Source organism: Plectrocnemia conspersa, unplaced genomic scaffold, assembly GCF_051122295.1.
Source record: "Plectrocnemia conspersa isolate PC_06_02 unplaced genomic scaffold, ASM5112229v1 ptg000011l, whole genome shotgun sequence".
Taxonomy (NCBI): domain Eukaryota; kingdom Metazoa; phylum Arthropoda; class Insecta; order Trichoptera; family Polycentropodidae; genus Plectrocnemia; species Plectrocnemia conspersa.
Window position 1 is genome coordinate 4,104,712 of NW_028277175.1, and position 139,823 is coordinate 4,244,534.

At 31.2% G+C, this 139,823-nt stretch overlaps 5 protein-coding genes across 19 annotated transcripts; all 5 read right to left on the bottom strand.

Annotated features, from left to right (window-relative positions):
• Positions 1-401: 401 nt before the first annotated feature.
• LOC148229158 (beta-1,4-glucuronyltransferase 1-like) lies at positions 402-90,788 on the bottom strand. Of its 2 annotated transcripts, XM_088198490.1 has the most exons (8): positions 90,649-90,788; positions 69,561-69,619; positions 24,278-25,119; positions 4,468-4,627; positions 4,094-4,399; positions 3,892-4,024; positions 2,295-2,428; positions 402-2,224 (listed from the first exon to the last, which is right to left on the bottom strand). In XM_088198490.1, exons 3-8 carry the CDS (start codon positions 24,868-24,870, stop codon positions 2,027-2,029), a joined length of 1,524 nt encoding a protein of 507 aa, XP_088054616.1. In that variant the 5' UTR covers positions 24,871-25,119; positions 69,561-69,619; positions 90,649-90,788; the 3' UTR covers positions 402-2,026. The 2 variants fall into 2 exon arrangements, with proteins under 2 accessions (XP_088054616.1, XP_088054618.1); XM_088198492.1 differs by lacking the exons at positions 69,561-69,619; positions 90,649-90,788 and adding an exon at positions 63,831-63,928.
• Positions 90,789-91,642: 854 nt separating this feature from the next.
• On the bottom strand, positions 91,643-96,342 carry LOC148229159 (uncharacterized). The gene is made up of 5 exons (XM_088198557.1): positions 96,276-96,342; positions 94,550-94,723; positions 93,736-93,942; positions 93,002-93,358; positions 91,643-92,937 (listed from the first exon to the last, which is right to left on the bottom strand). Exons 1-5 carry the CDS (start codon positions 96,313-96,315, stop codon positions 92,699-92,701), a joined length of 1,017 nt encoding a protein of 338 aa, XP_088054683.1. The 5' UTR covers positions 96,316-96,342; the 3' UTR covers positions 91,643-92,698.
• Positions 96,343-99,772: 3,430 nt separating this feature from the next.
• LOC148229160 (uncharacterized) lies at positions 99,773-114,970 on the bottom strand. 7 transcript variants are annotated; one of them, XR_015811476.1, is made up of 17 exons: positions 114,845-114,970; positions 112,939-113,109; positions 112,143-112,352; positions 111,489-111,665; positions 110,633-110,851; positions 109,330-109,506; positions 108,213-108,431; positions 106,934-107,149; positions 105,659-105,877; positions 103,068-103,175; positions 102,738-102,901; positions 102,237-102,437; positions 101,973-102,173; positions 101,709-101,909; positions 101,145-101,330; positions 100,602-100,958; positions 99,773-100,532 (listed from the first exon to the last, which is right to left on the bottom strand). XR_015811476.1 is itself a non-coding variant. In XM_088198407.1 (16 exons), exons 1-16 carry the CDS (start codon positions 114,882-114,884, stop codon positions 100,273-100,275), a joined length of 3,093 nt encoding a protein of 1,030 aa, XP_088054533.1. In that variant the 5' UTR covers positions 114,885-114,970; the 3' UTR covers positions 99,773-100,272. The 7 variants fall into 7 exon arrangements, 5 of the variants coding, with proteins under 5 accessions (XP_088054533.1, XP_088054532.1, XP_088054534.1 ...); XR_015811475.1 differs by having other exon boundaries at positions 102,738-102,906; XM_088198407.1 differs by lacking the exon at positions 102,738-102,901 and having other exon boundaries at positions 112,143-112,283.
• A 1,599-nt stretch (positions 114,971-116,569) lies between these two features.
• On the bottom strand, positions 116,570-126,509 carry LOC148229161 (uncharacterized). Its single transcript, XM_088198536.1, has 6 exons — positions 126,365-126,509; positions 122,013-122,120; positions 121,223-121,423; positions 120,080-120,265; positions 119,537-119,893; positions 116,570-119,467 (listed from the first exon to the last, which is right to left on the bottom strand). The coding sequence occupies exons 1-6, from the start codon at positions 126,507-126,509 to the stop codon at positions 119,196-119,198; spliced, it is 1,269 nt and encodes a 422-aa protein (XP_088054662.1). The 3' UTR covers positions 116,570-119,195.
• Positions 126,510-131,316: 4,807 nt separating this feature from the next.
• Positions 131,317-135,917, bottom strand: LOC148229162 (uncharacterized). 8 transcript variants are annotated; one of them, XM_088198507.1, is made up of 9 exons: positions 135,782-135,907; positions 135,613-135,673; positions 135,504-135,534; positions 134,752-134,931; positions 134,356-134,556; positions 133,751-133,951; positions 133,087-133,290; positions 131,925-132,275; positions 131,317-131,858 (listed from the first exon to the last, which is right to left on the bottom strand). In XM_088198507.1, exons 4-9 carry the CDS (start codon positions 134,915-134,917, stop codon positions 131,605-131,607), a joined length of 1,377 nt encoding a protein of 458 aa, XP_088054633.1. In that variant the 5' UTR covers positions 134,918-134,931; positions 135,504-135,534; positions 135,613-135,673; positions 135,782-135,907; the 3' UTR covers positions 131,317-131,604. The 8 variants fall into 8 exon arrangements, with proteins under 8 accessions (XP_088054633.1, XP_088054632.1, XP_088054631.1 ...); XM_088198506.1 differs by lacking the exon at positions 135,504-135,534; XM_088198505.1 differs by lacking the exons at positions 135,504-135,534; positions 135,613-135,673 and having other exon boundaries at positions 135,782-135,917.
• Between the last annotated feature and the right edge of the window lie 3,906 nt (positions 135,918-139,823).

Here is a 139,823-nt window from a genome sequence, read left to right on the forward strand (position 1 = left end):
ATTTATTGTTCCAAAAGAAAAAAGATTTGGTGCCCGTATTTTCGAAAATATTTTTTTTATAATTCTTGAAAGTATGTTTAATTAGAATTAATTGTAATTAAAAATTTAAATATATCGAAACAATACTTACAGGTGTATTCAAATGCTTTTGGTTTTCTAATCAATAAACATGGTGAATAAAAAAAAACAATAATGGCAATCCCGGTAATACCGATATTGTTCAATCCTTTTAAGAAACTCAATATGACAGTTGCAAAGCGATATATACATATATATTTTTTAAATAATAAAAAAATGGTAATTATTTATGGTCATATTTAAAAGTCTAAATAAATTTGTATTTTTTATGATTAATCAATAAAATCATTATTATAAGATTAAATAAATAAAAAGTATGAATCAAATGTTCAGAAGTGAATTTCTTCCCTTTTATTACATTCATTGTGTATAATATATAATCATAAATTGGTATACAATCAATTTTAAATTACAATTGATCTTTCAAAGTAACAGCATGACTTTCAATTATAAAATATTTTTCAGACATATATATTTTTATTTTCTATTTTTTTATAATATAATACACATAAGGCACATTTAGGTACACAGCATTATGTCAAATATTTTTAAGTTAAATTTCGTATTAAAAATTACAATAAAAACCACAACTAAAAATATTATGGAGATCAGCAGCATGCACCATTGAAACAAGCACAACATTTGGGTCGGCAAAAAATATAAAGAATGTGAATTAGATAATACATAAATAGCTATGACTAAAATACTGATAATAAAAAAATAATACAAAGGTGCGATATTCAGAGCAATATTGACTTTGAAACATAAACTTCTATCTCTGTGCACCTATCATAGAAAAGGACATATGAAAATAAGTGAACTGAGTAATGAAAAAATGCCTCAAGCAACATTCTGTTATCACATGTACAATGGAAATAAAAGTAGAACTTTCGAGAGTAGCTAATCAGTGCTAAAAGTGGTTTAAATGTGCCACCCGCGCATAATTCAACAAATGAAACAAAAATAACTAGTGTTTTAATGTCGTCAGTTAAACTGACATCTCGCCGCTGACTACGATTATTTTTTTTTAAACACAACATAAATAATTATATTTTATATAATACAATAGAGGCACGTCACATTATACACATATATATTTAAAATAATATGTATACATATATGTTTGTATATATACGTAGAATTAAACATGTAAAATTGTTGGCTCACAAAAATACACATGAATTTCTATAATCTTCTGCTAACATAATAATAAATAATCAACAGAAATAGTTTATAATAAAATATATATATAGCTATGCATGTTCTATTTATATATATATATATTTAATCGTTTGATATAAGCTCTGAAATTAATTCGTTTTTCATTATCGTTTGACTAAATGCAAGACCTCAGACTTTAATAAAACACTAATAAAATCATCAACTTTAGACATAGTATGTCCGTTGAAGTACATACATAGATACTAAGATTTTTTTGCTGATTTAAACAACAAATAAAGAACCCATATTGAGCAACTAACATTGCCGTTCAATGCACTTAAATAAAACTATGAACAAAAAATTAAAACATTCGTATACACAATAAATATGTTTCATACTTAAAAACGAAAATAAACTATCAATACAACGCGACACCTATTTCATGGCAAATCATTTTTAAATCTACTAAACTTCTTAAAATCAGTCACACTCACTCTATTTAATACTAATAATTATAATAAAGATACATCAAATGCAATCTAATAAATAAAAGAAAAGGTCTCCTCATGAATCTTACTTTAAAAAAACATAAACCGCCATATAACCTCGCTGTTTAAAGACCGAGGTTTGATACGAAACACGTTATTACACGAAACAATTATCCAAACTTATGTATTCATAAATACATATTTACATAAACTTAGGAATAGGGCAATTATAAAAAAGTCTCTAAATCACCGTCTTAGACTAGGACGATCGACGCACTCTAGCCTAATAAAGACCTTTATCATACGGCACAGCCTTTTCTGGTGCCGTACAACACTTGCAGTTCCGGGAAAATGATGCGACGGATTAATTGATTCGTTTTGGCAGCGAAACGTGCCCTCCTGTCGTCCTTTGTCAGCGTCTTGATGCCAGGACGGTGCACGAGAAAAGCGTTGTTCAGTATCATGAAATCATAGTCCATCACGCACAATACATAACCCTGAAATAACATAACAAATTAATATATAGATACGATAAACTGTAACATATAATATATTTTTGGCAATTACCTGAGTCATTTTATCACTTTTACCCTCCCAACTCAGTCTTTCGTCGTACAATGGTTCGGCGTTTGTTCCTATAAATATCGGTTCCCAATGGATGAACTGTTTAACTCGTTTGCCAATATGGAACACTTCAAGATCTGAAACAACAATAATATAAGCATTAAGCAAATACTATATAACACGTGTCCACACAATAAGTCATTCTAAAAGTAATTTTTACCTCTTCTGTTTTATTATATTGTAATTTTTGTAGATTTTACTATCATATAGATACAAATAATATATTAATAAAACAAAGAGAAAAACGTTGTTTTATTTGATAATTATCCCAAAGATTTTGAGTTTTATATCACGTAGCAAATAGTTGTGAAGAGGGAAGCTGCAGAGAGATGACCCCACAGAAGCGATTGTTCACGTCATATATTATAAAAAGTGATTATTACATCTCGTTTTTCATTTTATTGTGATTTTTTACTTAGGTACAAATTTCACGATTTACAAATTTCACTTTCAGACGTACAAATAAAAAATGTATAGTCTTACATAATATTTGTCTCTTTTTACAATGAAAAAAACATGCTTTAATTTGAGCATTATTAAAAAAATTACATTTGAACTCAAATCAAACAGTTATGGGAAGGAGAATATTTAGAAAGATGACTTCACAAGAAGCAATTGTTTATGTCATATTAAAAGAAATAATTATTCTTGTTTACAAACTAAATACAAGGTCATTTAATACATAAGAATGGGAAATAAGTTTGATTTGTTGATTTGGTTAAATTCACAAAATACAGTTGAAAGAACCTAACCTCAAATTTTGTAAGGGTCTCTAGTCCCCCCTATAATGTAGTATTCCTATAACGAAGTTCCAATCTCTATGCTATAGGGGGGTCGACTGTATATGTATGTAAAAATAATAAATTAATCGATCTACATATAATAACCAAATCTGCTTTTAAAAAAAATAGTTTACATTGAACATTCATTAAACGGTATCCATTAACAGTTTTAAAAGTATCAACATAAAAACGAACAAAGGAAAGGGTCAGTTTCCAAATAGCTCCGCTAAACTCCGTTAAAAAATAATACCGATTGCAAATCTACCAATACACGGTTATACATTCTAATATGATCTGTATTAGACAATGACAACAACGTCGATTCAGCCCTGAAAAACAGAGGAATGAAAGAGACTGTTGTATTCAAACACTGACACTTCAGTCTGAATAAATAAAAGCTAAGCTGAACTCGAATCGACCGATACCGTCAGATCTCTCCATCTAAATCAATCACGTGAATCACAAAGGTGCAACTCACCTTTATGTGACGCAGTACTACGGCAAAAACAGATTAATAAAATCGGTCAAGGATCTTAACCATTATTGAAACAATTTAAATATTATAAAAATATTTCAATCAAAAACATTTAGTTACATCATAGCTGATCCATAATTAGTGGTAATCGAGATGCTTCATAGAGATTTTAATGTGAAAGACGGTATAAGCGTTATAAGCTTAGCGATTTTCCAGATAGCAAATATTAATATGTGTATGAAGATTGTGAATATTATATTAACAAGATAAAAATATAACTCACGCTGCGTTTCATTGGCTTGCATCCATTCTTTACCCTTTGGTATATTGTGACATCCGGCACAAACTTTCTTATGAAAAGGTATCGCTACACTCTTTTTTAACATTGCCATCAATTCGGTTTTATTCAACGGTATCTAAAATAAGAGACGAAATTGTAAATTAAAATATAAAATTAAATTAATTCACAAAGTTATTACACAAACCGATTGATTCCGTTCCACTTCAAAAATACTAATCGGAAACACCCTAGGATTCGTGTTGTTCAGCGGCGGCTTGTTCCTTGCGATCATGTTCAAAAACCGTTCGGCTAACATCGGACTCGGATACAATTCGATATCGGATGCTAAAACATAATGCGTCAGGGCAGATTCCCTCGCTATGTTCCTACCCACGTTGACGGGATAGAGCAGCTTCTTCTGAGTCTTGTACAGACTGTTCGCTTCCACTTTATACGGCACCGGTAACGAACAGTTGTAAGGCTCTTGAAGGAGCTTCTTCATGTTTGGTATCTATAATGAAATATAAAAATCAATCAGTATCCAATTGTATACATTAAAATAAATATAAAAAATTATACTTGTTTAGGAATGTGTTTGTTGCTGAAGAATACGTGAAACGTCGTATAAGTTTTGACGAGATCACTATGCGTACAGTCTCGCAGGAAACGAATGGTGTTCGCCGTTCCGTTCATGTCCGTTCCTGGCGCGTGAATGGCAACACTGATCGGGTTCCTCCATCTGGAATTGCAAGGCAAACATTAAGAGTTTTTCAACGACGGTACAAAACAATACATCGAATGCAAATGCGTATATTTGGACATAGATTGTATGACGATATGAATCTAAATGTGCAAGATTTCCTCTCGACTTTAATCTTTAAATTATACGTTAGACCTTGGAAGGTTTATCTGATGTTTTTAAATTATTGTAATCTTATTCAACAATGTTTAGGCTTTATTTATTCATAATATTGTGGAATGAGGAAGCAAATTATAAATAGCTGTAAGTATTATATATAAATTAAATAAATAGAAAAAACATTGACATTTGTCTGATTACGCCATAATTTTGAAGATCTGTTATTTAATCAAATCCATGTGTACATTAAACCAAGGAAACGGATTATAGAGATATATTTTTAATTTGAAAACTTTATTTAATTTTTGAATTTATGTTGGGCAAATTTTTAAAAACTGGCATTTTATTAAAAACATACCTGATTTTTTTTATTATATTATAAAAATTATAATAAAATTATTTAGCTCTCATGGTCACAAAAATCATTATATTTAATATATAATATTTTTGCATGTGTAAAAAATATAGAATTTTTACTTTTTTTTAATGCAAATACGATTTTTTACTTTTTTTAAATAACTGCTATTTTGAAACAAGATGACTTATGCCTGCACTACACTCTCTGGAAATTGTCCGAACCGAAGTTACAACTGAAGTCGACCGAGACCTACGACTTCGAGTAAGCGACCACACTGTCGCAAATTTCATATGCCGTCCGAACGGCGGCCGTGAATAACGTTCTGACGGCGGCTTCTGTTACATACAACCGGCATATTTGCGCGCGATCGAAAAATGTGCCAAATAATCGCAATTTTTAAATTGTCATATTAAAATTATGCTACTGATAATTATAAAAGTTTGTGTGGGCACTAACCAATAAAATATCAGTGAAAACTTTTCGGTCGTAAATATTCAATTTACGCAAAATCTTTGTCGGCTTTTGAAAAATGCCAAAAGGCATAAAAATGATACTTCAGAATACGAACACCACATCTGTGACTATCCTAGAATTTGTCGCCATCGATTCTAAATAAGAATTCGTTATGGTGTGACATTTATATAAACCGATCTAGGAAAATATATAAGGATATTTGAAACGATTTTTTAACAAAATCAAGTACCACTAATTCTTTTTTAATTATTTAACTTTATATGAAAAAAAATATAATAACGATATCTGTTAGAAGAATATACTATTAAAAATATAATTAATCACTTTTGGTGCCCTTAAATATTCAAAGATGTCAGTAAGAGTCTGTTGAAGTCCCCGATAAGCATGTGGTATTATAACTTGACCACGTGACCACGATGCAGCGCTCGACATGCGTGTTAACCATAGAACGCCTACGCGCATACTGAAATTGAGCCGAGTTACTCGTTCTATCTCAGTTTGCGAAACACCATATCATTATCTCTCTCACTCTCGTCACTTAACACGCGAGAGAGCGAAAGGAATAGTATCTCACCTCTCGCGCTCGAAAGAACAGTTCCGACTTCGGTCCCTTTGACTCGGAAAATAATGCCGGCAATGTTCGGAAGCGCTCGAAGCTGGCCAAGTCGACTGTATAACCCCCATTTTACCTCCCGTTCTCGGTAGCCTCGGACAACTTCCGAGAGATTTTAGAGCGGACAGAACCGAACTCGACCGAAGTAACCCACTATATTCTCCGTCCTTGGCCAACCTTGGCCAACTTCCAGAGAGTGTAGTGCATGCATTAGAAAGTCATACTTACAGATAAATTACTGTTATTTTATTTGCATTGTGCAATTTTTTTTATATGTTTTACTATTATTTTTTTACATTAAAAAAAAAACAAATTTCTCACTAATTAATCTACGAATCTTTGGCAGTGTAATGAAAATTTTTCGAGTATTTTACTCAAAAAATATGATAAATTATTAAGCCGCGTAGCGAAATATTCTAAGATATAAATAGTAAAGATGTATGAAATATTACTGATATGTCTATTCTAAAATGTACAAAACACGACTATTCTTAGCTATCATCAAAGTCATGAATAATATATAATAAATATTTTTAAATACAAAAAATTCACGAATTACACTTACAAAAATGATTTGGTTAAATATTGAGTTATAAGCAATGTTACGAGCGCGAAGCGCAAGATTATGAGTGTAAAGTGCAATATTTTGAGCGCAAAGTCCGAATTCACGAACCGCTGCCAGCAGACCTAGTGAAAATATTCTACTTTATATCGAAACAGTATCTTTAGGCTAAAGTCTTATACCATTCTTTCTCATGCGGATTTATTATTCACAATAGTAAGATATTCAACTCATTATAAAATGTTTATTGAATGCAACGTTGAGCAATGAAGATCCGCTCTTACTCACATACAATTTCATTATTACTAGAAACTAATTTAGAAGCATTATATGCTCAATCAAGCATGACTTTATTTTAAACATCAACTGACAGTTAAATTTAGATTAAAGTAAAACGAATTAACAACGTAAGAAGCCGATAATTGAATACCCATTAAATAAACTTTTCGTTATAATATTCATTAGTGTTATATATAATTTTATTATACATCGATTCATCAGGCCTGCCGATATTAGACTATGTTTTAAAAATATGAAAGCTATCCTTACCGATATTACTATGGACTGCTAATATAAGAGGGCTGATTAAAGTATATTTAAACCGAATTTTGGTCAATAGGAGAGCGCAAAAACAATTATCACTTCACAGAAGACAAAAATTCACGTCAAAAGCAATAAAATCGTGTCGGCGCCGTCGCAGTGGGAACGCTCGGCAACGAGCGTTCCCACTGCGACGGCGACGGCACGATTTTATTGCTTTTGACGTGGATTTTTGACTTCTGAGAAGGGATAATTATTTTTTGTGCTCTCCTATTGGTCAAAATTTGGTTTAGATGTTCTTCATTCGATACTCACTCGTAATATTGTTATAAAAAGTTTTATTATGAACGCTTGATAATCGAGCGTTTTCACCGCGATGGCACGATTTTATTACTTTTGACCTGGACTGTAAATTCACTATATGGCAACACTGAGCAGTAAAGAAAACACGACTGATTATCAGGTAAATTTTATGAGTAGATATTTTTAATGCCTAATTAAAATATTTTGCATAAAATATGATTTCAGAAAATATTTCGCAACGGTGGCTAATTTTTTTATTTATTTGTAGCATAGAAAGGGTTAACTCGTGCCTATTATTATTAATTCAAGAAATTATATTATGATATTAAAAATACATAAAATTCCATTTTTGTCATGAGGCCCGGAATCATTGTTTTCCCAGAGCCCAGGATCGCTTTCTTTTTATACATACTCATCATTAAATTCCATGAAACTAAAATGATTTACTACAAACTGACATATCTTGATATATTTTGTGGTTTGATAAGAATGTTAATTCATTTGGCAATCTAAATAATGGTTAGATTATATATAGTTTGATATTCTATATCATTAATCGTGAATGATACCTACGAGTGTATCGAATGATATATTTTACGAGTTGTAACGGTGAATCTTAATCATTATATTATTATTGCACGTGGACTAGATTGGATGTTAGCGTAGCGGATTTGGTTATTTTTTTGCTAATAAACTGACACACTTATGATTGTTTTTTGGAGTCGGAATTTAGGGTCGTTTTTATACTGCTCTTCAGTTTTCGCCTCCTTCGTCGTTTGCCAAGACGACCATCCGGCACGTTGCACTTGGTGTGCATTGAATGCCAATTGAAGTACATTTTTATTTCTTTCACACTTCATCTTCAATCAGAATTCAATTCGTTTGACCTTGGCACCGTCGAGCGATTGGAGTCTGCGCGCAAAAAAAACGTCACATGTCACATGCAAAACGCAAGACGTGAGAAAAGAAAATGGAAAAACACTACGAAGGAAGACACACAAGTTAAGCTCTATGATTGATCGGTTTGGAAACAGGAAACGAAGCGCCTTTTTGTGGTTTTCTTTGATGTTGACAAGTTTGCGCAACCCTGGCGTCAAATGTTAATCAATTGAACATTACATATTTATTTATTCATTATGTTTTGAAAGACATTGCGACGTAAGTGTTGAATTTAATAAAAAATCATGTAATAACATTATCAAATTATTTAATATCGAATGTCTTCTAATGATAACTTGGAAACGAAACATACTTATTAGACAAAACCTAAATCGACATAACAACCATTGGCTGCATTGAAACAGGAACGCGTTCCGGTCGTACAAAATACCGTTGTATATTTTGAAGTAACTTTAGTGTTCAATTATTGTGCAGATCACTTTCTGTTATTGTACGGGATTGTAATAAAAGAGGTATTACCGAGAGAAAAAACAGTTAATACCGGTATTGTCATTTTTATTTTTATATTTATAAATTTGTAAAGAAATATAAAAAAAATACCATCCATTCATTCAAAGTCTTATACTGTAATATATTATTGAATAATGTTTACTAATTTTGTTAGTACATGTTTGCTAATTTTGCGAAAAAATCCAAGGATGCAATTGTGTTGGGCAACATTTCAATTTAATTTTGCACATAAATGCTATATAAAGAAGCGTTTTCTTGCTGGAATCTGATGGTAGCATGTCCAGTGCTTGGAAATCCAGTAGGAATCCATTAAAGAGGATTCCAACATTAAAATATATTTGTCACCCTCGCAAGTGTACAGGTTTCCTATCACTGCTGCTGCCACGAAATCCCAGACCGCTTCCGCCACCACATTTGACTTTGGGTACTACACAATCAGCTGAATATTCTTCTCTGAAGACGTTTTATGACGATTTCACCGGCAACTTAAAAACAAATGTCGAACCAATGCAAAACAATTATTTGGTTAACATTTTTTTCATGTATTTTTATTTAAAAATATGTTTTTAGTGTTGATATTTTTTTTAATAAGTCCATCGCATCTAAAAATTATTCAACTATATTTGTATGCAAATTTAAATAATGCAAAATATAGTCGATAAAAATGTATAGTTACGAATAGCTGTTCTTCCAACGACGTCTTTGACATCTATTGAATACTAACAAGGATATGAGAAGACAGATGCATTGGCGTGGAATATTGCACATTTCAGACTATTGTGATTTAAGATTAATAAAAATAAAAACTATACAATAATTATACATATAAACGTGTGCACTGTCAGATTCCACAAAAACTTAAGTGCGTTAAGTCATAAATTAATAAATTAATTTCATCGACTTTTATAAAGCAACGATGGCTAAGCTTCAGAGTCAAAGCAACATATTTTCAGCGATTCTTGAACATTATGGCTATTCTTATCAAAGAACTTGCCCATCTCTGATATAAAGAATGAGAACATTTATATAGAATGCTCTTGAAAAAATACACAAAGTTTCCCGTGATTGATTATAAACATACTATTCTAAGAATCTGATCTTGTGGCATTGAAAATGCTAAGTATAAAGGAAACTGATATTCTTTTGACGTTAAGAGTAATTCAATCCACATATTACGTATTTGTAAAGACGCGTAATTAACATTTTAATTCCATTGATGGCATAACATAGCATACTGGCGTGATTATGGCACCTTTTAACTTTCCCTTTTATTGTAACATATATTGGTAATAATTGGTTAGGTTATACCAGGGCTTTTTTTGAACTAAAATATGCCGGAACGTACTTCTTGTCAAGCTTTTTACTGAAGAAAATTATATTCAAATATCATTTAAATATACAAATCTAAAGTTAAATGAACAAATACAAATATTTCACGTCAAAACAGAAGTCAAAAATCCACGTCAAAAGCAATAAAATTGTGTCAGCGTATTTGTACTAACACAATAAATACTGCAACAGTGTTTATACTAACAATGAAATTTATTTTTGAAAAAAAAAATATCTATGCAGTGAAATTTTACGTATTTTTTTTAAAATATAGTATATGACTAAGTCTATGTATATAGACCATGGTCTAGAATCTAGAATCGAACAAACATTACTTTTGACATGGATTGGATGAAGTTCGCCTGTAATTCACCGCCAGCAATTAATCGCTAGCAGTTTACCACCACGTCAATTGATCGTGAAAGCATTTTATAGCCCAAAAATAATCGCTAAAATGTTTATCGCCCATACATATCATTTTAAATATAAAATAATGGTTTATATTCAGAATTAAGTGCATCTAAATATAGAACGGACTTATTACTTCTAATAAAAAAGGATCGGTTGAAGTATATTAAAATCGAATTTTGGTCAAAGGAGAGCGCAAAAATAATTATCACTTCTCAGAAGGCAAAAATTCACGTCAAAAGCAATAAAATCGTGTTGGCGCCGTCGCAGTGGGAACGCTCGGTAACGTCGGTCAGTTATCTGTACTTGTTTCGCAGATTTTATTTTGGGAGCACTGGGATACATTTCTTTGTCAACTCGCAGAAGTGTTTATATAATTAAACACTTCTAGAAATCGCTCAAAGGCTTTGTAGACAATCCTTCGGTGCTCGAGCAGCTTCAAATGTGGGCTCCGGAAGATGGTTATAGTCGCGTCCACTGTTCTTGCCTGTAAAGTCTAGAACTGGAGCACTTGCCAACTCTTCACTGGCAAAGGCCGTTCGTCTGCTCAATAATGTGCATAGAAAATCTGCTGATTGTCAATCGCTACGCGTGTGTATTCAGTAACAATTGGTTTTGAAACAATAAAAATACCATAAAAAAGGTGCCGGAACCCCGTTCCACCGCGTTACATGACTATAAAGACGAATCGAAAATATATATATATATATAATAATAATAATACTGCTGTTATTTAAGGGTAAATTTGCAACATAAGCTACAACAATTATAAGTTTTCACCGAAAGATTTAATCATTAAATTACGGTTGAACCCAATTTAACAGAGGAAGATTAAAATGTTATGGAAACACGCTGGATTTCAACTCAAACAAACTTAATAATGGAATTGGTTTAATCTCGTCGTTCATTTAATAGAAATCAACTCGCTAACAGAGAGCGGTTTGAATTAAACCAAGTTATAATTATAAATAGTACCTATTTATACGTAAGACGCGCAGGGCCATGTTTTGATTCTGAAAATAACTAAAATAAACATATTTTAACTTTTAATTAATTTCACTCGAAAATGACAAGTGTGGTTTAAACGTTAAAATTAAACTAACAATACAAGTATATTAGCTTAATAAGAAGATAACGATAATCCAGTTTGTTTAATAAGAAAACTGAAATTCTTCGATATTTGAGTCACTACCTCAAGTGCAAACACAAGAAAAATAATGTTTTTTTAAGCATGTGTTATATAATGGTATATTAATAAATATTAAGAGCGGAAATTAATTTAAATTCTTGGGGTAATATCGTTTAAAGTTAAACGACAATCTTGCAGACTCGGTTGAATAATTTCGGAAGGTGTAAAGTAACCATCGAAGGTTGAACGCGGTTGAAACATGAGAGGTATCGTAGGCGCGATAAATGGGATATCTTAGTTAGATGGATAGTAGGATTATTAGTTACATAATAAGAGTTATTCTATCATCTATTGCACAGAGTTTTATAGGAAAAATGTTAATTTTCTCAATTATAAAAAAAATAATAAAAAGTTTAAAACGCGATAAAAAATATATATCAAGGAAAAACTATCTTTGCATGTAAAATGCCTTTGTCTGAGTTTATTTACCTAGTTCATGAATAATTAACGCATTATTACTGACGGGAAAAACATATATTTCAAAATAACAATGATTCAGTAGAATTTGCAACATAAATATACATAATAAAAACCAGTCAAATTGTGGTTTTGAGTGATTGTAAATTAGATAGCGACGTTATTATCAAAACTAATTAATTTATAACTCTCTAAGATAAAAACAAGCGAAAGAAAAAAAATAAGGGAATAAGTTGGATATTACACCATATTGAAAAAATATTAACGCTATCCTTACCGATATTACTATGAATTTCTGATACAAAACTGTTGGTCAAAGTATATTTAAACCGAATTTTTGGCAATAGGAGGGCGCAAAAACAATTACCACTTCTCAGAAGTAAAAAATTCACGTCAAAAGCAATTAAATCGTGACGGCAACTCGCAACCCTCTGCGACGGCGACGACTGAGGGCCGAGCCCTTTGACCTGCTTTCGAAATGCAATGCTTTGCTCGTCATTGGTAGTACAAAGGACGCTACCTCGGTTGGGTAGTCTTATGCCTGCACTACACTCTGGAAGTTAGCCAAGGTTGGCCAAGGACGGAGAATATAGTGGGTTACTTCGGTCGAGTTCGGTTCTGCCCGCTCTAAAATCTCTCGGAAGTTGTCCGAGGCTACCGAGAACGGGAAGAATAGTGAGGGTAATTCAGTCGACTTAGCCAGCTTCGAGCGCTTCCGAACATTGTCGGCAAAAGGACCGAAGTCGGAGCTGCTATTTCGAGCGCGAGCGGTGAGATACTTCCCCTTTCGATCTCTTGCGTGTTAAGTGACGAGAGTGAGAGAGATAATGATATGGTGTTTCGCAAACTGAGATAGAATGAGTAACTCGGTTCAATTTCAGTATGCGCGTAGGCGTTCTATGGTTAACACGCATGTCGAGCGCTGCATCGTAGTCACGTGGTAAAGTTATAATACCACATGCTTATCGGGGACTTCAACAGACTCTTACTGACATCTTTGAATATTTTAGGGCACCAAAAGGGATTTATTATATTTTTGATAATATATTATTCTAACAGATGTAGTTATTATATTTTTTTTCATATACAATTAAATAATTAAAAAATAATTAGTGGTACTTGATTTTGTTTAAAAAAAATCGTTTCGAATATCCTAATATATTTTCCTAGATCGGTTAATATAAATGTCACACCATAACGAATTCTTATTTAGAATCGATGGCGACAAATTCTAGGATAGTCACAGATGTGGTGTTCGTATTCTGAAGTAACATTTTTATACCTTATGGCATTTTGCAAAAGCCGACAAAGATTTTGCGTAAATTGAATATTTACGACCGAAAAGTTTTCACTGATATTGTATTAGTGAGTGCTCACACAAACTTTTATAATTATCAGTAGCGTAATTTTAATAATATGACAATTTAAAAATTGAAATTATTCGCACATTTTTCGATCACGCGCAAATATGCCGGTTGTACGTGACAGAAGTCGCCGTCCGGACGTCATTCACGGCCGCCGTCCGGACGGCATATGAAATTTGCGACAGTGTGGTCGCTTACTCGAAGTCGTAGGTCTCGGCCGACTTCAGTTGTAACTTCAGTTTGGACAACTTCCAGAGTGTAGTGCAGGCAATAGAGTTTACTTCCTCTCAAGAGCTTGGGAATTCAAGCTCAAAAGAGATCCCTCTCTCTCCACGCTGTTATCGGCGAACTCCAATGCGTGGAACACTAGATAACTGAGCGTTTCCTCTGCGACTAATTAATTAATAATATAAGTTTTATACAAATATGTAAAAAAAAACTATAGAGTAGCGCTGTCCAACTAAACTTAATCCGCAGGCCATTTTTTCTTTTGCAAATATTTCGGACGCTAAAAAGTTAGTGCTAAAAAAACAATAACAAATAGTCTGGTTCCACCCTTTATCATAAATATTCGTTAGAGTCCATAACACAAATTTACTGAATCGTTTCATTCAATTAAACCTTATCCATGAACAGTTTCAAAGCATTGAAATTAAGTTTATTAAAAAAAAATCAGTACCTGTAAATATTCGCCGAATAAGTGAACACAGGTACCGAACCCAAGATTTAATATTCTATATAATGCCGATTTTAAAATTACTCTCACGCATATACTGTCTAACAAGATATTTTCAAACGATCAAGTACTGTGAATTAATATAATTTAAATACATAAAATAATGTTGATTATTTAAGGCACACTTTCCAAACAAATGCACTAAAAGGTCGATAAAAAATACAAAAGACAGGGTCAGTGCTTAAATATCTTTGCAAAAAAGTGCGCTGAAACAACTTGGATTATACAATCCATAAAACATTCGATTCTCATTTATTAACATGAACGCTTAATATGAAGTCTCATGTTACTCCACTGCTTTTGACGTGGATTGTAAACACTGATCCCTTTGAATTTGGTAACAAAAATGCATATCATTCAATGAAATACTATGTATTTTAATGAAATAAAAATATAAAAAAAACTTTTGCCCTCCCTTAGAAGAAGATAAAATGAACATATTACTTTTATATGTTTCATTTCTTAAGCAGATATCATCTGGCTTTTGAACTCACGCATGATGATTGAAATTTTATAATGCGTCATACATATGAATTGATTGCGTTGATAAAATAATATAATAAGCTCACAGAACACACTGAAGTTAGTCATAAGTAAAATAGTTCATTGATTTTATTACATATATGCATAATTTTAACCTTTTCACCGCGACTGATATTTTTGCACATCATTTCGAAATTTGTTAATATGAACCTATTCATGCCATATTTTTTTAATATTTTGGTTCAATAAATTCAGATGATTTACAGCCTTAAATTATACTAAATAGCCATATTATTTTGCTCAATTATGACACATTTAGGTGCCCAATGAGTACTGGCGATTTTCTTGATGACACCTATAAAAGCACAGCGGTTTATTTTAACCGCTGACATCTGCGGTGAAAGGGTTAAAATATTATAATAAATCTACATTATGACAGAATCGCCTAATTAGCCAATAATACGTAACGGTTACAAACAAGTCGTTTGGAGCCATTCCAAAAACTTTGAACTTTAATCCAAATTAGAAAGGTGAGCTTCGAGAGAGTAAGATGCGATCGTCTGAATTACGGTAACGATCGCGGTGAAAGCATCCGAAGGTGCTTAACCATTATACTAGGATAGATGTATAAAGATAGATGGTGGAAGAATCGCGTAACAACACCCTCCACTACAGACTTCCTTGTAATTATACGTACGTCAGATATGCGGAAATTAGGTTACGTAATAATACAGCAAGGCAATACAGAGGGTATTAATCGCAATGCACAGCGACAATACGTCATAGGAAACCTTACTTGAAACTTTAAAATGTATACTTGTTGTATATTGTATATTTGTTTTTCCCCAGTGCACGCGGAGTATTTCTCGGATGCAATACCTGTCGAGGTATGAAATTGCGAAATTTCGCACGATTCCAATATGCGGTATCCGGGACACCCTTATTGGATTCTCGGGATTGATTTAAGGGGCGCGAATTTAATTAAAGCGCACCCGCTTTTAAGGGTCTAGCTTTCGACGCAAAAACAAATGAGGTGGATTATATCAAAGTTTGCCTTATCCGTGTTAAACGACTTTTCAGGAGATAGAAAACCACTTCTTAATCTGAAGTCTACTATAGTAATAAAACTACATCAACGCACTATACATAAAACTAAACAATCATTTCAATTGAATATTTTTTCCTTATAAGAACTTATTTCTTAGACAGATACAAATCATAACATTGATTACATGACACATATTGGGCTATCTATTATATTAATTTCTATTATTAAAACCTGTACGAAAAATAATATTTGGTTTACAATTCACAAAACGTAGACAAAGCACAAGCGTTAAACACCTGGACTTCAAGCTTAAATTTATTAAACATATTTTGGAACTCTAAAGGACTTGCCGTCATTGCAACCCTTGGACCAATATTTAATAGAAAAAGCGAGCTTACTATTTTTTTTATTCTTTAAACAATTATTTAGATTCATTTTAACACATACCAGTCAGGTGTAATATTATTTTTTTCTAAATTACAAGTCATTCAAAATAAAGCTTTACACCTTTTTTACTAATCTTAAAAAATGCATATTAACTTTCGAATATCAACAATTAAAGAACACTGTCATTTTCATACTAAAAAATATTATAAAAAATATCTCGCGAAACCACACTAACCCATTAATCTCGTGTATCGGTGACTACGATAAAAACAACATTCATTTTAATTAGAAACACAAAATGCCAAAGCACATACTGCTTTAGAGACTAAAGACAACATATCAATAATTCTAGTTATTCCAATAATACTTATTGTTATTTTTTGTATTTTTATTTTAAATTGTAAAAAGTTTTTTTAATTTTTTCCATTAAATTATAATCGAAAGCATTTTGTTTTATAATCTCATTTTTTATTGAATTTAGCTAATAACTAATTGTAAGCATGAAAATGATTATAAGCCAGTAACACGTATATTATATATAAGAAGTATGTCTGTCAATTTATATTATTAAAATAAGTATATTTAAAAAAAGGAAGCCAATACAGGTAAATAGGGGTTGAACTTGAATCTTTGTTTTTGTTTAATAAACATATTATTAGAATTTATGGCCTTTTGAGTTTGAGATTGTCTGGCTACAATAGTTACGCTACCTGCACGCTCGTTGACGATATTCAGCACTATTTATCCCATTAATGAAGCAGTACCTACAAGTAAGTATTGAGACAAAGTCAAAAAACTAGTACTATAGTTTACAATCAAAAGATTTGCGGCTGATTTTTAATAATATTTGAATCTAACGAATTTTAAATTATTATTCTAACATTTTACAAACTATTATATTATAATACATATTATATATATATTTCTATTGTCTTGCGATGAAAGCCGAAAACCGCTCCGATTTTTAATGAATTCGAAAGACACGAATCTTGACACCATAATTTATACGCCACGATTATGAAAGGTCCAGACAGCAAAATAATATATTTTTATTATTAAACACATATTATTAGAAGTATTTTTCTTTCAACTTAACCACTCGAACGCCAGCGCGACTCACCGATGCGTCTTTTGATGTTTATTTTTTTAAGCAAATTATTTTTTAAAACAGGTTTACGAACTATTACTTTTTTTTATTAATTATTAAAAATTATTCTACTACCTTCATTATTCAGTAAACCAAGTATTTTATATTTATTTAAAAAAAGAGTTACAGACGCGTGAAGAGAATAGCTGATGACTCACTTAAAAGACACTGGCGTTTAAAGGGTTAAGGAAAAATTTTTGATTTATTAAAATTTGGTGAGTCAGTTGCATAATTTTGTATATGTATGCACTTTTTAATTCCATATTTAATACTATTTTTATTAATGAAAATTATTTGCGAGTATTTGATAAATAATTTTTGTTGAAAAAGTGTATCATAGATTTTCAAGCGTCTTTTTTGAAACGTATTCCTACATTTTGTGTGAGCTTTAAGTTTTACATGGAACGTATAATAATATTCAAGAGCCCAATGACTTTAATGTGTACAATGTAATAAATTATTGTGGGGGCTCCAACCAGCTGCATCGTTTAAACCACCATTTAAAACATTGTGAAAAGGAAATACCAACTCGTTTCAACAAAAAATTGATCAATAAAGATCAGCGCGTAACAATTGGATAATAATTTCAAATATTTCACGGACCATATATCTCGAGGCGCTAATAGCTCGCCAGCAATCATAAAAAACTACGCTTTTGTACGTATAGGATGCCAACTATATAATATTTAATATTAATTTTGATATTGCAATCACTGTAAATAATTCTCTAATTACAAAAAAGTGATAATATAAAATTATTAGTATTACCAATGTCAACAATTTTATAGAGGTTTCAAAATATATTATCGTATAAATCTGGATTAAACATTTATTATACACATATTTAAAGTCATCTAACATAGTGCATTAAGAAATAAATTATATTATTAAATCTTTTTAAATTTTTTGATTATTTTTTATTTTCTGTTTATGTTATATATTATGTCTGTTTAGTTAAAATTTGTTTGGTGTAAAAATTAGATATTAAGCTAAATAAATTAATAAAATAAATAATAATATATGTTTTGCATTTGGGGATTTACAAATAAATTAAAATTAAAATCAATTGTTTACACAAAAGACATATACAAAAAATTTTGTCTATAACTATTCCTATGAACTAAAAATGATAACAAAATAAAACCATAGAAGAAAAATCGATTATAAATACTGAATTTAAATTTAGAAAAGAGCTACATAATTATGAAATTAGATCTGACGATGATTTACACATCCCTCAAGCATTTTATGTGAAGTTTGGCACAAATTCTTTAAAATACATTGTATTTAAAACATTTTACAATTTACCTAAATCAACTAGGAATAATTGCGAATTTATGCAACTTTAATCAAATGCAATTGAGTTAATAAATAATACATATATCATACTACTATATAATTGATATTTTTGTTATCCTTTAATATTTTCTTATTTGTTCTTTTAAAATTTAATAATAAATAATTTAAGTGTAGTTATTGTATTTTTATAAATGTATAAATATTCAAATTATAATTTTAATGTATTGGAATTACATTAATAAATAAAAAAATACTTATTAATTATTAACGACCTCGAAACGATCGCCTTGTAATTTTATTACAAAGCGTATACATATTTCGTTGGTGGGACCGAGAAGCGATGCAATTGGCCTACAACATCCTCATCTGTGAATCGTTAGATTTACTTTGTCACACAGACAGCAGACGGTTGAGTAAACAGCACAAAGCTGAGACAGGCGACTTTAGATGGAACTCAAGGCAAATTGATGGAAACCCGCATTGACATGAAAGACTAGCTACTTCACCAGCACTCAGTCGTCAGAATAGAACTCGACACGCCATCAAAGACTTTTTGACTTTCAAAAGTCAATATATAAATATACATAAATACGACACTATTTATTTACTGTGGTAAATTGTATCAACTTAAATGAACCAACATTTTCAGAAAATGTAATTAACGTTAGTTCCGCTACGCTTATCAGTTAAAAGCGGGAGACAAGAACGAAACTTTTTTGTGCTACGATGTTTAGATTTCGTTCATCTACGCTTATCTGTTGACGTGAATATTTATTATTTATAGCAGGAATTTATTGTACCACTTAAATACAGTCAATCGATTTTTAACTCAAAACACAGTCGAAAAAAAAACATCTAGCTATAATGTCACATTTTTATTATAAGAATGTTTTAAATTCATCCCTTATTATTTTGCTTTTATAGCCAACAATGCAACCAGAAACTGTCACCCTAAATATTGTTTTACATTTATTAAGAATTAAATTGATTTGATGAACAATTTGTTTATTGTTAAACAAAGATTTATTATATAGATAGATCTATATTTTTTGTACAGTGAATGTGAATGAGAATCAATGCATTGGTAAAAAATACCTGCCATTTTTTTAACTCGATCCATAAAATCAGTTAAGAGTTTAATTGTTAACATCGTGAATTAGTAATATCAAATAAAATGTCGTAGCAAACAACCTGAAATTACAATTTTTTTCTAACACAATAGCAGATTATTCTACTCTTCATTCGTCACGACAACCGTCAAAAAAACGCATCCAAAGAGTGCGAATCGAATTTTACAAGTTTTTACAAACGTGCTATTGGTTTAGGAGTTATTGAAAAAAAATTTCAAGCGCTACTGGAAGATAACTCAAACACAAAAAAAAAACGTTTCAAATCGTTATGTCTATTGTACAATGAAAATAAGGTAAATAAACTTCAATTTATTTAATAAAATACGACCATCATCACATATTTTAGCCACAATGCGTTGTAATCAATTATGAGCATCCATTGTAATGGCTTGAAAAGATTTTACCGGGATTTGTAATAATGTTCCGGTTATATTACATATATGTACATCGTTTTTATCGAAAGACGGGTCGATTATTAATAATGTTGTACATTTTTGATAAGTGAGTCATCGCTAGACAATGCATAAACGAGGTTGTCGAAAATTAACGTTTTTTTGTGACATATTATTCTTAATAATCAAACCATAAAACGCTAAAAATAAGATTAAATGAATCGAACTTGCTCTTCATAGCTGACATTGAACTATTAAGAAGCTGGATAACCACTCTCATAGTGCGGATGTCCTCGCCGATACCAGCATGAAAATTTGTCTTGAATGCGTTGCTTGATGATTTTGCGGAACCCAAGGATTTTCCACAGTAATTTAAGACATGTTTGGCAATGTATAACTATTTTACACATCTCAGAAATCATTTTTAATTCCCTTAATTAATATATGTGTTATTTCCTACCATAAACATAATCTTAAAATTCATCATGTGCCATGCTAATTCTAACGAGATCGGTCTGATTGAAAAAGCTACGTTAAAATTTATAATTTCACTCCGACGAGTTTTGATATGATCAACCTCAAATATTTCTCTAACGTGACCGCCAATACCTGACGTGGATTAGATATCTGGGTCGAAAAAATTGTATCTATTCGCCTACATCTAACGAAGCGAGCGGCTCCGAGCACGCTAAAAAATATATATTGAACTAAAACTTTGGTTCAATTAAAACTACGTTTGTTGTGAGAGAATCCGGGTCTTGGTGCAGAACAAATATCGATCTTTATCGCCATAGATATATAATGTTGTAACGAAACACCTCAAACGCCTAATTGGGTTGCACACACAATGTTATCATTAAACACACTTTCGATTCAATTACCGCTGCTGATTTGCCTCACTAATGAGTCGCACTCTGGAGTTATGCGTGTAAAATAAAACCACCATGAACATTTTTTTAAATATAAATATAATAATACCTTCATGTGCGTACATGCACTTTTTCTAATTAGCGATAAACACACTAAATGTATTACAAGAAAAGAAACGCGCTATGTACCAGTGTATTTTAAGTCACACCGAAATAACTCGGCGAGAGCTAATGACGCCACATTACGTTACAAAACATTAGGGCATAGTGTTTCACAGCTTCCACAATTCATCCACGAATGAACGGTGGAAAGCCTAGAGGGTCCAATTGCCATAAATACACTGAGGATACTTCATATAAATATAAATCATGATCATATGGCTGAACAACAAAACAAAATTATTTATATGATTCTTAAATATCATACAAAGCAATTTATAAACGTAATATTAAACGTTTAAACACTGCAAACACCAACAATCAGCTAGATGTTAGATTAAAAGGAATAAGTCTAACCATATGCCAACATCGATTTGTGATTTTGTCCTGATTTATAATGTACTTATATGTATATCTTTTTTACTTAATAAGGAGACCGATGGTATGGTTTACGACTCCAATGGCATGATTCATGTTGTACATTTTTGTTAAGTGAGTCATCTCCAGACAGTGCATGAACGAGTTTGTCGAAAATTAATATCTTGTCAGTGACATATATATGTAATTTGAGATCATTTTAAATTTGTAAAACGCAAAGAAATTTAAAACGTGTACTTTCATTTAAAAACGTAACAATGTATGGATTAGGGTACTCATATCATACATAACAGCATTTAATCTACAGCAAATGTTTACCATGTTATTTTTTTACATTTGAGTGACTCAATTGCAAGAATTCCATGAATCAATAGATGTTATTCATAGAAACATGATAACACTCGATTTTTTCGTTTGCTATTAAAAGAATTGTTCGATTTATGAGAGGCTAAAATTGAACTTCAGCTCTCAACGACAGTGCATGAATATGTAATCAAAGTTGTTTACTTAAGATTAGTCCATGGACAACTAACTATGTTTAACAAAACAATTTTAACAATAGAGACAATAAAAGCAAGTGCTACTTAAGATGAGATTACGACTTAGATAATTAATAACAATTATTTATATAATACGCAAGTGTTTTTGAGAAAGTAAATTTGATACAATAATAATAAGATGAGAAAATTTCATGTTATATGTATGTATTAAAATAATATTGAATAGCTTTTATGCTTTTTTGTAGAATAAAAGTTTTAAATTTATAATTATTGTATTAAGTTTTTTTTTATAAAATATAAAATAATAATAAGTTGCGACTCGCCGTACCCACAAAACCAAAATATTATTTGCAATAATAAAAATCAAAAAAAGTGACTTGTCCGATGTTTTTAATACTAATATTCAAAATGTCATTTGCTTTATACATATACATATGTATTTTAAAATAATTCATATGATAAATCATTTTCACAATATTGTAAAACACAAGGATATGTGATATTTTAATTTTATTTTGATTCGTTTTTGCTGATTTTAAAGAAAAGTGATTTATTTTTACCACTGACGTGAAAATTTCAACTATCAGCTAAAATTAAAAATGAACGAAGGAAATAAATTATCATGCTAGCGAATTAAGCATAACAATAATAATAATATTTAAATCAATTTAAAACATTTATATGAGACATTTTGCGATCAATTTATCAGCAAAATATTTTTAATAAAAATATTTTCTCCTTTTATTAAAAAAATATTTGAAATCAACGCAATTTTATTATAATACTAATAATTAAAAAAATCACCCTAACTTGTTAACATCCATATTGTATTTTAGATAAAAAGCAATTTAAAATTTCAAAATATTTTTTATAAGATACAATTGAAATATTGGCTTATAATTATATTAAAACAACAATGAAAGCATGTCAGAAACGGACTGTGATTCGAACATTCGTTTGTAGTAAATAATTGTTTCTAAAAAAAAATTTATATAATAATTTAAAATATAATCATACATTATGGTGTCAAAAAAGATTTACGTATTATTTTTTGTGCAAACTGAAACACGATGCTAAGTAGGCCATGAGAAAAATTAATTTGGGATTTGGCGAGGGTACTGTTAGTCAGAGAATCTAGATCTTTTCAACTAGCGATATAAGCCATGATAATAAGCCAAATTAAAGATGAAAAATCGAATTGAAGAACACCGTTGAAGCTAATCTACAAACATCTGTTCAGACAATCGCAGCAAAATTAAATCAGCAGTTTCTCTTGCAACTAATTCACAATATCTGAATGCAATAAAATGGTAAAAAATTGACAAATAGGTACCGAACGAATTGAGTGAAAGGCAAAAACAACTTGCATATTATTCGCTAGTTCTCATAAAAATAGAGAACTATTATTGAAGCAAATCATCACATGCAATAAAAAAAAATTTACAATGACCAGAAGAGAACAGGACAATAATTAGACCATAAAAAAGTTGCAAAATATTCTGAGAAACCGAGTTTGAACAATTTTTTGCCATTTAAATACTTTCAAGAAAGCATGCATATTTTCAAACATCTAGTACGGACTCGCCCTTTTTTATGCAACTTTATTTTAAAATGCAGCAGTTGTAATTTTTTTTAAATATTCTACAAATATAACTTTTAAATAAATAAGGCTCTGACAATTCTTGAGAAATCAGCAAATTTCTCAAAAAATAAAAATTCTCGATTTGGCACTTAGCATGTTAATGCAAGACCTCATCCCACATATTTCCCGGATCTTTTCTCTACAGATTATCACCTTGTTAATAATCAGAGTGATATTATAAAAGCCTTTTATAAACAAGAGATTTATTCATTGTTAAATCGTTGACTAAATACCAATTCTGTAAATGGAGTATTTTTTTATTGAAAAAATTGTTTCAATTTATATGAAACAACCTAAAAATTGTCTTTAAAATGGAATGTTTTATATAATAGCTATCTAAAAAGGCACTTATGTATTTTAATTGTCAGAATGAAACGAATCGATACAACATACTTTTCGAGGAGAGGCACCAAGTTGTCCATGAAGGTGAAGTCGCCGTGGGTGGTGTACGTGACCGTCTCGTGACACCCCAGGGGTCCATGATCGGCCCTTACGAAGTTGTGCAGCACCCAGAACTCGCCCCTCTGCCTGGTCACAGGCTCGAAGCTGCGGTCCTTGCAGTCCAGGGTGATCCTGAGCCACTCCAAAGTCCGTTCGTTTAGCACAGTATCGTCTGCGGGCGCACCCGCAGCCGTGGTAGGAGCGTCCTCTTCCTCTAAAAACTCCGACACTAAACTCACTATTGAACTGTTAGCATTGTTGGGATTGACACTGCTAGTCGAATTGATCTTATCTAGTTGTTGTGCGAGTTCGTTGGGGTTGATATCGTTGCTCTTGTCTAAGATGAACGTCCGCATTTGGTCTTGTAGGGGTTGGGGCGGAGGTAGAGTGTCGCCGGCGCTGGCCAGGCTCTTGGCGGCCGCGCCGGGCTCGAAGGTGTACTCCACCGGGCCGTTCTTGACGACCACGTGGATGCACAAATAGAACAGTACCGCCAGGTTGGCGATAATGCTGCAGCGAAGGACCCAGTTCCTTCGCATCATCATGTCGGCGGCTGTTTGCTGATCGTCATAGGCGGCGGCGGTGCTCAGATCGTCTCCTTCCTCTCGGCCGAAGGTTCCTCCCGTAGCGGGCTTCCTCCGAAGTCATCACAGCCGGTGAGTCATGTCTTCCGAGCGCCTTCTCCGCTGCCGCATCACGAGCTCATCTTCGTTACGAAACGGACTTCTGCTCGTCGTGGTTCGACGCCCTCCTCCGACGGCGTCTCGCGGTGGAATGACAGACTCGGCCGGAGACTGCAAGGAAAAGAAAATCAGCATCAGAATACAGCGATAAACAACCAGCGTAGTTCGAGCCGAAGCTCTTTTTTAAAATAAATCTACCCGCATAATATCATGCGGTCGCGAAAGTGCGATAAGATCGATTAGTCGCACGCGCCCGCTGAAATTACATTAATGCACTAGCGCGTCATGGGAATACACCAATGGGTAGATATGAATATTCAAATTAACCTTTTGCACAAGCGAATCTCTCGTTATGGCGGTTTCGCATGAGATACTCGTCCGTGAAAACCTCATTCGCTTCGAAATCGAGCATTTTTATGGCAAGCTAAATATTAGCATAAATAACACGTAGACGGAAACACCAATGGCACTTTTAAATACTCACTTACACATCTACTTATCAGATATAATTACATATCTTCTTCAAAACCTTAGATTGAAAGATGGTATGTTATTTATTTAATCATAAATAGTGAAAATGTAAATTATTATAAATTATGTTGAATATTCACCAAAAAACACTAGAAAGATTATTTAATTTACATGGAAATTTCAATGGGGTTAATTTGTTCAGCATGCCCACACTGTTTTTTATGTTCCGTACGTTAAAGGTAAATTTAACAAGAATAACACAATTTCCAAGGTTCAATTAAACACTCACACAGCTTAAGAATAGGCATAAATTTTGAGACAGACGGAAATAAATTTAAGACTTTGCTATTATGTTTAAAAAACAGCTTTAGGTAAAAAAAAAAAAAATTGGCAGCGTTTATGTTTTACAAAACAACATTAAAAGAAGCAGAAGATGAAAAAGTACAGTTGATATTTTTTTATAAACTCATTTAAATCAATAAAAAAAAATTGTGTTTATAATATTAAATATTATAATAATGCAAATGACCACTGGAACGTACCTATAATTATTTTTGTAAAAAAAATGTTTTTTTTTTTTTATAAAATAATTTAAAATTAAATATAAAACTAAAGGTAAAATAGAACAAAAACACACTGGAAGGTTGTACTGTATGCAGCGTTTCCTAAAATTTATTTTGTCGAATAATTGTGTTATTAGTAATGGTACATAATATGAACATACTTGCATAATTGTCTAGTAGAAATTGACGATCGAACAAAACTGCTTCGCAAAACAAACAAAAAATAGGGTGCTATTTAACAGGAAATTATTTTAGGAGATATGTGAATTTAAATAAATACTTTGTTCCATAAAACGAATTGTTTGTGCACTACAATAAACAAAAATGAGCATTAAATAAATGTATCTATGTTCAATAAAAAAAATAGATTGAGCAATATTTTATTTGTAGTGTGCATTAAAATATGAAAAATGAGCATTACATTTATTCATAATATTGAAAATATAATTTTATTCTAAAAGTTGCGAAACGTCCAATTGCTGTTCAAATCCAAACATAACTTCTAAAAACTAATCAATACATATTAATATATACTAATTATAGTATTTATAATTTCTTAAATCTAAAATTGTATTGATTTATTAGACAAAAAAAATGTACACTACAAATAAAATATTGCACAATTTAAAACAAATATGGCGGATGAGACTGGATAATGAACTTAACCGAGATATTTTCAGTATAAAACAAAAATGCAAATATTTTTTTAATTTTTTTTATTAAACGCTTTTACTTCCCTATTTTTTTTAGGATTTTATAATAAATATTTTCAGTGCTTTGAAAAGCCCCCATTTTTAAACAAGATCGTAAACCAGGCTGGCTTACGAATTTAGTCGAGATATTAACAAGATTTATGTAAATATGATTAAAACTACATCAATTATCAATTAATAAATGACAAAAAAATTAAGAAATAAGATTATATTTTTTAAACGTTTTTTAAGTTACGTATTCCTTATTTTTTTTGAATAGCCGCTATTTTGAAACAATGTGATGGATCAGACTGGCTTATGAACTTAGCTGAGATTTTTATATACAAGTATATTTTTAGAAATAGAGTTTAACTACTGTTAGCCAGATTCGGGCAATATTGAACGAAATCTACGTTTTTTGACCATCGTGACGCATTGGGGTAACCGGTTAATTTAAATAAATAAATAATAAATAAGCCGTAACGCTGCCGTACTTTTTCATTATTCACTTTGATATGAAACTTGACAGAAATCACTTCGCTTCCGACTTGGAATATACATCCAGCCCGAAATCGCTTCCAAGTATAGCTTATGTCAATTCGACTTAAACAATAATTAGGTCAAGAAAAGATGTAGTATACGTTCTTCGTCTAATGGAACATCTAGAAACAAATCGTATTAAAGTAACAAGTTTAAGGTTTTTAAGTTATTTAAATTGAGAATTATATTAAAGTTAAAAATGACTAGCCTACATCATCGTGGCATATATGTTACTTTGTGTTTCACTAAAGATGATTTTCACGGATTTATTTAATACTCAATATAAAATCTACAATCTTTAGGGGTTATCTTTGAGATACGTGACTATAATTCCGTGAAATCCAAGATAGAATCCCTAGTTGGTACTTGTAACACGATATTCGTCATAAACTTCGCTAGACAAAGCGTTCAAGAGGAAAAACAGTGCTCGACGTTTCGCTCGCGTGCCGGCGTTTCACCGCCCCGGATCATAGAAATCTCATTAGTGCGTCGACGGCAGAAGAGCGGACCGGTTTTCGGGCGAACACCTTTGCAGCCTACGTCCCGTTCTTTAGTTCTTTATCTCGTACCAAGAGCGACAGCGAGAAAAACTTCGATTTCGGCGCTTTTCGCCAATTCTCCGCCAGATCGCACACACAAGAGATGATGTGAAAGCGATCGATTCGCTCGAGCGATCGCGGCCCCTACATAGGAGTAGGAAGCCATTATAACAATGGTGGTTTCTATCGCGTTAATTACGTTACACATATCGCAAGGAAAACGAATGTGTATACATATTTATATATTGACGTTTCGACAAATCGATCGCCACTTTCACGACTGCGAGAAAATTTCGCGAATCTCGATCGGATCTTTTTTATAAGCGAATCGATCCGTAGAGTCGTATATGGGCGGAGGCGTCACTTTCTTCGCTGATGGTTATTAAAAATGCTACCGCACCGGAACTAACTTCTTGATTGAGATGCTGACCGGACTAAAAAGTAATTCTGATTGACTTAAATATGCATCGATTGATACAATAAAAAATAAGCATGAGAAGAGCCATTTTGTTTTATTATATGTGGCTACCATAGAGATGAAAAAATCAATAGCATACTTCATTAAAATAGCTCATTTATATATTTAAGATATGCTAATAAATAGCCCGAATCAAAATGCAGCATATTTCACGCATTTTAGAGATAAGACAAACGCTAAAAGTCAACAGCATATTCGACAAAAGGTTAAAAATAAATTGTTCTGCAATTTTATGCGAATTCCGCAGCGACAAGCACGTATTCATATATAAGTATGTCTACGTCATAAAACAGTAAAAAATACCGATCAATAATTTTTTATCGTCATAAATGTCACTTAGCATTCAATATACTCTTGAAAAATCACTTAAACACACAATAACTAGGCAACCAATCAGCGTCATGGACAAGTGCTAATATTTTTTTTTTTTTAAATTAACAATTCAACAATAGGAAGTTCTCAGGCGTGTCGCAGAGTATTTACGTTAAACTACTAATTCTCCAATATAATAGGACATTTAATTATGATACTCTCGCTCGATGAATAGGCAGAGGTATTAGCGCGGAAGTACGGGACACAAAAGGTACGAGGCGTACAAACGAAAACCTACCCGAAAGGTCTCCGTAGCGGTAATTCGGATCGATCGAAAAATTAGACTGAAGAAAATTTATACGACGAGCGTTAACACACAAACAAACAAACTGTCGTAATTGAGCCGAGTTACTAAAAGCGATTGCCACAAAGCGAGCGCTGTTTCCAAATGGGAGTTGAATCATGAAATTGAAATGATGAGTACACAGTTTTGTAACTGGTCGTTTCGAATATAAATCAGAAGTACCCAAGGGACGAAATTTGAAGAAAACTGTAGCATAACATTAGAGAGATAAATACATTATTATTTAAGTAGCAGTATTATTTTTTTATATTTAATGCTATGAATAAAATGTGTACTACATTATTTTTGATAAAATAATTAATTAATAATTACTTCGGTTTATACATATTTTTGGTTTATAAATATAAAGGTTAAAAGTACATAATATTGTGTTACCTTATTTATTTCCAAAAATTAAAATAAAGTGAAACATAGAAGGTTCATGATCATAAATTAATATAGATTCATTACATATAGAGCAAAAAAAAATATTTACATCAAATTATTTTTATAACAGCTTTTTAATTTTTTTTAGTAAACATAGAAAGGTTAGTATTTCTTTAAAATTTCTTTAAAAAATGTACTTATTGCTCTTTGATATGCAATGATATAAATTTATATAAATTTTATACTTTGCACTTTAATTATTATAATTGATTTTTCTTGTTAGGTTTTGGTTTGAACAGGAAATTGACGTTTCGCAACTGTCAATATAATAATATTTTTTTGTGTACATTATATTTATTAAATGTTTTTCGTTTGTTTTTAGCAAAATGAATATGATTTAAACTAAAGTGCAATTAATTATAATTTTTTTGATAATGTAATTTTAATGTAATATACAGTCTGTAAAGATTCAACAATATTATCAGTCAATTAAATTAGTCCAAAATTATCCTAATAGTGGCAGAATTGTATACTGATCATCTGTTTAAACTAAACTTATATTAAAAAAAAATCCACTGAATTTTTTTAATTCACGCAGATTTAGAATATTTTATTTTCATAAATAAATAATGATATAATATTTTTTATTTAGTGTGATTTGCGAATCAAAACGTTTAAAAACCATATAGCGATTAAAATGCTTGCTTTTGTAATTAAATTTCTTATATAAAAATGGACTAATTTCGTTGTCACGAAATTAGTTGTGAAAAGCTAAAAAGGTTTCATAAAACAATTTGATTTGTGTGGATTTTCTAAGAAACAAAAATTTTTGTCGTCGACGAAAATAAACTATATTGCGTATCCGAACGGACGGTACATATTATATAAAAACCGTGGATCTTACTCGAACAAAGTTTGCCGAGAACACCTATAATAGTTTCGACGAAATAATTCAAATTAACAGTCTCAATCCACTTGATTGGCACATCTCCGCGGAACATGTTCCATATAGAACAACTACGTTAGCAATTCTGCTGATTTAGAATATACCATTATACAGTTATACAGTTTAATAATATATGTATCAAACAATAACCAAAAGTCTGGTTCTACCCTGAAGGGACGTTGAAATCCCCCTTAATTCTCAAGGGTATATAAGCCAAGATAGTTAACTTAATAAACATTAAATTTACAACTTTGCTTTAAGCTTGAAAAAAACAGAGTTAAGACGGAGCTAAATTAAATCTTTTCTTTAACGGTCCAATCTGTTCGTTAAAAATAGCATTATGCAGTTTACACGTCTGATATGTTCTGTATTATACAAAAACAAAGAGTGTGATGTCGCCCAGAATCACTAACATTGATTTCAGGAAGGAAAATTTCACTCAGCAGTTCTCAAAGGTATATTAAGCAAGATTATCAGGCTTCGTTTCCAACTAGGAATAGCGAATTTTCAGTCGGACTCATACCAAGCGCATCTACGCTAAATTTTTTTTTTATTTTTTTTTTTTTAAACCTTTTGTTGTAACTTGACAGGCGTAAGCCCAATGCGTTACAACGAGGTAAATATGTACCAACTGAGTAAGTCAATCAGATATAATGAATACCTTACCACCAGACTGAAAGACTGGAAATCGGTGATATCAACTATGTGTAATTTTTATAATAGCGCATTTTTTATAAATAAAAATTCAAGTGCCGCTGCCGGGGCTCGAACCCGCAAGCTTAGAGGTACTAGTCTGAGCCGTTTCGGACTACGCTATTTCGTCTAAATGGAACAAGACAAAATAAAAACAGCCGATTTCCTTTTACCATCCGATCTGTTATAACTGAAGCAGTCACGTGAATCCAAAGAGTTCAAAGCGATCTTTGATATGACTTGAAGACTATACAATCCAGTCTTACTGTGATAACAGATAAGTTTGTGTATGTGGATAGGTCCTCAATAAATCTCTTGAACTTTTAATATATTTAATTACGCCGTACGGATTAATTAGCAAATTAACACAATAATTGCGCAAGTGGTTTCCGTAAAAAATCTCATTAATATCATTATTTGCTCAGCGATTAGAACGTTTCAAGCACAGATTGACCTCGGCTATATTTTTCTAATAAAATATTTTAATTGACATTTGGTTTTTCCAGCTTCACTAAAATAGGCATTAACTTAACATTTCGATCAAATTATATTTAACGTATTAAACATTTAAACACATCGGTACTTTAACTCGATATTCTAAAAGCAATTAGGTATTAAATTCAATTACGGACGCTATCGAAGCGAGAGTGGAAACTATCTATTACCTTAATCATCGGTGACCCTACAACGAGCTAAAACGACGCGATCTACGTTATACAATGTAATATAAAATGAAGTCTGCCAATTAAAAAGTGTCGTTACAAAGGGAGAGCAATTAAAAAATACAATCTCTCTCTGTCATGCACTTAGCCCTTATTGCGTTTCTTCTTAATTAAAATTTCGAAAGCGGAGCAGCAGCAACACAAGATGCTGCGAAACGCCGAAAATCACAAGATCGACGGAATATTTCTTTAATTAAACGTGTGTTTTTTACGTCGCATTGTCGCTTTGCGATAAGAGTAACTTTCGCTGATTTGCGCAACGAAAATGTGGGAAAAGTATTTTTTTGGCAGGCGTCATCGTTGCGCAACGACAAGGTTAGAACAATGCAATAAACAAGCGCATCATTGCATCCAAAGATGAATATAAATGAGCTGAGAGTTAAAGTTCAGATTAAAACAAATATAATAAAAATATTCTGAAAAGCAAATATTAAACAAACGGTACTCTACAAAAAAAGGCAATTTCCATTGTTAGGAAGTACATACATACGTCAAAATATTGCTCGCCATATTATAGATTAGTGAGTTTAAAAAAAATATGCTCGGTAAATATATCCTCCGTTATAGCTTTAAACGTACACGAGAAAAAAACGTAACGGCACATAGAAATGTTTCGTGATTTTTTTAAGCAAATTATAAGGTTTTTCATTGGATCTTTAATGGATTCGAAGTAGCTCCATTTTGATGAATTAAGATAATTGTTGAAGTAAATACAGTACCAAAATTTTCCTCATACAATCTTTTGTACCAAGAAAGATCATGAGATCGTATCGTGACTCACAAACAAACTAATATTTCGTTAACTATATATTCAATACGACAGTGGTATTTACTAGTGAATGATCATAAAAAAAATCAATGTTCTTACATAAAAGGGCGCGGGATCGAGCCACATCAGCAGACTTGAATTTTTATTTATAAAATTGCGCTATTATTAAAAACCGGGTTTTACTTCAAAGTGACATTTTTGACTATAAATTATATTATATAATAATTTATAATTAATTATATAGATGTCCTAAAATCGTGTATCATTACGCTCCTAAAAAATGCGCTGGGATACAAAAACGGATAATAATCAAAAATCCTCTTAGAAAAGTACCTCAAGAACATTTTTATGACATTTCGATTCTGTGATTCCAAATTATAGATCCCGATTCAAGATTAATCAAGAGTTAAAAATATGTTTTTGTTTTTATTTTTGCACTGAATTGTATTATAGTGCAAAAGTCTTGAACACCCTAGATATATAAATATATATCCTGTAAGTGTATTTTAACCAAAAAACAATAAAAATTGTTTATTTACTATGCCGCCATATATGAGAAAAACAACTCCTACCAAGTCATAAATTTCTAAACAACGCGCTGGACGTTAAAAAGTAATTTAGATTACAAACATATATTTTTGTGATATATCTTAACCCTTTGAGCGGTATTGCCGTACATGTACGGTGGTCGATCTTTCACTGTTTTGAGGTACCCTTATTTTTTTTTTTAATTTAATTTAATGTAAATGATTTATCTTGATTTTACATTACCGCCCCTTTCACTTTATTTTAAAAACATAAAAAGATTTTAAATATAGATGATAACATAGGTATTGTTTGTTTTATTATAATCTTTGCCTTGATCTATGTAGGGTATTTATAAGTTTAGATTGACTCTTAAAAATAAATAAACTTTAGAATAAACATATAGAACATTTAAATGTGAAAAAAATGTATATAAGAAAAGTATTAAAGTGCTAAAATTTAGTTTTGGTTCGGGAATGCACAACCATTTTTAGCATTAAACTAAGTACATGAATATATAAATTAGAACTAAATATAAAAATGTTTCTTACAATACTAAATATACTAAAAAACAGTTTATAATAAAAAAAATCATAATTTTATCATCACTGTACTTTCGTTTTTGTGTACTAGATACAAATGTTAACTGCGATATTTGGAATATTCCAATGATGGTTGAAAGTCAACTGAAAGGATTTGGAAAAAGCCAGAATTTATAAAAAACTAAATTCATTTCAATATTTTTTATATATTATTGTTTTTTCATATAATAATAACTCTTTAATTTACGTGACATAAGCTTTAAAATGTGATAAATTATAATATCAAAAGCACAAAGAGTATAAAAAAATATGTTATCAATAACTTCATTGTGAAATTACTAGCTTACAGCAAAATTCATGATTCATATACAAATAGTAATGAAAATGAGATGTGGATTAAGAAGGCGCGTGCCATTTACAAAAATAAAAATACATTTCCTGCGCGATTTTGTCGGCTCGCTTTTGTATTGTGAAAATTCGTTACTGCGTCCAGAAAAATATAATTTATGTCCAAAATAATGAAATCTGTAAAGTGTTGGATTGTTAATCTAGAGGTTGCGGGTTCGAGTCACTGCATTAGAATTATTTTTTTTATTTTAAAAATGCGCTAAGATTTAAAAACCAGCGACTCTTCCATATGTAGCTCAAAATTACGTTTTGTATTAATCGTCTTTCAGTGAGACATGCGTTTGCATTTGATTCTTCGTACTTTAGCGACGCATATAATTGGATAAATAAATCATAATGTCCATGAATTAAGTGGTTACAATATCATAGTAGGTTTTGTCATAACCCTTAATAATCAATATATGTATATTTGAAACTACCCACCCAAATATCAAGTTATTACGCGATTACTGCATAAATACCCACAATAATTAGAACAACATACTGCGCTTCAAAACGAAGAATATCGACCGATTTTTGCCTAGCGACACGCGCAAAGTCGGTTACACAATCGGCCGAGAAAGTGCATATTTTGATTATGGTACACATTATAAAAATTATGAAAGTCGAACGGTCGGCAGAACAATAATAATAATAATAATCCAATTGCGCAATCTGGCAGCGGCTGTTCCGGGATGGGCGATGCGGCCGCGACAGTGCGCACTCCCCGGAGAGGACGATGGCAGATTCACCGTGAACGCAATAGGTCACAATTGAGACACAATGTGCAATCGAGAATGCAGCAGAGAGCGCATTCTAAATTGTGACCTGGGACCGGTCCAAGGCGCGGTACAGAATTCGACTCATGGGCGCCATCATCGGCGATCGCCTTCTGAATACCAAGAAAAGCCAGAAAAGTTCTCATGGTCGTGATGAGGTCAAGAGGTTTATTTTATTTATCAAGATTCAGACAGCGAATGAAGCTATTTCATCCATAAACATTTCAAGATATTCTAATTGTTATGAAGTGAGTCAGATCTTATGGCTGAGAAAAACGAAGGAATTATGTTACTCTAATAAAGATAAGGTTTGCAGCCTGATTTTATCATATTTTATATATTCGTCGTTAAAATAAATAATGAGCTAACTTAAGGAAGCAAAGCATATTATTACTAAATATTTATTCAATTATATTATTCAAACAAATAAATAGCGAGAAACGCATAGCAAAAAAATGTATAATATCTATTAATATTAGCAAAAAATATTCGTTGTTTTCAGTTGAATTAATAATTACTCCACTCGTATCATTGCGAGAAAAGCATTAATATTTCTATTAAATTTCACAGCAGTTTTGTGGCAACCACGTGTGCCACGGCTAACCGCTTCCAAAAAAGAGATAGGAGATGACTCATTGATGAAAATACACATACGAAGACTAAATCGGCTTACATACACGAAACCGCGCCACTACGTCCACTGAATCAGTGGTGCGCAAACTATGCAAAAAACTTTTAGTGGTTGAAAATTATTTGACAAATATATACTTCAATAAGGATTAAGTACCAGTAAAATGGCATAAAATTACAATATCAATATTTATATTTATTTAGTGATGGCAGCAGGATCGAAAAGAAGACAGCTCCAATAGACTGCAAATGGAGTGCCAAGCGACGCAACGAAAATCACGTACTCTCGCAGTCTCTTAGCAACTGCCGAACAATCAATACAGATTCAAATACAAATCATGAGTTCTTTGCAAGCGTTTTAAAAGTATTTTATATTAAAAAAAAAAATTTATCCACATGCATAAAACCATTGTTTCATAAAATTGTGTTATAGTCAGAACTTTAACAAGCCAGAATCAATAGCACAGGTCCCATAAATAATTTCACTTCAACTACGTTGACGATTAAAAAACGTTTATCCACGGGTCGCGACAAAATGTTAAGCAAATGGGGGGGGGGGGGGGAGAATGGATCGATATCGCTACAGTTTTATCAATTTTATACTTAATGCTATAAATTTAATACTTTGCACTATAAAAATATACTAAGTTAATTCGTTGGGTTAGGTTTTGGTTTGAACAGAACTATTGACCAAAATTCGATTTGAATATACTTTGACCAATACTCTCATATCAATAAATTTTGATACAAATTTTGTTTATTTTTTATGCGTGGTATAGGAAAAGCTGTTTTAAATTTAATTTAAATGATATTTGAATATAATTTTCTTTAGTAAAATGCTTGATAAGAAGTGAGTTCCGGTACCTTATGGTGGAGGCAAATTTTCACTTTCAACTTACAGTAAAAAAATCTGCGCGCTCCGGTGATGTACATTAAGAGTACATGTGCTAAAATTATTGATTTATATTAGTGAAAATACGTATATTATTACGAAATATTCATTACAATACAAAAAAAGGCAAAAGGAAGGAATTTGTGTTATAAAAATGCTAAAAAACGGCATTGAGCTGCTAATTTTGACGCCCGGCGCGATGGTGCGTGTCATTGACTATTTAAATTTTCGTTTATATAAAAAAGTATGGAAAAAATACTATAAATACAAATCTCGACAACAAGAAATAAGCACAAACATGACTCACGACTAAAAACTACGTAATTTAATATATAAACATATTACGGAACATATTCAAATAATAAAATGGCATGTACACTCGGTGTACATCACAGGAAGCAACGGTTAAAATACAATGTTTTCATTTAAATTTGAATGGCTTGTTGAAATTTAAAATACCATAGTTTATAATATATAGCTTTCGATGTAGAACATGCAAAACAGTTAATATACAGTGACAAACATAAAAACACATTTATGACAGGAACATGTAAACACATTATTACCGTGAATTATATTATATATTGTATTTGATTCTTAAGTAAAAATGTGTAGTTAACATATTATTAGCTTCATGTGAATGTGTTCATTTGGTAAAGCCACAAAACTTAGCATACTAGATATTATAACTCATCTTGGACCAAATGTCAGTTAACATGTTTTTGTTTTGGAGTGTTATAAATAACATACGACATACTGAAACAAGTAGCAAGACAAAAGAGTAATCGAAATAAATTACAAGATGTGTACTTGAGAATGAAGGATCACCAACTGCTTTCACACTGAACATGTATCAACGACTCATTGTGGTATATAACAATATATTGTGTAAAAAATATAATATATGTAAAATTGTATTATAATATCTGTAAAATTATATTATAATATCTGTATAACTAGAATACTTGTATTTATTATAATCAATTACTAGTTTATTTTTATGCTGCTACGACTCAATAAATATCGATGAAACGATGGAACTAGAAAAGTGACAAGCTTTGCGTTTCAAATTCTAAAGAACATGATGCTAGTAAATTTTGTTGAATGCGATTAGAATATCTACATTGTCCGCTAGCTCATTACTATTTCCATGCGTATTGCACATACAATTGTATTACTCTTCTGAAATCTGTAAAGGCATCTGGAGGTTAAGAGCGGCACGAATGGCAGACTAAACATTACTATAATGTACACAAACAAGCAGAAAAAACAGCATATTTGTAATTCGTGCATCGCGATGAGTCCCGAAAAAAAACGACACACGGACCTTCGAAGAAAATCTCACCAGATGAAAAAAGTTGTAACGACCTATAGCGTCAAAAATTATATTATAGTCGCTCATGCGCTAACCTCAAAAGTTATAATCTAATCACCGGCCATTGGTTACTTTTATTTGCGAAATGAGATAAGTTTTTTTTTCGTCGTACGTTCGTGTCGAGGCTCGCGGGACCATTGACTGAGGCCTGAAAAAATGCGGTGAAAAAATCAGATAGACCCGAGAGGTCGGAGAGACCTCGGTCTTGGGAAGAGGTCTCGAAAACGGAAACGCCGATGTCTCGTCACGTTCAGAGGCGGCAAAGGAAAAATCAAGGCCGAGACCTTACCGAAAACGGTGACCACATATTCGTGACCGAACACCTTTTACGATATGTTGATAATCGAGTGGCGCTCGTATTTCTTATTCAATTGACAAATATCGCTCTGCAGGATCTGATGACGTTAAACATTCTGTTTACAACTAAAATAAGATGCGTATGTATGTGCAATTACACTTAACATATCACATTAACATCAGTATGAAATTTATGAAAACTATTTTTTTTAACAACGCTTCAAACATTTATAAAGTCACGATAACTATAGATTCTATATCAATTAGTAACTTGAGATCATAAAACATATACTTAGCGATATATTTTTGCCAACAGATCATATTTATTCAACACGTATGGAGTATCTAATAATAATATTCTAAAATGTACGAAACACGATGCCTAACACTGATTCTTATATGAAAAATATTTCATATTTCTTAAAACGCCTAAAGTTCACTAATCAAATAAAAATAAGAAAAAGTTGTGGGTCACACTTTCAAAGTAAAACAAGGTTTTGAGCGCAAATCGCGATATCACGAGCGTAAAGCGCGAAACAAACGCTGGCAGGGCTAAATTTGATGCGAGCGACAGCAAGCACTGATATTTAATTGTTATTGAATCTTTAAAAAGGCCATGCCCTCTGAAAATTTTAACATTTTAGAGTCTCGTGTCGATATTATAATCATTATCTGTACTCATTGAATTCGCCGGGCGAATCATCACTTTTTATAACCAATTTTAATGACGAAAAAATGACTACCACAAAAAGGTGCATCGTATGTTGTTAAGTAAAACGGAAAATGTTGAGTAAAACGGGAAATGAATACGGTAGGAAAGTTAAAACGAATGTCACGACGGTAATATAGGTTTATGTTTAATACCTTGTTTTAAAATCTAGTTTATTTATTTATAAAATATGTTTCAATTGCTATGTTACAATTAAAAAGCGCATAAAATAAAATAAAAATAAATAAATGGTTAGTATAATAATGAGAACTAAATGCTATTTTGTTTGTTTCTAGTGTATTTTATCGAAAAATATTTCAGTAGAAAAAAAAATAATATCTGCGTTATGTCAGTTAACATACTTAAAATTTGTTTATCACTGAAAGATTTGGAATATATAATGAGATATAATGAGATTGAAAAATTAAAAGATTATTTATGTTCTCTACTCAATGATAGACAATAATAATATTAAAAAAAACAAATGCAAGAACATGTTAACTGATATTTGATTTCAAAATGAGTTGAAATAACATTCACTAGACTAAATTTAGCCTTTTTATATAATCGAAAATTAAAACCAAGATCTCAAAACCATCAGTAAACATGTTCTTGCTTTAAATTTATATTATAATTTTATTAAATTTTACTCGTTGCACTCGCTTCTTAGAACAACGAAAAATGTACACGCCTTTATAAAGTGACATTTGCTTGATAGACATCTACGAGGTCGAATTATGCAACGGAAATATTGTATCCTTAATGTGCTTTTTGTCTTCTGGTAATATATTGTTTCCCGTGACCGTTTCGCAACAAAGAAATATTCTTTCAATGCATCGGCGAACATTTGCGTGATATTTATGTGAAACCCTTATTTTAGTCGTAACGAGGGTTTTATGTGGTCCAATCCTTTACGTTCCATTGTCTAATTATTACGAATGATCTTTTTTTGGCTAAGGTAAATTATTGCGAATTTCGAGAATAACATAAAATATTTATTTATTTAATAAAAATCATTATGACTTGAGAGGTTTTCCCAATGCGTCATTACTGCTTTTACACAAAATAAGTTATACATATACATATATACTATTGTCGAAAACATCATGCCAAGCTCATTCTCGAGCGCTGACGCTAAGAACAAGAAGATCGACGGATTGTCGACACCGTCCTTTAGAAACTTAAAAAAGTACTTCATTAAATACACTCTACGTCTATAAAGCAATGCATTTTATCATATGCTCCTAGAAAAAAGGCAGGATACAAATACGAATATAATCTGTACAACCTCTTTTAGAGATAAGCAATAAATTTTATCTGAATCTTTTTTATTAAAAAAAAATAATTAAAAATTGTTTTTTAATGAAAATTAAGTTTTTAAACACTTTTTGCATACGACATTTTTCAGTAGGATTTGATTTTGCAAATTTATGATACTTTTAATTTTTACATTGGCCGCTATTTGTAAGAAAAAATTATATATTTTTTTCATACAAAACGTATAGGGGGGTGCACGGTAGTTCTATACGATACTAAAAATTTAATTTTTAATCTTTAAAACCAAGCAGTTAAAAGCGTTAACTCTTTTGAAAGTCTCAAAATGGCTCATATGGGGGTCCGATCGAACTTATACATCGCTTGTTTTGAAGCAAAAAACTATTTTTTTTATATTTTATTTTGATGTAGTTTAGGCTTTTAAACGATTTGTCTTTAGCGATCTTTTCGTTAAAATTTAAACCTACTGAGTTACGAGTGTTTAAATTGTTATACTTGTCGCCATTTTGCAAAAAATTGACACATTGGATTTTGCTAACGAACATACACAGGGTGCTTAAGAATTCTATACTATCACAAAAATTGCACTTTAAATATGTATAAATAAGCTCACACTGACCTCACCTATATTGCAAGTATGTATAGTGGTTCGATCGACTCATAACACTAAACGTGTTTTGGAAAAAAAAACTTTTTAATTTAAAATTCTTTGAAACAGTATCGTAAGTATATTCGAAAGCTCTATTTCGTATCAAAAATTCAAGTCTATATCTTTAAAAGGATCCAAATACGAGCGTTAACTATATGCCAAGTCGCATAAAAGCTCGTTCGGGGGCCCGGTCAATATACCGTAAGACTCGTTTTTTATTAAAAAAAAATAATTAAAAATTGTTTTTAAATGCAAAGTTTCTAAACACTTTTTGCATACGACATTTTTCAGTAGGATTTCATTTTGCAAAGTTATGATACTTTTAATTTTTACATTGGCGGCCATTTTGTAAAAAAAATTATATTTTTATTCATACAAAACGTATAGGGGGTGCACGGTAGTTCTATACGATGTATACTGTGTATTCAAGGACGCTACTAGCTGACGTTTCGTACAGAACGCCTTATAGCAAACTTTGGCAATGTATAAACTAAATCGTAATGCTCGTTAAAATAATTCCGCCCATGTTAATATTTTTTAGTAAAGATAGAGAATCTGCATTTGAGCAAATCAGATAAAGACAAGAAAAAGAAGAGGACCTAAATTATATCACTGCATATCTTACATACTGACGGCAAATACTTGTGTTATTCTTTGCATTTTCGAACGCTTTTTTGAATTGGTATAAACATAACTGTGGATTGGATGCTGTGGAATCCGTATAAACAAATCATTAAAGCTATAGATACAAAAAGTATTATCAGTTGTTGATTGCTCAACTGGACATTCGTCCCGAGCAAAATTTGCGCTGACGGTTATTATGATTTATACCGGACACAAAATGATCAAAGAAATGTTCCATAGCGGTTTCTAATTTAAGTATTCCAGATCGTGATTTTTATGAAGCACTTGCTCTTCAGGAATTGTAAAAAGCTAGCTTCAACTAATTCCTTGCAATTTGGACGAAGCTTCGTTCCGGACACGATACAAATATAGATTCCTTTAAATGAAAATGAGAATAATTTTGATTGGATTATACGCTGTGAATTTCAATTATTCCCGTATTGTATCCAAAAACGGTACGTTATATATAATTTACAATCCCTAAGATTAGTAAGGATTTATTACAATATTGATTAATTTAGTCCTTGACACAATTACGTAAATTGAGAACGCTACCATCTACTACGTCCGCAATTAACCGATCATTACTCATCATTCATAAAATTTCAATATTTAACAGACACAAATGGGATTGCGTCAGCGCTCGTAAACCTTTTCACGAACACAATAAAAAAAACTTGATTAACGCCGGCATTATAAGCTTATTCTATTGAATACTTATCGCCAACACGAGTAATCTTCGTCATTGGCGTGTTTGCTAACATAACAAAACACGACACCAAGCGTCCGATGATCTTGGCAGAATTTGCGACCTGTCAAACAGCGGTAAGACCAATAATCATATTTCATAGTTTAGATGTGTCGGCGATTCGCCATAACGAAGCGATAACACACCAATCTGGGTCGAGTCGACCTTTGCACATATTATATCTTAAAAGGTAACCTTTTGACAACAATGAAAAATTACGGCCGCCGTCGACATTCATTTGCGCAATCAAATGTTAAATCATAATCGGCCGCGGCTGGGTGTCTGCGTAACTTTGACCGCAAAGTGTTAAAAAGCGTGAAAAAATCGAAAGTGGATGCACGACGGTGAATCATCGGGGTGATGAAGATCCAATGATAATGATGAGCAAAAGCTCGTGACCGAGCCGACCTCACATGTCTACGCGACTTCTTATCGTTTATTGTACGTGCCAAGGCTCTGAAAACAGGTTCTGGGTAGGTTTCGGTATAATGAAAAACGTTTATCGCTAATCCTTTGATATCAAACCGTTCCAGCGTATGTGTGTTAATGCTCGATAGGAACAATGTAAATATATGTACATACATATGTACATACGAACAACTACACCATTGACAGATTGACACCAATATATAATAACATTTATTTACTTACTTATTAAGATAAACCGCACAAAGCGTTTCTGTATTTATGATCAACGTGAGAAAAATAAATGTTACGAAACATTAGCTTGCGAAACAGCAAAAACAACAATTGATAATGAAAATCTTATGAGAAAATCTCTGAAAATTGTAATAAAAATGGTATATGAAAGACACCATTTAGCTTTTATAGTAGATTCATGGTTATGCCATATTTATATAATATATATTTTAATGTGTTTTGCCTAATTAAATGGCAAAACATATAAACAATATTAAAAATCACTACTAGATTTTTCGTAAGATTACTGAGTTGCCAGTACAAAGCTAATAACGTAACGCTTTATAGCTTTCAATAGCAATATTCTGGCAAAATGTTCACTACTTAAATAATAAAATACCTTTATTACTGTTTAGCTCAGCATATAAAATATAAACAGTTTTATCATACAAACTAGATGGATTTATTAAATAATTACGTGAGAAAACTTTCCGGAGATGACTGCGGAACTAATCAACAATTAAGGTGACCTTTTTAAAAATTATGTTTAAAATTTACAGAAGAAAAGCCTAATTGTGACGGATTGAACAGCTACAAAATTGCATTACAATGATTAAAATATAGATTTTAAGCCCCAGGAGACTGAACGAAAAAGTTCCAATGAAGAAAGGTAGAAGACTTTTGCACACAATTGGTTCCTGAAAATGTGTGCGAATGTTGAATGTTCGAAAGTAGCGGGATGTAAAAAACCATCAATAATTGTATTTATCAATAATATATTAAACATATTTATTTATCAATATACATACTTAAGTTAGCAAGGCTTGTTTAAATGCTTTTAGTTAGTTGAATACAACCCGTTTTTTCGCCCTACGTACTTGAGATATTCGTTCTCTATTGAGATCACATTCTTCCATAATAGTAAAAAAAATTATGAAAAAACAAAATCTGCGATCATCTCATCTAAAACAGTTTATAGATATAATCTAATTGTTGAATTTTATTCGCAAGAATAGTAAAAGTGTATGAACACAGACTCCAGTGAGAAGTACGCCAAATGACAATGAAACAATACAATTATAATTTTATAAAAAAAATCATTACGTAACAAATCATTCTCTGGTTATTACATAATTTATAAACGCGTTTATGTGGCAAAAATATAACTTAAATAAAATAAACACCCAGATACCAGGGGCGTATATTCAGGGTGTGCTAGGTGTGCGGCGCACACCCGCAAAACCATCTAAAATAGAAATTTAGAAATTTAGAAAATTTAGGGCGTAAAGCGACATCATTTTGCATACAGTAGTATGCAAAATTATAAAATTTTAATATGCAGTGTATAGTATGCATTGGTATTTGTTATTCGCTCTGAACGTTTTCGCGCGAGCGATCGTTTTGGAACAACACATATAACGCGCCGACCTTGCGCGCGGCCGCTAACTAAAGTAAATTGTTCCGAGATTTAACGGTTGAAGTCGATCTGTCGGCTGGCAGCGCTCAGTAGTAAAATTGGTCTCGAATTTGGTGCGCGTACTTCAAAAACTCTTGCGTCCGTCGCTGCTTTTTTATTACATTATATCACAATAACAGGTCACTCATTTTTTATATTTTGGCGTAAAATAGTTTATTATCTTATTTACATATAATCAATATTTAATTTTCTATTCTAGATTATATTTTTTTATTTACCCCAATAATGATGAAGAATACTGTTGAAGATATTCTGAATAATCCATTATCAAAAAGAAGTTATGAAATTAAATTGAAGATAATCAAAATTGGCAAACCACGTCCACCTCTTCCCAATTTATTTATGAAGCATAAAGACAATAAATGTGAACATACAAGACATTTTTCATTTTCATCATATGAACGAACTGAGTGGTTAACAGGCTGCGAACTTCGATCTAGATTGTTCTGTTGGCCATGTATATTGTTTTCCAAATAAAGAAGCGTGTGGAGTAAAAGTGGATTTGCTGACCTTAGTCATCTGATAATGGCACTGAAAAAACACAAAAGAGCGCAGTCACATGTTCAATCATTTTTTTCTCTCAAAATGTTTGGAAAACAACGAATTGAAGTCATGATTGACGCTCAACGTAAAGCTAATATAAGTCAACATAATGAACAAGTTCATAAAAATAGAGAAATATTAAAAGGAATGATTGACGCAGTAGTATATCTAGGAAAACAAGAACAACCTTTTCGAGGCCACGATGAATCCTGTAATTCACTAAACAAAGGAAATTACCTTGAATTTTTAAATGCACTTCGAGAATACGATTCTGTTTTGGATACTCATTTAAATACTGCAACGGTGTTTCGTGGTACTTCCCCAACCATACAGAATGACATAATTGAAGCAATTGGTGATGTTATTAAAGATCATATTACGGAAGAAGTAAATTCAGCAAATTTTGTCGCTATTATTCTTGACGAAACTTCAGATATAATGACGAACTCACAGCTCTCGACAGTTTTGCGTTTTGTTTATGAAGGTAAAGTTTACGAGCGGTTTATTGGCTTTACAGACGTTAGCTCTGATAAAACAGCCGATGGCTTATTTTGCCACGTTGTAAATATAATTGAAGAATTTCAAATTCAAGAAAAATTAGTTGGACAGACTTATGATGGGGCGAGTGTAATGAGTGGGCATATTCATGGTTTGCAAGCCAAAGTACTCGAAGTTTATCCATTGGCCATTTTTACACGCTGCTATGCTCATATGTTGAATTTAACATTACAACATGGTCTTTCCAATATAAAAGTGTGCAAATCATTCTTTCAAACTTTAAATGGATTGTCTGCATTCTTTTCGAAATCTTCCAAACGAATAAATGCTTTACAAGATTTTGTAGGTAGAAGACTTCCTTCTGTTACACCTACATTTTACAATCCAAATCTTTTGACATATTATATTGCTGTAAGAAAGTTACCGAAATTTTGCAACAACTCAGACATGAACAGGAAAATAATTATGAAACATTATGGGATTCTTATGTAACGGAAGAAAATTATCCAAGACTGAGTAATGATTTGCTTGTTGAAGAAAAGCATGCGTTTAGCCAACTATTTAATACAATAGTTGATAATATATGTAAGCAAATTGAAAACCGTTTTTCTTCAATGTCCAAATTGGAATATTTTCACCTTCTGGAGAAAGAAAAATATGAGCAATATAAAGAAAAATTTTCAAATGAATTACTTACCAAACTGCAACAATTTTATGGAGCATTATTTGATTATATAAGTTTAAAAAATGAGCTTGCTGTTCTTTATCATTTGCCTGAATTTGCAGAGAAATCTGTTCATGAGCTTGTACAATTTATGAACACAAATAATCTTGAGTCAGGTTTTCAGGAAATAGATAAATTAGGCAAACTAATATTAACTCTTCCAAGCAGTACTGCTTCAGCAGAACGTTCATTTTCTGCTCTGAAACGAATTAATAATTGTTATCGAAGTACCCAAGGCCAAGAAAGGCTATGTGGCCTTAGCTTGATTTCAATAGAAAAAGGGAGCCTTATGGATATTAAAAAGAAGAGCACTTTTTATGATAGCGTGATAGAAAAATTTATGATTAAAGAAAGAAGATTAGATTTTATATATAAATAATTATAAGTTTATGTTTATTGGAAATTTGATATTTTTATATAATAATATTTTAGATTAGGTTTGATGTTTATTTATTTATTTATATATGGGAAAAAGCTGTAAGGCAGTTTAGGCATGTCAAAACCTCGGCTAATAAAAATTAAAAAATGTACGTTTTTTTTTATTTTTTATAGCACACCCAATATTAACACCCACCGTACGCCACTGCCAGATACGTGTATAACGTTTTCAAAATGTGTTATTAGAGGTTTTGATCTTAATCATTTTTTACTAATTATTAAAAAAAATATTATTATATAATAATAATAATATTCTGAAATATACGAAACACAATGCCCGACATTGCTAATTATCATATAAGCATTCCTTATTTTTCAAACGCCTAAAAAATTCACTAATATAATATTAATAAATAAAAACAATTCAATTAAGCGATGAGTTGTTAGTAACACAAGAAATTATACTTTGTTTTTTGATTTGATATATTGACAAACATAGAAAAAACAAACTAGATAGAATGTTGGTTATTTGGTGACGGATGGTGACGGGTGGCAATTAGACACAGATTGAGCCGCTGCAGTAGCATTTATTCAGATATAGTTACTTATTTAGAATATAAAAATGAATGGATGGTGCACGAGGCAGCACCGGCCGTTGCGAGTCCGCCAAAGTTCGCCAAAAGAATTTGCCTGCGTCAATGTCAAGTTTTATCTATAATAAAACCATATGAATGGACCCCCAAACAAGCCAGAATATGTATTTTTATAACATAATTAACTCTTACACTACATTGAGGAGAGTCTTGAGGACAACTCGCGCAGTTTCGGACTTTTCTACTGCACTTACACACTTATTTAATCTTTGATTTTAAACAAACATAATTTCACTGCTTCTCTAGTCAAACATCGGATAACATAAACATATTTTACTCTAAGTACAAGTAACGTTACATTCAAATTGTGTGTCAATGACAGGATTTTTATTTAACTCTCCTTAAAATTAACGTATGGAATAACAGAACACCAGACATATTTATCAACAGCACAAATTGTCCGAAGTAGCGATTCGGAATGTGTTCCCACCTAACGACAGAATGCTAGTTCGTGTGTGGCTCACATATGTTTACGATCAATTATAAAAAAACGCTCTAATAATAGCCACGATGCAACCGTTGCTTTCACATATCTATCTTCAGGAAAAACTGTCATCCCGGTGACATAAGACGTGTCACAATTACCATTCGCTCCGTTTATATTTAGATAGAAGGTGCTGTGTGCGCAGATGCATGCACCTGAATGACTAGCAACTAGGGTTACGTCACCTGGATTGTCTCGTTGATTGATCGGTCGGATGGATGAAAAAACCTTGGAAAGATTTGTGCTTTTGTGCCGCTCGTCGATGATGGCCAGGCGATGCACCGAGCGGCGCTAATTTTAGTTTTTAGCTCTTTATTTTAGCGGCGACGTTAACCGACCACCGCCAATGGATCCGATCTAGTGTCGTCCGCGCGATTATCCACACACTGTCTTCAATGAGATTCTTAAAATAATGAACTAAACCTTTAAAAGTCACCGACAGATTTGAGTTGTTATAAATTATATTTTTGCCTTGTAAGATCATCGCCCTTCGTATTATATGAGTTTTGGTCAGCAACAAGCACTTCATACCTTTTTTTGACTGGGTGTTGAAACACTGATTAGCGTAATTATATAAATAGGGGAATCTCCTCTGTCAAATAACATTAAACCATAAGGTCAGTAATCTGTCCAATAAATATCGATTTTACTCAAGTCGCCATAAATCTATAACAGTGTGGACAAAACCAACATTGTTGAGATACTTTCATGGAATTACTATGGCCATAAACTTGTAAGAACTCGAATGCAAGTTGAAAAAAATACCCCGGAGCACTCTTCAATGATATGTGTAAAAAAAAGAAAATTCTACTAGTTTTACCTTATAAATTGACAACTAGAAAAACTAGTCTATAGATAATTATCATGTGACTTAAACCAGTCTTTGGCGCCGATAAAAACATACATTTAAAAGCGTTATATATGAACCTACACTATTACCTATCGCATACGAAATGTGGAGAGATATTATTACGAATATACTACAAAATATTAGGAAATAGCGATTAATATCAATGGCTAAAAAGCCCTATGTGGATAACAGAAGATGTTTCAATAATGTTTATTCAAATGCTCCAGTTTCACGATCCACATATTCCAGCCACCTCAATCTAAGCCTACGAACTTTTCTCCATCGATCGATTCTGCTTCTCATACGAGAAGTATAATAGTTAAACATATTAGTAGATACTATTTTTTACTTTAACTGTGATATAATTTTCTGAATAAATAAACTATTTTTTTTTCAAATGAATACGAACTGCCTTAATGGATAATAATATACATATCCCAACCCCTGTCGTAACTTCAGGAGTATTAACACAATGATACACTTTATTTAGAACAGCGTTTCGAAATTAAATTCAGTCATAAGATTATATATGTATATGTAAATCTTCAGTTGCGACATAGCCTAATGCGATACAACCAGGTCAACACAATCAATAACTACTAAGTAAATAGTGGGAAATCAGACTGATTTATATAATATTAGTTATTAATAATTATTACAGATAACAATTAATATATGCGCAATTTTCATACACAGATCTTTCATGTATTAGTAACCGACTTATATAAATAAAAATAAAATGAATCAAATAAAAATAATGTATTTTTCTATTGTTTGGTAAGGAGTTATTGACTTAGTTTCGTATTTAATTTTTAATACTTTGACAAACACCGAACCATGAAAGCATACAGTAACTAGTCACACTGTACATAAATTATTTTGTGTGGCCTGTAACTGAAGTAATTTGACAGTGTACGCATTTTAGAAATGACATACATACAACCAAATTATTTCGTTTATGTTACTACAATCATGCTGTCGTAGACATGGGGGGTCGTGCTATTACTGGGATGATACGAAATTCAATTGCAACGCCGGCTAGCCAACGAGAGCCCGTCTCCCTGAACGCTCGGGAGAAAAACTAATATATCTGCAATAACATATGTATTATTACGGGGGGTAGGGAACCGCTCACCCGGCCGTCACAAGCTGGGTGCCCGCCCGAAGGGTTGGACTAGTAGAGCCTTATTACCGGTAACTGCAGTGGTGCAAGCAATGGATTCCATGTATCTATCTCCGCCACTATTTGACACAAACAAACTATTAGAATAAACGGGTAGAAAGATTATAAAGGCTACGTAGCGAGAATTTTTGGCTTAGAATTACGTATTTAAATAAAATAATAAAGTGTGTGTTTACCTGTGAAATTTAAATTTTAGATTATATTTTTTGTACTCAATGATTTATAATAGTGAGGAAATATTATATTTTGGGCGCGTAGCCGTAAATTGTTTTAATTAACGAAAATCTCAAGGGCAATTTGACCGCATAATGATTTTTTATAATATATTATTTGATGGTATAGCACACATGACTTAAATAGTATGGGCCAAAAGTCACTTATCTATTCAAAAACCTAATAAATTTTTGGGGTTTTAAATTATTCCGTTTTTGTGTCGGATAAGATGATTGGGAAATATATTATAGATACAATTACGATGACAACGCATACAACTAATTAAATTATATTATTTCGATATTGATGTTGCTTTGTTTTTTTTTAAGAAAGGAGGACGAGAACATCTAAATTATCTCTGATCGTGAGATGAAATCTGTCGTATAAACTAAAAAGCATATAAAACTAGTTGCTTTATTTATTTGTGACTTTCTAAGAACACGTGTTTATATTTATTGCCATAATACAAATACGCGTACCAATCGCATGTTTAATTGGATTTGAACGCACTTTTCAAAATGGACCGCAACAAAAGATACGGTCGGTGCCAAAATTTAAAACTAAAGGATCGGCGTAATTATCACCGTTTTGCGGTAGACGATAACAACTACTTTTCGCCCTAAATCATTACATTGGTCAGACGATCGTGAACGAGAAGAGTGAATAGTAATAAGTTCTGGTTAAGTTTTATCCAGAACCGACTTGAAGTAAAACAGTTCGACCGAATCATACCTGGTCTAGCTAAAAAGTCACCTGAATCCAAAAGTTCAACCAGATCTCCTAGACCACTTGAAGAAATCGAAACATTAAAAATGTGTATATAAAAGCTGATCTTAAGAAACATTTAAAAGTCTAATATATTGCCTGTGTGTTGTTAAGAATGTCACATGAATCTTTATCTCGACAACAACGCAATTCCTCCACATTTCACGAAGCCGATCGAACATCCGTCTCCACGTGAGTGCTGCAATCAGTGCGTCACGTGCGATGGCATACATCTAAAACATTCTGAGCGCAAACTATTCGTCGTGCGCATACGTACCTACGTACATAAGATAAATTGATTAACTCCAGGAATTCCGTAGTTACAAGTTACACAATTGCAACGCGGCTGCAGTGACGCAACGCCCGTCGAAACCAGTCTACCATAATCCGATCACCTAACTATAAGGTCCGAGAGAGAGACACAAATGACGCTGAAACCAAACTGGTTTCGTTGCTGCAGCGGCGTGATGCTCCCGCGGTTAGGGTCACGGACGTTGCGTGGCGAAGGTCTCAAAAATACGAGATTGAGACAACAACAAAAAGGCCTATATAATAATAATGTAATTGACGGACGTCGTTGCCTCACGCTCACGCGCCTAGGTCCGTGAACCCTTCCGATAGAATTTGATGAAAAAACCGTAAATTGAATACACGCTTAATTCCTCACGGGAAAACGAATCTAAATATATTTTATGAGAGCGTGAATGGTTTACCTTTGTAATACTTTCGCGGGTTAACAACGTTACTGGTTTGCGATAAACGTCTCGGGAAACTCGGGCTTTATAGGAAAGCTCACGTATTAAAAGAAAGCAAATGGTAGTGAAACCCTGCACTTTATGTATTACGAGTTTAATTATAAATTGGAATAGTATGTATAACGTTCTACGATAAAAATGTGCTCAGATAGAGGAAATGATAATAATTGAACTCGCTTACATAAAAGTATATATTATATCATAAATCTAGACTTTCATAGTTGGCATCGCAGACTTCAAATTAAGGATTCTCATTCAAGATTGAAACGGACTAAAGTGTAATAAAGGAGGTTAATCACTAATGGATTATCAAACTGAAACGCGTTTCTATAACAAAGCCAAGCATCCCAGAAAACTTGGCACAAATATAGTAAAGAGCATTTCCATTTCCCATCGAATGTAATTCCGAAGTCTTGAGTGGTTACTTTTCTAGCTAGATCATTTTTACACATCTAATAAGAAAACTCAAGTGGTAATTAAGATCTGGAAAACGACACGACATGATCCAGAGGAATCCAGATCTGCAAAATATGGGTTAGAAAATGTTTGGAAGCTTTTGAACGCTTTCAAGTCATCGGTATACAACAGAACATTAGAGTTTCTAATTTATTTAAATTGGATTACCACCATTATGACCTAACAGGTTACCCCAATGCGTAACGATGGTAAAAAACAATACATATTATTATTACTATATACAAAAAAAATATATAAAAAAAAATGCAGAAGGGATCAGCTCTTCGTAACTAAAAAGATCAATGTGCAATGCGTATTAAGGAGCCGGATGGCAACAGCTATAGGCGAGTTTGCTGGTGCGGACATCTTGGCTCTTGTAAGAGGATGCAATTGTGCTTCTCAAAAACGTTTCGGAACCCAAAACTAGAATTCTTCTAATATATGAATATTCTGATAATTGACCGAATATTCGTTTATACTATTTATCTTGAGAAACACGTGTAATCGCCTTTTCTCTAATATACCCAAGTGACTAGTGCCGCTCTAAGATCCATGATCCTTTATGTACCTTTATTTTGTTTCAAAATTGCGAGAAAATGATACGCTTCATTTGTGTATATAATGTTTTTCTGCGGTACCTACTATGGCCGAAGTTCGCAGAAATCGTTTTTTGAACGAAACAAAATGTTGGGAAGCCCTAACCTATATTATCGTTTAACGCTTATCTGAAAAGCAGTTATGCGTCACAAATTTTTGTTTTTGTTGTTTCAAGAGGCAAATATTTTATTTTAATCAGTTCAATAATTCGATCGCGGTAAGTTTAAGGTATTCGAATTGAAAATTCAGATCGAATACCTAAATTTACTGCTACTAATTTACATTTATTGAATATTTCCTTTCATACCTAATAGTTTTTAAACATTCAAAAAGCAATAAAGTCAACAATAATTTGCAAAAAAATTTTAACACAAACGGAGCCGATTCAAAAAGCCCTTTGAATAATAATGTTTATTGTGAAAGTAGTACCTAGAAAATAGGTACTTTTGAAGGCAATGTTCCGCTCCTTTTATTTTTTATATGTATGAAAAAGGGCCAAAGGAACTTATACCTGAAATACATCAGTACATTAATCTCAAACAACTAGCTTTTTATATTCTTGCTATGATTTTTTCTGAGCCGAGCCCCTCAAGGAGAACTCTCGCCGATTTACTCAGTTGTAACGCATTGGGTTTACGCATGTTAGATTACAACAAAAGATAAAAAAATTATGCACTTTTGATTTCACAGCCTTTTAAATATAAATTAAATCTGGTCCAGAAGAGTCATCTTGGCTTCAAATTGTCAAAGCTGTATTTTAAATCAGAAAACAGTTGAAACAAAAGACCAATGATAATAATACAGAAGGGAAGATTCATCAAATCTGTCAGCAATACTCTTAATCCGCTCAAAATAGTCACAAATAAAATAATAATGTTAGTTGAATTTACTTAATAATCATTATGCAAAATGTATGTTAAATTTTTGGTTGTCATGCAAATTATCTAAACTAAGTAGATGACCATGAGAAAAGATTTTAAAAGTTAATTAAAACTCGTAAAAAAAAGAGCTTCTTCCTAATAATAAATTTAGTAATTTATATAGTACTTCATATTACATACATATTATTAGCAGCGGAAACCATTTGTTATAATGATAATCAAGATACAATTGAATCTGAACAAAAAGTTTTCATTACAAATAATAAGCAAAATGAATAGATGATATTATCTATCCATTGTATCTAACATTTTGCATTCATTCTGTAAATTTACCACAAAATATAATATTATAACTATCAAAACAAATACAAAACAAAAACAAAAAAATATTTAATGGCTGCTTAAAAGCTGCCATTAAAAAATACGTAAATTCAATTTAACAATTACGAGCTCAAATGATGCAATTTCATACGAATCCCGACCTTATTAAACGTCTATCGTGTCTGTAAGATCATAATTACTAATTATAATTAATATTATAATTATAATTCCGATCGAACACCGCAGATTAGGTTTGCCCAATCTCACGGATGAATATCGAGGTAATTAACTAAACTCGGGTTAGGTAACGCTTCTACCTATGCTATCAAGTGTTCTATTAATGGGTTTAATGTCGCTCTTGGGAGTACTATATATGCACTACTAATACGTATAACCGATATGTGCTACGAGTGCAAAAGGTTCGTTTACTCCGCTCTAATTATCCAATTGTTGAAATTATTTTCATATCATCGACCGCGTTGCATAATAACACAGATCCCAATTAAAAACTCGTTTCATTTTCACGTCACATACACAAAGTGAGAAAAATCTCACATACAGAGAACCGCATTCGTGTGTTACGCGCAAAACATTTTCACATACCACAATTATGACGTCACGACGATAACAATGCAACCGCAATAATTAAAAACTGTGAACGACGATCCTTTACAATTATCAATTTACGATAAATTTTCTGCGGTTACCTGAATGAGTATGAATTTGTTTAAGAACAGAACATTGACGACTACAAATAAATAACTTGTGGTGTTGTTGTGGTAAAACGGCACACCTGGTATTCTATGCATATCTAATTAATTTCTAGATTGTAAACGCTTTATTAGCCTACCACCCCTCTGGAAGTTTACCTCATTAAAGTGAGTAAATAGGAAGAAACTGTAATAATAGGACATCTACCTTCATACATCCTACAATAAAATATATAAGTAAATATGAAACAATTAAGCTAAAATAATAAATTATTTATTAAATTCAAGACATATACCATTAAATATAAAACTATTGAAAATAATTCGTTGTAGATATGCTTCATTAAATTTATTATACAAAACTCATTTTTGGAATTAAATAAATTGGCTCTTAATGCACCATCTTTATTTTTTATTAACACTAATACCTGCACTACACTCTCTGGAAGTTGCCAAGGTTGACCATGGACGGAGAATATAGTGGGTTACTTCGGTCGAGTTCGGTTCTGCCCGCTCTAAAATCTCTCGGAAGTTGTCCGATGTTACCAAGAACAGGAGGTAAAGTGGGAGTAATTCAGTCAACTTAGAAGTCAAAGGAACCGAAGTCGGAGCTGCTCTTTCGCTCTCTCGCGTGTTAAGTGACCAGAGTGAGAGAGATAATGATATGGTTTTTCGCAAACTGAGATAGAACGTAGCTCGGTTCAATTTCAGTATGCGCGTAGGCGTCCTATGGTTAACACACATGACGAGCCCTGCATCTTGGTCACGTTATAATACCACATGCTTATCGGGGACTTCAACAGACTCTTACTGACATCTTTGAATATTTTAGGGCACCAAAAGGGATTAATTATATTTTTGATAGTATATTCTTCTAACATATATCGTTATTATATGTTTTTTCATATAAAATTAAATAATTAAAAAATAATTAGTGGTACTTGATTTTGTTAAAAAAAATCGTTTCGAATATCCTTATGTATTTTCCTAGATCGGTTTATATAAATGTCACACCATAAGGAATTTTTTTTAGAATCGATGGCGACAAGTTCTAGGATAGTCACACATGTGGTGTTCGTATTCTGAAGTATCATTTTTATGCTTTATGACATTTTGCAAAAGCCGACAAAGATTTTGCGTAAATTGAATATTTACGACTAAAAAGTTTTCACTGATATTGTATAGGTGAGTGCCCCACACAAACTTTTATAATTATTAGTAGCATAATTTTAATGTGACAATTTAAAAATTGCTATTATTTGGCACATTTTTTGATCGCGCGCAAATATGCCGGCTATACGTGACAGAAGCCGCCGTCCAGGCGGCTTATGAAATTTGCGACAGTGTGATCGCTTACTCGAAGTCGTATGTCTCGGCCGACTTCAGTTGTAACTTCGGTTCGGACAACTTCCAGAGAGCGTAGTGCAGGTATAACACTTCAAAACAGACTTGGAAATCAATTATAATGCGTGAGAATAATATTATTGTATTTTATAAAATCAGACAATGTGCTGAAATATATACATATTTAAAAATAAATTATTATGTACATACAAACAATATTAAACTTATTTGTAAATAAATAATTAACACAGTGGTATTATTTTACGCACGACTAACTTTATGCGTTACACACAGATCTTACATTATTAATTAATACACAGAAACCACATATTATACACTTTTCTTCATCACAACCGTTTCCTTGAAATAAATAATCACAACGATTCATACAAATAAATATGTAAAAAAACTAAAGCTTATAGTATCTAAGAATCTTTAAAGACTTCCACAACAACAACAACAACAACAAATCATTAAAACGAATTCATTAAAAAAAAAATATTATTAATTGATCAAAATATGAAATCAAACATTACTAGACAATGAAATTAATATTTGAAGTTCACAAGATTCACTACGTAAATCGCACAATGCGAGAAATCCCGATGGATTCTCTTGCGGGCGATCTATTTTCGCAGCATAGAGAGAAAAACACTTCAGGTGCCAAAGTTTTCACGGGGGACGCCATCGTCAACCTTTTCATGTCACGGCATTGTTATTGTGTGTAGTCTTTTTGGCATCTCCAGAGAGGCGAAGGCCAAGACGAATTCGACGATGCGAACCATTGCGCATGGATAAACCGAAAACGTAATAATAATCCAGTGATAAACAAACAATGTACAAAAAAACTTTGTACACATAAACATGCGTATGTACCAATTCATGTACACATATCTAAGAGTCTGAATCTTAGCATATAAAAAAGGTAGTGTTAAGATGTCGATCGCTAATATGTTTTAATAGTCCGAGAATAAGACTAAAATTTGTGTGCCTTGAATAGTATGCGTATCCGCACGGATGTCCGTTAACCCTTCGTAGTCTAAAGTGTTGCCCTAAGTCCAAGCCATTTTGAATGAATATATTCGTCGTTATTAATTATTTCGACTTGATTCAGAATCAGAGTATTTCATTGAATGACATGCAGTTTTCTAGCCAAATTCAAGTGGGCGTCCCTGTTTAGAACCCACGTTAAAATCAATCCGTTATCCAGCGATCATATTAAATCTTTTTATAACATTATTACGACTTACAATTAGTGGGAATCGCATGAAGCATGTCTAAAACGAATTTAAACAAAAAATAACTATTCCTTCTCAGAAGACAAAAATCCACGCCAAAAGCAATAAAATCGTGCCGTCGCAATGGAAACGCTCGGATATCTAGCGATTCATATTAGGATTTTTTATAACAATATTACGACTTTTGATTAATAGGAAAGCGCAAAAAAATTGTCCCTTCTCAGAAGTCAAAAATACACGTCAAAAACAATAAATTCAAGAAAAGTACTAATACATATTAATTTTATTAGATTATAAAAGTTTATTATTAATGAGAATTGTTTTATTAATTTTTTTTTTTTTTTTAATTATTTTATATAGATATATTTATATAATAAATAAATAAAATATTTATTAATTTGAGATATAATTTTAAATAACTTTTGAAAAAAATTCCAGACGTTATGAAAATAGGAGCTGCCAATAAAAAACAGATGTCCAATATGTGTGGACAAAGGACATTAAAGGGTTAACGGTTACATTAGTGCATTAAAACCGATGGACTTTTCTTAAGCAAAACAAAACATAGATCAGTTTTGAATTTATTCTAGCTACATTATCAAATGTACTGATTTAGAATCTACCGTTATGTTTTAAACAAAAATAAAAAGTCTGGTTTGATTAATAAATCAACTCGAAGAAGTGCTTTCTAAAATAAATTCGTTAACACTTCAAGAGGGAATCATATTCTAGCATACATTGTATGAATTTTGTATGGAATAAAAATGAATAATATCTATTTGAGAAACATTATTTGGTTACTATACTAGAGAAGCATGCTCAATGATTATTCAAGAGACACCAAGTGCCTCCCAAGCTCATCAATTGTATCGCAAGACAAATTTCAACAACTTTTGAGGCCTTTTTGCAAAAGTTTTCTATATGTTTAATCAATATTTAGACCTCTTTAAATAGTACGCCCAAATCAGTTACCACTTCCGTGCGATAAAGCACGTTGTTGTTCATTTTAAAATTAAATTAAAGTGGTATTGAGATTTTTGGTGATATTTTTTTTATGCTTAATATTAATATATTAGTGGATGACCACACGTATATATTTTTACAATATTGAATATAATATATTCAAAGGAATATGTGATAATTGGTGGCAATTAGTTATATATTTGGCCGCTGCAGTAATATTTATTAAAGTTATTATAATAGTAATGATACGATTGGTCCGGCGGACGAGGACCCGCCGGCCGTAGCGCTCCCTCAAATAAATGTTGCCCTCGCCACCGTCACCTCAGCACTAGAATCCTGCTTAGTTTTGTTGGCAAAACAAATCGGTCCCTCACAAAATAATACATTAAAATTTTCAGCGAAAAGTAAGAATTTTGAATTATATATAAATTTATTAATATCGTTAATAAGTCGAGCTTCGAACCTTGAGGAATTTTTGATATGGTAATGTATTAATTTGTTTTCTCTATATTATACATATTAAATACAATTTTAAAAGTATAATTAAAAATATTCAATCATTTTAAGAGGAACCGCAAATTTGAATCAATGTTTTATTTAAAAAATGTTAAAATGGTTTCATCTACCATTGAACAGAATACATATTCTTGTTAAAAAATAAAAACATGTATGTAAAGTACGTATGTATATTTGTCGAAACATTTCATAAACATTGCAAAATCTATTTACTATCTCTTAAATGAATTGTGCAATTCACAAATAGTATTGGCTGAAAAAATCAGGGGACTACACCTTGACCCAATTACTTTGACTTTGAATTTTTGAAGCAGCTGTATTTTATTATTATTATTATTCTGTAAACAATCGTGACTTTGAATTGCTTAACATATTTTGTAAAAAAAATAGAGACAAAAAAGATAAGAATAAGATCGCCGGTATTTATTTCCTGCAACTAAAGAGGATGGCAACGCGCCATTAACTACTTGGCACCCTGTCGTTCTAATTGAAGAAACTTGATTAGTTGACCGTGTCAATTGGTGTGTCAGTACGCCTTCGCCGAAGCCAATCGACAACAACGCCATTGTTGGACAAAAGGAACGCCAAAGATATCATGAGCAAGGACAACGACGCCAGTCCGATGGAAGCTATGTCTAAGGACCTGAAGAATCGATTGGAAGGCAGCGTTTCAATGGTTAGATTAAAATCAGCGGAGTTGTTGCAAAGTACCAAAGAAAACGCAGGTTTTGTGGTGGAAATAGCCAAGGAAAAGGCCGAAGAGACTGCGAGAGCCGCTAAAGAGACAGCCGGAGAAGTGAGCAGGAAGATGAGCGAAAGGATGGAGGATACGAAGAAATTAATCGACGAAAAGTCGGACTCGGCGATGAAATCTATGTCGGAGAGTTTGCAGGAGACTTCGAAGAGAGTAGCGCTCGAGGCGGGGGAGGTCGCTAAAGGTATGAGCGAAAGGATTGAAGATACTAAGAAACTGATCGACGAATCAGTAAGTGTCACTAAAACAAAAATGACCGAGAGACTGCAAGAGACTTCGAAGAGAGTGGCGCTTGAAGCTGAAGAAGTCGCTAAAGGTATGAGCGAAAGGATGGGAGATACCAGAAAGCTGATCGACGAATCAGTGAGTGTCACCAAAGCAAGAATGTCCGAGAGGCTGCAGGAGACGTCGCGGAGAGTGGCGGTGGAGGCCGAAGGAGCGGCAAAAACCATGCGAGATAGACTGCAAAGCGTAACGCAAACGTTAAAAGAAGACACTGAAGTGGCCGTGAAGTCATTGGCAGGAACTGTGTGTTACATGTCTAAGAATTTGGCTGATTCCGCGCAAGATGCGATGCAACGCGTTGCAAAAGTGGCAGAGGAGACTAAAGACCAGATGTTGGGTGGCAAAAAATGACGACTGAATCGTGTGTTTATATTATTTTATTATATGTATATGAATATAAATAAATAAAAAAATTGCATGCCACATGTGAACTTTAAAGAATATAAAAGATATTATAGTAATATAGGTTGCGTGTTATTATACAATTCGAGCAATTAAAATACATTTCATCCTTGTTTTGTTGCGTTTTCACACGCATGTCTTTTTAATTTTACATAAATTTCGTTAATTATGAAATTTAAGAACCACTTCAAAACATAATAAATAGAATAGTTAGCCACGCCTTAGCAGCTCCGCACAACAACGAGTTACAATATGTTAATTTGAGTATTTTAACAATGGTTGAAGGTATGATCCAAAATGTTAAAAAAAACATTATTAAATTGTTAAGTGATATGTGGAGGTTCAAAGCAGCCGCACAATTAATTTTGAGGTCAATTCGTCTCGAAAGAAAGGCCAACAATGGAAGAGAGAGCTCGGGATTAAATAATTGCGTTAATAATTGTTAATATTTCAAGGACCGACCATTAGAACATCCGTTCCAGGGAGTTAATTACTCGCAAGCACCCAGAAAAATTTGACTTTGTTTGGAAAGGATGCGCGATTGACAATGTGTACTACCCTGCGACAAAATTACTATTGTTATTTTTACCATTTTGTTAACAATCTACGAATGTAACCATCTGGAAGTTTCACTTTTAATTTTTAATTTCGTGGGTGTGTTTAAGAAGTGATTATGAGTATTATTTTATATAATTACCTACAACGATTGACAAGAGCAATAATTGCGACATTCAATGCAGTTGAAATGTATTAATTTATTTATATTCGGTAGATTCTGCACTTAATTCGAGTTCAAAATCAGAAGCTGCTCTGAAAGAAGCTCGGAAGAGGATGTTTTGAATGTAAACTTTAAGGCAGCGCCTGGCATATATACTATACTAAAATCAGTGACTTGTATTTTATTAATTACAAATTATTATTACAGCTAAAAATTAATAAAAATCACGATGCACGATCCAACTCGATTTATTTAAACAATTATTCACGATAATCATCCGTGAGTTTATGAAATATTAGGAAAACCTAATCCGCGATGATCGATCATAATAATAATTATATAATATAAATTGAAAAACACTAGGATCTATATGGGGTTCGAACCCAGGTTTTTCAGATATTATTCACCGACTTATATACACCACTTACACATTATACTGTCTGGCCCATTAAAGCAGGTGAATTTTGTTTGGGATTGTTTGGCTACAATGTTAAAAAACGCTACTTGCTAGCTCGGTGACGAAATTTGGGTAACGCGCCTATGGATTGTATCCAATGGGTTGACTATAAGTGTATGTTTCTTCGTTATTTGCGTTAACACAATCTCGAATTCGGTCGAGCATGGAGATGTGAAACATTTAGCGGTTTTTTTTTTGTAAAGACGAAGAATCCGCATTTGTGCAAATACTCTGAAACACACAGGTTGTCAGCATATTATAAATATTTATATGTATGATATAATATATGCTTTTTGATATCAGGTTTATGCTAACTGGGCTTGGAGTTGAGAATTGAGGGATTTTATTACCGTCTTTGAGAGGCATTCATGACCTTGGAACGACGCTGACGAAAACAGTGTTTCTGTTTTTTTTGTGGATTTCCACAAATCAGGATAAAATTATTGAAAAATATCTTTAGTAGCAATGAGATATACCATCTGGTTCTTTAGAGCTTCCCAAAAACCGTACTTTATATAGAAAATGTTGACATTATTTACGGCTAAAACGGATAACCAGCTATATTGTAAGGTTTGGATTGTCTTCATTGCGATCGGGAGCTGAAAATGATTTGTCATAGACGAGAAAGTGTCAGCGATATCCTTATAGCCATGCAAAGTATGTCCACCGCGATTTATCACTGTCGACACGATTTGTGCGTGCATTTGAAATCTTCCAGAATGACCTTTTTAAATTATGCTTAAACAAACGTGTTTCTCTATGCTTTCAAAAATCTGTGAAAAACAAATGTTTTCTTTTGAGTATTCCAATAACGCCAGTTGTAGCTCGTTTATTGCACCTAATCAACGAAGCTAACAGTTGCCCATTTGATATTTGAAATTCTTTGAATCCATGTGGATGATAAGTGTAATTGGCTGAAAAAACGATCCGGACTGACAAACAGCTATTAAATTGCGAACTGAATGGTTTTAATACAACAAAATCGCAAACAGGTCAGCTAAAACATCAAGCTTTGTAATTTGTATATAGTGTTGAATGTTTAAATAAATAAAGCGGTGAGCACAATCGGACCGACAGTGATGCATCACGATGGAAAAACTTGAAAATGGCTTTAAAGATATCGCTGATGCTTTCGCGGAGTACTTTTATTTCGTCTATGATGAATCATATTCAGCTCCCGATCGCAATAGACAATCTGACCTTACGATACAGCTCAGCGGTCGCCAATCTTTCGGAACTCACGGACCACTAAACTCAAAATGTGGAATCCTGCGGGCCACCATCATGTTTTGTTTCATAAAAGTAACATTCTAAATATGAAAGGGTACTTGTTTTTCCGTGAGAGAGACTTAGTGCTCGCCCACTTATTGCTGTCACGACCAGTTCCGACAATCTGGGGGTGAAATTGGATAAGTCTGTTTTTACCTCGACTTTTATGACCGATGCAATAGTTTTTTAGAACAAGTTGCAACCTGCCATCTGAACAGGTTTGAGACGTCCATTAAATTACAGGTGGAGACATCTTCTTAACGGTAAATCATTACTTTGATACAAACAATATTTTATGGGAAAACTGTGTAGGTGTAACTAGTGATGAAACAGCTGCTTTAATTGGAACAAAAAAATGATTTAAGGCAAAGTTAATTGTAATAGCGCCAATGTAAAGTGTAAAGCAAGACCCTTGAATAGTATAATATTTACGATACTAAATGTAAAGAAATGGGCAGTAGTCACAAAAATATTTTGTTCCATACAGAACAAAAAATTGTGACGCACACCTATTTTTGAGATAAGCGTTAAACGAAAATAAATTGTGGGCTTTCTAATATTTTGTTTCGTTCAACGAAAGAATTCTACGAATTTCGGTCATAAATATTATATTCACAAATATTTTTCGAAGACGTAAAAACATTTTTTTGTTATGAAGAAGCGTCTCATTGACTCGCATTACGAAACAAAATCAAGGCACATTAAGGACCGTGGATTTTGGAGCGGCACTAGTCACTCAGTTATATTGAGAGAGAAATCGAATACATGTGTTACTCAAGTATACGATCTTATATAAGATTTTTTCAAATTTCATTCAAGTACGAATATTCGAATATTCAAATAATTGAAAATCGGGCGAATAATTCGAATATTCTATTGAAACCCCTAATAGCAACCCATGCAGCACTGCCTTTGTGAGGTAGCACTTTTGTATATATTAGTAATACATGAACATTCTGTTAATACCGACGAAAGAGAAAAATGTAACACATGTGTTCTGTGTTACATCTGTGTATTTAAATCTGTAAAATCAAAAAAAATGTTTATGTATATTATACATACTAATATATACATGAAAAGTTTGGAGCAACAATAAAACAATAATCGATCAAAAAAACACGATAAAAAATTGACGCGATCATAAAAAATCAATAAAAATTTAGAGACAATGTGCTAGAGAGGAGTCGTGATCGCGTCCCTTATCCTTGCCCGATGCGGCCAGGAGTCATTCTTTTTTTCACTCAAGCTTCTTAACGAACTTCCAAAACACAAGGAATTTTTCGACGATAGCTATGAGGAGCTGAACAAAAATTATGTAGGACGGTGGTCATCTATTTTAGGTGTGCACCATAACTGCTTTTTTATTTATTTATTTTCAAATATGTAATTGCATATTTATTGTTTGTATAATGGCCATCATAACAATTCAATAACTACATTTTAGATGTTTAACAGTGATTATTATTAGATTCGATTGAGAAAACAACAATAACCTCTGCGGAAAGAAAAGTATAAATAATTATATATCATTAAATAATGTTTGTTAAAAATGGAAGTTTCCTTCACTGCACACTCACTGGCAAACACAATGAGGTCGTTCTTTTCTGCTTCATCCTGTACAAATTATTCAATTGGGTAAGCCCACACGATTTTTCTCAAAAATGACCAATTTGAATATAAGGCAATTTATTAATAAGTTGAAGGAAAAAAATGGTGTTGGAAATTTCGAAAGGCATTAGACGACTTTACACAATCGACTATTTAAACTCGACGTGTATTATCGTGACATTTATAAATTACTGTAACAGTGATACCTCGTCCTTCGCACAACTACACCACATAGTACAAAATACGATACATACCTAGGTATTATAATAACACGACCAGCGACAAACCGCGACAATTGTCCACTGGCTGAAATACACTTGCACGTCTGCCTCGTTACATAACCCAGACGTCTGCTTGTTTTTCCTGCAAATCAAGCGCCATTGTTTTGATTGTTTTCCGTGAATATAGTGCCAATTTCGCAAAACTACTCAAACAATAAAACGGAAAAATAAAACAATTACTCACGCGCCGAATTCCTTTAGTGTCACGTAAAAATGACAAACATGCGTGCCTAATGACGATATCGATCAAAACCTAAATATTAAAAAAGTGACCTCGCTACTAGCATTACACATAGAGTGGGTGGTTGCCGAGATACGTCTCAGGATATGGACTTCCGGTGTTGTTGAACTTCCTATTTAGTGTATTATACACGTTATAATAATACGTATCGGTCAGGGTTGACCCAAAAAAAATTAAGAAGGCGAACTTTGGACTGGGCGGCATTCAATTTTTTTGCGAATTTGGACTAGAAAGGCAAGGGAAATGAGAGGAAATAGCGCTAGTTAAGTGCGAAATACAGCATGTTTATATTAGATATAATATATGTCATATATAGAAAGAGTAGAATTATCATTTCTAAACCTACAACCGACCAAACATCGTTAAGATTTAAAAAAATCTCCTATGGTTTAATTTTAGGCTCTAGTGTGTTATCCCGCATCTGACTTTTTCCTCATTTGCTATAAATGTCTAACTTCAACACTTGAACTAAATCACACACAGTCAACCAAATAGAAATGCTAAGCTACCGCAACGCTATGCTTTGTTTTTATTGAGCAAATTGTTACGAAATATTCATAAAAAACTATCGCTTACATTGGTTAAATAAGGTCTTTCTTTGTGTTGTTTAATATAAAGAGAGCCCTTAGTTAAATACACTTAATATTTATCGTCATTAACATTACTATACACTATCCAATTTGTATATTATTTTGCTCTTGAATGAAAAACTAAACTATGTACTTGTTAAAAGCATATGAAAAGTATATTCTATAGAAGCAGTTTATTTGTACAAGCGCACGTACCAATCGCCTATTTGGGCGGATTAGAGCGCACCAATATTATATTTTTTAATTAAAAAATAATTATTAGAAAAAAAAATTAATTAATTATTAATTATTTTCATGATAGTTAAACTTCTTGTATTTTATGAAATATGCAAAACAAAATATTTTACTAAATAACGGTAATAAAATGATAGGGGGAATTGTAAGATCTTTTTGTTATTCATATCGGATGAATTTTAGAGGTTTTCCCAATGGTTGGGAAATACCCAAACATATATGCAGGCATTGAAGAAGTTTATTTAATAATGAATGCAAATTCTGGGAAGGTGTTTAATCAACGTGTTATCTAATTTGTCAATTCCAGGACTTTTTTATTTTTCAAGTTTTTCCGTGAGCTTATTTTGCGAATTAAATCCTTATCTACCGCGGATGCTTCTATTTTTCTTATCGATCTATTTACTTTTAGTGTTTAAAATTTTTAATGAGTTTTTAATCAAAAAGCGTCAGCTAACATACCTTGTTTATGTGTGTTTATTTTTAAGCGATTCAGTTACTTTCCATAATGAATTATCTGCTGGTTTTAGCATTTCAAGTTTACGCGACAGAATTTTATCTCGAATCAGTTTGTTTATTATATTTATAATTGCGGAGGTTTAGTTGTTTTTCCATTGCGTTCTCATTTTATTTTTAATTTTAATTGATTTAATAATCGATGGAGTAAGTTCAATATATGTCTGTAATAAAAGTCTGTTTCTTCCCTAAGGCATGGCATTGACCAGACGGCAAGAGTAAGGAGAACGAAGGACTACACTACACTTCCACTTGGATCTTTAAACTAAAACTTCCACTTATCATAATTTAATACTTTGCTTTCAACTTAGAACACACAAGATTTCAACTGAACTCACACCAAGCGGAGCTACGCCGAGTGTCCACCAATATGACTTTAAGATAACCGAGGAATCAGCCGCTTTTCACTTAATGTCAAACCAGCTACAAAATTTCAAATCTGGTTCAAGAATAAACATGCATACGTAAATAGTAAAATTATTGCGAATTACAAAATGTAGAGAGTGCATTCTAATTAAATTTAAATTTAATATTTTTTTGGTATGAAGTATATATAAAAACGCGCGACCGCAAAGTTCGCTCGATTTATGTATTAAAAGTATATTTAAATTGACTTTCCTTTCTGTTTGGCTAAGTGTGTTCATCTCGCATTAGTGTAAGACTTTTGACAAACTAATTGCATAAAAGTCTCGTCCTTTACGCGGCTATTACCGATATCGAAGGGTGCGAATGCTGAATAAAGCGTAAGTATCAAACCATACATAAGGCTGTTTAGAAAAAAGCGCTCATAAACTCGCACTTTGCACTCGTAATTTCGCGCTTTAAATTTCGAATTATTTAATGGTTCTTAAAAATATATAAAGAAATTAATTATATGTGAAATGACTTGTTGATTTTTTAAATTTACTTCTTAAAAAATAAACAATCGAAAAGGTAATTTTTCTACTTTATCAGTAGCAGTTTTCTAAATCATGAAAGCAGAATATAGTGCTTCGAAATCACACAGATATACGCCGATTTTAAAGAAAACAAACCTTAAAATACTTATTATAACTAAATTACACTTTATCAATAATTATTACTTGATAGCCCCCAATTTTAAACACGAGAAAATCCATCCAAACTCTCATCAAGTAGAGCAATACCAACCGTCAACAGAGACTGAAAAGACCGAGAAATCAGCCGCTTCCCTCTTCACGTCAACCCTGATCCAGCTACGACGTCCGAAATCCATCTTGAGGTTTTTGCTCATTGGGAATCCTAGTGACAATGGCGCTCGTTTCGGCGTCTCATTTTTTACAGCTTTCAGTCTTAGAATCAGTACCAGCATAGTACATCCCTCTATCAACTGCAATTATCCATTGTAGTTCAGCTGCATGCAATCCAACTACGCATTATCGACCCATTCATGGGTCTTTGTCAATCTCGTACAACCCCGTACTACTCTCCTTTGTCCGCGATGAGTTTCGTTCAACTGACTAGTTTTCCTTCTCCCCCTGTTTAACGTCACGTGCAGGCAGCGGGCCGCGTTTCCAGACCCCTGCACGCCTCGTTAAGCTCCACCTATTAAGTATCGATCGTTGCAGGTGTGCTGTTATTGTTGTCATATTATATATGTATGTCATAATACACTTGGAGCTTTTCACACGCGCACTCTTCACTTAAGTGTGCAAATGTTGATTTCGTACTCCACTTCTGCGATTCGGCTACGGTTCCTCGGATCGATACTGTGTCATGTGCATAATTTACGATCCACGTGCGCAGCCAAGTCAAGGTGTAGTGGTGATCACGCGATCGAGTCACTTTTTCAATTTTGACCGAACAATCTAAGTCCCGATCAGCGATTGTATTAGCTAGTACACACATATAATGCGTAAGCTAAAGTTTCTGTACTCTTCGTTAACTATGCAAACTTTTAATAAATCAAACTTACATTTAAAACTGCGCAAACTAATAACCATAATTAAAATAAACAAATTTATATAAAATGTGAACACACACGATCACGCTACACTAAGCGACGAAAATTAACTAAAAAATATACACACTACATAATGCACGTAGATACAGCACAGATTTGCCTTTAATTTTAGCTTATAAGTTCGATTCGTCCGATTAAAAAAAATAATAATAAGTAAAACGATCGATCACTTCAGTTTCAGCTTTCATAAATACGTTAAGCTCCGCGATAAATGTCAAGGTTGATTATAATATAATATATATATACATACATGTATATATAATATAACAATAATTGGATTATAAAATTTAACTTCTGCGAATAATATCCACAAATACAACACGTATTAGAAGTAAAAACAACTTAAGAACAATAAAAAAGTTATAAAAAAAATTGTATGATTATGTTTTTGTGTTTTAGAATTAAGTCAGGAAAACTAATATATGTGTATGTTATTCTTGGAATGTATTACCCCCACAATAATGACTCGTGACATGTGAGTGGGCAATTTACTAGTCTTAAGCGATACATTATTATAAAAACCAGTATAAGTTAATCGAAAATTTTCTATGTGTATTCATTTAATTGATCTAATCCTAAATATTTGTGAACTGCCTAAAAATTAAGGACTGTATATACATATATAGGTATCTACAATATATATCTACTATTAATATTACATTAAGTTATTTAATTATAGTTACAAATAAATTATGAAATAATTAGTAAGCATATTTATATAAAATGAGTATTATTTCTTGCGTTATTCATGAACCAAAGTGTATATTATATTTTTGGGGATCATCGATTTAGATATAATGAATACTTACAAGTAAGTATTAACCACCAGACTGAAAGTCTGATATTAATTATAAATTATTATATGTAATATAATTTATAACCAATAGATGTCATTTTTGAACAATGATGTTTTTAATAATAGCGCATTTTTATAAGTAAAAATTCGAGTGCCGCCGCCGAGGCTTTAACACGCAACCTCAGAGTTACTAGTCTGAGACGAAACAACTTATTCCGTGCGCACTGTACGACGTCTCTGCGGATGCGTATTATCAATTAGAGTATGCGTGGTACGAAAACGATCCATGATCCATAATTATTCAAATTACTTGCTCGGATGGACGTTTATGTCGACCGGAAAATGGACTTAGCGCACGAACTGAACCACGATTTTTGAAATAAATTTGCACAATTTGCAGGCGTTATTCTGGTGTAGTTCTATTGATGGTGAAATGGCAAACCAAACTGAGCACAAATCAGCTGTCAGCTGGCAAAAGCGTTGCCAAATCTAAAAATATTTTTTTTAAGAAAACACCTTTATGTATCAATAAAATTTTTGAACTATTCTGTACCATAATACAACTGAACGAGAACAACCGTTCATTTATCATCTCCTACTACTCTCCCGATAAAATTGTTTTATAAGCAGTAACGAGTCTATTCGCTACTACCTAAAATTACTTAGTCCTGAACAACTTTTTTCAGTAGAATTCATAATGCTGTAAAGTATTTTTTCAATTGTTCGAAAAATACTTATTATACTACATAGTAATATTTCATAAACGTGATATTTATACAAATAACAGAAGCATTAGCTACATCTGTATTGAAATCTGTTGAATAGTGATTTGTACATATGTATTTACAGTGGAATGAAGCTTTTGTGCTATTAATAAATAGTGTTCGCCTCTAAAAATTGAAATTGTGTTATGATGTTGAAAAATACCATTTTGTAATATTGTGAAAATAGCTACCTAAAAATAATGCAGTTTATTTTTTTTAATTTAAACGCTTCCGATCACAAAAGCGAATGGGCGCCATTGGAGTGACTCAAAGCAGCAAAACAATCCTACAGAAGAATGTCAACAGTGAGAAATGAATCAAGCAATGACAATAACCTGACATAAACAAAGCCCGTGTCAGATGCATTCCTAAACTCTTCAAAACATAATAGGTCCTTAACACACATACATACTATAAAATTGCTGCGGGCGATAAATGTAATATCATTGTTAATCATTATTTACGATACAAAACGGCCGTTTTGTACTATAATGTATTCATAACCGGTTTTAATGTACGAATGTACATATATAAGAAAACATTTACCATATTTCTAATAATAAAAAAAAATATTAGTTACTCACCGGAATTGTCAACTGCAGTTACTTTGCGAGATTAGATTGGACGGGTGGATACTGCGAATCTGCAATTAAAAATAGAGACAAATATAGTTCGAACAATGGAAAATTGTAACATAAACGGTTATCGTTTCATGGAAACTATACACATATATAAATTGCACTAATCTGAGCGTTATGGAACGCGCCTTGAACAGTGCAGTTTAATATGATAACAGGAAACGCCGCATAAACAGTTGGCCACGAAAGTTTCAGCAGAAATGCGGTATGGCACTGTCACTAGACTGTGCATTAGAAATATTACGGCTTATAATAAGTGAGAATTGTATGGAAGCATATCTAAACCGAATTTTGACCAATAGGTGAACTAAAAAACAATAATTATCACTTCTCAGAAGTCAAAAATCCACGTCAAAAGCAATAAAATCATGTGAAAACGCTCGGTAACGACATAAAAGCATCTCCTCAACGGACATTTAAAAAAGTATTACATTGACAAACATATTGAATGCGAAATGACAAGTGCGAGGTTGCAAAAGTTGTCTAGTAAATAGTTGTTTTTTTAATAATTCGTTTCCATTTTTCAGATCAAATTCATAATTTCTTATCAAAAGCAATAAAATCGTGCCGTCGACGTTGCGGTGGAAACGCTCTGTTATCTAGCGTTTATATTAAGACTTTATATAACAATATAACGACTTACAATAAATGAGAATCAAATGAAGCATATCTAAGCCGAATAGGAGAGCGCAAAAAAGCGCTCGTTACCTTCACTATAAATAAAACTGTTACCACTAAGCATTAAGTTTTGTACTTATATTTTGTATTATGCTATCGTCAAAAAATCAGGAAGCAACAACAATGGTTTCGTTTACAGAAAACCGCCCGGAAGAAATACTCATGTTTTATTAGAGGGGGCGGTGTTTGACAATACGGCCTAATTCATTTTCTCATTCATCCAATTCGTCTGTGGGAGAACGATTAAGAGAAAAACGTTTGTTTACCTAACAAGATAAAGAGAAAAATACTCATTTCGACACAAATTCACACATTCATATTTAAAAAGGTATTGTGATAAAAATATGATATAATAAAAACCCAGTAGAAATCTGAGAACTGGGAAAAAAATTTATTTCGAATTGTACACAATTTTTATTAACCTGAACTCTTCCGCATTCGACACCGCCGTCCGATACTGACACTTTAATTACATTTGCAATTTTTTTAATACATATAGGATATTTTATGAGCTTAAATAGCGCGTTATTTGAATATTGAATAAAAAATGAATTAAACATATGAATATATTCGTAATTTTTTCTCCGTTTTTACCGATATTAATATATTTAAAAATCATTTAATTGACCGTAAAACATTATTTAATTAAAAATGAATTATTATTTATATTAAACATTCATTACTTTCATAAACGTTAAATTTATGATTTCTATAAAATATGCATATTGTGTTTATTGATCATTGACATCATTTCAGATATTTTCAATCATCACAATTAAGACCAGCTGCAATTGAATTACTTCAGCAAAATTGATGGGATATTTTAAAAAGTATACATAATGTTTGGAACGAATTTTACATGTACAAAGATCGGATCCTTATCGGCTTTTGTTTTATGCGGATTTACGCCTGTTTTTGAGATAAGCGTTAAACGATAATAAAAGGTGGGCCTATTCAATATTTTGTTTTGTTCAGCGAAAGAATTCTACGAATTTCGGTCATAGTAGATACGGCCGATAAACATTTTATTTACAGATGTTTTTCAAATGCGTTTTTTTAAGAAGCGTCTTCTTGTTTTACATTTCGAAACGAAATAAAAGCGTATAACGGACCATGGATTTTGAGTATATTGAGAGAAAAAACGACTACCTGTGCTGCTCAAGTATACAAATTGTGGTGAACCCAATTGTAACGTATTCGGTGTTTTTTGGATATTTTTCATTTGAGTTATTTTCTGTTGCAGTATTATAATGCTTATAATACAGCAACGGAAATTTTACAATTATTAAATAAATAGTTCTACAGTATTTTATTTCGTACATTAACTTGTAGATTGATTCATATAAGCGAGCTACTAGGTATTAACATCATCAATAAATCGATTGACACAGTAACAGTTTAGTGAGGCTCTAATTTCAGATAATTATACGTAACTACAGAAAAAATAGTAATAAAAACTATTATTTCAATAGCAAAAATGTTTATAACTTTCAAACTAATTTAAATTTTTAAATAAAAAACTAGTTCGAAAGTTATAACCATATTTGTTAAACCATTAGCAAACTTATTTATATTATTATAAATTATATATTTAAATAAATTAAATTATATAGATACGTTTATGGGAAGTATTAAAATTCTCGAGTAAATCGTAACAATTTATAGACACAAATAATTAAAATAAAATGCACATTATGATATAGGGAAATTGAGTAAATTACTATAAGAGTTGAATTGATATAAGCAAATTGTAGAACTAATTATAATATTTTATAAATGAAAAATATACCTATTGTAAGTTCAATGAATTATGAGTCAGGCTTAATAATATTATCACCTCTTCGCAGTCCATCAAGACAATTGACAGGTATAAAGCTTTTATTAAAATTGACGCATTGACTATGAAAAAAAAATATGTCGCAAAAAAGCACAATAAACAAAAATGTCATTGTTATAACGACATGTTTAGTGTCTTCACAAACACACACAATAATGTATTGCATTAATAGACAGGCTGAATGCGAAATGACAAGTGCGGGGTTGCCAAAGCTCCAACTGCCATGCAGCGCAAATATTATAATAAAACAACATTTCGTAATTGCTCGTCACGGTAAAATTGGACGAGAAAGAAACTCCCCCAGGCATCAAGAACTTTCACTTGGATTTGAGAAAAAATATAGTTCATCTGAATTTGTATTAAGGAGCTACGTCGTTTATATCCAGATACTAGGGAGACCGAAGCAGACGCTTCCCTCTTCACGTTAACCCTGGTCCAGCTAAGACATTTTCAGAGATGGCTAGATTCTTCAGAAGCAAACAAGGCTACAAAAACCTCAAGTATATATAATAATTACCCAAAAACTATACGTGGACTCAAATTGTTTCACAAATAATTTATTACAAAATATCCTTGCCTAATAAAAGAAACGCGTGTAAAGTAAACTCAAATACGTGGTAGTTGACCCTGTCGAACAATAATACTCACATAATTTACCCTATGATTCAGAGTTCTTTCGGTCAAACTAGAAAGCGCCTATCGTTTATTTAACGACGACCCACCCCTCGTCGAGGTTCGCAAAAAGGTAATATTTCACGACGGGTCGTAAAATGCTACGCGTGCGCCTCCTAATTTCGCCGATGGCGACGAAAACAGCCGCCGAGCCTTTTAATCGTTATTTTTTTTATTTTTTCACTACTCGACCTCGCCCAGTTGATCAGATTGCCCAATTATTTGGCCGGTGCCGAGTGAAGCAGAAATCATCTCGTTCGTCCCAAACGTGGGCCGAGGCATCCTGTCGCTGATTATTGTTTCCAACGATCCTTAATAATAAATTTTATGAATATGACGCGTTAGCTATAAATATTCCGCGCTTCCGTCGCTCGGGCAGGTGAACCAAAATGACATTTTAATGACACGCCCCGGGACTGACGCATAACGACCCCATTTCGCACAACAAATATTATTATTTGTTTAATTCAATAAATTATTAAACGTTCGCGGCACCCGTCACTTGACCTTACCGATATTATTGTATTTCATTGACCGTGACAGTGTAAGCCCCGCTTAAGTAAATACACTAGGTTAGTAACCTATATATACAACTAGCATTGTTATCCACTGCTTTATCCAGGAAAAAAATTGTCTAATATTTATTAAAATAAATTAAATTAAAGTCGTTTTCTTATTGATAACAAAAACCGCAAAGTCAATACAAGAATAATATATCCGGCTCCCACTACGACTCCTCTACAAATTGTATATGTTTATTGAATGCAAATTTCCTAGAATAATTGTTGAAAGACATTAAATCACTTTAGCCCTCCAAATCAGACATTTAGAAGTCCAAAAGCATGTATTTCATGCCCAAAACAGTTTTATCATTACAGTCCAAAAGGCAAAGGCAAATATTTATTGATATAAAATTATTGGTTAAAATGTATTCAAACCGAATTTTGATCAATAGGAGGGCGCAAAAACAATTATCACTTCTCAGAAGTCAAAAATTCACGTCAAAAGCAATAAAATCGGGTCAGCGCCGTCGCAGTGGAAACGCTCGGTAACAAGCAATAAAACAATACGCAGCGTAGAAGTTGTAATATATAAATTAATGAACAATAATATTATAGTATTTGTATGGAAGGACAAAATAATCTTCACGATGTAGACTAGACGTGGCTTAGCAAATATATACTATTTCCAAATAGTAAATTCCTATATTATGTATAAAAAACTGGTGAAAGAAAAACAAAGAAGATGTTTAAAAACGTAATTCAAATCATATCTTCATATGAAAGATTGCTTCGAGAAATATCATACGATGGACAAATAATATAACTAAAGATCAAGTATATAAATATGTAAATAATTGTAATGTACATACATAAATATATTTAGTGTTTCATTTAGCAAAGTAATAAAAACAACAACAATAAATATGTTGAGTACCATTGGTATTGTGCGAATTACAATAGTGAACAATTAACTAAATAATATTAACAAGGATAGAGCGAAACATTCGTTCCTTAGTCATTGCATTCTTGAGTGGGGTTTTTTTTTTTCAGGGTATACCCTAAATTATTTATATATATGTATATATATATATAAAAATAATAGATAAGAAACCTAATTTTTGTGATTAAATAAATTGGACCGCAGTGGATTCAATAAGAAAAAAGTTTTTATCCGGTAAAGGTTAAATATCAAAGACGGGTATGCGGGTATTTCGAAACTTCGTTTCGCGATGCTTATCGGTTAAAAGCGGGAGACGAGGACGAAACTTTTTTTGTATAGTGATGTTAGATTTGCTGATTTCGTTTATCTACGCTTATCGTAAATATTTACTATTTAGAGCAAGAACCCACTTTACCACTTTAACACGGTCGACTGATTATTTTACTAAAAAAATTACTAAAGCAATTACATAGATCTGGTTATAAAATGTTACATTTTTAATATAAAAAAGTTTTAAATTTATTCCTATTTTTTTGCTTCCAAAGCCAACATATTTTTTTTTTCTTAGATTAAAATTTCCGCTCATTGTGTTGACGAAATTATTGGTGATTATGGTTTGAACTATTCATTAGATGCCTATTTTTATACGGCCCGCGAGCTAGGAATAGATTTTAGATTTTTAAACTCTCTAAAGTCAAGTTGAAGAGTTGTGAGATAAAACCGAATGTGGTGCTCCTATTGCTTCGCATTCCGCTGTGACGCAGTTATAATTCGACAGCGTCTTCAGTGTAACGCTTTTTACGGTATTTTATTATTCGTGGATATTCGTCTTGTCATTGTCAAAGCCGGAAAAGAGACTAATGGACTTTGAATATCGTGCTTAAAGCAGAGTGGAGTGTAAATTATTTTGTTATCAAATTAAATGACTAAGCATTATATTTATTGTGCGATGACATTTTCTGTGCTAAAAGAATACAATATATGTCGTCATTAAGCACTCGACACAATATTCACAACTTGCAGAAAAGTTTAAAACGGATATTTTTCATCATAACCATTTTTTTTTTTTTGGCGAGTAGCTAATTTATTAACTAATAAAATAAAGCCATTTACCAGTAGTAAATAAATAAAGTCGTATATGATTGTTGCAGGCTTTCGGTGAAAACAGTTGTTAGAAGTGTTGAGCACATTGTGAGTAACATCAATAGGCAATTTAATAGGAAAGAAAATGATTTCAGAAGATTTTCTTTAGCTTCACCCAGTGGTTTTTAAGATTTTTTACTCTCAATGCCCTTGCTAAAATCAATGTTTCGCCCTTGCTAAAATCAAGTTATAACAAGTTAATTTTGTGAAATAGCGAATATTTTTTATAATTAAAGGGTTAGATAAAATATACTACAATAAGTAACTATTTTGGGGGTTTATGCAAATAGTTAGTTACTAAGTGAGTTACTGGTTGGCGCTACATTGAATTTATTAAAAAAAAATTTAATTTGCCTTTGTATGAAAGGCACGACACCTCCAGGGCGCCGTAACGTACACTTTATGAACCATTGGCCTTACAAAAAACTGCTTAGTTGCTTTTGGCAAAATATATTTCCAGGAACTATGCGTAATCTAGAAAGCCAAATGATCCAGAGGCGTTTCTTATATTCCGGAATGGAAGTTATTCACTTTATCGATGGAACAATGAAGGCGGTGGATTATAACACGGTATTTTTTTCTTCCCTTTAACATTTTCATTTAAATTTGAACTGCAATTTCATGGATCATACACCCTATGATGTTATAGAATTTTTTAATGAATATCAAAGCTTTTTTAGTATTAATCAAATTTCACTATGTGATCATAAATTTTCTTTGTTCGTTAAAAGCTAATACTTAAATAAGTATTTAAAGAGTTTAAAAAATACTTATTTAAAATATGATATATATAAAAAATAAAATGATTTTTTTGCTCGCTACTGAATACATATATCTAGATTTTAATCTGGCTAAAAAGTGTTTACTTAATGCTTATAACGATTCTATGCATCTCTTCAAAAATAGATTTCGTGCACATAAACCAAAGACAATATATTTTATGTATTTATATATGATACAAAGTACTCCCCGAGGGGATAAAAACATCAAGGAGCTTATGAAACCGCTACGACGATAATGTTGCATGGAAAATGGAAACTTTGTAAACATTTCAAAGTAAAAATGTATTTGAAACAATAAAAACATAAAAAACACCACACGACATGAACTTTGTTTATGTAATAAATAACATATGTATACAACTTTAAAAAGGTGATAGGAAACACATTTAAACTGGTGGGTTTAAATTGATTGATATGTGTATATTGTCTAAAATTAGCTTATGGTTACTTACACACAAATTATATATAAAAAACATAAACATAACTTCACACTATGTGCACTTCAAAGTACTTTTGAGGGCCGTTAAGTTAACTCATTAGATCTATAATTGGTCGATCGGAGAATAAATAAGCGCTCGTCAACCGACCCCGAGTGCCATATAATATAGCTTGTAATAAATAAATAAAATATTGTATTTATTATGTTTATTTGTTGAAATATATCAAGATTTTCCTACAAATATAATTTATGCATCAAATGAAATAAAAACCAAAAGTACACTTGCGATAAAGATCAGCTTTATAATGTACGTATTTTGAGGGTGAAAACCCTTGAAAAGTATTACTCAGCTATACACAAATACAACGTATAACGGGAAGTGTTATACATAGGTATATCATGAATCAATTTTCAACCTCGGCGTGTAACCACGTTCGAAATTGCGTGAAAGGAGTTTGTCCACTGTTACAAATACTACAACGACAACAAAAAACGATTCAACTGAAAACGGTCTTGTCGTTCAAAAGCCTAGCGTACATACACCGATTTTACGGTTTCGCAGAAGTCACAAAAGCGCAGCAGAAGAGTTCAATCAGAGAGGCGAAAGAAGAAGAATAGACTCATTTGTAGGCTGACGCCGCGCAACGATCGTGAATCTATTTACATGAGCGTGATTTTATTGGAAGGGCCGTATAATTGCTGTCGCCGGCGCGAAATGGGGTCGAGATCAGATTAAAATAATAATAAAAAACGTACCCATCAATCATTGCGCCCCAGGCGGACGTTTTTCTTGCGCGTACTTCTCCTTGCTTTTAGCCAAAAGTCGAAAAGTTTAATAATGCTGTGTACGCAAAGTATTGAATTTTCATTGTTTGGCGTCGAGTTCAACGGCCGATTTTTTTCTTCGACACTCATTCCACAACGAATTGAAATAGAGAACGATTTCATGAACGGTCGTTACTCCTACGGGATTTCATTGTACGTATGTAATTGTATTTGACATCAAGAAATTATATGTATAAAAAAATATACAGCCTGAATTTTTCAGAAAATTAAACTGTGTTGGAAACATATCACAAATACATTAATCAAGATATATAATCTGAGTTACATTGTTAAAAAATGTGTGTGAAATACATACTTTACAGCTGAGTCATATCATAAATCTAACATAATATTGTGTTTCTTGACCATGAGGGGCATATAAAAGTCGGGTAAGCATTCGAATTAAATAATGAAATTGCAAATAGACTAATTTTAAAAGTATGTTGCTAAAATAAAATTGCTTGTGTGTTTTTATAAGAAATAACAAACACGGTGTTTTGGAAATCTATCACAATATAATGATATAAAAATATTGACGTATCCAATATTTCTACAATTTCGTCCGGAAAGAGCAGTGTGTAAAAAAGATTTATTTTATTATGTTATTGTCTATTATGGAAAATTTTGATTTCTATACTTTTTGTCTAGGATTTTTACTAACGGAGCTACAAATTTTTCAATTCAATTACATTATTCTTCACCATTTTAAAACAATATGGTGAATCAGACTGGCTAACACAAGATATATTTTTAGAATAAATTTCATGACAATATAATAAAAACTAAAAATGTTAAAAATAAATTTATTTATTTTTTATTTTATTCTAATTTCTATTATAAACGTTTTTGAACTCTTTACATTTTTCTTTGAGATTTTTTTAATGTTTTGTTTAGCCGTCATTTTGAAACAAATACTGTTTTTTTAATTATCAATATTATACTACTACGCACTTATAGTGTCCTTAAACTCAACATAAATAACAAAAATATTACAATTTATATACTTTTTACGCTCCACGTTTTTATCAAAGATTTTTTCTGAAGTGACGAATTTAAAAAAATACGAATAACCGACATTTTAAAACAAGATGGCGAACAAGGCTGGTTAACAAAAGAGTCCGAGATAATTGCAAAATCTATTTTTATAACAAGTTTTATGTAAATATGAATACAACTACGGCCCTTATCGTGTCCATTAAAAAATTTTTAAAACATTTTTAATTTTTATTTAAAAAAATTTTTTACCTCTACGTTTTTATCTACTTTTTATTTTTTTCATATAAAAAAAAATAATGGTGCGATTTAACAGGGAATAATTTTAAGAGATATATGCATTTAAATAAATACTTCATACCATAAAACGAATTGTTTTGGCATTTATGTAAAGTAAATCTTCATATTTTTTCGGAAAAGGATTCGCTACAAAGATCTATTCATGGGGTGTTCACTGTTCTGATCAATGCTCGCTCGTTACCGCTCGTTCACACTTAATCTGCACAACAATAACACACACACAATTGCGCATTTAAATTATTCTCAAAATTTATAGACTGCTTTTTGAAATAGCCGATATATTAATTTCACTAATTTAGAACAATATAAATACAATTACAATACTTAAAAACCCACATATATAAATAATAAAAAAGAAAATTATTCAATTTTAATTTATGTTTTTATTAAAAATATTTTTTTTTTGAATAAATGATAAGGATGGCTAACGAAATAAGCTGAAATAATCACAAAATCTATTCTTTGATTTTTTTTTTATTTAAATATGAATACAATTACGGCACTTATCGTGTCCTTAAAAACCCACATAAATAACAAAAGTGACTCAAAATTGCTTCGAATTTTAAGTCTTGGCCTTTAATATAATACCATCACATAGCAGCACGATAGACCATTAACTAATACTTGAAAGATCTGAGTTAGATGCCCATAGTGATTTTTAATTTCTTAAATGTCTGGAAGATCAGAATTAGTGATTATTATATAATATTAATTCTGATTGATTATCACGAATTAAGTGGCTATAATATTCTAATTTCACGGACGAATAATTAAAATTAACTATTGATATTAAGCTGTCTTAATAGTTGATAATTAATAAAATATATTGCACTAATTTCAGTCTGATGTCTCACTACATATTTAGTAGCTAGTAGGTTAACAAAAAATATTTACATTGAATAAATCTGAGAATGTCCCTCATAGTAATAGGCAATGAAAAATATGATTCAATACAATTTGATTTCAATAAATATAGATTTTTCACCCACTTGATTTAAGAAAATATAATGAGGCGACATTTAGACGTTTAAAGCAATTTAAACAATTTGTTTACGATGATGCGTTCACAGCTCGGCTCATTAACAGCCGAACAAACTTGATCTACACTACACGTAAACAATGCTTTGAGTTCAAACAAATAGTAAGACACCACATATAGTCCAACACAGTGTATATAGACCCTACATGTACTACATATAGTTCACACAATACAAACAGTGCCTCAAATACACACGCAGAGAATCATAGGTATAGAAATATCTAACCCAGGGTGCGGACTTGGATCGTTGGCGACGATTTTTCAAAATTCTACGACCTCAAACCACCGAAAAAATGTATAAAAATTGACGATTCGCGTGACTCGTCGACATTATACGGACCCGGTCAGAAAAGGCGTAATTTTTAACGGAGCCGCAGCAAGGTCGAGGCCCCGTAGTTATTTTCAATTACGCAACCGAATCGACGGCTTTCCAACCAAAGATGGGCGTGTCTAGAAACTGAGGAAGAGTTCAGTTTTCACTTTTTCCGCAAGGTCGCCGCGTCCGGAAGATGCAGTGGTGACTTCCATTGTTTTGGAGGTCGTGGGTTCAAATCCCACATGAACTCTTAATTTTTCATCACTAAAGATTACGTTTTTCTATGTTCATATTTCAAATTTAGATGATGAAGAATGATTTTAACGACGAAAGGTGTATGAAGGTGAAAAAATTTAGCATCTAATGTGAAAGTCGATGAAATTTGCAGCAAATTTATTTTTATCAATTAAAGGAGATATTAATATGGCTTTTTATGCCATTGAACACCTTAGATCCATTAAAAATTTGCAATGGAACGAGGTTTTGAAGACATTAAACATATTATAAAACTATTTATTGTAAATTTTCCGTCGCAATGCTTTAGCCCAAGACGTTACAACGGGGTAAACATAATAAACAACCAATAAGTAAGTAGTGAGACAGCAGATTGAGTTATGTTACTCAGTGAAATATATTTTATTAAGTATAAACTATTATTATAATCGTCACCTAGCTCGATTTTATTTTTCAATTATTGATTAAAAGAATCTAGGAAAACCTAATTTGTAATGGTCGATCAGAATTATAATTATATATTGATTATTAATTCTGATCTCTCAGGCACGATAAAAATAAAAAAAAACAGTAAGGTTCATACATTAGATTCTCTTTATGCACGATCCAAGAAAACGAACCAATTATTTTTTTACACTGATTTTTTTCAACAACACGGTTACAAAATATAAATAAAATATTTTAAAACACTATGATCTTTTGTAAATATTGAAATAATATATTTTTGCCATTCGGCGAATTTTAAAATGCTGAATATGTTGCGATTCTCTTTTTACACAGGGGACACGCTCCGGAGCCTACCGTGTAAAAAAAGATTAAGTGTACCATATGAAAATGAAAGATAGGTTTCAATACTTAAAATCAACACAAAATTAATTTTTAATTTATACATAAAACTATTTTCATAAATTACATACATAATAAGTAGTAAATTTACAAGGTTTACGATTTAAATTTAATTTAATATACATAAAAATGTTAATATGCTGAATGAATATATGTATGTATATAAATTAAATTAAAATCGCAAACATGTAAATTTACTACTTATTATGTATATAATTAATGAAAATAGTTTTGTGTATAAATAAATAAAAAATTTTGGAACCTATCTCTCACTTTCATATGTGCACCTCATCTTTTTTACACGTTTTTTTTGCAAGGTAGCCAAAAAGAGAATCAGGTATCAGAAGCAGTCGATCAAAGACGATGATTTTCTGCACCTTTTGTTCCAAAAGAAGAAAGATTTCCCGCCCGTATTTTCAAAAATATTTTAACTAACAATACAGTAAATGAATGAAAATAAAAAAAATTAATGGAACAAAACGGTTGTTGTGCACAGTCGTCTTATTGATTTTAATTAGTACAGCAGAATCCCCAATAGCACGGTAAAATGGGGACGTGCCAAAGGGAGGATATCTCACCCACGCCCTTGATTTGTACGTACGTATTGCAAAAAATTGTACGAGTATTTTCTAGTCCCCCAACTACACGCACCCAAATAGCACGTTTACAATTTACAGTGTTATTATGGGGTCTAACGCAATACGGAAAAGATCATTTAAAAGCTTGAAACACGAAATAAGTTCGAAATACTTCCCAAAAAAATATGAAGACGACAATAGTTAATACATCTTCCTTCAATATCTTGAAAGATAATGTTCCGACTCTTGAATCCTTGGATTTTTTCACAAAATTCGCAAACATGTATCAACATTCAACAATATATTCCAGAATGAACTTAGCAATAAAGCATTCAGTTTGACTTTGAATGAATGGATATTATTTTTTCACTCTTTTTTATTAGCAATCGATAAAAAATAATAATGCCAATATCGATATATACTATTTTTCTCACGATATTGTTACAATCCCTAGAGACAACCCACAAAGACCAGAGACCAGAGAGACTCAAGCGTTTCGAGAGGCACAAACTTCGTCAAGGAATCTTCTACAAACATCACTGCAATGACTACAAATATATATTGATCCTGACACCACCGCCTAATACAAGCACCTGCATTTTATTTGTTTATATATGGCGTTAAACTGACTGACTAAGTCACACCATTCGGCATTCAAACAATTTCTTATATCTGTTCGTTTTTATCCGCGATTAATGTACATAAATATACTGCCAATACTATTTGATCGATGGAAAAAATACATTAAAATTCACGATATGATGAACGTTTGGAATTTGTCTTTTGTACCAAAAGTGAATCTTAGCTCGTACACACATTCTATGTTATAATCGTTTCACTAAGAACTCGCGATTGATTTTTACGGAAATCAAAAATTTGTTCCAACATCAAAGAATAAATTCATGAAATTATTGTGATCCAAGAGAAGATGCTACTTTGAAAAGCAACAGCTAAGACAGCGCCAGAAATATGAACGCGTGAATCGGATCAAAAACAAAGTCGCGTGCTTCTATAAATACATCACCTATTTTCGCGAAGGCATCGCAGATTGTGAATGAACAGAGAGGCGGCGAAAAGCAACGACCTCGCAAAATATGGGACACGGGGGGGCGTAGTCGCAGTCGTTAACCTCCAAACCACTTTTTTTCACCATCACTTCCGAAGAGCCGAAATCGAAGCGGAGGCTGCTCCGCTAACGGTGTCCTGCCTCCAGACACGCCAGTCATCGTTCTGACGTCGTTATTCCGAAACTAATCCGATAATGGCCACGGTTGACAAATCCGCTAATTCAAGAGTAACAAGATTCACAAATTCCCAAGCCATTATGTTTTAAATACATATGAATAAATCACTGCACTAACTATAATATATTCACAAACGTGATTGTTATGTAAACTGTACCTAACGCTTAGATTTTGAAAAGGCCTTTGACAAGGTTTGTCATGGCATTTTGTTGCGAAACCTTAGACTTTGTAATAACCTAATTTGGTTACCCGGGAGTTATTATATTTAAAAGATCGCTGTCAGAGTGAGTTTTGATAGCTACCTATCACAGAAGTATTTCACCCTTTCTGGAGTTCCGCAGGGTTCAAACCTGGGACCGCTATGGCTTATATTAATCATCAAGATATAGACTTGGACATTAGAAGCTCTAACTTTTTGTTATATGGCAATGATTTGAAAGTGTTGAAAAGCGTCTGAACGGAAAGTGCCATGTCTTGTCGTTTTTATTGGAATTTTCTTATTACCTGTTTAAAAAATAACTGGCTAAAGAAATTTCCACTGAAGTCTTCGAAATTACGTTCAATATGTAGTGGAAATGCTACCTAAATTTAAATAATATTTATATTCTAAGATGCTTGGCTTTGTTATAAGGAACGCGTTTCGCTTCGCTATTCATCAGTGATTCGCGTCTTTAATAACACTTTAGTCCATAGCACTCAGTGCCAAATATTTTTAGATAGGATTTCTAGGACGACTAGTTTACAGAAAAATTCAATTATTATCATTTTCTGTACCCAAGCGTATTTTAATTATGATTCGTTGCGTTCTCCTAAAAAGTCCTATTCTCGAGATTTTCAGCAAGCAATTTAACGAATCTTCAAGCAACGCAATCAAGGCAACTTTTCATGCCGTATTCCGTGAGAACAACGAGTCATCCAGCTTCTTAATACGGTGGCATTTTATGTAGTGTTATTTAGAATCATTTTTATAAAAAAAAAACTCGAGTTTTGCCATTTTCCGTATAAATACTTTTGAAATGAGTCATACTAATAGTATTATTAAATACATTAACAAAATAAGGTTCATAGAGCAAACCGATATTACCTAGGGCACTGAAACATTTAGGATCAACCCACTGGTTCATAACGTCTAGATATTTCAGTTCTAATCCACACAACAAATAAAATGAAAACGCGACATAATTGCTAATTATAAGAATCACATAAATTTAAACCGTAAAATGTATCCGTAGCAAACTGTGCAATCATAGATTTACTCAATTTCATACTTTAAATGTTAATTTCATGGACTGAAAAAATAAAAATAAATCATCATTCCACGAGGTCACCTTTTCAATTCCTCCAACCACTTATATTGAAATAAACACCGGTTTTATAATGTAATGTCGCTTATTTAATCACATCGAAAAAACTAAATCCGGTTGACAATTCCTTATAGCTCAAAACTAGAAACTACATAAACAATATAAATCAGGATAAAGTTGTAATCCTGACATAAATTTACACCCACTGGCAAATCCATAAAAAATACAAATAAAATTAACTTCGCCTGATTATATATAATTAACTTAGCAACCCGCTGAATGTGAGAAATAGCCATAAAATATCGATACGCCAGATACATTAAATAACACCATAATAATAAAAAATCTTCCTTTTAAAAGTTCAGCAAAATAGCAGAAAATCGTATAATTTAAAAGCTTTGGCCTATTGCCTTAGCTTAGTAAAGTTTAATCTTATTACAATCAAAAAAAATTATCGTTACTAAAAACTACTAATGAACAATATGACTTTCGCGAAATGCATTTAATTACTAATCACATTTCTAGTAATTTTAATATGAAAGAAAGCACAGGATTATTAATGTTCGATATAGAAAAAGCCTTCGATACGGTGTGGCTTTACGGCTTACAAATAAATTATCTAAATTGATCCTATACTTATTTATTCCATATTTATTTCATTAAATAATGAACTACCTACACCGCGAAAATCGGGCTATTTCTTTTATTCTATACACTAATGATATTGCATTTTTTTAAACTGACTTTAATGTACGTTTCACATTTAATTATTATAGTTCAATTTTAATTGAGTAATAAAAAAAATATAAAACCTAATTATTTTTTTATAAAATGGATTTTTTTATGAATTAATATGAAGCAATAACATTTATAACCATCTCCTAAAATTAAACCATGAAAATGCAATAAATGGAAGGAGAGCGTATAATACGTGGGTATACATCTGGACTTCGGCTCCAAAGCAATATTTAACAAAAATAATTAGATATACCATTGCTCGGTGTGGAGTAACATTTTTTTTATCTAAAAGTCATATATAACAACTGTTAATACCATAAATTAAAGAGCACTGTCGTAATATTATTAACCCACTAATCCACAAAATCGGTAATTACGACAAGACCTAACTTAAAATAAAATGCTTAATTTATCTTGTGTTATTAATATTATTTTTAAATCATTTTGTAACGTTTTAAAAAATTTATTATACTGTATTGTTATTATTTTTTATTAAACGTATAAAAAATAGAATATTTTTAATACCGATAAAATATTGTGGCTCGCGATCGAAATCTATTTTATTTGCCTAAGCTATAATATCTAAAAATAAGTGTTTCATACATTTTAGAATATTAATATTATACTAGTTTTCGTAATCGAATTTACTTGCGTTTTATTACCATAGATAATAATATACGTTTTAGTATTCTCCTATTTATGACAATGCGACATAAAATTGACTACGAGAGAAACATTCATTTAAGCAGTCAGGGACACGGCATTTAAGCTTTTTTTTCTAGGCGGGGAGGGGGGGAGCAAGTAGGCCAGTCAGTGGTCATTTATTACATGCATTTAAGGAACAGTCCAATAATTTCTGGCTTAGAATCAGGAACGTCTTAAAAAAAAATATTTTATTAAGATACATATTCACTGTAACATTCATATATTACATGTAAATAAATAATAATAAGTATATAAATGCATGTATTACTACTAATGGAAAAGTAAAAATCATATAATTTGGCTTGCATTTGCCAGATAAATTATATTTTCACTGGTAAAAATATATATCTACCAGTGAAAATGTATTCTGATATGATTTCGCTGAAATTACATATTTAAAAAAATATTTTCAGGATAGATTACAGACTGTTTTTTTAGATTTATCCGAGCAAGGGGGCAAATGCCTCCACCTGACCTCCAAAATGACGTCCCTGCATGAAGTAAATTTCTGACGTTGTAAATTATTTATTTATTAAAGGAAAATCGCAAAGAAATGGTAGGATTATGTTAATAAACATTCGCGTATTAGTCAAGCTCATAATAGGGTGGTTATGGTAGGCTATTGTAATCTAAAATACTATTATATTTCTAAACAGTTAAGTTGCACTTTAATATAAACAGCTAAAGTTCAATAGCTATTTTTAAGTAAGACAAGCAGAAGGTCAAACTTTGATAATTATAATATAGAATATAAATGAGCTAAGATTCACTTTTGGTACAAAAGACAAATTCCGAGCGTTTACAACATAATGAATTATTAATAAGTGGGTTCTTTTTCATCTAACAAATATTATTGGCAGTATATTTTGATTTCCTATTTATGTACATTAATCGCAGATAAACATATAAGACGCTATCTTTGATTTTTTTACGAACGTTCATTTTGATCATATATGTAGTATACACATTTAGGCTAGTTGAAATAAAACTTTTTATGTTAAAACCATTTAATATTTGCTGTCTGTGGTCTAAATTTACCCAAACATGCTACACAAATTAACCAATTGATTAGCGCTATACTGCCAACCCGAGCGTAATATATTTGTCTTATTCATGAACAGAATCTATCGTCATAGTTTCAATCTGCCGACAGATCTACGTCTAAAAGCAAGCATCGATAAAATTAACCATCAATGTTTTTGTCGATAAATGCCGAAGCGTTTGCAAGAAACGATTTTTTAACCATCAGCATAACAATTGTTAGCTGCCAAAAAAGTCAAAATCCAATTAGGAGGCGTCAAAAGAAAAATGCAATGGATAATCGAGCGATTCGTTCGTGCGACTTTTTTTCGACCGATGCGAATCGGTCGCGAACGGCAATGAACCAATGCTCCTTCAACTTTTGAATACAAGATCTTTAATTCGTAGAAGAAATTGCAATGAAATTTCAAAGCGATTTTAAACCGTAAATATTTCCTTTACAGATTTTCAATCAATGTAGTACTTCCAAAACTTCATGTATAAAGCACATTATCATAAAATTGGGAATTAAATATACATCATAATTACCGCATGGTCAAATGTGGTACTATATAATATTATAAACGTTACCATGGCTTAGTCTTTGACAACACAGCGCGTTATTTTTAACTTATTTTTAATCATTCTCAATCAATAAGGCAAAATTTTAAATTATTATACCATTGAAAAATATAAAAAAAATAAAATAAAAAGATGACACTCATTATAACAAGTGTACACGATTCATTACACTGGTCAATGTGGAGCGACAAGAACTGTGTAGGCAGATGGGCGTGCCAATATTGACAGTGTCATTAGCGAAACGAGCTCTTCACAAAGTGTCACGTGTCAGTGTACAAGAAAATTATCGATGCAAGAAAGCGACAAATTGATCGGCGATAAATTTTACCGATTCAATCACGTCAAATTGATAGACGAAACATGATGTAAACTCATTCGTACGACTGACCGATAACAAGAAGTAATAACAGGATAAAGCGTAATATCTGCATTGACAATTTGGTTTATCTGAGATCTCTTATTAACATTTGTATGCGACGGATGAGAATCGACGCTTGTCAGCTAAAAGCGGGAGACGAGGACGAAACTTTTTTAGTGCTACGATGTAGATTACGGTTGTGACGTGTAAAGCAGCAATCTTTTCAACAAAAGATTTAAAAATTCATTACTAATATTTTAGCTAATTTTTGAAAAGCCACCATATTTTTCAAACTATTTTAAGGCAGGAATTTAAAATTTTTAAAAAATTATACCTTTAATTTAAAAATCATGAAAAATATTACTTATTTTTTATGCTTTTTTGAATTTGGCTAGAGAAATATGACAAAAAAGTTATTTAATAAAGTATTTTAAATCTTAAAATAATTAACATTTACAATACGAATTTAGAAACCAATCCAATAAAAAATATGCAGCTTTTGATTTAATAAATGAAATACAACAAAACTTAAACGATAAAAATAAAACTTAAAAATTATTTATAGACTTAAAAAAAGCTTTTGGCACAGTAGATCATAACATTTAAAGAAATTAAAACATATTGAAATAGTAGGACCAACGCTAAATTTATTAAAAATCTATTTAAATAATATACAACAAGCAGTTGTAATAAATGGTACACAAACCGGATGTGAGATAGTGAAGTGTGGAATTCCACAGGTTTCTATTTTGGGACTTTAAATGATTTAACCCTATGGAAATTTGCAGGTAAGATTCAACTGTATGCTGATGATACAGTGCTAATATATAACTTAAGAACATGCAGATATTTAATCCATATTTGGGAATGAATGAGATTGAACAAATTAACAATTAGTTAGAGTAGACACGAAAACACTGAGATTAGACATCTGAATATTAGGCGAAAGCCATTTGGTCCGATGAAACCAACTTTATAATAATTTTAAACTAAAATTAGTTAACATAAAAAAATATTAAAAACTCAATTTATTCAAAAAAAAATTTGCAATAATTTTTTGTATTTACTAGTAAATACAAAAAAATATTGCTACCCAATGTATTTACTATTTTTCAGTCCTTGTATAACAATTGTTACGTTTCAACTTGAACTATTATTATAATGATTGTTTCTGAAATTTTACAATTCTGAACCATTCATTTTTACACATTTTTACGTGTACACTTAGTTTGCATCACCGGAGTGCGCGATTTTTTAACACGGATGAAGATCGACGTTCAATGATCCATTTACATATTATGGACGTGAGACCTAAATCATCATAATACGGGGGGAAATATTGCACTGGCAACGTATGGATTAGAAACATTCATAATCTCTTACCAAGAAAAGCAGGAAAATTAATTAATTAACAGTTCAATAATAAACAGTGCTCTTCTTAGACTACCTCTACAGAATAAACTGATAGTTCCTTATAGTTTTGATCCACATAAGTTTATTTATGAAGTCAGCTTATAATTATTGAAATAGAAGGATTATTATCACTTGAAGACTATTATATATTTTGAACTACATAATAAATAACGCCGAATCAGCGCATTTTAAATAAATAAAGTTAGCTTTTTGAGCTAATAATACGTTTTACAAAGTATTGTACAAATTGTAATTCGATCCTAAAAGATAACACGCGACGAAGATTATATCAATCAAATGATAAAAATCTCGGCTGTTGTCTCGATTATATCCAATAATGTCTCGACCTATTTTAAGAGATCTACAAGTAGTTGTGGAAAGTGCATTCAAGTAATTGCACATTTTCACATCGCGCCCATTACAAACACATGAAGAAGGACATAATCATTTGTCATCAAATTACATTATAAGTTTTGCATAAATCTTTTTAGGCACTCGATTCCTTTCGAAACATATCAGTATTTGCTGCTAAATTCGTATAGTTGACATGGCACGGATAATCTAAACTAATAGTCGATTGAGCGCGTGTGTATAGTCAGATTATTGTTATAAAATACAATAATATAGTGTTTAACGCTCGATTTTCATTCTATACTACTACCCTGATTACTTCGTAAATATATTTATACATGTCATATTATTATTTAAATACCTCTATATTTGTTTTCAAATAAAAATATAATATTTTAGTTATTCCTTCGTAATGCACTTATAATCTGACATGTCAAAAAAACAATCAAACGTATGAATGTTGCCAGGCAGATTTTTTGCTTCACACGGGAGTGACATACGGAGAAATGCATATTTGAATATTTTTCGATATTCGAATAAAAAGACATGTAGACTCGGCATAAAGGTGAATATGAGCGGTATGTAGTTATTTCTTAACCCTCGATTAATAGCCATATCACATAGCTTATCTTCACAGGCAACATTGAAATCCTTCTTGGAGATAAATGGATTTCTTCGAGTTGCAAAATTTAGTTAACGTTTTTTTAATAAGATTTTTCAAATTCTAATAAGATTTTTATCGTAAGGGTAGCACTGGCAACCCTAAATGAAATGGTTATATGTGTATTACACCACCTGTCAGTCGATTTATTTAAAATATTTTAAATAATATTCAAATAATAATTTTCAACAGGTGGCAATGGACACCAATAGACTTTTGGCCAAAAATGTTCGTCGATCAACAAGTGAATAATTTGAATGAATTATTATTTTTTCAGATGAAAAATCACTTGGCCCAAAACGCGCGGCAGATCGAGCATGGATTGTTTTAACGGCATTAATAAAAACGCCATTTTTTATAAGACAAGGGTTGAAATTTAAATATGTTATTATGTACATATGTGTTGGGAATAAAAATGGATGCGCAGCGGGATCCTGGCCAAGGACGAAACGTCTAAACACGCCTTTGAATATCGAGGGGCGGATTCCTAATTGTTTAGGCCGAGGGGCAGCCTCGCACGGAGCTCGTATTACCTGACAACGAGAAGATGCGCCTTGAAAGCGAAAGCTCGCAGCGGGACGTACGACGCGAAGAGCACACACCTACAAACGCTCGCGCACGCGACGGCCCACTGACACTTTTTGCCCGCGGTTGCTCGGGCGACGCGTGCGACATCCAGCGGCCGTCGACGCAACTAAAGCGATCCTACCATCTGCCGATGACTGAGCGTAACTATTACTATAATAAAGCTATTGCTTAGGCCTTCAAACGCAAGATGCCAGCACAGGATTGCCATATATGTTGAAAATTAATACGATCGACAAGGATTATAATAGTCGTAGATCAGTGATTCAAGAACTTTCATTTAGCGGATCGGTAGCAAATTTTTCCATTGCATCGCAGTATCAAATTAATTATTTTTTTATATGGTCATGGTTTTATATGCCATGAAATTTATTTAATTCAATATGGTTATACCAATACCATCTAATAATAACCGTTACATGTTTTATTTGTTAAAGTTGTTTTAAAATAAATAAAAACGCAGTATACTCTATTTCCGTTAACACAGTCAGTTCGAGAGCTATTCATTTTATCATTATTCATAATTTAGAAAAAGATAGCAACTTTGGGTTTACACCCATATCCATACTATTAGCTACGGATATACGTTCGATATACTTATCGTTACTCCTGTTTATATTTTAAACAAATTTATAGAAAATAAAAAATTATCAACCAATCGGAGTAATAAGTATATCGAACGTATATCCGTATTGTGTGCTTTAGAGCTAATAGTAAGAGCGTAAACTTAAACTTGCCATCTCTTTCTCAATTATGAATAATGATTAAATGGATAGCTCTCGAACCGACTGTGTTAACGCAAATGGAATATAGTACAAAGAACTCTTTTTTACACACAATAGAAATCTACCTAATTCTTGTTTTTAAGTATGTTAGGTCATACAAATTTTATTGCTACCACAAATACGATAAAAGTCACAAACATAGAAGAATAAAACAATATTTTATTGTGTACATTATTTTTTTATTATTTAATAGTCAGTGTTCATAAAATAAACAGATTTGTGAATTATTCACCAATAAGTAACTAGAAAAATTGTCATACCACATATATAATTTTTTTACATGCTACAAAAATAGTCTTATGTACTTTATCTTTCTACAAGCTTAATCTTTCATATATTCATTATAACTATGGTATATGTATATATATATATTCAATAATAATAATTGATATCACGCATATATTTAAAAAAAGGCACATCAAGTCTCACAGGATACTTTTAATATAAATGTACGTATATAAAAAGTATAGTTAAGAGCACCAGATTATACGTCATAAAAATACATTAATTAATCTTATCAACTCACATTTTACAAAAGCCCAAGCTTGATGTATTGTTTTTTTTTATGTTTTTGGCATCTTTCATTATTTCTAAAATTATATTTTAAATAATTTTTACGCATATATTATAGGTTGTTCATCGATAAACTCAAATGTGACCTTGTTTACTTAGTAGTTGATCTTCTTTTTCAGTGCTCGTTGATCTGACTAGATTTTTATTATTTATTATACATATATTTGACTTGTATTTTTAATATTACTTCTTTCATTATCATTTTTTTAACGGACCATATTGCTTAATAGTATTATACACACTTACATAACAAATATAATATACAATTTATAATAACTATCAGACTCTCATTGGTCAACCACAGGTGGAATCTGATTCAAATGGGTTCCTTTGGAAGTTCCTCCAAATTAAACTTATAGAAATATTAATAATCAATATTGAATCTAGAAATTGTTTCACGTAAATTGTAATAGTTACAGAAAGTTAAGACACTGATACTAGATTGATAAGATAACAAGAAACTCGTACATGTTAGTAATTAAGACGTCATCTAAAAAAGCAAGATCTTATAGGTAAAACTAATGACTGATTAAAATTATCGTATAATTTTACATGTAATTTGAGATAACTTTATCACTTTGACACAAATATCTTATTATATTATTGACATGATGATATAGATTAATTTGCCTTTTCCATATTAATTTGCTATATATCTGCATATATATTTGGGATAAAACTCATCGTCGCGAGCTTTGACAAAAACTTGATTGTTTGAACCAACACCTGTGTCAATCGATATCTGATTAACATTTTTATTCATGTATCTGTTGACTATTTTACCTATCAAAACGTCTGCGACAATGAGCGTAAACAGATTGCCTGATTGCATTTTGGTACACCCATAACAATAATAAAAGTCGTTAGAGAAGCAAGTGCCTAAAACAAATGTTATAACTCAATAATCACAATCAAATATAATACATAAATTCCCTCTACTTACCTGGACCGTAGCGGCGTCGATTATCAAGGTTTCTACGATAGTCAAAGTTGTTAACCAATATGCCAGTTACATTAGTCAACTGGGTGTTATGGAACAATTCGATGACTGAAAAATGACCATTATTGGTAACATCGTATTCTTTCTTTCTCAGCGTAAAAGCAGCAAATGTAAATGGATTATCACTCTTCATTTGGTCTATAATCTGCCACTTTCGTGGTACTTTGATATTCATCTTTCCCGGCTTCAGCTCTAATTTCAAATTAGAAACCTTATCGTTTTGTCGATTGATAAAATGTGTGAGTGAATTCTTTGGAATCACATTATCCCGGTTTATATTATTAAAGATCTGTATTATGTCTAATAAAAGAAAAAATATATTAATTACAATTTACTGATTTGGGTAATAGTTAAATTACGAAATTAGATTGCATATTGGCAATATGCAATCTAATTTTGTAATTTACAAAGAAAATAAGATGATTCTTCAAAAAGAGTACACAAACGCAAAGCCTCATGCCGGTTATATATAAATAGATAAGTTGGCAATTAGTTAAAATTTAAAAATACACAGTTGAAACAATTTGAAGAATTGAATTGCTTTTAAATGTGCACTTCTGCCTCAATTCAAGGTACCTCACATATATACTAGAATTGATTGCAGCAAATTTTCATACAATTCTCAAATTGGCTCAACCAGGATACATATAATAAAAAAAAGTAAACTTAACACTCACCAAGCTCTTTGTAAAGATTGATTTTAACTTGTAGATGGTTGAATTGTTCTACTGTAGATGAGATTTTTGGTGCAGGTGTTTTTATAACATTTTGAGTAACCTCTGGTGCAGTTTTCAGAGAAGTATTTGTCTGGGCTACTTTTGGTAAATTTAATAATATTTTTCGATCTTGATGGGTATTTGCTTTACTCGATGACGGTGTGGTTTCTTGATTTAAAAAAAATATATTAATACAACTCTACAACATTACATGCTAGTAACATTTCCAATCATAATAAAATTTGGGAATTTCATGCTGCCAGAGTTCACAGTATTTTCTACAAACTTATTACCTGATTTAAAGTTTGGATAATTTTTACAAGTCTTCTTTATTTGTTTTGACTTGATCAAAATTGTTTATATACATAAATCAAATGCTAAACGCTTTGAATGTACATAATATTTTTATATTAATATCAGTAATATAGCCTATTGTTCTCATTTATCTATTTGCAATTTAATTATAATAATCTAATCAACACATCTTTTATTGATATTAAAAATTAAATTCACTACTTATATCGATCACAATACCTTAAATAAAATCAATTATATGTTAAATTTGTAATTCTTAAAAGCCATTCAATGAATTTATAACTTGCCATATATATCTTTTAGGAGCATTACAACATAGCAATTCGAAAAACATTTACATAGCTATATTTTCTAGGACTGGAATAAGAATAATGGCACATTTAAAATGCAATTATACAAGAATGTAGAATCATATTCCATCGTTTACAGGACATGTTATTAATTAAAAATTAAAACTCACCATTAAATCTTTCATCATATCTCGGCTCATGTAAGTTTGTTACGGCTATTGCACGAGTTAGATAATTTCTACGAATTCCTTCATCGCTTATTCTGACTTCGGTGTTTCTTTCATATCTGTCCGTATGCTCATAAGGTGCGGTAATAACATTGTTTCTTCTGTATGTTGTTCTGCCTGCATGGACATATATGTTAAATAAAATTATATTTATTATATTATAATAACAGTATAACATATAACATTAATTAGAATCAATGTCTTAATAATTTTCCTAAATTCGAGATTAGCAACTTCATAACTTTTCCAATTTGAAGAGATAGAGCATATAGATATTATACATATTAAAATAGAGGCTATTGCAGTCAAAATACACAAATATTTTTACAATGATACTGTTTAAGTGATGTTATTTTTAGAAACGTGACCACTCAATTTTTTTTTGTTACTTCCGGTTATTAAAGGAATTATCTGATTTATGTAATGCTAAAATTATACTTTACATCTTAAGTAAAGTACCAAAGTTGTTTAGCGAATGCATGTTTTCTTTTGAGTACTGCGATTACGGTTCGACAAAACTATTTTTAACATCCTACCGCTCATTTGTCGAATACACCGGAAATTTCGTCATCAAGAGCGGTAAGTTGACGCTCTCGCAGACTCGCTCCCAATTACATTTCGCCAGCATATTATTTATTGAATCATTATTGATATTATCCAATACAATGACTTCTCAAAAACTCTCAAACAATGCAAATAATTTCGAATCAGATTTTAAAAATTTAATTTAATACTTTAATATTGGAGAAATCTTTTGTCTTCGACCTTATGAATAAATATGATAGTATGGTTTTATCGTTTCAAAAAAAAATAAATCGCTAATTTTGCTAGATATGTACGTATATAGTTTGATAAATAATTTAATACTTTACTTTTATCGGGGGTCAAATTTATTAAAAACAAAAATAATTATTCATTATATTTAAATATGTAAAATTATATTTTCATTGAAAATGAACGTGTTCAAACTGCCTTGTACCGAAATAGAAGCCGTACAATTCCTGCAAGAACATGTTTAGTGTACATGAGGTGCTCACTGTTCTGACCAACGCTCAACGCAACGTTGGTAAAAAGTGAACACCCCATGAATAACTCTCTGCAATGAATTTATTCAAAAAAACGTAAATTATAATTGTATATAAATAAATAAAATTTATAAACAAATAAATAAATATTTTTTTAGAACAAGTTTTACTCTCGGTTAACAGAATATGGCAATAATTTTAAACTACATACTTTTCTAATATAATAATTTAATTTTAATATTTTTTTGTTTAAATTTAGTTTAAATTGGTTAAATTCATTAAATATAATAATAGCATTATTCACCATTTTTATATAAAAAAACAGATTTTGAAAACGAAACTTTTTTGAAAACGAAATTTCACAGCAATTTATCTTCCTCGAACAAAAAAGTTTGATAGTTTTTTTATTTTTTGATTCCTCTTTTGATATTTTCAAAATCTAGTACGTCTTACTTTAATGTTATCTAAAAGTGAAGTATCTTTTAGTCCCATCTCTATCGACCACCATTACCTAAAGTTCATAACAGTAGCATCGAACTTGTATGATTCACCAATTAAATATTATAACAGCTAGCTTTCACTTGTAAAATAATATCGGAATGTTGGTAACTGTCTATATATAAAGTTTTTTCAAATAAACTTACCCTGAATGGATGATTTGAATATTGACAAGCAACCCCCCATACCGGCTAATTGACGGAACAAAAATACAAAGCAAAAGTGTTGCCAGCTTAAAAAATAATTGTAAGAGTATTCGTATTAGTAGGTATTACCCATGTCATGTGTTTTTAAACATTAGGTTATTGCTATAATGATTATTTAAAATTAAATAAAGACAGATAAAATAAAATAATAATAACTGCTTTTGAAGAGAAACGCGATTAAATTTTTTTTTTAATTTTATTCAGATCACAGCCTTTACTTTATCATAAGGAAATTATTAAAAAAATGTTGAAACTAATGATTGAGTTTGGAATGATAGTCATATTCCTCTATTTAAATAAATAAAATAAAAGTTGATTTCAATAGTTATTCTAAAATATAAGCATAACTTTCAATTGTAATTTAAAGGATATTTACGTAGTTTGTTCAAAAAATATCAGACCATAATTTTTCGTGTGTAAACAAATTAAGCTATGCAGGCGTGGTTCGCTGCACGTGTATAGGCAATCCTAATGCGCATTCTTGACTTTTTCCTTTCTGCAAAAGCTGTCCGTCGCCGGAAACGATCTGTATGATTTAACAGGCCTTTAGGGAAGAAGCAATAGGCACCACACAAATAAAGGAGTGGTAAAACAACTTCAGCGCTGCTTCCGACAGTGACAGAACCGCAAGGAAACGTACTCAAGAACACTACCTTGAAGGAGAATTCTTGTATCTGAATACGAGTATTTTTTTATGATTAAAGGTCGAATATTTTTTGAGCACAGTTGTGTGTAATAGATACGACCTTTTTTGGGAAAACTAATATTTTTGAGGCCCTTGAAAATTGGAAACAACTGGGAAGAAAATATTATGTCTTAAAGTTTGTTTATTGATATAAACATTTATAAAAGTATACAAATTATTTAATAGAAACTTGCTGCACATTAACTCTAATAAATTCACTTATATATAATATGTATACATATATTTACATACATTTAAAATAATATTCCAGGAGATACAAAGTATATAATTTAAAGGCTAAATTACTAACATGGTTATTTAGAAACAGTTATGTATAATATCACGATTACAAAACAGTAAACATTTTCATACTCTTTGCTAATTATTTTACATAGAAAAAAGTCTTTATCAACTAGCACAAGTTGTATATTATATAATTACAACCACAAAAATAGTAAAGAAGAGAAATATAAACTATGCTTATCATTTCTGTAAATACATTGAATTGATACAAAAATAACAATAAAAAAATGCATATATTATGTAATAATTTTACCAAGTAATCATTGCATTGACGGGTGTTAATTAGACACAGATTGAGTCATTACAGTAGTATTTTTATTGAAGATTAATGTGGTTTATTTAATAAATATATAAGTGGGCGGTGCATGAGGCAGCACCGGCAAGTTATGAACCCACCAAAGTTCGTCAATAAAATATGCCTACGTCACGTCAGTGTTACAAGAGTACGGCCAAGTTTTTTCCATAATAAAACCTATATTTTAATACATAAGTGGAACCCCACTCTTATATAAAACGAACATATTGTCAAAAATAATGCACAACATACTTCTCAAAAACTAAATAAACTCGTGTAATATTTCATATATAACTAAAAATATTTTTTTTTTTAATTACATGATTTAACAATTTCTTGGTCTAATTCGTCATGAGGTACGTTTTTGTTAGCTCGTTGACTTGTGTAATCGAATATTTTTTCTTAATTATGGCCCAAAACTTTTAATCGGTTTAATGAAGGACTATTATATGGTTAGTCCAAAGATTTAATTCTGCATTCTCCCTATATTCTGAAATATTTCACATTGCATTGAGTTTATTTAAATATTTTAGTCGCATCTTCACAGCTTTGATCTAATTCAGCGATACTCATCCTGCAGCCGTTCAAGCTTTTATGCGCGGCCCAACACTCATAATCGTTACCAAATATTTTCAAGCACATGAAACTGTTTTCAAAACTTTGAATTGCACTGGAACAATCGCTCACTTGGACGAGTAGGGACAACTCCTCGCCACCGGTGGTTCTTATCTCTTCCCTTACTTCAGTACTTCACTTATCTCACTCACTCATCGCCACGCACCAGGAACCGATTTGTCTAAAATAGCTAAAGTTTTTCTCAACATCAGTAATCACAGTATTTTTTGAATAAACTAAAATTTTGAATATTTTGTATACATTTGTATTTTGTGTATTTATATATTTTGTTGTTTGCTGTCCATAAGCGATTTGGTCTAAAACTATAGAGCTGCACGGATGTATGTATGTATATATGTTACAGCTAAAGTGCTACGTCCACTAACTATGAGTATTAAATTATAATGCTACATTTCATGTATACCTTTCCTAGATAATGCATGCATAGTGTATGCTTTAACTGGTGAGTGTGTGAACTCTCTGGCGTGAGCTATTTGCATCGTTAACGAACAAAATTTGACAGGCAAGCGTGTATGAAATATGTACTTACTCAATTATTAGATGCATTTTTCTATCTATTTCGGTCTATGAACTCGAGATGGGTTTTATAATCGGTGCCATCTTACAATTGTTGAAGATATTCAACAGTGATTCAGACGCTGGATCTGAGACATCAATGGTGATTTTACAGAACAGCTTTTTCAGTTGTTGATTGTGTAACTTTGTTAAAATATATTTTACACTATGCTCTTTTTATTGGTAAATAGCAGCAAGATAGGAACTAAACCCTCAGGAAATAGGATATATATTTTTTAAATGTTTTTTTGTTAGTAAGATTGAAAAATTAAATAAACATGCAAGAAAATATATATGTAAAAGTTTATTCGGTAAGGCTAAGCTTAAAATTTAATAATGGAATGTAATAATAAAATATGAAAATTCATAAAAATGACACACCAGGTGTCATTGCCTGTAATGCGACAAGTTATTAGATAACTATAACATTTTTTTCATTTAACTGTTAGACAGGTTAAGTGTGAGCGAGCGTTGTTCAAACTGTATTTTATATATTATTGTAATAAATTTCTTTTGAGTTAAATAAATTATATATTTAATAGGTATATTCAACCATTTATGTATATCTTGTTACCAATTTATATAAGCCTCCTTTTTGTAGTTATTTATGGGGTGTTCACTGTTCTGACTAACGCTTGCTTGTACCTTACCTGTCCGACAGTTTAATGAAAAACTTGTTATAGCCAACTAATAATTTGTAGCATTATTGAAAACAACACCCGGTGTGTCACCAAGCAGTCACCCATCTAAGTGCCTACGAAATAAACTAAAAGCAAATAAAAAAATGCAAATGAAAATTTATAAACATATTGACATCAGAACAAATATAAAGAATAAAAAGTTACAGACCTTTAATAAAATTTAAAACAAAGTTTAAAACACGTTGATTTTCAACATTTTTTCAATTTCATAAATTTACAAATTTTCTAATTCTCAATTTTCCTTTTTGTATTATATTGTGTATTTTTATTTTGTATTGTATAGGGAAAAAGAATATTTTTTTTGTTCTTTTTTTTAGGCACCAAAGGCGCAGAAATTCACCAACTGGCTCTATATATAAATGTACAATATGTATGTGTGTGAGAAATCGAAATAAAGTAATAATTATTTGCGTTTTATTTTATGCTGCGACACGCGTAACATAGCAAACATATGTATTTAGCTTGGAGTAATGTTGAGTATGACTGACCTAATTGATGATAAAAACATTCTGTCTATTTTCATTCGATGATAGAGGGCAAAATCATTCATAAAGATACAGTACAAATTTGAAGTAGCATTTTTCAATGGAAGGGATTAAAAAAAAAAAAAATTTTATAATCTAATGGTTTTACTGTTCCGCTGATTAAATGGATACCTTTCACCCTGGAAAATAAGACGCACCACCAAATCACTAGGATTTGACCTCGTCTGACATGAATAAATATATCTATTAATGATAAGAGTAAATAATAGTATGTACATTATTCAACATTTTGAGGTACAAGTTTTTTTACTCCGTACCTTATAATAAATTTGGGATAAAACTCGTCGTCGCGAGCTTTGACATAAACCTTTTTATTCAAACTCACTCCTGTGTCGATCGAAATCTGATCTTGATTTTCATACATGTCTCTGTCTACTGTTTTACCAACCAAAACGTCCGCAATAATGAGCGTAAACTCATCCGATACTTTTCTAGTACATTGGTAGCAATAATACAAGTCGCTAGAGAAGCAAATGCCTAAAATAATTTTATACTTTAATAATCACAACTAAAAGTACATTTAAGTCGAGAAACCCTTCTACTCACCTGGACCATAGCGACGTCGATGCTTGCGGTTTTTACGATAATCGAAATTATAAAGCAAAATGGTAGGAGCATTGGCCAACGGAGTGTTGTGGTACATTTTGACGATATTAAATTGGCCAAGATTAGTAATGTCATATTCTTTCTTTCTTAACATGAAAGCAGCGAACATAAACGGATTATGGTTCTCCATTTCGTCTTTAATTTGCCATTTTGCAGGTGCTTTGATATTTATATTTACCGGATGCAGCTCCATTTTTGGATTATAAGCCTTACCGTTACGTTGATTGATGAAATTTGTGAGCGAATCCCTTGGAATCACATTATTCCCGTTAAATTTATTGAATATCTGCTTAATATCTAAAAAAAAAAAACAAGAAAAACATATAATTTCGAAATTAATAATTCAGGTTATACAGTTAGCCTCTCTTTAGAGTTCCTCGCATTTACAGTAATACCAATGAAACGATAAAGTTCAAAGCACGTACACTTTTAGATTGCCTCAAGCAGTATTGTATAATATTAAAGACCAAAAAGAACACTCACCAATATCTCTGTAGAGATTGTTTTTAGCCTTAAGCTGCTCAGCTGCGGTGATTTTTTTCGGCGTCGGTTTTTGAAAAACGTTGGTTGAAATTTGCTGGTTAGTATTCGCCTGAGTCACTTGTGGTAAATTTGACCTTAAATTTCCGTCTTCCCTTATGTTCAATTTACTCAGAGACGATGTAATTTCTTGATTTTAAAAAATATAAATAAATAAATAATACAACTATGCATAATTTAAAATAGAGTAACACACTATTGTAAAAGCATCTAGTGATATTATATGAGGCGATGATAATATTGGTGGCTACCAATTGCAGGTTGGCGATTAAAGCCCAACTAAACACATGTATGTCGAATTTTGTTTAATGTTTGATATTCATATTACATAGCGTTAAAGCCTTTAGATATTCCAAAGTAGAATTTTTAACTAAATAATTCTTTAGTAACATTTTATTTACTTTCACCTCTGACTACACGCTACTATCAAGTGTGTTCCAAATTATATGAATATCCAGTAAATATAATGCTAATTGAATGATAAAAGAAAGAAAAAGTATTACTCACCATCGTTTAATGTATCCCTTCGAAATGCTGGTAACGTGTCGTTTATAATAGGTTTCGTATGATATTGAGATTCCACACTTTGAACCCTGTCATACTCCAATCTATGTATCCAATCAGAATGAAACTGTCTAACAACTTTACATGTATAACATATACAATAGCCATAACGAAGATGGTTTACAAACAACGTTTTAATTTCCTCTGCAAAACACATACATATATATTACATACACAACGATAAATGAAAGAAAAAGTAGTACTCACCATTATTTAATGTATCCCTTTGAAATGCTGGTAACATGTCGTTTGTAATAGGTTTCGTATGATATTGAGATTCCACACTTTGAACCCTGTCATACTCCAATCTATGTATCCAATCAGAATAAAACTGTCTAACAACTTTACATGTATAACATATACAATAGCCGTAACGAAGATGGTTTATAAACAACGTTTTAATTTCCTCTGCAAAACACGTACATATATATTACATACAAAACGATAAATGAAAGAAAAAGAAGTACTCACCATTATTTAATGTATCCCTTCGAAATTCTGGTAACGTGTCGTTTGTAATAGGTTTCGTATGATATTGAGATTCCACACTTTGAACCCTGTCATACTCCAATCTATGTATCCAATCAGAATGAAACTGTCTAACAACTTTACATGTATAACATATACAATAGCCGTAACGAAGATGGTTTACAAACAACATTTTAATTTCCGCTGCAAAACATACATACATATATATTATATACAAAACAGATCAGTAAAATTGTACTTAATAATTGAGCTAGTATAAATCTATATTAAAAGTTAATCCCTAAGATTCCATATTTTGGGAGATCTTTATTTGCAATAGTCAATAATATATTATACTATCATGTTGAACAATCAACTGTGAATACATAAAAATAGTACAAATATCCCTTCGCTTGCCGAGCATTCTGGGATATCAATGTATAATGTCAAATATCAATGTATTGCATAATAAAAAAATATATGTTCGGAAACAATATTATTTACCATACTTCCAATTAAAAATGTATCTTGCTTTTTCTTCAATGATTACATCGAATCTGACAATTCTCGCCAAAGTAGTAAAAGCCAATAGATAAAATCTCAGCAACCAAAGGGTTAACCGAAAGTTTTTTTAATACATAATCAAGTATTAATCTTGAACTGCTATTCTATGCTTATATGTAATAAAAACAGACATTATATTAATGCGTGAAAAAAATAGTTTATATTGTTATAAGTATATAAATCATGATTTGTCTTATAAAAGAACGTTTTACTTTATTTTTTATATTTTTAATGGTTATTATTAATGGTATTGATAAGAAAATAACTCACTCTCATAATTCTCATTGGTTCCCATGGGTGAACGAGGGTCCAGATAAGAAGTCCTGGAAGGCTCAACGGTATTCGCTGCTTGCTGATGATTGTTGAATGTTGGTGACACTGCATTTGCAATATTTGGTGATAAATATCATATATAGTACAACTTTAGACAATGAGCAATAACAATACTGAAGAACAACATTAATTCTCTGTTACTCGCCTTTTTTTATACATTTAGTTTAATATGTCTTTTAATCTCACAGACGCTAAGCGAGTAGCGGAGGGTTAATGTTTAATTCGTACAAAATGAGTCCCATCTTATATCAATGGAGAAGTCATCATTTTTTTATATATATATATATATATATATATATATATATATATATATATATATATATATATATATATATATATATATATATATTATTTTTCTTTAATGGTTCGAGAGTATTAATATAATTTAAATGCAGGGATTCATCGCGATTAAAACTTACAATTCGATATTTCAGCATGATGCACCTGCCGAAATAATAAATTAATATTCAACGGAGACATTCCGAATCAACCTTAACAACCAATAAGGTTGAGTTTGAGATCCATTATTTAACTTTAACAAACCACATTAAATATATTGATTTTGTCTTGAAGCAAAGCATTTGGAAAAAACTTATCTGACTGTGAGGATGTTAGATTAGATGGCAGAATTAAAACGAAGAAAGTTCATGCTTAGCGGGCTTAATGATCAGTTTGAAAAATAGCTACAAAATCATATTTCACAGCATTTATGTAAGTCTGTGGTGATTTATATTTCTAGGCGATCTTTCGATATTCCGTTAATATGATTACATTGAAGAGTTGATTTTTATGTTTAGCCCATTTCATCCTTGAAATTTAATAGAATTGCCGCTCTCAAAATATAGCTTTTAAGGTGATGTTAATACTCGGCAACCAATTTCGGTAGACTTTATTCCTTGAATAAAAATAATATTTAGACCTTTTAGTTAACAATTTTGATACAATCAATAAACCAGGATGGAATTAAAACATTCAAAACTTACTATAACCGATGATCCTTTACCCATCTGATTGCTACTATGAAACGGAACATGGAGATGACTGCTAAAGATTTCTAGAAAGCTTTTAATGTTCCGGATACCACACCTTACCATAGATGAGTTTATAGACTCAAAAGCAACACTGATTTTTTTATAAAGATTGCTACCTACCTACCTACCACAAAATCGATCACGAGTGCAAAAGGTTAACAGAGTGTAGAATTCAAAATATGTATGTGAATGTAATATGTATGTGTGTAAATATTATATATTTTATGATATATGTAAGCCATCAAGGAAACTTGGTAAGTCATTTAAAGATACGACTAAATAATTAAATATTACCAGGATTAACAGATATTTTATTAGATAATGACACCAGTTAAACTTTATTCGATAATGATTCTACAACCTATTGAAAAGTATTTTTTAAAGTAAGATCAAACTCCTGGAAATTTTCTCTAGATACGTGTTTCATTGTTATACAAATAATCTAACAGACTCAGTTTTAATAGAAAAGGTTCCAAAAACGTTTCTCAGATAAGGGAACATAAGTATTATCCATTTTTATTTTCCACAAAATTCCTACAAGGAATATAATTCCCTCGAGTCGCATCAACGAGTGTACATGGAAAAGCACTTCAAGTTATTTGTAGAGTATATTCACAATCGGAAGATTCTGAGAGAACTTTGTTATTATGTGCCACCTAATTACCACTGCTTGTGTTTCCTTGTATTGTTTGAGGTACTGCATGCAAGAATAAGATTATTAGTCAACTCTCAAATGAGCACAGCTATAAGAGCCCATAATATAAAATACATTTATGATAAGTACAGTGGGTGGAATAGCAAATCCGGGGGGAGGGGGGAGGGAAGAGCCCTGAAGAGTAACAAAATTACATTTTATTTAAATCAATCAAAAGCTGTAGAATATTTATTTATTTTAAATCTTCTATTGCAAAATTACATGGGTTAGCCCAATGCATTACAACGAGGTAAACACAAACAACAACTACTAAGTGAGACATCATACTGAAAGCAAAACTTAATTATAAATTATAATTACAGCATACAATCGATAGACGTTGTGGAGGTTTATTTATTCATTATGGGCAAAACTTGGTAGCACTCCGGTAACACTGATGTGACGGAAAGCAGCAATTATTTGGGTGGACCTCGACGGAAAGATAACGACCGGTGATGTCTCGTCCACCGTTCCTTTTAATTATTCATTCGATACTCTTCCGTGAGCTTAGGAAAATTAGGTAAATTAATTTGTGGTAATCGGTCGGAATTAAAATTATATAAAAATCCCTAATGTTTATCTCCCACACACAATAGATATTGGTCAGACAATAGTTATTCCGGTTATAAATAATATTATTTTATAAATAAATAGATATAATAATGTTATTTTATAAATATATAGATATATTAATGTTATTTTATAAATAAATAGATAAATAGAATTGACGGCATAAAATTTTCATACAATTGTTAAATTGTCTCAACCAATACGTAAAACAAAAAAGTAAAGTTAAAACTTACCAAGCTCTTTGTAATTATTGTTTTTAACTTCTTGTTGGTTGAATTGTTTTACTGTAGATGAGATTTTTGGTGCAGGTTTTTTAATAACCTTCGATGCAACATTTTGAGTAACCTTTGGTGCAGTTTTCAGAGAAGTATTCGTCTGGGTTACTTTTGGTAAATTTAATAATGTTTTTCCATCTTGATTGATATTTGTTTTACTCGATGACGGTGTGATTTCTTGATTTAAAAAGATATATATCAATACATTTTTACAACATTACATGCTGGTAACAATTCCAATCATAATAACATAACATAACACATTAATCAGAATCAATGACTTAATAATTTTCCTAAATTAGAAATTAAGAATTTCATAACTTTTCCAATTTTAAGAGTTTGAACGAGTTTCGGATTAGATTCATAATTGCAATATACTTCTTTTTATTTAATATAGTAACTGTATTGTTTGAGGTACCACATGCAAGAACAAGATTATAAGGCAACTCCCCAATAAGTATAGCTATAAGTCCTCAGTATAAAATACATTTATAATAAGTACGGTATGTGGAGTAGCAAAATGGGGAAGAGGGAAAGTCCTGAAGAGTAACAATATTAAATTTGATTTAAATCAGTGAAAGGCTGTAGAATATTTATTTATTGTAACTCTTCTGTTGCAACATTACAGGCGTTATCCCAAAGCGTTACAACGAGGTAGGCACAATCAACAACTACTAAGTAGTGAGACATCAGTCTGAAAGCAAAGCTTAATTATAAATTATTAAAACAGCCTGCAATCGATAGATGTTGTGGGGGGTTATTTATCTATTTATTTATGAATTATGGGCAAAACTTGGCAGCACTCCGATATCACATCTGTGATGGCGGCGGAGGGCAGCAATTATTTGGGTGGACCTTAACGGGAAGATAACGACCTGTGGCGTCTCGTCCACTGTTCCTTTTATTTATTCATTCGATACTCTTCCGTAAGATTAGAAAAATGTAGGTAAACTAGTCTGTGGTAGTCAGTCGGAAATATAATTATATAATAATCACTAAAGCCTATCTCACACACACAATAAATATTGGTCGGATAATAATTATACCACTGATCGTTCCAGTTATAAATAATATTATTTTAAAAATAAATAGATATAATAATGTTATTTTATAAATAAATAACTATATTAATATTATTTTATAAATAAATAGAATTGCTGGCATCAAATTTTCATACAATTTCTTAATTGCCTCAACCAATACGTAAAACAAAAAAGTAAAGTTAAAACTTACCAAGCTTTTTGTAATTATTGTTTTTAACTTCTTGTTGGTTGAATTGTTTTACTGTAGATGAAATTTTTGGTGCAGGTTCTTTAAAAACCTTCGATGCAACTTTTTGAGTAACCTTTGGTGTAGTTTTCTGAAAAGTTTTCTTCTGGGTTACTTTTGGTAAATTTAATGTTTTTCCATCTTGATTGGTATTTGTTTTACTTGATGACGGTGTGATTTCTTGATTTAAAAAGATATATATCAATACAACTTTACAACATTACATGCTGGTAACATTTTCAATCATAACAACATAACATAACACATTAATCAGAATCAATGACTTAATAATTTTCCTAAATTAGAAATTAAGAATTTCATAACTTTTCCAATTTCAAGAGTTTGAACGAGTTTCGGATTAGATTCATAATTGCATTATACTTCTTTTTATTTTTTTATTTAATATAGTAACTGTATTGTTTGAGGTACCGCATGCAAGAACAAGATTATAAGGCAACTCCCCAATAAGTATAGCTATAAGTCCTCAGTATAAAATACATTTATAATAAGTACGGTATGAGTAGTAGCAAAATGGGGAGGGGGGAAAGTCCTGAAGAGTAACAATATTAAATTTGATTTAAATCAGTGAAAGGCTGTAGAATATTTATTTATTGTAACTCTTCCGCTACAACATTACAGGCGTTATCCCAAAGTGTTACAACGAGGTAGGCACAATCAACAACTACTAAGTAGTGAGACATCAGTCTGAAAGCAAAGCTTAATTATAAATTATTAAAACAGCCTGCATTCGATAGATGTTGTGGGGGTTTATTTATCTATTTATTTATGAATTATGGGCAAAACTTGGCAGCACTTCGGTAACACTGATGTGATGGCGGCGGAGGGCAGCAATTATTTGGGTAGACCTTAACGGGAAGATAACGACTAGTGGTATCTCGTCCACTGTTCCTTTTAATTATTCATTCGATATTTTTCCGCGAGATTAGGAAAATTTAGGTAAAATAGTGTGGTAGTCGGTCAGAAATAATCACTAATGCAAATCTCCCACATATGATAGATATTGGTCGGATATTAGTTATACCACTGATTACATTATTTCTGGTTACAAATAATATTACTTTATAAATAAATAAATACAATAATGTTATTTTATAAATAAATAGATATATTAATGTTATTTTATAAATAAATAGATAAATAGAATTGATAGCATCAAAATTTCATACAATTGTTAAATTGCCTGAACCAGTACGTAAAACAAAAAAGTAAAGTAAAAACTTACCAAGCTCTTTACAATTATTGTTTTTAACTTCTTGTTGGTTGAATTGTTTTACTTTAGATGAGATTTTTGGTGCAGGTTTTTTAATAACCTTCGATGCAACATTTTGAGTAACCTTTGGTGCAGTTTTTAGAGAAGTATTCGTCTGGGTTACTTTTGGTAAATTTAATAATGTTTTTTCATCTTGATGGGTATTTGCTTTACTCGATGACGGTGTGATTTCTTGAGAAAAAAAATATATTAACACAACTCGACAACATTTCATGCTGGTAACATTTCCAATCACAATAAAATTTGAGAATTTCATGCTGCTAAAGTTCATCGTATTTTCTACAAACTTAATACTTGATTTAGAGTTTGGATAATTTTATAAGTCTTCTTCATTTGTTTTGACTCGGGCAAAATTGTTTATATACATAAATCAAATGTTAAACGCTTTGAATGTACATATTATTTATATATTAATAATAATAAAAATCAATGCTTTGATATATTTCAATAATATTGTCAATAGTTTTGCCTATTATTCTCATTTCTTGTATTTGCAATTTGATTATAATAGTATACTTAAAACATTAAACATTTCTTGATATTTAAAATTATATTCACTATTTATCTCAATCACAATACCTTAAATAAAACTGAATACATGTATGTTCAATTTGTAATGCTTAAAAGCCATTCAGAAAATTTATAACTTGTCATATATCTTTTAGGAACCTTTTAACACATTATGGTCCGTTCACGCGTTTTTGCGTGTTAGCAAAATTTTGCAGTCAGTCTGTTTATCTTTTTCCAGTATTACAAATAATTGAACTTAAGCTTGTAAAAATATCATGCGAAAGTAAAGAAGATTTAAACTTTTATCGAGAGTTGGCAATAAATATATATTATATTTATAATTATTTTGATAAAAGTCACACTTTGTCAAAACAATTCAAATTTCGCAAAAATAGCAGACCGTAATAAATTAATAAAGAAATTCGAAAAACATTTACGTATCAAAATTTTCTAAGACTGGAATAAGATGAATAGCACATTTAAAATGCAATTATACAAAAATGTACAATAATATTCCTTCATTTATAAGACGTGTTATTAATTAAAAATAAAAACTCACCATTAAATCTTTCTTCATTTCTCGATTCATGTTGTGGGTTTGTTACAGTTATTGCATTAATTAAATAATTTCTAGGAATGTCTTCATCACTTATTCTCACTTCGGTGCTTCTTTCATGTCTGCCTGTTTCCTCATAAGATGTGGGTATGACATTGTTACTTCTGTATGTTGTGTCCTCTGCATGGGCATATATGTTGAATTATATTATAATAACAATATAACATAACACATTAATCAGAATCAATGTCTTTATAAATTTCCTAAATTCAAAATAAAGAATTTCATAACTTTGACAATTTGAAGAAGTTTAATGAGTTTCGGGTTTGATTCCTATTCGGAATAATGTTGTTTTGTTTTTTTTATGTAATATTGTAAAAGTATTTTTTGAGCTACCGCATGCAAGAACAAGATTATAAGACAACTCCCTAATAAGTATAGCTATAAGAGTCCTCAGTATAAAATACATTAATAATAACTACGGTGCAGTGCCGGTCGGTGAAATACTTTCGTGGAGGCATGCATGCCTACCCATTTCTTTCACTCTAGTTACTAACACGCGAGTGATTGAGAGGGAAGGTATTTTACCAACCGGTACTGCTACGGTGTGTGGAATAGCAAAGAGAGGGGGGAAGTCCTGAAGAGTAACAATATTAAAATTGATTTAAATCAGTCAAAGGCTGTAGAATATTTATTTATTGTAAATCTTCCATTGCAACATTACAGTGGTTAGCCAAATGTGTTACAACGAGGTAAACACAATCAACAACTACTAAGTAGTGAGACGTCAGACTAAAAGCAAAGCTTAATTATAAATTATTATTACAGCCCACAATCGATAGATGTTGTGGGGGTTTATTTATCTATTTCTTTATTCATTATGGCCAAAACATAGCGGCATTCAGGTAACACTATGTGATGGCGGCGGAGGGCAGAAATTATTTGGGTGGACCTTAACGGGAAGATAACGACCAGTGGTATCTCGTCCACTGTTCCTTTTAATTATTCATTCGATATTCTTCTGCGAGATTAGGAAAATTTAGGTAAAATAGTGTGGAAGTCGTTTAGAAATATAATTATATAATAATCACTAATGCCAATCTCCCACACATGATAGATATTGGTCAGATATTAGTTATACCACTGATCGTTCCAGTTATAAATAATATTATTTTAAAAATAAATAGATATAATAATGTTATTTTATAAATAAATAGATAAATAGAATTGCTGGCATCAAATTTTCATACAATTGTTTAATTGCCTCAACCAGTACGTAAAACAAAAAAGTAAAGTATAAACTTACCAAGCTCTTTGCAATTCTTGTTTTTAACTTCTTGTTGGTTGAATTGTTTTACTTTAGATGAGATTTTTGGTGCAGGTTTTTTAATAACCTTCGATGCAACATTTTGAGTAACCTTTGGTGCAGTTTTCAGAGAAGTATTCGTCTGGGTTACTTTTGGTAAATTTAATAATATTTTTTCATCTTGATGGGTATTTGCTTTACTCGGTGGCGGTGTGATTTCTTGATTTAAAAAAAAATATTAATACAACTTTACAACATTGCAAGCTGATAACAGTTCCAATCATAACAAAATTTGGGAATTTCGTGACATCAGTGCTCGCCGTATTTTCTACAAATGATTACCTGCTTTAGAGTTTGGATAATTTTATAAGTCTTCTTCATTTGTTTTGACTCGGTCAAGATTGTTGATATATATAATTCAAATGTTAAAATGCTTTGAATATACATATTGTTTATACATGAAGAATAGTAAAAATCTATTCTTTGATATATTTTAATAACATCGTCAATAGTTTTGCCTATTATTCTCATTTCTTTTATTTGCAATTTGATTAAAATAGTTACTTAAAACATTAAACATTTCTTATTGATATTTAAAATTATATTCACTATTTATCTCAATCACAATACCTTAAATAAAATTGAATATATGTTAAATTTGTAATTCAGTGAATTTACAATCCGCCATATATCTTTTAAAAACCTTGTAACATAGCAATTCGAAGAATATTTACATAGCTAAATTTTTTAGGACTGGAATAAGAATAATGACATATTTAAAATACAATTATACAAGAATGTGGAATCATATTCCATCATTTACAGGACATGTTACTAATTAAAAATTAAAACTCACCATCAAATCTTTCATCATTTCTCGACTCATGTTGCAGGTATGTTTTGGTTATTGCACTAGTTAAATAATTTCTATGAATTCCTTCATCACTTATTCTGACTTCGGTGCTTCTTTCATATTTGTCCGTTTGTTCATAAGGTGTGGAAATATCATTGTTGCTTCTGTATGTTGTTTCTTCTGCGTGGGCATATATGGTGAATTATATCATATTTATTATATTATAATAATAGTATAACACATTAATCAGAATCAGTGTTAATAATTTTGGAGAACGGAATATTACTCTCAGGACGATCGCGCCCACAAACATTGTTTTCACGGAAACTGCTCTCGCGGAATATTACTCTCGCGGAAAATAACATTTTTTTTTAGTTCTGCTGCATGTTCCAGAATTCAAACAAATGGCAATCAGAATCTATGGATTTAAAAAAATATTTTAAATCGGTTTTTCGCATATTATATTGTAAAAACCTACACATATTTTTAACTTCAGGGAATTACTAAGCTAGTCTCAAGTGAATATTTGTTTGCCGCATAGGCGACTATAATTCCACCAAAATAGACATTCGAAAGACCGTTATGATACAAAGTTTATATCATATATCATAAATTGCCTCAACCAGTATGTAAAAATAAAGAAAAGTTAGCACTCACCAAGATCTTTGTAAATGTTGTTTTTAACTTGTAGTTGGTTGAATTGTTCTACGATTTTTGATGTAGTTTTTTCAATAATCTTCGGTGCAACATTTTGAGTATCCTTTAGTGCAGTTTTCAGAGTAGTATTCGTTTGGGTTACTTTTGGTAAATTACATAATATTATTCCATCTTGATTGATATTTGCTTTACTCAATAACGGTGTGATTTCTTGATTTAAAAAGAAATATATTGATACAACTTTACAACATTGCAAGCTGCTAATCATAATAAAATTTGAGGGTTAAATGATGCCAGAGCTCATCGTATTTTCTACAAACTAATAACCTGCTTTAGAGTTTGGATAATTTTATAAGTCTTCTCTTTTTGTTTTGATTTGATCAAGATTGTTGATATTTATAGCTCAAATGTTAAATGCTTCGAAAGGTACATATTGTTTTTATATGAATAACAGTAAATATCAAAACTTCAATATATTTCAAACAAAACGTCAATAATTTAGCTAATTGTTCACATTTTTCTATATCTAATTTGATTATAATAATCTACTTTAAACACTTTTAATGATAAAAAAATAAAATTCACTATTTATATCGATCACAATACCTTAAATAAAATCGATTATGTGTTAATTTTTTTATTCTTTTAGGAACTTTATAACATTGCAATTGAAAAAACATTTACATAGGTAAATTTTCTAGGACTGGAATAATAATGACACATTTAAAATGCAATTAATGTGGAAACATATTCCATCATTTACCAGACATGTTATTAATTAAAAATTAAAACTCACCATTAAATCTTTCATCATTTTTCGACTCATGTTGTGGGATTGTTACAGTTGTTTCACGAGTTAAATAATTTCTACAAATTACTTTGTCACTTATTCCGACTTTGGTGCCTCTTTCATATCTGCCCGTTTGCTCATAAGGTGTGGGAGCTAAGCTTCTGGATGTTGTTTCGTCTGCATTGGCATATATAGTGAATGATATTATATTTAAATAACAGTATAAAATACATTATACAGAATCAATGTTTTAATAATTTTCCTAAATTAGAGTAACAATTTCATAGCTTTTCCAATTTGAAGGGTTTTAATGAGTTTCAGATTATGTTCCTAATCGGAATATTGTTATTTTGCTGTTTTTATTTAATATTGTGATTCATGTGCTTATGCTTACGATGAACTCTTGAACACGGTACAACTTCATCTGTAGTTCATTACATATTTACATTTCCATTATTGATCTTTATGTCGCTACATGTAATATAAAAATAATAAATATTAAGAAATGGAGTTTGCAATTACAATTTAAACTTCACAAGAAGTATTTAAATGAAACAACCAGTATCAGTAAATATATTGATTTTATTGTCACGATTTGACCAAAATTGACTGGTTTGTGATTTGTGTCAGTTTATAATGTTACAGTATGTATATTTTTTTTAATGCATTTTTATAATTGTTATGTCAGTCATCGCCAAGCAGTGCATAGACGAGGTTGTCGAAAATTTATTTTTCGTTTGTCATATTATTTATTTTAAGATATCTAGTGTTCAAAAATTAAATCATAAAGTGGCAGCACTCAAATTTTTGGTTACTTCCAGCTACTAAAGGACGCTAAAACTGTGTTAAAAGTAGAGTCCAGAAGCTGTTTGGCGTATTCATGTTTATGGCTCAGCAAAACTATTTTTGACATTCTACAAAACATTGGATGAGCACACTGGAAATTTTGTCATAAAGAGCGGTTAAGAAAATAAATAAATCGCTAATTTTGCTAGATATATAATATAATAAATAATTCGATACTTTCCATTTAACAGGGGGCAAATTTATTATAAAAAAAATATATATATTAATTTGTTTATACATTTTATTTGATTATGTACAATTATATTTTCATTGAAAATGAACGTGTTTAAACTGCCTCGTACCAAAATAGAAGCCGTACAATTCCTGTAAGAACCTGTTTAGTGTTCATGAGGTGTTCACTGTTCTGACCAACGCTCAACGCAACGTTGGTCAATCAATAAACACCCCATGAATAACTCTCTGCAATAAATCTATACAAAAAAACGTAATTTAAAATTGTATATAAATAAACAAAATGTATAAACAAATAAATATTTTTTTTAGAATAAGTTTGACCCAGATAACAGGAAAGTACCAATAATTTTAAAGTACATACTTCTATAATAGTTTAATTTATTATTATTTTTTTTTATTGCATTTGTTAAATTCATTAATTTAAATAAACCCTCTCGAATAGTATACGATCATAGCATTATTCACTATTTTTATAAAAAAAGTTTTTGAAATCGATTTGGAGAGTTGCATTTTTCGAAAAGTTGCTGTATCTATGCACATTGTAATATGCTGCTTCGATTAATGATTAAATAAATTGCATTGCTATATACATGTTTTGTGATAATTAGTGTTGTGAAACAGTAAAAATAATTTATAAATGTTTGAAAATAAGCGTCGTCACCTTAATGTTATCTAAAAGTGGAGTATATCTTCACTCCGCCAATACTAACACACTACTTACCTTAGTCCCGTCTCTATCGACAATCATTACCTAAAATTCATAACAGTAGCATCGAACGCGTTCACCAATTAGATAAAAAATACCAATATTATAATAGATAGCTTTTGTCGACAACTTTTTTATATACAAAGTTTTCTCAATCCAACTTACCCTGAGTTAATGAATTGAATATTGACAAGCACCCTCCCATATTGTCTGATTGACAGAACGGAAAGTAAACTAAAGTGTTGCCAGCTTAGAAAAAATTCACAAGCAATAGTCGACAATGATTTATCGTGAGTGGCCCTGCTTGCTATGTTCAGGGCTGGGGAATGGGTGAGAGCTGGGGAGGGGGGAATTAGACGAAGCAATAGTCAAACTTGTTGAAGTATGTATTTGTATTAACTTTTACGCGCCCGTACTATAACCACTTTGTCAGAGAATTTCGCAAGAGTGAGATGGGTGAGTATATCCCCTTTTCTCTCGCACGGGTTCGCTTGTAAGTGTGCGAGCGAGATGCACAAGTGCGTGTGACATAGAGCTAGAACAAAGTCCTCTACGCTCTGACGCACGCATCAGACAGCGTTTTAATCGTGCGTTAGTCATCGAGAGTTACGTCGTAGCGCAGAATATTCCAGCGCTTTTTAATTATTTTTCTACTAACAAGTATATTTAATATTTTTACCTCGTTAAATAATTTTAATATAAACTAACTTTAGTTTAAATAATATTCATAGCAATGGCCAAAAGATATAATGATTCCGATGAATCAGATCTCTAATTTGAAGGAGTAGAATTTCTCTCGGATAACGAAGACATGTTTGAAATGTTCGAATCGGAATCAGACGAAGATTATTGCAATTACGAAGTAATTTACATTTGAAATTATTTTTTATTATAAAAGCAGTAATAACAAATTTTCATTATTTATAGTTCAAATACATAAAATTATAAAATGTCCGGATTGCTAGGCATTCAGAATTTTTTAATTTTGTATATTATACTTTTATACATGTATGATTTATTTTAAGTAATTTAGGTTTAATTTTTATAGATGTGTTTTTTATCATTTATTAAGATAAAATATATTGTGTTTTATTGCGAACGTTTGAGAAACCGCGCGTGCTTGACGTCATCGGGTCTGAATAAGAAATGCGATTGTGTGCATGCATAAACAATGACAAAAAGGCATAGCATGGTTTCGTTCTACGCTCAATTAAAAATATTTTAGTCTCTCGACAGTTAATGGTACAAAAAGACATAGTTAAGTTATTTTCACCCAAAAGTAGTAAACAAATTCACACTTTAAGCCATTGATATTTTAAAAAATACTTTCTGGATAAATTCGAACCTATTTTTTTACATTTTCTTTGAGAGATAACCCGAGAATTTCTGGTTTATAATCAGGGATGGCATTTCAGCGTTTTCCAAGTGGTTGGCCAGTCAGTGATCACTTTTTCATTATTTTGATTTTATTAAAATTCATAAAATGATATGCATTTTTCTGGCTAAATGCATGGGTTAACAAATGTCCCCACCTGCCCAAAAAAAGCTGTTTTCTTCATTTGCTGTTCACTCAAAGACACATAAAATTTGCCCAGCATTATTCTTTGGCGGCGGGAGGTGACGGGTGGCAATTAGATACTGATTGAGCCACTGCAGTAGTATTTCATTAACGATTATAATTACATGTTGATGTTGTTTACAATTGATAAAGTGCAGGGCCCGCACTCTATCAATTGTTAACAACTATCATTCTATGCTTATTTTTGTATTTTGTTTAAAAAAATGATTGTTTATTTTTAAACCAATTGAAGTATAATTATTAGACATGGGGTAATACGTTTATGATATACACATGTATCTAAAATTAACTTGAATGTATAAAATCAAATAAAAAAAACTAATGTTTATTATATTCTGTATTGGGCCTATTTATATATGTATGTATTTATTTAAATTTATTATGGGCAAAACTTGGCGGCACTCTGGTAGCACTGGCGTAACAGCTCTCTTCTCTTGGCATATTTTTGTTAAATATTTTTGAGACCCTACAAAATTGAAAACAACATGGAAGAAAATATTATATCTTAAAAGTTTATTTACTAATATACATTATACAAATTTAGAAAAGTATACAAATAATTGAATAGAAACTTGCTGCACTAGCAACACTAGTAAATTCATTTATATATGTATACATTATAAAGAACATTCCACGAAATACCAAATGTATAATTTAAAGGCTAAAATACTTACATGATTATTTAGAAACAGCTATGTATTATATCACGATTACAAAACAGTAAACTTTTTCAGACTCTTTGTTTAATCATTTTCAATAAAAAAAAAACAATATTTATTAACTATTGCAAGTTGTATATAATATCATACATATACAACTACAAAAAAATAGTGGGTAAATATAAACTACGCTTATCACATTGAATTGATATAAAAATAACAATTAAAAAATGCAAATATTGTGTAATAATTTACCAAGTAATCATCGCTTAATATATAAAACGAATATATTGTCAAAAATAAGGCACAACGTATCTCACAAAAACTTAATAATACTTACAATTCTAATCAATTATACACTTTTGTTACATTCAGTAGCGCGCAAAAAAACACATCACCTTCGAAATCATAATATTTCGTATATAACTAACATTATATTATATTTTTATATACATATATGTATACATGAGATACGTTTTTGTTAGCTTGTTGACTTGTGCACTCGAATTTTTTTCTTAATTATGGGCCAAAGAATTTTTATCGGTTTAATGAAGGACTATTATATGGTTAGACCTAAGAATTAATTCCGCATTCTCCCTAGATTCTGAAATATTATAACAAGCTTTGATTTTATTTAATTAACAGAATCATCCATAAAAAAATCAGTACAAATATGAACTAGTATTTTTCAATCAAAGGGATAAAAACCTTCAGAATAAGTTTATAATCAACGGTTTTACCGTTCCAATGATGAGATGGATACCTTTCACCCCGGAAAATAAGACTCACCCTCAAATTACTTGGCTTTCAGGATTTGGCAGTTACTGTGGAATTTTTAGCCGTATCTTTCATCACCTTGACAACCTCGTCTGACACGAATAAATTTATTATACTCCCATCAGGAGCGTCAATGTTTGAACTGATGATTAGTTACAGCTGAGACTGAGAAATTTGTCTTGACGACAACTCGATTGACGAATACTCAATTTTGAACGATTTGGCATTAAAAACTTTATAAATATTTTACCAATAAAGCCGACAGACAATTGGCTAAAAAGCATTCAAAAACATGAGCAATAAAAAAGGTGTATCTTACAGTTATATCTTAAGTTATTATGATTTCGAGAGGTGATGCAGTTTTATTTTTAGCCCTACTGTAGGATACAATATGTGGATGATAAAAGAAAGATCAATATAGTACATACATTAAACTCACAAACCCTGCATATTGGTATGTGTATTTTTACATCTTGTGATATTCCTTACTCGTTGTTAAGAACATCTACACCAGATTTTTAACACTTAAACAGCTAATAAAATTAATTTGTTCATCGAAAATCTCAAATATGTCAGTGTCAATTTAAAAAATTATATAATTATAACATACAAATAAAATATAATGGAAAGTACTATATATTTAGATACTTTAAATCAGAATTGTTATAATGGAAAGTTATTCAAAAGTAAAAAGCTGAAAGAATTTTAAAAAAGATATATGCTAATGTTATAAAAAGAAAACAAACAACTTAATTGAAATGCTTGTAACTAAATTATTAATAATATAAATCTGATCTACTTAATATTCACACCCACAAATCCAGTTTTCCATGATTCCAATATATGTATGTATATAGCAGTAGAAAACTAACACATTATAATGCATTCACTAGTATGTTAACTCTTACATATTCGTCATTATGACTGTCAACATTTACTCAAGCTTATTTATTTAGTTGATCAGAACAATTTTACACAAACGCTTATGGCAAAACTTTTTTTTCAAACACTTCTGTCAATACAACACAAAGAAACAATTAAGAAAGCTTTTCAATTATTTTCTTACGAACAGACAATCGAAATGGCACGTGAATATTAAAATATCTAATATTGAATTAAGAGCTCGGTACTACAACAACGAAAAAATCATTAATAACATTCAATACGTATAAGAAGCAGCTATTCTTGCAGATAGTGATGAAGACCATCAATGTATAATATATTGAAGGTTTTAGTTGATATCTGTGGGATGAGTTTCTCTATAAATATTTTGAAAGCTAAGGTCAGTAAATAAGACACTTCTAAATTCTACAGATAATAATAAAAGGCGGTGTATCAGATAAGAGTAATTGCAAATAATAAAATCGAGCGCTGACAAAACGCTAGATGGATTGACTGTGATTAGATACTACTATAAGTTGGAATCAGAGACTGAATTGATGTGACTATATAGAAATATGAATGTATAACAATAATTCTGATCTTATCATAATTTGATAGGTCAATATGTATATTGTTCTACCTTTTGAGATACAGGTTTTTTTACTCCGTACTTTATAATAAATTTGGGATAAAACTCGTCGTCGCGAGCTTTGACATAAACCTTTTTGTTCAAACTCACTCCTGTGTCGATCGATATCTGATCTTGATTTTCATACATGTCTCTGTCTACTGTTTTACCAACCAAAACGTCCGCTATAATGAGCGTAAACTCATCCGATACCTCCTTAGTACATTGGTAGCAATAATACAAGTCGCTAGAGAAGCAAATGCCTAAAATAATTTTATACTTTAATAAACACAACTAAAAGTACACTTAAGTCGAGAAACCCTTCTACTAACCTGGACCATAGCGACGTCGATGCCTGCGGTTTTTACGATAATCGAAATTATAAAGCAAAATGGTAGGAGCATTTGCCAACGGAGTGTTGTGGTACATTTTGAAGATATTAAATTGGCCAAGGTTAGTAATGTCATATTCTTTCTTTCTTAACATGAAAGCAGCGAACATAAACGGATTATGGTTCTCCATTTCGTCTTTAATTTGCCATTTTGCAGGTGCTTTGATATTTATATTTACCGGATTCAGCTCCATTTTTGGATTATAAGCCTTACCGTTACGTTGATTGATGAAATTTGTGAGCGAATCCCTTGGAATCACATTATTCCCGTTAAATTTATTGAATATCTGCTTAATATCTAATAAAAAAAAACAAGAAAAACATATAATTTCGAAATTAATAATTCAGGTTATACAGTTAGCCTCTCTTTAGAGTTCCTCGCATTTACAGTAATACCAATGAAACGATAAAGTTCAAAGCACGTACACTTTTAGATTGCCTCAAGCAGTATTGTATAATATTAAAGACCAAAAAGAACACTCACCAATATCTCTGTAGAGATTGTTTTTAGCCTTAAGCTGCTCAGCTGTGGATATTTTTTTTGGCGTCGGTTTTTGATTAACGTTGGTTGAAATTTGCTGGTTAGTATTCGCCTGAGGCACTTTTACTAAATTTGACCTTAAATTTCCGTCTTCCCTTATGTTCAATTTACTCAGAGACGATGTAATTTCTTGATTTTAAAAAATATAAATAAATAAATAATACAACTATGCATAATTTAAAACAGTGCTCTTCAACCTTTTTAAAAATATTTCGCGGACCGGCGTCAACCCAAAATAAAACCCAATGTTAGATAGAATATTGTTTATTTAATTTAATGCTACAAAATTACAATTTTTGTTAGTGCGACATCTGCTGCTGCTTTTTTGGAAGCAAATTTGATATGATTTCTAATTTTTTACAATTTCTTGCAGACCGGCGCCGGTCCGCGGACCACCAGGTTGAAGACCACTGATTTATAATACAGTAACACACTATTGTAAAAGCATCTAGCGATATTATATGAAGCGATGACAAAATTGGGGGCAACCAATTGCAGGTTTGCGATTAAAGCAGAACTAAACACATGTATGTTGAATTTTGTTTAATGTTTGATATTCATATCACATAGTGTTAAAGTCTTTAGATATTCCAAAGTAGAATTTTTAACTATATTTATCTTAAAGGTTTGAGGAATGTTAAAATATAATGTAAACAAAGTGACACCTTGTTTAGTCCGCCCCTAATATTCCAAAGCCTCACATGTACGACTTTATGATTACAAATTGATATTCAATGTAATTTTTATTTATTTTTTAACGCTCGAAAAATCGTTGCAAATAATCAGTAAAGAATAAATTAATTTTTTTAAGATAAATTGATATTTTACTCACACTTACAATTTAATTTTCTTATTTATTCTGTTCACTGTAGCGCGAAGTAGCGAAGATGTATGATTGATTATTTTCAATTTATCTGTCAAAACTGATTTTATTCTCGGTAAGTAAAATTAAAAAATAATTCTTTAGTAACATTTTATTTACTTTCACCTCTGACTGCACGCTACTTACAAGTGTGTTCCAAATTATATGAATATCCAGTAAATATAATGCTAATTGAATGATAAAAGAAAAAAAGAAGTACTCACCATCGTTTAATGTATCCTTTCGAAATGCTGGTAACGTGTCGTTTATAATAGGTTTCGTATGATATTGAGATTCAACACTTTGAACCCTGTCATACCCAAATCTACGTATCCAATCAGAATATAAATGTCTAACAACTTTGCATGTATAACATGTACAATAGCCGTAACGAAGATGGTTTACAAACATCGTTTTAATTTCCGCTGCAAAACATACATACATATGTATATATTATATACAAAACAGATCAGTAAAATTGTACTTAATATTTGAGCTATTATAAATATATATTAAAAGTTAAGCCCTAAGATTCCTTATTTTGGGAAATCTTTATTTGCAAAAGTCAATATTATATTATATTATCATATTGAACAATCAACTGTGTATACATCAAAATAGTACAAGTTATCCCTTTAGTTGCCGAGCAATTTGGGATTACTATCCATAATAAAAATATATATGTTCGGCAACAATGTTATTCACCCTACATCGCATTAAAAATGTATCAGGCTTTTTCTTCAAATACAAAATTACATCAAATATGATAATTCTCGCCAAAGTAGCAAAAGCCGATATACAAGATTTCGGCAACCACAGGGTTAACCCAAAGTTATTTTGAACTGTTATTTTATTACTATATGTATTAAAAACAGACTTTAAATCTGCACAATCAATCAATGCGTAAAAAAAGTTTATATTGTTATAAGTATCATGTTTTGTCTTATAGAATAACGTTTTTCCTTCATTTTTATATGTTTAATGGTTATTATTAATGATAAAAAAATAACTCACTCTCACAATTATCTTCGGTTCTCGGGGGTGAACGAGGTTCCACATAATAACTCCTGATAGGTTCAGTGGTATTCGCTGCTCGCTGATGATAGGTGTAAGTTGGTGACACTGTATTTTCAATATTTGGTGATAAATGTTATATATAGTACAACTTTAGACAATGAGCAATAACAATGTTGAAGAACAACATTAACCCTCTGTTACTCGCACATTTTTATACATTTAGTTTAATATGTCTTTCAGCCAAAGTAACATGCGAGTAACGGAGGGATATTTATATAATTTAAATGCAGGGTATTATCGCGATTAAAACTTACAATTTAATATTTCGGCAGTGATGCACCTGCCACTGTGACGAAATTTTCAAAAACTGTTTCTAAAAATTAAAAATTTTCGACATTGATTCATTGAAAATTTGTGACCATGGCAGGTGCGTCACTGCCGAAATACCGAATTGTAATCACAATGAATCCTGGTATTTAAATAATATAATTATATATGTATGTTTATATGCATGAAACACATTAACTGCCGTAGTTTTAATAAGATTTTTATTAAACTTTTCTTAAAAATTGACCTGGTATATATCTCGGCCAACTACGTTAACAAGCCAGCATTTAAAAAACAAAAATCTTTACTCTACCGTAAAAAAAAATAGGGTACTTATTAAAGGAATATAATAACAGTATATTGGTAAATTTGTTTAGGTTAGGTTTGGGTTTGAACAGCACGGAAAACTCAGTGAGGAGTAACAACTGGGTATTTTTGAGCGTGGCGGTATGCTAACTAACTACTACCGCTACTAAATGAAATTTAGAAAAACCTTTGCCAAAATTTGTTATGGCATTTTGGTGCGAAAAATAAAAAATCAGATTTTATGATAAGACATCGCTCTCAATCCGTGATTTATGATGGTTCACTGTCAAAAGAGTATTTCACCTCTTCTGGATTATTATATTTTAGTCCATAGCAATATTTGATTTGAAACCCCTACGAAATCAAATATGCTCTCATGATTGAGAGAATCCATAAAAAAATTCTGCGATACATTTATATGACGGAATTATTGAGAGCTTTAGGTTATGATTCGCTATATTCTCATAGAAAGTTTACATTTCCAAGTATTTCTTTAATTATTGAAGTGTTCTGGACAATTATATTCATATATGACACATTGGTCATGATGGTCTTATTTCGAATAAATAAAATAAAGCGTTGAACATCATAGAAATATATGTGACTAATTTAAATTTATAGAAATGCCGCTAGTATATTTTATATGATATTTAATAGGTGCTATTTAACAAAGAATTATTTTAAAAGATTTGTGCTTTTAAATAAATACTTTGTTTGTGCATTACAATAATAAAAAATGAGCATTAAATAAATGCATTAATTGAGCAACATTTTATTTGTAGTGTGCATTAAAGTATATAAACTGCGCATTAACGCGTCGTTAGTGTAGCGAAACGACAGAATTTGAGCATCATTGTGCGTGGTAATTATTTGGATAAGTGATCGCTTATAAAATTTATTGTAAGCATTTTATAAACTATATGAGAATTAAAAAATATAGTAAGTTTTCTACCGTTTCTCTCTGGATTTGCATCTGCTGTATGCAGTATATTTTGTGCTTCAGTCGAATTAATTGCTTATAATAATATTTACAGGAAAATTACATAACGAAAATGGTCGAGAGCGTTTATTTGGAATACGATAATGATATTAATAATTAAAAATTCAATGACTAAATAAAATGTTCAGTATAAGAGTTAAAGTAATTAGTTGTAAATTTTGAGACTCGTGTTTTTAGTTATTTTGCGATAAATATTAATATTTGGAATAGATGAAAAAAATATATGATAGCTATTTATATTATCCTCTTTTTAAATAGATTCGTTGCAGACATTTATTCATGGGGTGTTCACTGTTTTAACCGACGCCCCCTCGTACCTAATTTGTTTGACAGTTGAATGAAAAACTAGTTGGTGATAATTATTTTATTTCATTAAATTACAATAAATGCGCATTTTATTTTATATATTTCTAATTACAATTTTACTATATTTTATTATAATAAACTCAATTTAATCATTATTTCAAAACATTCAAAGATTTTTTTTAAATATTTATAAAATAAACACAAAAATATTTTTATAGTAAAGTTAACGCTTTTTTAGATTTCGAAGTTCGAAAATCCTTGAGTATTATTTTCGTACTTTCTAGAAAAGGATTCTACCATTTCTATGAGTGGTGATCTTTTCCTAAATGTATATTCATCTTTAATTACCCGATTTGTGGATTCAAGACTATTCTTGGTACTTGGAGTTCCTGGAGAATCACCCTAGTACCATTTCTTGTTTTTATTGTACCGCTCTTCTCGAAAGTACTTCAAGAATAAGCTTGTAAGCTATTTAAAAGGCGTTTTCTATAGCTTTTACTTATTATTGTGTTCCAAATAAAAGCTCTCGACAAATTTCGTTATGTAATTTTCCTGTAAATATTATTGTAAACAATTAACTCTACCGAAGCGCAAAACATATTGCATACCGCAGGCGAAAATTAAGAGGGTAGTAAAAACTTAATTCACATATATTTTATAAAATGCTTACAACAGATGCGCGTTATATTTTATATATTGCTCGTTTAAATTATATTCTATTTTATTTCAAAAAACTCAAATTGAAAATTATTTCAAAACATGCTTTTAACTTTTTCAGAAATTTTATAAGCGGTCACCCATTTGAGTACTGACCACGCCCAATGCTACTTAACTTCAGACGTTAATGCACATTTATATATTTTAATGCAAACTACAAATAAAATGTTGCTTAATCAACGTATTTATTCAATGCTAATTTATTATTATTGTAATGCGCAAACAATTCGTTTAATGAAGCAAAGTATTTTATTTTTTGCTCATTTAAATTGTTCTCATATTTAATTTTAAAAAATAAATGAAATTTGACAATAACATGTTATAAATGTTTGTGATAATATGTCATAAATATTTATAGAGTATTTTACAAGATTATAATTAAATTATCTCAAAAGATATTATAATAACTGATATCTGAAAATTATTGTTGGCTTGATGATTGCTTTTTTACTCGAATTTCATCATTTATAAACAAATAAATGGTTGGACACCCGCCGAAGATAACAATCAGAACAATAGAAGACTGCAGTAAATCTTTTTTAAGCGCTGAGAGATACAGCTCGTATTACAAGAAAGTTAAATAATAAAATGTTAGGATAATTGTCTTATTTTGGTGATAATTGACATGCAGGATTATGAAAATATTGGAGAAATATTCACGTCTAACAACCAAGAAGATTGAAATTGATTTTGGCATACATGCGAATCACATAAAATATTGGTTTTGTTTTGACAAAGCATTTGAAAAAACGTATCTAGCTGTGAGGATCTGTTAGGTTAGGTGGTAAAATTAGAACGAAGAAAGTTCACGCTCACTACAGAATCACATATCACAGCATCGCTTATGTTTTTGAAAGTCTGTTGTGATTTCTATTTCTGTGTGATCTTTCGATATTTTATAAATACCGTTTCCTTGAAGAGTTGATTTATTTGTTAAGCACATTTCATCCTTGAAGTTCAACAGAATTTTCGTTCACAAAATATAGTTTTTAAAATGACAAGCAACTTTGGTAGACTTTATTCCTTGAGTAAAATAAGTATTTAAGTATTTTTGTTAACAATTTTGATAGACCAGTAGACCGGGGTGTAATTAAATCATTCAGGGCTTAATATAACCGATGATTTTTTACCCATCTGATCTTATTATGAAACGGAACATTGAGATGACTACTAAAGATTTCTGGAAAGCTTTTAATCTTCCAGATACAGTGAATCATGAGCTGGGAACTAAGAATGACGGATAAAGAAAGTTTCATCCGTTCTAGTTCAATCAAAACTTTCTCACGACTATATAAATTGATTCATATTATCTGGATGTTTATGCAGAACATAATATGTACGGAGCTATTGAATTAATTAAAAAGCATCACTGATTTCTATCAGAGTCAGCTACCTACTTACTATAAAATCGTGCAAAGGGTTAACAAAACGTAGAATTCAAAATATGTATGCAAATTAAATATGTGTAAATATAGTATATTATATTATAAACTGAGCAAGTCATTCAAAGATACGATTAAATAAGTAAATAATACCAGCATTAATAAGGCTACAACAAATATTTTATTAAATAATGATACCCAGCAAATTTAATTAGATAATGATCCTACAACCTAATGAAAAGGTATTTCTTAAAAGTAAGATCAAAATGCTGGAAATTGTCTCTGAATACGTGTTTCATAATTATACGAACCATCACGCTGTGGTGGTGGTGGTGTTGTTGGCGGATCAAATATCGAAAGAACTCCTCCCATGTCGACGAATTGACAGCTACAGAGATCTAAAAAACACCAGAAAATGTTGCCAGTATAGAAAATGAGCCTATTAAAATATTTCATTATATAATAATGCTAACATTTTTTGTAACTAGGTAGTACGCATTGCTACAAATAATTTTAATATATATATATATATATATATATATATATATATATAAATATAATAAATATCTTAAATATTCATTCGTGCTATTATTACACATTGAATAAGATAATAATAATAAGCATTCAACGGGGATAAATTCGTCAATTCTAAGATGCATCTTTGCAACCCGGTATTTGAGAAGCAAGAATGAGAGGACTTATTTGTGTTGTGTACTTCAATGTTGGGGGTGATGTTTGTGTGCAGGGGTACTAAGGTAAATTATTTTTTCTCTACAATAATTAAACAATAATTATATTCGACTTTTTATTTTGCTGTGATCTTTACTACGGAGTTCAGCATGAAAGTATTGCTCAAAGTATATTTAAACCAAATTTTGGTCAATAGGAGAGCGCAAAATCAATTATCAGTTCTCAAAATTTAAAAATCCACATCAAAAGCTTAGCGCAGCCCTACAAAAAAACCAACGTTGTTAAATCGCATCATCTTGGTGGCCAGTTGACGTTATCAAAACGTGAAATAATGCGACGTTGAATTCATTCCGCTGTGTACACTAGAAAAACAATTTTTTTCTAAATTACAAATTATTCAAAATAAAGCCATAAAAAATTACATAACACATTTTTTTGTACTAATCTTAAAAAAATGCATATTAGCCTTTAAATACCAGCAATTAAAGAACACTCATTTTCATACGAGAAAGTATTAAAAAATATCTCACGAAACCACAATAACCCACTAATTTGATGTGTCGGTAACTACGATAAAAACAATAATAAATTTCAAAACAAGCACAAAATGCAAAAACACATATTGCTTTAAAGGCTAAAGACAAAATACCAATAATTCCATTTATTCAATGAAATGTACTTAAACTATCACTTAATTTATTGTTTTTGTTTCCTGTATTTTTATTTCGCTTAAATTGCAAAAGGTTTTTTTGTGTTTTTTTTTAAATTACAACCTCAAACGTTTTGTTTTATATTTACCTTCGTTTTCAAAAAAGTAAGGCCCAATAACGCTAACTGACCACAATGGCACCATTCGCTTTTTTAGCGTGTGATGATCTCTCGTGAACATGAGTATTTTCCTCGCTCCATATGCTGAAATTTTGCTTATTAACATACCCAGAAAGATGGAAATGTGCCTCATTAGAAAATAAGTTTTTCTTTACATCCCCCCCCCCCCGTCCTCTAAATTTTAAAGCAACGGACGGGATTCAAACGCGCTATGATTTTTCTAGGACAATAGACGCAGGCCTCATATCAAGTTAACTGAGAAACGCTTCCTAATTGACTCTGACGCCGACATCAGCATCACTCTTAACCTTTTCATGGGCCAGTTGCGAAGCGAACACTATGCTGTTAAAGGCTTATAATTTTTCACATTCAAACCTATTCTCGAAATTGAAACATTAACTTTATAAGAAAGTTCCGCTGCCAATTTATTGATGCGGAAGTATGCCAATCCATTTTGAAGCAATTTCCTGCGATAATTTACCTTTCTATTAGAAATTAGCAAACAGTGACATTTAAACGGCAACAGACCAATACTCACCAAGCAACATCCCTTTGTCGTTTTTAGTTATCCCATCCAACTAGAAATATGCAGCTATATTCAACAAGTATCCAGCACTACTACGTCAGTGTTGCCTTTTTTTCTTAACGATTTTATCAACCATTGACCTCATTAGTGCTTTTCATCACATACCAATCGCACAGGAAAACATTTAAATGCTATTTAGCAGGGAATTATTTTGAGAGATATGTGCATATAAATAAATTTTGTTTCTATAAAACGAATTGTTTGTGCATTTATGTAAGGTAATTCTTTAGAAAAGGATTCGTTGCAGTTATTCGTAAGGTGTTAAACAAACAATTCATTTCATGGAACATTTTATATATTGCTCATTTAAATTGTCCTCAAAACAAATCGGTCATAATGAGATCATTTGGAACTTTCGAGTTTACAGCTCTCATCCGGAGATTGCAAGTTCTAAAACAACTATCATTATTATTTGACAAATTCACCAATATTATAAAGGGATAAATTATGCTCGTATTTCATACGAAACGATATATATATTTTTTTTAAATATGTATTTTTATATAAACAACATCAATAGAACAATAAAAAGAAATCATTAAAAATAAAAAAATAATTTGGTACACATTACAGTTTACTACTTTTTAAAACAACACATTTCTTATATAAATATTTAGCTGCATTTAATTATTTTGCAATATTAAAAAAATGTAATTATCTAGTATATATCATAACAACTAATTTACTTAACATAATTGTAATACAATAATAATATTGAATAATTATATAATTAATTCACAGTTACAGAAGTCAACTTTTCTAGCATTTAGTTGCCGAAATTTGATACATTGGCTTTTACTACCTGGACCAAACTTCCTGGATCAGACATCATCATTGAATAAAGAATAAGATACATTTTATTTTGTAGGGTATATACTTCAGGTGAAAGTAAAATTTGTTCGAAACATATTTTTTCTATTATGTAATACATCAATATTTAGATAGTAACTCTTGATAAGACGTTCGGCAACCAAAGAGCTTTAATAATAATTAAAATTAGAAAATGCAAGTTGTGTATAACATCAAACATAAACAACCATAGTTTTATCACTTTTAAATGTTCTAAAAAGTTACAACATATATATTGTGAAAAATAAGGCACAAATAATATCACAAAAAGTTGAGTAATACTTACAATTTAAAAAATAAAAAACTAAAAGCTTTAGCTTAATAACCATCAGTAACACATTTTTTCTATATAACAATTTATATATGTGTATACAGACATACATATATATATATATATAGTGTAAATATTTAAGTTAAGAACATCAGATTTCAAAAATATGTTTATTATTAAAATTATTGAAATACAGTAAACCCCCAATAATATGGTAAATTCGGGACGTGCTATTTGGGTGCGTGTAGTTGGGGTCTATAATATACTCAAAACTATTTTTGCAATACGTACGTACAAATCAGGCATGTCTGGTGAGATATCCTCCCTTTAGCTCGCTCACACATAAAATAACAGGCATCCAAATAGCACATCGTCCCCAATTGAACGTGTTTAATACAATTTACTGTATGTATTATTATTCTAATAGAGGAAGGTCAATATAAATATTTCAAATTCCCAAACCCTGAATATGTTTATATTTTGTGACATAATTCAGTCTTTTCAATTACGTAACATTTGACATTAACAATATAAAATATATGAAAGACAAGAGCAAGTATATGATTAGATACTTAAGAAACTTTTGAAGTATTCATGTCAGAATTATTAACTTAAATTTGGCTAAAAAGTGAAAATCTGAACAATTAACCAAACCAATCCGATCAGAAATACATTTATAGTAGTACCAACAACTGAATTACTAAAATTTGAATTCAATTTGGTCTGCTCAGATTTCAAATTTACAATCAGCTATGATGAGTGATGAAGACATCGCAAGTAGATAAATAATGATCAGTATGTAAATGTATATACAGTAAGCCCTCCTATAGCGTTCCCCCATATAGCGTAGCTTTTGTTAGTTTGTCCCTTGACTTCGCTAGACGTATTCTGTGACAGGCGAAACACATTCCAGGGATATTTATCACAATACAGTAAGAAAATATTAATTTTTGTATAGCTATGGAAAAAATTATGATCAAACAAATCAATGTACAAGTTTTTTTAATGCATTATGTATACATTTTTCAGGGGGTTTCAACCATTCTAATTTTTTATAATAAAACTATTTAATTATGTAATACATATCTATTACAAATCTAAAAAAGTATTAATGAATCATAAAATATATGATATGACATTCTTCGCGCGCGTGTTGCAAAAAGAACATAGGGCACGTGCTCTTGTTTACAAACAAAATACAAGGTCATTCAATACATAATAAATAGGAAAAAAATTTGATTTGCTATTTCGTTAAATTTACAAAATACAGTTGAAAGAACCTAGCCTCAATTTTTGTATGGGTGCCTAGTCCCCTATAACGTAGTATTCCTATAACAAAGTTCCAATTTTTACACTATAGGGAGGTCGACTGTATTACTACTATATATTAACCAGTGAAAATGTATTCCGATATAATAACACGAAATTACATTTTTCTATCAGATTTTTTCAGGGGTGGGGGGCAAAAGTTGGCCTGTCAGTGGTCGCTTTTTTAATACTTTTATTTTATCAACCATTTGCACTCTAAAGACTTTTTCAGCAAATTGAAGCCATTTTTAGCAAATTTGTCAATAATTATGTTTAAAGTAATACAAAGCGGAATAAACACAGGTTTTGATGTATACACCCAACTCCCATTTTACACAGTTTTGAAATAACACGGTCCACTAAAAAGAACGAATACTATATTTTCACAGGAATTATTTACTCCAGCATGATTTAATTTTGTCATATTGTATTTAAAAAAAGAGCTACAAACATTTCATTAATTACGTTATGCAAAAACAAATATATTCTACTCGTAAATTGCAGTATTGGCCCAGAGAAAATTTTTGTAAATATATTAGACGATAATAAAAAAATAACAACTTTCAGTAACATCTTGTATATAAGTCAAAGATGTGTCAGATATTTCTAGTGATGAAAGCCATATTTGTCCCGTCATGAACGTGCGCATATATTATTAGGTAGCAATGAATAGTATGTTTTCTTTTTTTTAAATTATAATACATATCTACAAATAACTTTATTTTCTAGAATTTATTTATTGGATTTTCAATATTACCCATTTTTACATTATTTTCTATACTATAATATTGTTATTTTTTCAAATAACACGGTTTTATAAATTTAGGAAACCAATCTTCAATTTTTTTTACTAGGTTTTTAATGAACGTATCAACCATGTAAAAAAGGTATTGGGCGTATATATAAAATGCTTGAAATCAGGGAATGAATTGATACGAGTATATATAAATATAAATGTAGTACTACTATAACAATAAATCTGATCATATTATAATTGATACGTCAATATGTACGTTATTCTATTTTTGAGGTACAGATTTGTTTACTTTGTATGTCATAATATATTTTGGATAAAACTCGTCATCGCGAGCTTTGACAAAAACCTTTTTGTTCAAACTCACACCTGTGTCGATCGATATCCGATTTGATTTTTTATATTTGTCTCTGTCTACTGTTTTACCAATTAAAACATCTGAAATAATAAGCGAAAACTTGTCTGATAACTGGTCGGTACATTGGAAACAATAATGTAAGTCGCTAGAGAAGCAAGTGCCTAAAACAATTTAATAGCTCAATAATCACAATCAAAAGTATACAGTTAAGAATCATTTCTACTCACCTGGACCATAGCGGCGGCGAGATCTGAGGTTTTTACGATAGTCAAAGTTGTTCACCAATATGTGAGGCGCATTAGATAAAGGAGTGTTATGATACATTTGGACGACTTCAAATTGGCCATGATTGATAATGTCATATTCTTTCTTCCTCAGCATGAAAGCAGCGAACGTAAACGGATTATCGTTCTCTACTTGGTCACGAATCTGCCATTTTGCAGGTGTTTTAATACTCATATTTCCCGGATGCAACTCCATTTTCAGATTATAAACCTTACTATTATGTTGATTGATAAAATGTGTAAGCGAATCCTTCTGAATCACATTTTTAAACTTATTGAATGTCTGCATAATATCTAATAACATAAATTAAATTTTGACAATATATGAACACTCAAGAATAAGCTAACAATAACCATGTATTTTCAAAAGCAATTATCAATAATTACCACAACAACAAAAACTCTTTTATCATTATCGGATGGTTGTCCACAAATGGAAGTTACGCTTTCACCAAGAAATAATGCCAAACATATCAGTATAAATTATATATTTATATGCAATCAACTGTAAAGCAAACACCATTCGGCATACGAAACATCTTTGTGTGAATTATATAAATTCGTTAAAGTTACATACTGTTTATTAATTTTCTTCTAATTATATTTTAAGGGTTTAAGAGTTCAATTGAGCAACATTTGGAACAGATAGCATTTAATATACAGTATAAGCCTTAGTTATTCAGATCGCACATAATACATAATTCAACAGATAAAAATAAGCAGCACTTTTTTCTGCCGTTAAATTATTTTTCCGCCTAATTATGGCAAGTTTTTATTCCTAACGACCGCAAAACCAATATGTGTAAACAATCCAATAGTAATAAGTTCAATAAGACAAAACTATTATATGAATAAAGGGAACAAAAATTCTCCAGTTTGTGATTTGTATAGTTTAGCTTGCACGTAAATGACTCTGCATAGAAAAAAATTGAAAAAGTTGTTAAATGCACACCAATGGATATTTTAGTTAAAAGAAATAAGGGTGGATATGTGACTGAGCATCGTTGCAGGTTTTGCCATAAAACTTTTGATGGTAGTGTACATACATATTATATATAGATTGCCTCAACCAGTATGTTATGATAACCAAAAAGTTAATACTCACCAATTTCTTTGTCAAGATTCTTTTTAACTTGTTTAGCTGAAGATTTTTTTTTCTTGGCAGTTTTTTGAGTAACCGCTAATGCATCTTTCTGAGTAATCGTTGGTGTAATTCTCAGAGTAGTATTTATCTGTGTCGCTTTTGGTATATTTACCATTGTGTTTCTGTCATTGCTAATGGTTATTTTACTCAGAGCGGATGTGATTTCTAAATTTTTAAAATATTTAAATAATAAATAAATAAAACAAATTTACATAATTAAAAATGCCATGCTATAAGCATCTACAAACATTAAATGAATAATTAAGAACATAATGTCTCTAATATTCCTAACGACTCATATTTATACTAAGTGATGTGAAAATTAAATTACTGGATTAGTGCAATGAAAAAAGTACAGTGTAAATTATAAGAAAAATTTTTGATATTCATTTATAGTAATCACCATTTATTTTTTATTCACTTAGAGCGACGTCCTAAAAGTTTTTGAAAATGTCATCAAATGAAGAAACTTTTCTCAGTTCAACAGTTACATCTGAAATGTTTACTTATTTTTCTAATGATGTATAACGTCTATAGTAATACTAGTAAATTGATTACGATTAACTTTAAAATAATCAGATTGCTTCCACCAGTATGTTTTAATAACCAAAAAGTTGACACTCACTAAGTTCTTTCTCTAGATTGTTTTTAACTTTGGGCCGTTTATCTGTAGATAAGTTTTTTTGAGCAGTTTTTTCAGTAACTGTCAATGCAACTTTCTGGATAACTTTTGTTTTATTTTTCTTAGTATTGATCTGTGTTGTTTTTGGTAGATTTACCGTTTCGTCTTCGCTGGCGGTTTTTTTATTCAGAGACGATGTAATTCCTTAATATTGAAATAATAATTATATAATTCTGAATTAATGTATAAGCATAAACCAAAATTATGAAGCATGAAGAACATCAGATGTCTCTAATATTCTTAACGACTCATATTTATACTTCAAGGTGAGGCAATAAATTTCTCTATCGTAGTGATGAAAAAAAGCACAATGTAAATTATATATAATTCTTTGATATTAGTAAACATTTATTTTTGTATCACATATGGCAACGTTAAAATTTTTTGAAAATGGTCAGTAAGTGATCTGAAGTAACTGCTTTTAATTCAATCGTTACATTTTTAATGGTATCGGGAAAGTTCACCCACTTATTATTATGATTAACTAAAAGACTGTAGAAAGATTGCCTCAACCAGTAAGTTTTAATAACTTAAAAGTTAACACTCACCATTTTTTTTATTAGGATTGTTTTTTACTTGAGGTTGTTTAGCTATAGATAATTCTTTTGGTGCATAGTTTTGAGTAACTGTCGATGCAACTTTCTGAGTAACTTTTGGTTTATTTTTCTTAGTTTTTATCTGTGTCGTTTTTGGTATATTTACTGTTTTGTCTTCGCTGACGGTTACTTTACTGAGAGACGATGTTATACCTAGATTTTTAAGATATTGATAAAATCAATATATAATACAAAAAATTTAAAAGTGTCTGATTAAAACAATGTATGAGATTATATTATATATACATTGTATATATCCAGTAAAAAATAAATGATAAGTTAATTCTGTGAATTCTGTATACAAATCGAATAAGTACATAATAAAAATAAATAAAAAGTAGCACTCACTGTTGATATCCTTTTCTAATCGCACAACTTTTAAAATAGATTCCGTAGAATCTTGACGATTTTCCATTTTGTTCATAGCTACGTATATCCAGTCAGAATATACCTCTCCAAAAGTTTCGCACATATAACAGCTACAAACACCATGACGCTGATGGTTTGTATGCATGATTTTATATTCCACTGTAAAATATCAGATAAGTATTATAATATTTAATGTTTGAGCTTTGTTAACTTATATAAAAATAAATATTAAAATGCGCCATTGTTTTAACACTAGATTTCGGCACCTGTCAAATTGACGGGTTTCTGATTTGATTCATATCACAGTATTTTTCCAGACTTTTTATATTTGAACAATTCAAATATATTAACACTATTTTTATTTTCAGAAATGTAGTTACTATATACTTATTTTTAGTAACACTTTTTTATCGGAGTAAATCTAGTGTTAATCGTACAATAATTATCATATGTTTCTTCAAATATAAATTTATATTGAAAATATGACCATTTATTATTTTCAATTATAATATTCTGTAAGATGAAGCGTTAATTTTGTAACAATTTGTATATCTATCGTAAATAAATATTTCATATAATATCAGGTATTTTATAGCAATTAAGTGAATATTAAGTGAGTTCAGGTTGAAATAAAATTTTAAATTGACTTATGGAAAAACAGAAACATGATGGTATTATTGCATACGCGTTGTTTGTTGTATATATATATATATTAATTGTCACAGGCTTACATGGTGGGAGGGGTCAGCAAAATTGTGACAGCTGTGAAAATTGTAGAAGTGGAGGGGGAGGGGTTAAAAATTCAAGAAAAACGTGTATCATTTAAAGAAGCAGGCTTACATTTTTAACAGCAACGGTTTATATTCTCAATATCAATTTATCTGTATCTGCCGTATTATCGCTAAATAATAACAATAATATCAAGGGTGTAATATTATTGTTTTGAATATTACAATTTAATAACAATGGGGAAATATTCTTTAAACACTATTTTATACATTGAACTTACTTTTTCAAGGCACTGGTGATCCGAATATTAGGTAATTTCTTCCGTTTTGACAAAATGACAGCTACCGAAGTCTGAAAATTACTTTGGGAAAAAATGTTGCCAGTATAGAAAATGATGAACTTCCCGTCTACAAAGATACAATGGGAAAAATCTCGTTTTTTAAATAAAATATATACGTATAAAAAAAAATATGGCAATGAATAATTTTTTGGAATGTTTAGTAATATATACAATTTTTTGTTCAACAGCTACCTCGGAGTTTTTGTGTACGGAAAACAAGTTGCTGCGGGAACTAATAAATGGGTAATTTCGAAAATTTTGTTTAAATGCCATATCCGAATTTTTTAAGGAGGAGAGATTGTTATGGGGGCTTAAAAATATCTATTTAGAAGCTTTTGTTCCGGGGCAAAAGGGAAAAAATCTTGAGGGTAATCCTTTTCAAAGGACGTCTGCTCGTTCTAAAAAAACCTAGCTAACCCACGGCCTGTCTTAGCACAGGCCATGCCATACCACGCTACGCTTGTCGAGACCTGTGCGAACGATCATTTCCTGCGGAGTGTGTCGGCCCGAATCGGCTTGTCGTTACCGCCATTCCAATATGCTGATCTCCAGCAATTGAACCGTATTTTCTTTTATTACTTTAATATATAATCCAACAGATATGTTGAACGATTTTGTACTGGAACCTAGCAAAACATTTGAAAATTTTGTCTCAGGATGACTTTGAGTTTCTCATGATGACTTTGCGTTCCTTCTAAATAAGATTGGCCCACATATCTTAGTCTGATACGAACATGAGACGGTCCATTCCAATTCAAGAACGGTTTGCAATGCTCTCAGATTTCTGGCTACTGTAGAGTTACAAAACTATTTCATACTTATTTAAGGTTTCAAAACAAACGAGTCAGCAAAGCCTTAATGCAAGAATTATTGGAAGAAATAAAAGTAAGTTGATGCAATCAAAACAATATTTATTCAAAAAAAAGCAACATTTTCATTTTGAGATTCATAGAATTCCTTAATTGGTAGTTGTGTATCTTGGAATTTTTGTAAGTATGTGAACTCTGATAACCCGGCGAGTGTGATGGAGACAGTTGAAAACTTGGCGAGCTCTGAGACGACTGGACACTTGGCGATTGTTGTGGATAAAGAGAGGTTTGAGAACTTGGTGATTGCAAGTGGAAATAATGATGACTATGTGGTGATGGCTGCGAATGGTAGTGGCTCTGGTAGCCCGACGAGTGTGGTGGAGACGGTTGAAAAGTTAACGAACTCTGGGACGAATGGATACTTAACGATTATTGCAGATTAAAGAGGTTTGAAGACTAGGTAGCTGCAAAAGGGCAGAACGATTAGTAGGCGATGGTCGATATGTTAACAATGGTTGCGATTAAATTTATCGACTATCACGGCACGTTCAGCATTAGTGTGAGACTCTTGGGGGCTAGGTACCAGAGGTAGTGCTTAAGATCCCTCACGAAGTTGCCTAAGTCTTTAGGACGCAGGTGGAGCTATTACGACGACGATAATGCAAGGTAATGAGAGCCCGATCATTGATACTCGAAGAATATACTAAGAAAACTCTTAAAAATAAATATTACTATAATGGGTGCGGACCGCTTTTCTGGATGTAAAAATCCGATGGACTCGTAGGGCCCCAATACCAATGAACTTTTGCGAGTTTAAACGCTCACCCTAGCTCTAGCATGGTGCTGAAACTTGTGCTGGCATCCAGAGTACTTTGGAATCTAATTGTATTAGTTGGGGTTTGTTCTTGTTCTCGCATGAGCGCAGGCAATGATGTGACGAAAAGGATTGCATGTAGTCGCTTATACATTTGGCTTTGGTTAATGCTGACTATAGCTTCATTTTTGTGGATTGCGATTGCCAGAGAAGTGATGGTGGTGTGTTCAGAAACACCGTATGTATTCTACAAAAAACTATGTCGTAATGAATTGGATCTTCCAATAGCAGATTGCTTACCACTAAAAGAAGAAGAGAGACGCCCTACGTTTTAGTAACGGATAGCGCATTTGCCCTAACTGTTAATACGATGAAGCCATGTGCTGGGAATCAAAGAAAGAGTTGTGGGGGCCTATTTATATTTATTTAGATTTCCTTGTGGCCAAAACTTGGCTGCACACTTGACGGATTCTCTCGACTGACAACCTTCGACGCGCTCGCGCACGGTTGCGGTCTATATATTCTAACATGTAACTTCTAATTTCAATAAAAACACTACTGTTGCGGCTCAATCTGTGTCTAATTGCCACCCGACACGATCCCGTCATTAGTCTTAGCTATAGTCTATCAAGAGCTCGGCGAATAGTTGAAAACGTTTTTGGCATTACGTCCGCTATTTTCAGAGCATTGAGAAAACCTATTCTCATACAATCCGACACTACTGCTTTACCACACAACTTTTTAAGATTTAAAAAATCAAAACCCAAATACACACCAGTTGGCACTTTTAACACTAAAATTCGTTTGAAGGCGTAATTCAATTTGGCTCTCGGCGAAGTAATCAAGAAGGAATTACACCCCCCCCCCCCTACAACCACCGAGAGCTATACCAAGACCATCAGAGATAAATTTGCCAAATGCTTTGTAACGAATGGCGCAAATTCGTGGCAAAAGAACTATTTATTCGTAAAACATTAATGTTATAGAATGGCCATTCTGGTTTATAAATATCATCAATGCTACTATCCGTTTTCATATAATCTGTGATTCAAATAAGCATCGGCTTTATAGTTCCGCTGGCAACTAATTGATGCAGAAGTAGGCCTACCCAATTTCCTGCAATAATTTACTTTTCAACTGGGAATTAAGAAACAGCGACATTTAAAATGCAACAAACCATTACTCACCACGCGACATCTCTTCGTTTTTAGTTATCCCAACCAGTGGCGTAGCTAGGGTATGTGCCGCCCGGGGCAATCCTTAAAATTGCCGCCCCCCCCCATACATTTTTTTGCAGGGTCATAAAATCAGCATTTCTTAAAATAATAAATTGATTATTGTTAAGCTCTTGGTATTCGTAGATTTACATAAATTTTAGTTTATTCAGGGTTAAGAACCACACTAGACGATTCCATCGCGAATATCCCGCCCCCAAGCAAGTGCCGCCCGGGGCGGCCCGCCCCCTCCGCCCCCCCATGGCTACGCCACTGATCCCAACTATCCAGAAATACGCAGCTATATTTAAAAAATATCCAGCACTACTACCTCAGTCTTACCTTTTTATCTTAACGACTTTCTCAATCATCAACCTCATTAGTACCTTTCACCACATTTCAGTCGCACAGAAAACTATTTGAAAATTATTTGAAAAGACACATGCATTTAAATAAATTCTTTGTTCCATGAAACGAATTGTTTGCAAAGTTAGTCTTTAGAAAAGGATTCGTCGCAGTTATTCACAAGTTGTTTACTGTTCTAACCAATGCTTGTTCGCACCTGTGTCCAACAGTAATGCGCAAACAATTCGTTTTATGGAACATTTTACATATTGTTCATTTAATTGTTCTCAAAACAAGTCAGTTGAGTTTCACAGTTCACACTTTCGAGTTCACAGCTCCCAATTTGAGACTGCAACTTCTAAAACAACTATCATTATTATTTGACAAATTCGCCAAATTATAAAGGGATGAACTACGCTCGTATTTCATACAAAATGATAAATTTTTTTTTTTTAAATATGTATTTTTATATAAATAAAATTAATAAAACATTAAAAATAAAAAAAAATAGTACACATTACAGTTTACTACTTTTTTATACTAACACATTTTTTAAATCAATATTTAGTTGCATTTATTTATTTTGCAACATTAAAAAAATGGAATTATCCAGTATATATTATAACAACTAAATTATGACAATAAAATAATAACATTAAATATTTATAAAATTATTTCATGGTTATATAAGTCAACTTTTCTGACCTTTAGTTGCCGAAATTTGATATTGGCTTTTGCTACCTGGACCAAAATTTCTAGATCTGACTTTATCATTTGATGAAGAATAAGACACATTTTAT

Excerpts from the sequence above, each read along its gene's own strand:
- LOC148229158 (XM_088198490.1), bottom strand. The coding sequence starts at position 24,870 with ATGATGATGCGAAGGAACTGGGTCCTTCGCTGCAGCATTATCGCCAAC. Across the intron at positions 4,400-4,467 it reads ACAAACACATTCCTAAACAA|ATACCAAACATGAAGAAGCT; the intron begins GTATAATTTTTT and ends ATTTCATTATAG. Across the intron at positions 2,225-2,294 it reads AAAGTGATAAAATGACTCAG|GGTTATGTATTGTGCGTGAT; the intron begins GTAATTGCCAAA and ends ATGTTATTTCAG.
- LOC148229159 (XM_088198557.1), bottom strand. The coding sequence starts at position 96,315 with ATGGGGGGTTGCTTGTCAATATTCAAATCATCCATTCAGG. Across the intron at positions 93,359-93,735 it reads CAATCTTTACAAAGAGCTTG|ACATAATACAGATCTTTAAT; the intron begins GTGAGTGTTAAG and ends TTCTTTTATTAG. Across the intron at positions 92,938-93,001 it reads TCGACGCCGCTACGGTCCAG|GCACTTGCTTCTCTAACGAC; the intron begins GTAAGTAGAGGG and ends CATTTGTTTTAG.
- LOC148229160 (XM_088198406.1), bottom strand. The coding sequence starts at position 114,884 with ATGGGAGGGTGCTTGTCAATATTCAATTCATTAACTCAGG. Across the intron at positions 102,174-102,236 it reads AAGGGATACATTAAATAATG|AGGAAATTAAAACGTTGTTT; the intron begins GTGAGTACTTCT and ends CGTGTTTTGCAG. Across the intron at positions 101,331-101,708 it reads AAGGGATACATTAAACGATG|AAATTACATCGTCTCTGAGT; the intron begins GTGAGTAATACT and ends TTTAAAATCAAG.
- LOC148229161 (XM_088198536.1), bottom strand. The coding sequence starts at position 126,509 with ATGAAATATTTTAATAGGCTCATTTTCTATACTGGCAACATTTTCTGG. Across the intron at positions 121,424-122,012 it reads AACCGAAGATAATTGTGAGA|CGGAAATTAAAACGATGTTT; the intron begins GTGAGTTATTTT and ends TATGTTTTGCAG. Across the intron at positions 120,266-121,222 it reads AAAGGATACATTAAACGATG|AAATTACATCGTCTCTGAGT; the intron begins GTGAGTACTTCT and ends TTTAAAATCAAG.
- LOC148229162 (XM_088198505.1), bottom strand. Across the intron at positions 134,557-134,751 it reads ATTAGAAAAGGATATCAACA|GTATAACATCGTCTCTCAGT; the intron begins GTGAGTGCTACT and ends TTAAAAATCTAG. Across the intron at positions 133,952-134,355 it reads CAATCCTAATAAAAAAAATG|GAATTACATCGTCTCTGAAT; the intron begins GTGAGTGTTAAC and ends TTCAATATTAAG.